This window comes from Macaca nemestrina, chromosome 14 (genome assembly GCF_043159975.1).
Source record: "Macaca nemestrina isolate mMacNem1 chromosome 14, mMacNem.hap1, whole genome shotgun sequence".
Taxonomy (NCBI): Eukaryota; Metazoa; Chordata; class Mammalia; order Primates; family Cercopithecidae; genus Macaca; species Macaca nemestrina.
In genome coordinates, this window is record NC_092138.1 from 104,524,622 (window position 1) to 104,668,800 (window position 144,179).

The following is a 144,179-nucleotide window of genomic DNA, read 5'->3' on the forward strand; positions in this document are numbered from 1 at the left end:
TAAGCGAGAAGAGAGTGGGGGCCAATATTCAACATTCTTCAAGAAAAGAATTTTAAACCCAGAATTTCATATCCAGCCAAACTAAGTTTCGTAACTGAAGGAGAAATAAAATTATTTACAGATAAGCAAATGCTTAGAGATTTTGTCACCACTAGGCCTGTCTTACAAGAGACCCTGAAGGAAGCACTAAACATGGAAAGGAACAACCGGTACCAGCCATTGCAAAAACACAACAAAATGTAAAGACCATCGAATCTAGGAAGAAACTGCATCAACTAATGAGAAAATAACCAGTTAATACCATAATGGCAGGATCAAGTTCACACATAACAATGTTAACCTTAAATGTAAATGGACTAAATGCTCCAATTAAAAGACACAGACTGGCAAACTGGATAAAGAGTCAAGACCCATCAGTCTGCTGTATTCAGGAGACCCATCTCACATGCAGAGATATATATAGGCTCAAAATAAAGGGGTGGAGGAAGATCTACCAAGCAAATGGAGAACAAAAAAAAGCAGGGGTTGCAATACTAGTCTCTGATAAAACAGACGTTAAACCATCAAAGATCAAAAGAGACAAAGAAGGCCATTACATAATGGTAAAGGGATCAATTCAACAGGAAGAGCTAACTATCCTAAATATATATGCACCCAATACAGGAGCACCCAGATTCATCAAGGAAGTCCTTAGAGACTTACAAAGAGACTTAGACTCCCATACAATAATAATGGGAGACTTCAACACTCCACTGTCAACATTAGACAGATCAACGAGACAGAAAGTTAACAAAGATATCCAGGAATTGAAGTCATCTCTGCAGCAAGCAGACCTAATAGACATCTACAGAACTCTCCACCCGAAATCAACAGAATATACAATCCACTCAGCACCACATCACACTTATTCCAAAATTGACCACATAATTGGAAGTAAAGCACTCCTCAGTAAATGTACAAGAACAGAAATTATAAAAAACTGTCTCTCAGACCACAGTGCAATCAAACTAGAACTCAGGACTAAGAAACTCAATCAAAACCGCTCAACTACATAGAAACAGAATAACCTGCTCCTGAACGACTACTGGGTACATAACGAAATGAAGGCAGAAATAAAGATTTTCTTTGAAACCAATGAGAACAAAGATACAACATACAAGAATCTCTGGGACACATTTAAAGTAGTGTGTAGAGGGAAATTTATAGCACTAAATGCCCACAAGAGAAAGCTGGAAAGATCTAAAATTGACACTCTAACATCTCAATTAAAAGAACTAGAGAAGCAAGAGCAAACACATTCAAAAGCTAGCAGAAGGCAAGAAATAACTAAGATCAGAGCAGTACTGAAGGAGATAGAGACACAAAGAACCCTCCAAAAAATCAATGAATCCAGGAGTTGGTTTTTTGAAAAGATCAACAAAATTGATACACCTCTAGCAAGACTAATAAAGAAGAAAAGAGAGAAGAATCAAAGAGACACAATAAAAAATGATAAAGGGGATATCACCACCGACCCCACAGAAATACAAACTACCATCAGAGAATACTATAAACACCTCTACGCAAATAAACTAGAAAATCTAGAAGAAATGGATAATTTCCTGGACACTTACACTCTCCCAAGACTAAACCAGGAAGAAGTTGAATTCCTGAATAGACCAATAGCAGGCTCTGAAATTGAGGCAATAATTATTAGCCTACCAACGAAAAAAAGTCCAGGACCAGATGGATTCACAGCTGAATTCTACCAGAGGTACAAGGAGGAGCTGGTACCATTTTTTCTGAAACTATTCTAATCAATAGAAAAAGAGAGAATCCTCCCTAACTCATTTTATGAGGCCAACATCATCCTGATACCAAAGCCTGGCAGAGACACAATAAAAAAAGAGAATTTTAGACCAATATCCCTGATGAACATCGATGCAAAAATCCTCAATAAAACACTGGCAAACCGGATCCAGCAGCACATCAAAGAGCTTATCCACTCTAACTGGTGTGAGATGGTATCTCATTGTGGTTTTGATTTGCATTTCTCTGATGGCCAGTGATGATGAGCATTTTTTCATGTGTCTGTTGGCTGTATGAATGTCTTCTTTTGAGAAATGTCTGTTCATATCCTTTGCCCACTTTTTGATGGGGTTGTTTGTTTTTTTCTTGTAAATTTGTTTAGAATGGCGATCATTAAAAAGTCAGGAAACAACAGGTGCTGGAGAGGATGTGGAGAAATAGGAACACTTTTACACTGTTGGTGGGATTGTAAACTAGTTCAACCATTATGGAAAACAGTATGGCGATTCCTCAAGGATCTAGAACTAGATGTACCATATGACCCAGCCATCCCATTACTGGGTATATACCCAAAGGATTATAAATTATGCTGCTATAAAGACACATGCACACGTATGTTCATTGCGGCACTATTCACAATAGCAAAGACTTGGAATCAACCCAAATGGCCATCAATGACAGATTGGATTAAGAAAATGTGGCACATATACACCATGGAATACTATGCAGCCATCAAAAAGGATGAGTTTGTGTCCTTTGTAGGGACATGGATGCAGCTGGAAACCATCATTCTTAGCAAACTATCACAAGAACAGAAAACCAAACACCGCATGTTCTCACTCATAGGTGGGAACTGAGCAATGAGATCACTCGGACTCAGGAAGGGGAACATCACACACCGGGACCTATCATGGGGAGGGAGGAGGGGGGGGGAGGGGGGAGGGATTGCATTGGGAGTTATACCTGATGTAAATGACGAGTTGATGGGTGCAGCACACCAACAAGGCACAAGTATACATATGTAACAAACCTGCACGTTATGCACATGTTCCCTACAACTTAAAGTATAATAATAATAATTAAAAAATAAAAAAATTTAAAAAAAAAAAAAGTTGGAAGGAAAAAATTGTTTCATTAAAAAAAAAAAAAAAAAAAAAAAAAAAAAAAAAAGCTTATCCACTATGATCAAGTGAGCTTCATCCCTGGGATACAAGGCTGGTTCAACAGACGCAAATCAATAAACGTAATCCAACATATAAACAGAACCAAAGACAAAAACCACATGATTATCTCAATAGATGCAGAAAAGGCTTTTGACAAAATTCAACAGCCCTTCATGCTAAAAATGCTCAATAAATTCGGTATTGATGGAACGTATCTCAAAATAATAACAGCTATTTATGACAAACCCACAGCCAATATCATACTGAATGGGCAAAAACTGGAAAAATTCCCTTTGAAAACTGGCACAAGACAGGGATGCCCTCTCTCACCACTTCTATTCAACATAGTGTTGGAAGTTCTGGCTAGGGCAATCGGGCAAGAGAAAGAAATCAAGGGTATTCAGTTAGGAAAAGAAGAAGTCAAATTGTCCCTCTTTGCAGATGACATGATTGTATATTTAGAAAACCATATTGTCTCAGCCCAAAATCTCCTTAAGCTGGTAAGCAACTTCAACAAAGTCTCAGGATACAAAATTAATGTGCAAAAATCACAAGCATTCTTATACACCAGTAACAGACAAACAGAGAGCCAAATCAGGAATGAACTTCCATTCACAACTGCTTCAATGTGAATGAAATACCTGGGAATCCAACTGACAAGGGATGTAAAGGACCTCTTCAAGGAGAACTACAAACCGTTGCTCAGTGAAATAAAAGAGGACACAAACAAATGGAAGAACATGCCATACTCATGGATAGGAAGAATCAATATCGTGAAAAAGGCCATACTGCCCAAGGTAATTTATAGATTCAATGCCATCCCCATCAAGTTACCAATGAGTTTCTTCACAGAATTGGAAAAAACTGCTTTAAAGTTCATATGGAACCAAAAAAGAGCCCGCATCTCCAAGACAATCCTAAGTCAAAAGAACATAGCTGGAGGCATCACGCTACCTGACTTCAAATTATACTACAAGGCTACAGTCACCAAAACAGCATGGTACTGGTTCCAAAACAGAGATATAGACCAATGGAACAGAACAGAGTCCTCAGAAACAATACCACACATCTACAGCCATCTGATCTTTGACAAACCTCAGAAAAAAAAGAAATAGGGAAAGGATTCCCTATTTAATAAATGGTGCTGGGAAAATTGGCTAGCCATAAGTAGCAAGCTGAAACTGGATCCTTTCCTTACTCCTTATACGAAAATTAATTCAAGATGGATTAGAGACTTAAATGTTAAACCTAATACCGTAAAAACCCTAGAAGAAAACCTAGATAATACCATTCAGGACATAGGCATGGGCAAGGACTTCATGTCTAAAACACCAAAAGCAACGGCAGCAAAAGCCAAAATTGACAAATGGGATCTAATTAAACTAGAGCTTCTGCACAGCAAAAGAAACTACCATCAGGGTGAACAGGCAACCTACAGAATGGGAGAAAATTTTTGCAATCTACTCATCTGACAAAGGGCTAATATCTAGAACCTACAATGAACTCAAACAAATTTACAAGAAAAAACAATCAACCCCATCAAAAAGTGGAGAAAGGATATGAACAGACAATTCTCAAAAGATGACATTCATATGGGACAATTTGACTTCTTCTTTTCCTAACTGAATACCCTTGATTTCTTTCTCTTGCCCGATTGCCCTAGCCAGAACTTCCAACACTATATTGAATAGGAGTGGTGAGAGAGGGCATCCCTGTCTTGTGCCAGTTTTCAAAGGGAATTTTTCCAGTTTTTGCCCATTCAGTATGATATTGGCTGAGGGTTTGTCACAAATAGCTCTTATGATTTTGAGGTACGTTCCATCAATACCGAATTTATTGAGCGTTTTTAGCATGAAGGGCTGTTGAATTTTGTCAAAAGCCTTTTCTGCATCTATTGAGATAATCATGTGGTTCTTGTCTTTGGTTCCGTTTATATGCTGGATTATGTTTATTGATTTGCGAATGTTGAACCAGCCTTGCATGCCAGGGATGAAGCCCACTTCATCATGGTGGATAAGCTTTTTGATGTGCTGCCGAATCTGGTTTGCCAGTATTTTATTGAGGATTTTTGCATCGATGTTCATCAGGGATATTGGTCTAAAATTCTCTTTTTTTGTTGTGTCTCTGCCAGGCTTTGGTATCAGGATGATGTTGGCCTCATAAAATGAGTTAAGGAGGATTCCCTCTTTTTCTATTATTGGAATAGTTTCAAAAGGAATGGTACCAACTCCTCCTTGTACCTCTGGTAGAATTCAGCTGTGAATCCATCTGGTCCTGGACTTTTTTTGGTTGGTAGGCTATTAATTATTGCCTCAATTTCAGAGCCTGCTATTGGTCTATTCAGGGATTCAACTTCTTCCTGGTTTAGTCTTGGAAGAGTGTAAGTGTCCAGGAAATTATCCATTTCTTCTAGATTTTCCAGTTTATTTGCGTAGAGGTGTTTATACTATTCTCGATGGTAGTTTGTATTTCTGTGGGGTCGGTGGTGATATCCCCTTTATCATTTTTAATTGCGTCGATTTGATTCTTCTCTCTTTTCTTCTTTATTAGTCTTGCTAGTGGTCTGTCAATTTTGTTGATCTTTTCAAAAACCAACTCCTGGATTCATTGATTTTTTGGAGGGTTTTTTGTGTCTCTATCTCCTTCAGTTCTGCTCTGATCTTAGTTATTTCTAGCCTTCTGCTAGCTTTCGAATGTGTTTGCTCTTGCTTCTCTAGTTCTTTTAATTGTGATGTTAAATTGTCAATTTTAGATCTTTCCAGCTTTCTCTTGTGGGCATATAGTGCTATAAATTTTCCTCTACACGCCACTTTAAATGTGTCCCAGAGATTCTGGTATGTTGTATCTTTGTTCTCATTGGTTTCAAAGAACATCTTTATTTCTGCCTTCATTTCATTATGTACCCAGTAGTCACTCAGGAGCAGGTTGTTCAGTTTCCATGCAGTTGAGCGGTTTTGATTGAGTTTCTTAGTCCTGAGTTCTAGTTTGATTGCACTGTGGTCTGAGAGACAGTTTGTTATAATTTCTCTTCTTGTACATTTGCTGAGGAGTGCTTTACTTCCAATTATGTGGTCGATTTTGGAGTAAGTACGATGTGGTGCTGAGAAGAATGTATATTCTGTTGATTTGGGGTGGAGAGTTCTATAGATGTCTATTAGGTCTGCTTGCTGCAGAGATGAGTTCAATTCCTGGATATCCTTGTTAACTTTCTGTCTCGTTGATCTGTCTAATGTTGACAGTGGAGTGTTGAAGTCTCCCATTATTATTGTATGGGAGTCTAAGTCTCTTTGTAAGTCTCTAAGGACTTCCTTGATGAATCTGGGTGCTCCTGTATTGGGTGCATATATATTTAGGATAGTTAGCTCTTCCTGTTGAATTGATCCCTTTACCATTATGTAATGGCCTTCTTTGTCTCTTTTGATCTTTGATGGTTTAACGTCTGTTTTAACAGAGACTAGTATTGCAACCCCCGCTTTTTTTTGTTCTCCATTTGCTTGGTAAATCTCCCTCCATCCCTTTATTTTGAGCCTATGTATGTCTATGCGTGTGAGATGGGTCTCCTGAATACAGCAGACTGATGGGTCTTGACTCTTTATCCAGTTTGCCAGTCTGTGTCTTTTAATTGGAGCATTTAGTCCATTTACATTTAAGGTTAAGATTGTTATGTGTGAACTTGATCCTGCCATTATGATATTAACTGGTTATTTTGCTCGTTAGTTGATGCAGTTTCTTCCTAGCCTCGATGGTCTTTATATTTTGGCATGTTTTTGCAATGGCTGGTACCAGTTGTTCCTTTCCACGTTTAGTGCTTCCTTCAGGGTCTCTTGTAAGGCAGGCCTAGTGGTGACAAAATCTCTAAGCATTTGCTTATCTGTAAAGGATTTTATTTCTCCTTCACTTATGAAACTTAGTTTGGCTGGATATGAAATTCTGGGTTGAAAATTCTTTTCTTGAAGAATGTTGAATATTGGCCCCCACTCTCTTCTGGCTTGTAGAGTTTCTGCCGAGAGATCTGCTGTTAGTCTGATGGGCTTCCCTTTGTGGGTAACCCGACCTTTCTCTCTGGCTGCCCTTCAGATTTTTTCCTTCATTTCAACTTCGGTGAATCTGGCAATTATGTGTCTTGGAGTTGCTCTTCTCGAGGAGTATCTTTGTGGCGATCTCTGTATTTCCTGGATTTGAATGTTGGCCTGCCCTACTAGGTTGGGGAAGTTCTCCTGGATGATATCCTGAAGAGTGTTTTCCAACTTGGTTCCATTTTCCCCCTCACTTTCAGGCACCCCAATCAGACGTAGATTTGGTCTTTTTACATAATCCCATACTTCTTGCAGGCTTTGTTCATTTCTTTTTCTTCTTTTTTCTTTTGGTTTCTCTTCTCGCTTCATTTCCTACATTTGATCCTCAGTCGCTGATACTCTTTCTTCCAGTTGATCGAGTCGGTTACTGAAGCTTGTGCATTTGGCACGTATTTCTCGTGTCATGGTTTTCATCTCTTTCATTTCGTTTATGACCTTCTCTGCATTAATTACTCTAGCCATCAATTCTTCCACTTTTTTTTCAAGATTTTTAGTTTCTTTGCGCTGGGTATGTAATTCCTCCTTTTGCTCTGAGAAATTTGATGGACTGAAGCCTTCTTCTCTCATCTTGTCAAAGTCATTCTCCGTCCAGCTTTGATCCGTTGCTGGCGATGAGCTGCGCTCCTTTGCCGGGGGAGATGCGCTCTAATTTTTTGAATTTCCAGCTTTTCTGCCCTGCTTTTTCCCCATCTTTGTGGTTTTATCTGCCTCTGGTCTTTGATGATGGTGATGTACTGATGGGGTTTTGGTGTAGGTGTCCTTCCTGTTTGATAGTTTTCCTTCTTACAGTCAGGACCCTCAGCTGTAGGTCTGTTGGAGATTGCTTGAGGTCCACTCCAGACCCTGTTTGCCTGGGTATCAGCAGCAGAGGCTGCAGAAGATAGAATATTTCTGAACAGCGAGTGTATCTGTCTGATTCTTGCTTTGGAAGCTTCCTCTCAAGGGTGTACTCCACCCTGCGAGGTGTGGGGTGTCAGACTGCCCCTAGTGGGGCATGTCTCCCAGTTAGGCTACTCAGGGGTCAGGGACCCACTTGAGCAGGGAGTCTGTCCTTTCTCAGATCTCAACCTCCGTTTTGGGAGATCCACTGCTCTCTTCAAAGCTGTCAGACAGAGTCGTTTGCGTCTGCAGAGGTTTCGGCTGTGTTTGTTATTGCCCTGTCCCCAGAGGTGGAGTCTACAGAGACAGGCAGGTTTCCTTGAGCTGCTCTGAGCTCCACCCAGTTCGAGCTTCCCAGCAGCTTTGTTTACCTACTTAAGCCTCAGCAATGGCGGGCGCCCCTCCCCCAGCCTCGCTGCTGCCTTGCCGGTAGATCACAGACTGCTGTGCTAGCAATGAGGGAGGCTCCGTGGGTGTGGGACCCTCCCGGCCAGGTGTGGGATATGATCTCCTGGTGTGCCTGTTTGCTTAAAGTGCAGTATTGGGGTGGGAGTTACCCGATTTTCCAGGTGTTGTGTGTCTCAGTTCCCCTGGCTAGGAAAAGGGATTCCCTTCCCCCTTGTGCTTCCCAGGTGAGGCGATGCCTCGCCCTGCTTCAGCTCTCGCTGGTCGGGCTGCAGCAGCTGACCAGCACTGATCGTCCGGCACTCCCCAGTGAGATGAACCCAGTACCTCAGTTGAAAATGCAGAGATCACCGGTCTTCTGTGTCGCTCGCGCTGGGAGTTGGAGACTGGAGCTGTTCCTATTCGGCCATCTTGCTCTGCCCCGAGAAACATCTTTTAATGTGTGAATTCATCTCACAGAATTACAACTCTCTTTTCATGGAGCAGTTTGGTAGCACTGTTTTTGGGGTATGTGGGAAGGGATATTTTGATTTGCATTGAAGCTTAAGGTGACAAAGGACATATCCTCAGATATAACCTAGAAAGAAACCTTCTGAGAAAATTCTTTGTGATGTGTGAATTCATCTCAGAAAGTTACACCTTTCTATTCATGGAGCAGTTTGCTAACACTGTTTTCATGGAATCTGCAATGGGATATTTGGGATCACATTGAGGTCCATAGTGAAAAAATAAATATCCCCATGTAAAAACTAGAAGAAAGCTTTCTGAGAAACAGCTTTGTGATGTGTGAATTCATCTTACAGAGTTACGCCATTCGTTTCATTGAGCAAATTGATAACCCTGTTGTCGTGGTATCTGCAATAGGGTATTTAGGAGTGCATTGAAGCCTATATTGACAAAGGATATATCCTCAGATAAAAACCTAAAAGAAGCTTCGGTGAAACCGCTTTTTGATGTGTGAATTCCTCTCACAGAATAACACCATTCTTTTCATTGAGAAGTTTGCGAACACTTTTTTCATTTAATCTGCAAAGGGATATTTGGGAGTACATTGAGGAATATGGTGAAAAAGGAAATATCCCCAGATAAAACTAGAAAGAAACTTTCTGAGTAACTGTTTTGTGGTGGGTGAATTCATCTCACAGAATTACACTGTTCTTTTCCTTGAGCAGTTTGCTTACATTGTTTTCTTGGAATCTGCAATCTGATATTTCTGAGTGCATTGAAGTTTATGGTGACAAAGTAAATGTCTTCATATAAAAACTAGAAATAAGCTTTCTGAGAAGATGCATTCTGATGAGTTAATTCATCTCACAAATTTACGCTATTCTTTTCATGGAGCAGTTTGGTAGCACTGTTTTTGGTGCATCAGAGAAGGGATATTTTGGATCGCATTGAAACCTATGGTGACAAAGGAAATATCCTAAGATAAAAACTAGAAAGATGCTTCCTGAGAAAGTCCTTTGTGATGTGTGAATTCATCTCACAGAGTTACACCTTTCTTTTCATGGAGCAGTTTGCAAACACTGTTTGCATGGAATCATCAAAGGGATATTTCTGAGCACTCTGAGGCCTATGGTGAATAAGGAAATATCATCAGATAAAAACTAGAAAGAAGCTTTCTGAGAAACTGCTTTGTGATGTGTGAATTCACCTCACAGAGGTACACTGTTTTTTCCATTTCCCAGTTTGCTAACACTCTTTTCTTGGATTCTGCAATGGGATATTTCCGAGCATATTGAAGCTTATGGTGACAAAGGAAATATTCTCATATAAAAACTAGAAAGAAGCATACTGAGAAACCACTCTTTGATGTGTTAATTCAGCTCACAATGTTACACAATTTCTTTCATGGATCAGTTTGGTAGCACTGTTTTTGGGGAATCTGAGAAGGGATATTTTTGATCGCATTGAAGCCTAGGGGGACAAAGGAAACATCCTCAGATAAAACCTAGAAAGAAGCTTTGTGAGAAAGTTTTTGTGATGTGTGAGTTCATCTCACAGAGTTACACCTTTCTTTATAAGGAGGAGTTTGCTAATACTGTTTTCATGGAATCTGCAAAGGGATATTTGGGAGTGCATTGAGGCCTAGGAAATATCCTCAGATAAAAACTAGAAAGAAGCTTTCTGAGAAAGAAGATTGTTGTGAATGCATCTCACCTAGTTACACTATTGTTTTCATTGACCAATTTGATAACACTATTTTCGTGGACTCTGCAATAAGATACTTGGAAGTGAATTGAAGCCTATGGTGACAAATTAAATATCCTCAGACTAAAACCAAAAGGAAGTTTTCTGAGAAACTACTTTGAGATGTGAGAAATCATCTCACAGACTTACACATTTCTTTTCTTGGAGCAGTTTGCTAACACTATTTTCGTGGAATCTGCAAAGGGTTGTTCATGGGTGCATTGAGGCAAATGATGAAAAAGGAAATATCCTCAGAAAAAAATCTATAAATAAGCTTTCTGAGATGTTTCTTTGTGATTTGTGAATTCATCTCACAGAGTTACATGATTCTTTTCATGGGGCAGTTTGGTAGCACAGTTCTTGGGGAAACTCAGAAGGAATACTTTGGATTGCATTGAAGCCTGGGGTGACAAAGGAACTCTCCTCAGATAAAATCTAGAAAGAAACTTTCTGTGAAACTTCTTTTTGATGTGTGAATTCATCTCACAGAGTTACACGGTTTTGTTCATTGGGAAGTTTGCTAACACTTTTTTCTTGGAATCTGGGATGTGATATTCTAGAGTGCATTGAGGAATAAGGAAATATCTTCAGATAAAAACTAGAAAGAAGCTTTCTCAGAAACAACTTTGTGATGTGTGAATTCATCTCACAGAGATGCAACTTTCTTTTCATGGAGAAGTTTAGTAGCACTGTTTTTGGGGAATCTCAGAAAGGATATTATGGACCACATTGAAGCCTAAGGTGACAAAGGAAATATCCTCAGATAAAAACCAAAAAGAAACTTTCTGTGAAACTGTTTTGTGATGTGTGAATTCATCTCACTGAGTAACACTGTTCTTTTCATTAAGAAGATTGCTAACACTTTTTTCGTTTACTCTGCAGTGGGATATTCGGGAGCGCAATGAGGAATACGGTGGAAAAGGAAATACCCTCAGATGAAAACGAGAAAGAAGCTTTCAGAGAAACTCCTTTGTGATGTGTGCATTCATCTCATAGAGCTAAAAGTTTCTGTTGAGGGAACACTTTTGCATCACTGTTTCTGTGGTGTCTGAGAAGGGATATCTGAGAGCACATTGAAGCCTATGGTGGCAAAGGAAATATCCTCAGGCAAAAACCAAAAAGAGTTTCTGAGAAACTGCTTTCTGATGTTTGAATTCATCTCACAGATTTACACCTTGCATTTCATGGAGCAGTTTGCTAACACTGTTTTCATGGAATCTACAAAGGGATATTCAGAAGTGCATTGAGGCAAACGGTGAAAAAGGAAATATTAACATACAAAAACTAGAGAGAAGCTTTATGACACACTGCTTTGTGATTTGTGAATACATCTCACAGAATTACACGATTGTTTTCATGGAACAGTTTGGTAGCACTGCTTTTGAGGAATCTAAGAAGGTATAATTTGGTTCACATTGAAGCCAACAGTGACAAAGAAAATATCCTCAGATAAAATCTAGAGAGAATCTTCCTGAGAAACTTCATTGTGATGTGGGAATTCATCTCACAGAGTTACACCATTCTTTTCACTGAGATGATGGGTAACACTTTTTTTGTGGAATCTGTGATGGGATATTCTGGAGCACATTGAGGCCTATGTTGAAAAAGGAAATATCCTCAGATAAAAACTAGAAGGAAGCTTTCTGAGAAACAGCTGTGTGATGTGTGAATTCATCTCACAGAGTTACACCATTCTTTTCTTGGAGCAGTTTGGTAGCACTGTTTTTGGGGAATCTGAGAAGGGATATTTTGGATCGTGTTGAAGCCAATGATGACAAAGGTAATATCCCCAGACAAAAACCAAAAAGAATCTTTCTGAGAAACTTCTTTGTGATGTGTGAATTCATCTCACACATTTACACCTTTCTTTTCATTGAGCAGTTTGCTAACACTGTTTTCTTGGAATCTGCAAAGGGATATTCACGAGTGCGTTGAGGTCTTTGGAGAAAAAGGAAATAATCTCAGACAAAAACTAGAAAGAAGATTTCTGAGAAACTGCTTTGTGATTTGTGGATTCATCTCACAGAGTTACACTATTCTTTTCATGGAGCACTTTGGTAGCACTGTTTTTGTGCAATCTGAGAAGGGATATTTTGGATCACATTGAAGCCTATTCTGACAAAGGAAATGTCCTCAAATAAAAACCAGAAAGAACCTGTCTGAGAATCTGCTTTGTGATGTTCAAATTCATCTCATAGAGTTACACCTTTCCTTTCATGGAGTCATTTGCTAACACTGTTTTTGTGGAATATGCAAGGGGATATTTGGGAGTGCTTTGAGACCTATGGTGAAAAAGGAAATATCCTCAGATTAAAACTAGAAAGAAGTTTTCTGAGAACCTGCTATAGGATGTGTGAATTCATCTCACAGAGGTACACTGTTCTTTCATTGAGCAGTTTGCTAACACTGTTTTCTTGGAATCTGCAATGGGATATTTTGAAACATATTCAAGTTTAGGGTGACAAAGAAAATATCCTCAGCCAAAAACTAGAAAGAAGCATTCTGAAAAACTGCTTTGTGATTTGTGAATTCATCTCACAGAGTTACATGATACTTTACATGGAACAGTTTGGTAGCACTGTTTTTATGGAATCTGCAAAGGGATATTTGGGAGCTCCTAGAGGCCTAAGGTGAAAAAGGAAATAACTTCAGATAAAAACTGGAGAGAAGCTTTTTGAGAAACGGTTTTTGATGTGTGCATTCATCTCATAGAGTTTAACCTTTTTGTTGATTGAGCAGTTCGGCATCACTGTTCTTGTGGTATCTGAGAGGAGACATTTGGGAGCACATTGAAGTCTATGGTGAAAAACTAAATATTGTCAGATTTAAACTAGAAAGAAGCTTTCTGAGAAACTGCTTTGTGATGGGTGAATTCATCTCACACAGTTACACCTTTCTTTTCATGGAGCTGTTTGCTAACACTGTTTGCATGTCATCTGCAAAGGGATATTTGGGAGTGCAATGAGGCCTATGGTGAAAAAGGAAATATCCTCAGATAAAAACTGGAAAGAAACTTTCTGTGAAACTGCATTATGATGTGTGAACTCATCTCACAGAGTTAGACCGTTCTTCTCATTGAGCAGTTTGATAACTCTGTTTCCATGGATTCTACAATAGGATATTTGGGAGCGCTTTGAAGCCTATTGTGACAAAGAAAATATAATCATGGCCGGGCGCGGTGGCTCAAGCCTGTAATCCCAGCACTTTGGGAGGCCGAGACGGGCGGATCACGAGGTCAGGAGATCGAGACCATCCTGGCTAACACGGTGAAACCCCGTCTCTACTAAAAAATAGAAAAAACTAGCCCGGCGAGGTGGGGGGCGCCTGTAGTCCCAGCTACTCGGGAGGCTGAGGCAGGAGAATTTGGTCTAAACCCGGGAGGCGGAGCTTGCAGTGAGCTGAGATCTGGCCACTGCACCCCAGCCTGGGCGACAGAGCAAGACTCTGTCTCAAAAAAAAAAAAAAAGAAAATATAATCATAATAATCAAAAAGAAGTTTTCTGAGAAACTGATTTGTGATGTGTTAATTCATCTCTTGGAGTTTCATGATTCTTTTCAAGGATCGGTTTGGTAGCACTGTTTTTGGGAATCTTAGAAGGGATATTTTGGATCGTATTGAAGCCTATGGTGACTAAGGAAATATCCTCAGAAAAAAAACTAGAAAGAAGCTTTCTGAGGGAGTTCTTTGTGATGTGTGAATTCATCTAGCAGAGATACAACTTGCTTTTTGTGGAGCAGTTTGGTAACACTGTTTATGTTGAAACCACAATGGGATATTTGGGAGCACATTGAGGCCTATAGTGAAAAAAGAAATATCCTCAGATAAAAACTAGAAAGAAGCATTCTGAGAAACTACTTTGTGATGTGTGAATTCATCTCAAACAGTTACATCATTCTTTTCATTGAGCAGTTTGATAACACAGCTTTCGTAAAATCTGCAATAGGATATTTGGGAGAGCATTGAAGCCTATGGTGACAAAGGAAATATCCTCAGATAAAAACCAAGAAGAAGCTTTCTGAGAAACTGCCTTGTGATATGTGAAATCATCTCACAGAGTTACACTGCTCTTTTCATTGAGCAGTTCGCTAACTCTGTTTTCTTGGAACTTGCAATGGGATATATCGGAATGCATTGAAGCTTATGGTGTCAAAGAAAATATCCTCATATAGAAACTAGAAAGGAGCTTTCTGAGAAACCACTTTGTGATTTGTTAATTCATCTCACACTGTTACACGACACTTGGTAGCACGGTTTTTTGGGACTCTGAGAAGGGATATTTTGGATTGCATTGAAGCCTACAGTGACTAAGGAAATACCCTCGGATAAAAACTGGAAAGAAGCTTTCTGAGAAATTTCTTTGTGATGTGTGAATGCATCTCTCAGAGTTACACTTTTCTTTTAATGGGTCAGTTTGCTAACATTTTTCTCATGGAATCTGCAATAGGACATTTGGGAGTGCATTAAAGCCTGTGGTGACAAAGGAAAAATCCTCAGATAAAAACCAAAAAAGCTTTCTGAGAAACCGTGTTGTGTTGTGTGATTTCATCTCAAAGAGTCACACTGTTCTTTTCACTGAGCAGTTTGCTAACACACTTTTCTTGGAATCAGCAATGGGATATTTTGGAGTGCATTGAAGTTTATGGTGACAAACGAAATATTATCATATACAAACTAGAAAGAAGCTTTCTGAGAAGCCACTTTGTGATATGTTAATTCATCTCCCAGACATACATGATCTTTTTCATGGATAACTTTGGTAGCACTGTTTTTGGGGAATCTGAGAAGGCATATTTTGGATCACATTGAAGCCTATGATGACAAAGGAAACATCCTCAGATAATAACTAGAAAGAAGATTCTGATAAAGTTCTTTGTGATGTCTGAACTCATCTCACAGAGTTACACCTTTCCTTTCATGGAGCAGTTTGCTAGCACTGTTTTCATGGAATCTGCAAAGTGATATTTGGGATGCATTGAGGCCTATAGTGAAAAAGAAAATATCCTCAGATAAAAATTAGAAAGAAGCTTTCTGAGAAACTGCTTTTTGATGTGTGAATTCATCTCACAATGTTGGACTGTTCTTTTCATTGAGCAGTTTGATAACACTGTTTTTGTGGAAGCTGCAATAGGATATTTGGGAGTGCTTTGAAGCCTATGGTGACAAAGGAAACATCCTCAGATAAAAACCAAAAAGAAGCTTTCTGAGAAACGGCTTTGTGGTGTGGAAATTCATCACACAGAGTTACACTGTTCTTTTCATTGAGTAATTTGCTGACACTGTTTTCTTGGACTCTGCAATGGGATATTTTGGAGTGCATTGAAGCTTATTGTGAATAAGGAAATATCCTCACAAAAAAAATTAGAAAGATACTTTCTGAGAAACTGCTTTATGATGTGTTCATTCATCTCACAGAGTTACATGATTCTTTTCATGGATCAGTTTGATAGCACTGTTTTTGGGGAATCTGAGAACGGTTGTTTTGGATCGCATTGAAGCCTGTGGTGAAAAAGGAAATATCCTCAGATAAAAACTAGAAAGAAGCTTTCTGAGAAAGTTCCTAGAGATGTGTGAATTCATCTCACAGATTAACACATTTATTTTCATGGAGCAGTTTGCTAACACTGTTTTTGTGTAATCTGCAAAGGGTTATTTTTTAGCACATTGAGGCCTATGGTGATAAAGGAAATATCCTCTGATAAAAACTAGAAGGAAGCCTTCTGAGAAACTGCTTTGTGATGTGTGAATTCATCTCAGAGAGTTACACTGTTAATTTCATGGTGCAGTTTGCTAACACTGTTTTCTTGGAACCTGCAATGGGATATTTCGGAGTGCATTGAAGCTTATGGTGACAAAGGAAATATCCTCATATAAAAGCTAGAAAGCAGCTTTCTGAGAAATGGCTTTATGATGTGTTAATTCATCTCACAGAGTTACATGATTCTCTTCATGGATAAGTTTGGTAGAACGGTTTTTGGGCAATCTGAGAAGGGATATTTTGGATCGCATTGAAGCCAGTGGTGACTAAGGAAATATCTTCAGAAAAAAACTAGAAGGAAGCTTTCTTAGAAAGTTCTTTGTGATGTGTGAATTCATCTCACAGAGTTACACCTGTCTTTTCATAGAGTAGTTGCTAACACAGTTTTAGTGGAATCTGCAAAAGGATATTTATGAGTGCTTTGAGGCCTATGGTGAAAAAGGAAATATCCTCATACAGAAAGGAGAAAGAATCTTTCTGAGAAACCCTTTTGTGATGTGTGAATTCAATTCAAAAAATTACACTGTTCTTTTCACTAAGCAGTTTGCTAACACTGTTTTCTTGGAATCTGCAATGGCATATTTCAGAGCGCATTGAAGCCTATTGTTAAAAATTAAATATCCTCAGATAAAAACTAGAAAGAGACTTTCTGAGAAACTCCTTTGTGATCTATGAATTCATCTCACAGAGTTACACGATGCTTTCAGTGGATGCTTTCAGTTTGATAGCATCGTTTTAGGGGAATCTGAGAAGGGATATTTTGGATCACTTTGAAGCCTATAGTATCAAAGGAAATATCCTCAATTAAAACTAGAAAGAAGCTTTCAGAGAAACTTCTTTGTGATGTGTGAATTCATCTCACAGAGTTACACCTTTCTTTTCATGGACCAGTTTGCTAACACTGTTTTTGTGGAATCTGCAAAGGGATATTTGGGAGTGCACCGAGCCCTACGGTGAAAAAGGAAATATCATCAGACTAAAACTAGAAAGAAGCTTTCTGAGAAACTGTTTTGTGATGAATGTATTCCTTTCACAGAGTTACACTGTTGTTTTCATTGAGCAGTTTGCTAACACTGTTTTCTAGGAATCTGCAATGGGATACTTCGGAGCTCATTAAAGCTTACATTGACAAAGGAAATACTTTCATATAAAAACTAGAAAGAAGCTTTGAAAGACCGCTTTGTGATGTGTTAATTCATCTGACAGAGTTACATGATTCTTTTCATGGATCAAATTTTTAGCACTGTTTTTCAGGTATCTGAATAGGGATATTTTGGATAGCGTTGAAGCCTAGGGTGACAAAGAAATTATCCTCAGATAACAACTAGAAAGAAACTTTCTGAGAAAGGCTTTTGAGATGTGTGAATTCACCTCACAGAGTTACACCTTTGTTTTCATGGAGCAGTGTGTTAAAACTGTTTTCATGGAATCTGCAAAGTGATATCCGGGAGCGCATTGAGGTCTATGGTGAAACATGGAGTATCCTCAGATAAAGACCACAAAGAAGCTTTCTGAGAAAATGTTTTGTTATGGGTGAATTCTTCTCACAGAGTTACACCATTCTTTTCTTTCAGACCTATGATAACACTGTTTTCCTGGAGTCTGCAATAGGATATTTGGGAGTGCGTTGAAGCCTATGGTGACAAAGGAAATACCCCATAGAGAAACCATAAGGAAGCTTATGGTGTGTGAATTCAACTCACAGAGTTACACTGTTCTTTTCATTGAGCAACATGCTAACACTGTTTTCCTGCAAACTACAATGGAATATTTCAGAGCGCATTGAAGCTTATAGTGAAAAAGTAAATATCCTCAGACAAAAACTAGAAAGAAACATTCTGAGAAACTGTTTTATGATTTGTGAATTCACAGCACAGTGTTACACGACTCTTCTCATGGATCAGTTAGATAGAACTGTTTTTGGGGAATCTGAGAAAGGATATTTTGGATCGCATTGAAGCCTATGGTGACAAAGGAAATATCCTCAGATAAGAACTATAAGAATATTTCTGAGAAAGTTCTTTGTGACATGTGAATTCATCTCACAGAGTTACACCTTTCTTTTCATGGAGAAGTTTGCTAACACTCTTTTCGTAGAATCTGCAAATGGATATTTGGGAGCGCACTGAGGCCTATAGTGGAAAAGGAAATATCCTCATAGAAAAACTAGAAAGATGCTTTCTGAGAATCAGATTTGTGATGTTTGAACTCAACGCACAGAGTTTCACTGTTGTTTTCATTGAGCAGTTTGCTAACACTCTTTTCTTGGAATATACAATAGCATATTTCAGAGCGCATTGAAGCTTAGTGTGAAAAAGGAAATATTGTCAGTCAAAAACTAGAAAGAAACTTTCAGAGAAACTGTCTTGTGATTTGTGAATTCATGTCAGAGAATTACACTGTTCTTCTCATTGAGTAGTTTGCTAACACCCTTTTCTTGGAATCTGCAATGGGATATTTTGGAGCATATTGAAGCTTATAGTGACAAAGGAAATATACTCATATAAAAACTAGTAAGAAGCTTTCTGAGAAATCGCTTCGGGATGTGTTAATTCATCTGACAGAGTTACACGATTGTTTTCATGGATCAGTTTGGTGGCACTGTTATTGGGTAATCTAAAAGGGATATTTTAGATCACATTGAGGCCCATGGTGACTAAGGACATATCCTCAGAAAAAAACTAGAAAGAGGATATATGAGAAAGTTCTTTGTGATGTGTGAATTCATCTCACAGAGTTACACCTTCCTCTTCATGAAGCAGTTTGCTAACACTCTATTTGTGGAATCTGCAATGTGATATTTGGGAGTACATTGAGGCCTATAGTGAAGCAGGAAATATCCTCAGATGAAAACTAGAAAGAAACTTTCTGAGAAACTGCATTTTGATGTGTGAATTCATCTCACAGAGTTACATTTTCATTGCATGGAGCAATCTGTTACCTCTCTTTTAGGGGAACCTGATAAGGGATATTTTGGATCATATTGAAGCCTAAGCAGACAATGGAAACATTCTCAGAAAAAAACGAGAAAGAAGCTTTGTGAGAAACTGCTTTGTGATGTGTGAATTCATCTCACAGAATTTCACTTTCATTTCATGGAGCACTCTATTACCACTGTCTTTGGGGAATCTGAGAAGGGATACTTTGGATCGCATTCAGGCCTATGCTGATAAAGGAAATATCCTGAATTAAAAACGTGCAAGAAACTTTTTGGGAAACTTCTTTGTGATATGTGAATTCACCTCACATAGTTACAACATAGTCTTCATGAAGCATTTTGCTAACACTGTTTTCCTGGAATCTGCAAAGTGATATTTGGGAGCGCTTTGAGGCCTATGGTGAAAAAGGAAATATCCACAGATAAAAACTGGAAAGAAGTGTTCTGAGAAACTGCATTGTGATGTGTGAATGCAACTCACAGAGTTACACTTTTCTCTTCATTGATCAGTTTGCTAACACAGTTTCCTTGAAATCTGCAATGGCATACTTCTTAGCGCAATGAAGCTTACGGTGACAAAGGAAATATCCTCAGATAAAAACTTGAAAGAAGCTTTCTGAGAAATTGCTTTCTGATATGTGAGTTCATCTCACAGAGTTACACCACTATTTCATGGAGCCGTTTGCTAGCACTGTTTTTGTGGATTCTGAGAACTGATATTTCGCATGGGTTTGAAGAGTACAAGGACAAAGGAAATATCCTCAGACAAAAACTGGAATGAAGCTTTCTGAGAAACTGCTTTGTGTGTCTTCTCAATGAAATTTCTCAATGAAACTTCTCAATGAAAGCAATAGTGTAACTCTGTGAGATGAATTCACACACCACAAAGCAGTTTCTGAGAAGGCTTCTCTCCAGGTTTTATCTGAGGACGTTTCATTTTTCACTGTGGGATTCAATGATATCCAAGATAACACTACTGAGATTCCACAAAAATAGTGCTAGCAAATTCCTCCATGAAAGAGTGGTGTAACTTTGCGAGATGAATTCACACATCATAAAGCAGTTTCTCAGAAAGCTTCTCTCTGATTTTCATCTGAGGATACTTCCTTTGACTGAGGGGTCTTCAGAGTGATCCAAAATATCACTTCTCAGATTCCACAAAAAGAGTGCTAGCAAACGACTCCACGAAATACACGTATAACTCTGTGAGATGAATTCACACATCACAAAGCAGTTTCTCAGAAAGCTTCTTTCTAGTTTTTATCTGAGGATATTTCCTTTGTCACCGTAAGCTTCATTGCGCTAAGAAATATCCCATTGCAGATTTCAAGAAAACAGTGTTAGCAAACTGATCAATGAAAAGAAAAGTGTAACTCTGTGAGTTGCATTCACACGTCACAATGCAGTTTCTCAGAAAACTTCTTTTCAGATTTTATCTGAGGATATTTCCTTTTTCACCATAGGCCTCAATGCGGTCCCAAATATCACTTAGCAGATTCCATGAGAACCATCTTAGCAGACGGTTTCATGAAGAGAAAGGTGTAACTCTATGAGATGAAATCACACATCACAAAGTAGTTTCTCAGAAAGCTTCATTCTGATTTTTATCTGGGGATATTTCCTTTGGCTGTATAGTCTTCAAAGTGATCCAAAATATCGGTTCTCAGATTCCACAAAAACAGGGCTAGCAAACGGCTCCACGAAATACAGGTGTAACTCAGTGAGTTGAATTCACACATCACAAAGCAGTTTCTCAGAAAGCTTCTTTTGTTTTTGAGCTGAGCATATTTCTAGTCTCAAAGCGCCCCGATGTGTCTCATTGCAGATTCTGTGAAAACACTGTTAGCAAGCTTCTCAATGAAAACAATGATGCAACTCTGTGAGCTGAATTCACCCACAACAAAGCAGTTTCTGAGAAGCCTTCTCTGCAGTTTTTGTGTGAGGATATTTCATTATTCACCATGGGATTCAACGATATCCAAGATATCACTTCTGAGATTCCACAAAATCAGTGCTGACAAACTCCTCCTTGAAAGAGCGGTGTAACACTGTGAAATGAATTCACACATCACAAAGCAGTATCTCAGAAAGCTTCGTTCTGGTTTTTCTCTCAGGATATTTCCGTTGTCCTTATACTCTTCAAAACCATCTGAAATATCAGTTCTCAGGATCCACAAAAACAGTGCTAGCAAACGGCTCCATGAAATAATGGTGTAACTCTGTGAGATGAATTCACACATCACATAGCAGTTTCTCAGAAAGCTTCTTTCAAGTTTTTATCTGAGGATATTTCCTTTGTCACCATAAGCTTCATTGTTCTAAGAAGTATCAAGAAAACTGTGTTAGCAAACTGATCAATGAAAAGAAAAGTGTAACTCTGTGAGTTGCATTCACACATCACAATGCAGTTTCTCAGAACGCTTCTTTCTAGATTTTATCTGAGGATATTTCCTTTTTCTCCATAGCCCTCAATGTGCTCCCAAATATCACTTTGCAGATTCCACGAGAACAGTGTTAGCAAATGGCTTCATGAAGAGAAAGGTGTAACTCTATGAGATGAATTCACACATCACAAAGAAGTTTCTCAGAAAGCTTCATTCTGGTTTTTCTCTGAAGATATTTCCTTTGTTCTTATAATCTTCAAGCCCACCCAAAATATCAGTTCTCAGAATCCATAAAAACAGTGCTAGCAAACAGCTCCATGAAACAGTGGTGTAACTCGGTGAGATGAGGTCACATATCAGAAAGCAATTTCTCAGAAAGCTTCTTTCAAGTTTTTATCTGAGGATATTTCCTTTGTCACTGTAAGCTTCATTGCACTAAGAAGTATCCCATTACAGATTTCAAGAAAAAACTGTGTTAGCAAACTGATCGATGAAGAGAAAAGTGTAACTCTCTGAGTTGCATTCACACGTCACAATGCAGCTTCTCAAAACGCTTCTTTCCAGTTTTTATCTGAGGATATTTCCTTTTTCACCATAGTCCTCAATGCGGTCCCAAATATCACTTTGCAGATTCCATGAGAACCGTCTTAGCAGACGGCTTCATGAAGAGAAAGGTGTAACTCTGTGAGATGAATTCACACATCACAAAGTGGTTTCTCAGAAAACTTCATTCTGGATTTTACCTGAGGATATTTCCTTTGGCCGTATAGTCTTCAAAGAGATCCGAAATATCAGTTCCCAGATTCCACAAAAACAGGGCTAGCAAACGGATCCATGAAATACAGGTGTAACTCAGTGAGTTGAATTCACACATCACAAAGCAGTTTCTCAGAAAGCTTCTCTCTTTTTTGAGCTGAGGATACTTGTGGTCTCAAAGCGTTCCCGTGTGTCCCATTGCAGATGCAGCGAAAACACTGTTAGCAAGCTTCTCAATGAAAACAATGATGTAGCTCTGTGAGCTGAATTCATCCACATCAAAGCAGTTTCTGAGAAGGCTTCTCTGCAGTTTTTGTCTGAGGACATTTCGTTATTCACCATAGGATTCAATGATATCCAAGATATCACTTCTGAGATTCCACAAAATCAGTGCTGGCAAACTCCTCCATGAAAGAGTGGTGTAACACTGTGAAACAAATTCACACATCACAAAGCAGTTTCTCAGAAAGCTTCATTCCGGTTTTTCTCGGAGGATATTTCCTTTGTCCTTATACTCTTCAAATCCATCCAAAATATCAGTTCTCAGAATCCACAAAAACAGTGCTAGCAAACGGCTCCACGAAATAGTGGTGTAACTCTGTGAGATGAATTCACATGCCAGAGAGCAATTTCTCAGAAAGCTTCTTTCTGGTTCTTATCTGAAGATATTTCCTTTGTCTGAGGTGTCTTCATAGCGATCCAAAATATCACTTCTCAGATTCCACAAAAACAGTGCTAGCAAGCGACTCCATGAAATACCTGTGTAACTCTGTGAGATGAATTCACACATCACAAAGCAGTTTCTCAAATGCTTCATTCTGGTTTTTATCTGAGGATATTTCCTTTGGCCGTATAGTCTTCAAAGCGATCCGATATATCAGTTCTCAGGTTCCACAAAAACAGGACTAGCAAATGGCTCAATGAGATAGTGGTGTAACTCTGTGAGATGAATTCACCCACAACAAAGCAGTTCCTGAGAAGGCTGCTCTGCAGTTTTTGTCTGAGGATATTTCATGATTCATCATGGGATTCAACGATATCCAAGGTATCATTTCTGAGATTCCACAAAATCAGTGTTAGGAAACTCCTCCATAAAAGAGTGGTGTAGCACTGTGAAATGAATTCACACATAACAAAGCAGTTTCTCAGAAAGTGTCTTTCTGGTTTTTATCTGAGGATATTTCCTTTGTCTGAGGGGTCTTCATAGCGATCCAAGATACCACTTCTCAGATTCCACAAAAACAGTACTAGCAATGACTCCACGAAATACATGTGTAACTCTGTGAGATGAATTCACACATCACAAAGCAGTTTCTCAGAAAGCTTCTTTCTGGTTTTTATCTGAGGATATTTCCTTCATCACCGTAAGCTTCATTGCACTAAAAAAATCCCATTGCAGATTTGAAGAAAATGGTGTTAGCAAACTGAACAAAGAAAAGAAAATGTAACTCTGTGAGTTGCATTCACACATCACAATGCAGTTTCTCAGAATGCTTCTTTCCAGTTTTTATCTGAGGATATTTCCTTTCTCAAGATAGGCCTCAATGCACTCCCAAATATCACTTTGCAGATACCACAAAAACACTGTTAGCAACCTACTACAAGAAGGGAAAGATGGATCTCTGTGTGATGAATTCACACATCACAAAGAAGTTTCTCAGAAAGCTTCTTTCTCATTTTTATTTGAGGATATTTCCTTTGTCAGCCTTGGCTTCAATGCAATCCAAAGTATCCCTTCTCAGATTCCCCAAAGAAGGTGGTAATAGATTGCTCCATGAAAAGAAAGTGTAACTCTGTGACATGAATTCACACATCAGAAAGTAATTTCTCAGAAAGATTCTTTCTAGTTATTGTCTGAGGACACTTCCTTTTTCACCATAGGCCTCAATGCGCTCCCAAATATCACTTTGCAGACTCCACGAAAAGAGTGTTAGCAAACTGCTTCATGAAGAGAAAGTTGTAACTCTGTGAGATGAATTCACAGATCACAAAGGAGTTTCTCAGAAATCTTCCTTCTCGTTTTTCTCCGAGGATATTTCTGTTTGCAATGCACTCCTGTATATCTCATTGCAGATTCTGTGAAACCACTGTAAGCAAACTTCTCAATGAAATCAATAGTGTAACTCTGTGAGATGAATTCATACACCACAAAGCAGTTTCTGAGAAGGCTTCTCTCCAGGATTTATCTGAGGATGTGTCATTTTTCCCCGTGGGATTCAATGATATCCGAAATAACACTTCTGAGATTCCTCAAAAATAGTGCTAGCAAATTCCTCCATGAAAAAGTGATGTAACTTAGTGAGATGAATTCACGCATCATAAAGCAGTTTCTCAGTAAGCTTCTTTCTGGTTTTTATCTGAGGATATTTCATTTGTCTGAGGGGTCTTCATAGCAATCCAAAATATCACGTCTCAGATTCCACAAAAACAGTGCTAGCAAATGACTCCACGAAATATATGTGTGACTCTGTGAGATGAATTCACACATCACAAAGCAGTTTCTCAGAAAGCTTCTTTCTATATTTATCTGAGCATATTTCCTTTGTCCAAGGGGTCTTCATAGCGATCCAAAATATCACTTCTCAGATTCCACAAAAACAATGCTAGCAAACGACTCCACGAAATACATGTGTAACTCTGTGAGATGAATTCACACATCACAAAGCAGTTTCTCAGAAAGTTTTATTCTGGTTTTTGTCTGAGGATATTTACTTTGGCTGTATAATCTTCAAAGCAATCCGAAATACCAGTTCTCAGATTCAACAAAAACAGGGCTAGCAAACAGCTCCACCAAATAGTAGTGCAACTCTGTGAGATGAATTCACATATCAGAAAGCAATTTCTCAGAAAGCTTCTTTCTACTTTTTATCTGAGGATATTTCCTTTGTCACTGTAAGCTTCATTGTGCTAAGAAGTATCCCATTGCAGATTTCAAGAAAACTGTGTTAGCAAACTGATCGATGAAGAGAAAAGTGTAACTCTGCGAGTTGCATTTGCACATCACAATACAGTTTCTCAGAACGCTTCTTACCAGTTTTTATCTGTGGATATTTCCTTTTTCACTATAATCCTCAAAGCGCTCCCAAATATCACTTTGCAGATACCACGAAAACACTGTTAGCAAACTGCTACAAGACGGGAAAGGTGAATCTCTGTGTGATGAATTCACACATCATAAAGAAGTTTCTCAGAAATCTTCTTTCTCATTTTTATTTGAGGATATTTCCTTTGTCAGTGTTGGCTTCAATGCGATCCAAAGTAACCCTTCTCAGATTCCCCAAAGAAGGTGGTAATAGACTGCTCCATGAAAAAAAAGTGTAACTCTGAGAGATGAATTCACACATCCGAAAGCAATTTCTTAGAAAGCTTCTTTCTAGTTGTTATCTGAGGATACTTCCCTTTTCACCATAGGCCTCAATGCTCTCCCAAATGTCACTTTGCAGATTCCACAAAAAGAGTGTTAACAAACTGCTTCATGAAGAGAAAGTTGTAACTCTGTGAGATGAATTCACAGATAACAAAGGATTTTCTCAGAAAGCTTCTTTCTCGTTTTCTCTGAGGATATTTCCATTCTCAATGCACTCCCGTATATCTCATTGCAGATTCTGTGAAACCAGTGTTAGCAAACTTCTCAATGAAATCAACTGCGTAACTCTCTGAGATGAATTCACACACCCCAAAGCAGTTTCTGAGAAGACCTCTCTCCAGGTTTTATCTGAGGATGTTTCATTTTTCCCTGTGGGATTCAATGATATCCGAAATAACACTTCTGAGATTCCTCAACTATAGTGCTAGCATATTCCTCCATGAAAGAATCGTGTAACTTTGTGAGATGAATTCACACATCATAAAGAAGTTTCTCAGAAAGCTTCTTTCTGGTTCTTATCTGAGGATATTTCCTTTGTCCGAGGGGTCTTCATAGCAATCCAAAATATCACTTCTCAGATTCCACAAAAACAGTGCTAGCAAACGACTCCATGAAATACGTCCTTAACTCTGTGAGATGAATTCACACATCAGAAAGCAATTTCTCAGAAAGCTTCTAGCTAGTTATTATCTGAGGATACTTCCTTTTTCACCATAGGCCTCAATGCATTCCCAAATATCACTTTGCAGATTCCACAAAAACAGTGTTATCAAACTGCTTCATGAAGACTAAGGTGTAACTCTGTGAGATGAATTCACACATCACAAAGCAGTTTCTCAGAAAGCTTATCTCTAGTCTTTATATGAGGGTATTCCCTTTATCACCATAAGCTTCTTTGCACTAAGAAATATCCCATTGCAGATTTCAAGAAAACGGTGTTAGCCAACTGATCAATGAAAAGAAAAGTGTAACTCTGTGAGTTGCATTCACACGTCACAATGCAGTTTCTCAGAACGCTTCTATCGAGTTTTTTACTGTGGATATTTCCATTTTCACCATAAGCCTCAGAGCACTCCCAAATATCACTTTGCAGATTCCACAAAAACAGTGTTAGCAAACTGCTACAAGAAGGGAAAGGTGATCTCCGTGTGATGAATTCACACATCACAAAGAAGTTTCTCAGAAAGCTTCTTTCTCATTTTTCTCTGAGGATATTTCAGTTCTCATTGCACTCCCATATATCTCATTGCAGATTCTGTGAAAACAGTGTTAGCAAACTTCTCAATGAAAGCATTAGTGTAACTCTGTGAGATGAAGTCAGACATCACAAAGCTGTTTCTTCGAAAGCTTCATTCTGGCTTTTACCTGAGGATATTTCCTTTGGCCATATAGTCTTCAAAGCGATCTGAAATACCAGTTCTCAGATTCCACAAAAGCAGGGCTCACAAACGGCTCCATGAAATAAAGGTGTAACTCAGTGAGTTGAATTCACACATCACAAAGCAGTTTCTCAGAAAGCTTCTTTTTTGAACTGAGGATATTTGTTTTCTCAAAGTGCCCCCGTGTGTCTCATTGGAGATTCTGCGAAAACACTGTTAGCAAGCTTCTCAATGAAAACAATGATGTAACTCTGTGAGCTCACAAAGCAGTTTCTGATTAGGCTTCTCTGCAGTTTTTGTCTGAGGATATTTCCTTATTAACCATGGGATTCAACGACATCCAGGATATCACTTCTGAGATTCCACAAAATCAGTGGTAGCCATCTTCTTCATGAAAGAGTGGTGTAACACTGTGAAATGAATTCACACACCACAAAGCAGTTTCTCAGAAAGCTTCATTCCGCTTTTTCTCGGAGGATATTTCCTTTGTCCTTATACTCTTCAAACCCATGCAAAATATCAGTTCTCAGAATACACAAAAACAGTGCCAGCAAACGGCTCCATGAAACAGTGGTGTAACTCTGTGAGACGAAGTCATGTATCAGAAAGCCATTTCCCAGAAAGCTTCTTTCTACTTATTATCTGAGGATACTTCCTTTTTCACCATAGACTTCAATGCACTCCCAAACATCACTTTGCAGATTCCACGAAAACAGTGTTAGCAAACTGCTTCATGAAGACTAAGTTATAACTCTGTGAGGTGAATTCACAATTCACAAAGAAGTTTCTCAGAAAGCTTCTTTCACGTTTTTTTTTCTTTTACATTATTTTAATACAAAATCTTGAGAATTTGATGTATATGTTATTATAAGATATCTTAATTCAAATGCTAAATTTCCATTAGATATAGTTGATCTCCATTTATAATTCATAAAATTTACAGTTGAAAAAGAAGATTCACAAACTCAAGTTGTTCCAAACATGCTTAAATGTTTTCCAATAAGGGAATCAAGTAGTGAAAAACCGTTTTCCTTTAATATGCACATCTTTATTGACAGCACTTGTCATCCTTAACCAAATTGATTTAACTGATAAGCAAAGCATATCAGTTTTGAAGTTAAATCTGTCCAAATCAATAAATACACTAACTCTTACATCCAGTCAGTATTATTAACATTGATACATTAGAGAAATTAAAAAACAAGTCTATTATCAACATAAACAGAATTAATCAATTTTTTTCTTGTGGCTTTTAAATTATAATTTAATTAATCTTTGAGATTATTAACAAAAAATTGTATTATAGAGGCAATTATTTGGTGGCTATGGGCAATTTTTGTAAAATATCTTATCTTTTCCTCATCATTGTATAACAAAATTTCGATAACTAAAACACTAACTTTTTTGTTAACATATATACATCTAAAACTGTTTTTTTGTTTTTGTTCAAAAATTTAAGCCATTTTTTCTTTTTTTTTTTGTTTCTTTTTTTTGAATCTTTTTTTTTAATTTTTTTTATTTTATTATTATACTTTGAGTTCTAGGGTACATGTGCATAATGTGCAGATTTGTTACATATGTATACTTGTGCCATGGTGGTGTGCTGCAACCATCAACTCGTCAGCACCCATCAACTTGTCATTTACATCAGGTATAACTCCCAATGCAATCCCTCCCCCCTGCCCCTCCCCATGATAGGCCCCGGTGTGTGATGTTCCCCGTCCTGAGTCCAAGTGATCTCATTGTTCAGTTCCCACCTATGAGTGAGAACATGCGGTGTTTGGTTTTCTGTTCTTGTGATAGTTTGCTAAGAATGATGGTTTCCAGCTGCATCCATGTCCCTACAAAGGACACAAACTCATCCTTTTTTATGGCTGCATAGTATTCCATGGTGTATATGTGACACATTTTCTTAATCCAATCTGTCACTGATGGACATTTGGGTTGATTCCAAGTCTGCTATTGTCAATAGTGCTGCAATGAACATACGTGTGCATGTGTCTTTATAACAGCATGATTTATAATCCTTTGGGTATATACCCAGTAATGGGATGGCTGGGTCATATGGTACATCTAGTTCTAGATCCTTGAGGAATCGCCATACTGTTTTCCATAATGGTTGAACTAGTTTACAATCCCACCAACAGTGTAAAAGTGTTCCTATTGCCCCACATCCTCTCCAGCACCTGTTGTTTCCTGACTTTTTAATGATCACCATTCTAACTGGTGTGAGATGGTATCTCATGGTGGTTTTGATTTGCATTTCTCTGATGGCCAGTGATGATGAGCATTTTTTTCATGTGTCTGTTGGCTGTATGAATGTCTTCTTTTGAGAAATGTGTTCATGTCCTTTGCCCACTTTTTGATGGCGTTGCTTGTTTTTTTCTTGTAAATTTGTTTGAGTTCTTTGTAGGTTCTGGATATTAGCCCTTTGTCAGATGAATAGATTGCAAAAATTTTCTCCCATTCTGTAGGTTCCCTGTTCACTCTGATGGTAGTTTCTTTTGCTGTGCAGAAGCTCTTTAGTTTAATGACATCCCGTTTGTCAATTTTGGCTTCTGCTGCTGTTGCTTTTGGTGTTTTAGACATGAAGTCTTTGCCCATGCCTATGTCCTGAATGGTACTACATAGGTTTTCCTCTAGGGTTTTTATGGTATTATGTCTAACATTTAAGTCTCTAATCCATCTTGAATTAATTTTCGTATAAGGAGTAAGGAAAGGATCCAGTTTCAGCTTGCTACTTATGGCTAGCCAATTTTCCCAGCACCATTTATTAAATAGGGAATCCTTTCCCTATTTCTTCTTTTTCTGAGGTTTGTCAAAGATCAGATGGCTGTAGATGTGTGGTATTATTTCTGAGGACTCTGTTCTGTTCCATTGGTCTATATCTCTGTTTTGGTACCAGTACCATGCTGTTTTGGTGACTGTAGCCTTGTAGTATAGTTTGAAGTCAGGTAGCGTGATGCCTCCAGCTTTGTTCTTTTGACTTAGGATTGTCTTGGAGATGCGGGCTCTTTTGTGGTTCCATATGAACTTTAAAGCAGTTTTTTCCAATTCTGTGAAGAAACTCGTTGGTAGCTTGATGGGGATGGCATTGAATCTATAAATAATCTTGGGCAGTATGGCCATTTTCATGATATTGATTCTTCCTATCCATGAGCATGGTATGTTCTTCCATTTGTTTGTGTCCTCTTTTATTTCACTGAGCAGTGGTTTGTAGTTCTCCTTGAAGAGGTCCTTTACATCCCTTGTAAGTTGGATTCCTAGGTATTTTATTCTCTTTGAAGTAATTGTGAATGGAAGTTCATTCTTGATTTGGCTCTCTGTTTGTCTGTTACTGGTGTATAAGAATGCTTGTGATTTTTGCACAATAATTTTGTATCCTGAGACTTTGCTGAAGTTGCTTATCAGCTTAAGGAGATTTTGGGCTGAGACAATGGGGTTTTCTAAATATACATTCATGTCATCTGCAAAGAGGGAGAATTTGACTTCTTCTTTTGCTAACTGAATACCCTTGATTTCTTTCTCTTGCCTAATTGCCCTAGCCAGAACTTCCAACACTATGTTGAATAGGAGTGGTGAGAGAGGGCATCCCTGTCTTGCGCCAGTTTTCAAAGGGAATTTTTCCAGTTTTTGCCCATTCAGTATGATATTGGCTGTGGGTTTGTCATAAATAGCTCTTATGATTTTGAGGTAAGTTCCATCAATACCGAATTTATTGAGCATTTTTAGCATGAAGGGCTGTTGGATTTTGTCAAAAGCCTTTTCTGCATCTATTGAGATAATCATGTGGTTCTTGTCTTTGGTTCTGTTTATATGCTGGATTATGTTTATTGATTTGCGAGTGTTGAACCAGCCTTGCATGCCAGGGATGAAGCCCACTTGATCATGGTGGATAAGCTTTTTGATGTGTTGCTGAATCCGGTTTGCCAGTATTTTATTGAGGAGTTTTGCATCGATGTTCATCAGGGATATTGGTCTAAAATTCTCTTTTTTTGTTGTGTCTCTACCAGGCTTTGGTATCAGGATGATGTTGGCCTCATAAAATGAGTTAGGGAGGATTCCCTCTTTTTCTATTGATTAGAATAGTTTCAGAAGGAATGGTACCAGCTCCTCCTTGTACCTCTGGTAGAATTCAGCTGTGAATCCATCTGGTCCTGGACTTTTTTTGGTTGGTAGGCTATTAATTATTGCCTCAATTTCAGAGCCTGCTATTGGTCTATTCAGAGATTCAACTTCTTCCTGGTTTAGTCTTGGAAGAGTGTAAGTGTCCAGGAAATTATCCATTTCTTCTAGATTTTCTAGTTTATTTGTGTAGAGGTGTTTATAGTATTCTCTGATGGTAGTTTGTATTTCTGTGGGGTCGGTGGTGATATCCCCTTTATCATTTTTTATTGCATCTATTTGATTCTTCTCTCTTTTCTTCTTTATTAGTCTTGCTAGTGGTCTGTCAATTTTGTTGATCTTTTCAAAAAACCAACTCCTGGATTCATTGATTTTTTGGAGGGTTCTTTGTGTCTCTATCTCCTTCAGTTCTGCTCTGATCTTAGTTATTTCTTGCCTTCTGCTAGCTTTGGAATGTGTTTGCTCTTGCTTCTCTAGTTCTTTTAATTGTGATGTTAGAGTGTCAATTTTAGATCTTTCCGGCTTTCTCTTGTGGGCATTTAGTGCTATAAATTTCCCTCTATACACTGCTTTAAATGTGTCCCAGAGATTCTGGTATGTTGTATGTTTGTTCTCATTGGTTTCAAAGAACATCTTTATTTCTGCCTTCATTTCGTTATGTACCCAGTAGTCATTCAGGAGCAGGTTGTTCAGTTTCCATGTAGTTGAGCGGTTTTGATTGAGTTTCTTAGTCCTAAGTTCTACTTTGATTGCACTGTGGTCTGAGAGACTGTTCGTTATAATTTCTGTTCTTGTAGATTTGCTGAGGAGTGCTTTACTTCCAATTATGTGGTCAATTTTGGAATAAGTGCGATGTGGTGCTGAGAAGAATGTATATTCTGTTGATTTGGGGTGGAGAGTTCTATAGATGTCTATTAGGTCTGCTTGCTGCAGAGATGAGTTCAATTCCTGGATATCCTTGTTAACTTTCTGTCTCGTTGATCTGTCCCTTACTCCTTATATGAAAATTAATTCAAGATGGATTAGAGACTTAAATGTTAGACCTAATACCAAAAAACCCTAGAGGAAAACCTAGGTAGTACCATTCAGGACACAGGCATGGGCAAATATTTCATGTCTAAAACACCAAAAGCAATGGCAGCAAAAGACAAAATTGACAAACGGGATCTCATTAAACTAAAGAGCTTCTGCACTGCAAAAGAAACTACCGTCAGAGTGAACAGGCAACCTACAGAATGGGAGAAAAGTTTTGCAATCTACTCATCTGACAAAGGGCCAATATCCAGAACCTACAAAGAACTCAAACAAATATACAAGAAAAAAACAAACAACCCCATCAAAACGTGGGCAAAGGATATGAACAGACATTTCTCAAAAGAAGACATTCATACAGCCAACAGACACATGAAAAAATGCTCATCATCACTGGCCATCAGAGAAATGCAAATCAAAACCACCATGAGATACCATCTCACACCAGTTAGAATGGTGATCATTAAAAAGTTAGGAAACAACAGGTGCTGAAGAGGATGTGGAGAAATAGGAACACTTTTACACTGTTGGTGGGATTGTAAACTAGTTCAACCATTATGGAAAACAGTTTGGCGATTCCTCAAGGATCTAGAACTAGATGTACCATACGACCCAGCCATCCTATTACTGCGTATATACCCAAAGGATTATAAATCATGCTGCTATAAAGACACATGCACACGTATGTTCATTGCAGCACTATTCACAATAGCAAAGACTTGGAATCAACCCAAATGACCATCAGTGACAGACTGGATTAAGAAAATGTGTCACATATACACCATGGAATACTATGCAGCCATAAAAAAGGATGAGTTTGTGTCCTTTGTAGGGACATGGATGCAGCTGGAAACCATCATTCTCAGCAAACTATTGCAAGAACAGAAAACCAAACACCGCATGTTCTCACTCATAGGTGGGAACTGAACAATGAGATCACTTGGACTTGGGAAGGGGAACATCACACACCAGGCCTATCATGGGGAGGGGCAGGGGGGAGGGATTGCATTGGGAGATATACCTGATGTAAATGACGAGTTGATGGGTGCTGACGAGTTGATGGGTGCAGCACAGCAACATGGCACAAGTATACATATGTAACAAAACTGAACGTTATGCACATGTACCCTAGAACTTGAAGTATAATAATAATAATAAATTAATTTAAAAAAAAGAATTATCCTATTGCAGATTTCAAGACAACAGTGTTAGCAAACTGATCAATGAAAAGAAAAGTGTAACTCAGTGAATTGCATTCACACATCACAAGGCAGTTTCTCAAATGCTTCTTTCCAGATTTTATGTGAGGCTATTTCCTTTTTCACTGTAGGCCTCAATGCACTCCCATATATCACTTTGCAGATTGCATGAAAACAGTGTTAGCAAACTGTTCGTGAAGAGAAAGGTGTATCTCTGTGAGTTTTTTCACACATCCCAAACAAGTTTCTCCGAAAGCTTCTTTCTTATGTTTATTTTATGACATTTCCATTGTCACCGTAAGCTTCAATGCGATCCAAAATATCCCTTCTCCGATTCTCCAAAAACCGTGGTAACAGACTGCTCCATGGAATGAAAGTGTAACTCTGTGAGATGAATTCAAATACCAGGAAACAGATTCTCAGCTTCTTTCCAGTTTTTATCAGGAGGATATTTCCTTTTCCACCATAGCCCTGAAGGCGCTCCCAAATATCACCTTGCGGATTCCACAAAAAGAGTGTTAGCAAACTGTTTCATGAAGAGAAAGGTGTATCTCTGTGAGATGAATTCACAAATCATCAACAGGTTTCTCAGAAAGCTTCTTTCTAGTTTTTATCTGAGGATATTTCCTTTTCCACCAAAGCCCTCCATGAGCTCCCAAATATCACTATGCGGGTTCCTCGAAAACAGTGTTAGCAAACTGTTCATGTAGAGAAAGGTGTATCTTTGTGAGTTCATTTCACACATCACCAACAAGTTTCTCAGAAAGCTTCTTTCTCATGTTTATTTGAGGACATTTCCTTTGTCAGCGTAGGCTTCAATGCGATCCAAAGTATCCCTTCTCAGATTCCCCAAAAATTGTGGTAACAGACTGCTTGCTGCAGGGGAAGAAAGTGTAACTCTTTGAGATGAATTCACACATCACAAAGCAGTTTCTTAGAAAGCTTCATTCTCCTTTTTATCTGATGATATATCCTTTGTCACCATAAGCTTCATTGCACTAAGAATTATCCTACTGCAGATTTCGGGACAACAGTGTTAGCAAACTGATCAATGAAAAGTGTAACTCTGTGAGTTGCATTCACCCATCACAATGCAGTTTCTCAGAATGCTTCTTTCCAGTTTTTATCTGAGGATATTTCCTTTTTCACCATAGGCCTCAGGCGCTCTCAAATATCACTTTGCAGATTCCACGAAAACAGTGATAGCAAACTGCTTCTTGAAGATAAAGGTGTAACTCTGAGAGATGAATTCAAACATCACAAAGAAGTCTCTCAGAAAGCTAAAGCTTCTTTCTAGTTTTTATTTGAGGATATTTCCTCTGTCAGCGTCGGCTTCAGTGCGAGCAAAAATATCCCTTCTCAGAATCCCCAAAAAAGGGGTAGCAGACTGTTCCATGAAACGAAAGTGTAACTCTGTGACATGAATTCACATATCAGAAAGCAGTTTCTCAGAAAGCTTATTTCTACTTTTTATCTGATGATATTTCCTTTTTCACCATAAGTTTCATTGCGCTAAGTATTATCCTATTGCAGATTTCAAGACAACAGTGTGCCCAAACTGATCAATGAAAAGAAAAGTGTAACTCAGTGAATTGCATTCACATATCTCAATGCAGTTTCTCAGAATGCTTCTTTCCAGATTTTATCTGAGGCTATTTCTTTTTTCACTATAGGCCTCAATGCGCTCCCAAGTAACACTTTGCAGAATGCAGGAAATCAGTATTAGCAAACCGTTCATGAAGAGAAAGGTGTATCTCTGTGAGTTGATTTCACACATCACAAACAGGTTTCTCAGAAGGCTTCTTTCTCGTGATTATTTGAGGACATTTCCTTTGTCAGCGTAGTCTTCAAAGCTATCCAAAATATCCCTTCTCAGATTCCCCCAAAACCATGGTAACAGACTGCTTCATGAAACGAATGTGTAAGTGTGTGAGATGAATTGAAGTATCAGAAAACAGTTTCTCAGAAAGCTTCTTTCTCCTTTTTATCTGAGGTTATATCCTTCATCACCATAAGCTTCATTGCACTAATAAACATCCTATTGCACATTTCAAGACAACAATGTTAGCAAACTGATCAATGAAAAATGAAACTCTGTGAGTTGCATTCACACATCACAATGCAGTTTCTCAGAATGCTTTTTTCCAGTTTTTTCTGAAGATATTTACTTTTTCACCATAGGCCTCCATGCGCTCCCAAATATCATTTTGCAGATTCCACAAAAACAGTGTAAGCAAACTGCTTCATGAAGAGAAAGGTGAATCTCTGTGAGATGAACGCAGACATCAGAAAGCAGTTTCTCAGAAAGCTTCTTTCTAGTTTTTATCTGAGGATATTTCCTTTTCAAAATAGCCCTCAGGGGCGGAGCAAGATGGCCGAATAGGAAATAGCTCCAGTCTCCAACTCCCAGCGCGAGTAACACAGAAGACCGGTGATTTCTGCATTTTCAACTGAGGTACTGGGTTCATCTCACTGGGGAGTGCCGGACGATCGGTGCTGGTCAGCTCCTGCAGCCCGACCAGCGAGAGCTGAAGCAGGGCGAGGCATCGCCTCACCTGGGAAGCGCAAGGGGGAAGGGAATCCATGAGAGACAGGGATAAAAGAAGGCAAATATCAAAGTGAAGAGAAGAGAGCATCAGGACTCTGATAGCTAGGGAAACAACAGGAGACAGCAGAGCCAGGGAAGGTCAAAAAATCTGCTATAAAAGGGCAGATAGTATTAGTTCATTTTTATATATTTTAGAGACAGGGGTCTCACTATATTGCCCTGGTCAGATTCAAACTTCTGTGCTCTAGCAATTCTCCTGCCCCAGCCTCCCCAGTAGTGAAAACTACAGGTGCATGTGACAGTGCCCAGCAGTATTAATTATTTAAGGGAAAAATATATTGAGTTGGGAAAGAGTGAGAGCAGGAGGCCAGACCTGTTAAGTCTCCTTCAGATCAGAATTCCCCAGAATATTGGAATTTTCACCTACATTCGCAACCTTCTTAGAGTCACTCAAATTTTATGTGTGGAGAAATCAAGGAAACTAAAGGCTTAGTGACTTGCCTAACACATGGCATTAGAGTTCATGTTTTACATTATTCTACCCAATAAAAATATAGAGGTTTCATGCAAAGGACTATATCAGGTGCTACAGACTGAATGTTTGTGTCTCCCCGAAGTTCTTATGTTGAAGCCTAATCACCAACGTAATGGTATTTAGATGTGAGGCTCTTGGGAGGTAATTGGAGTCAGAGGTCATGAGAGTGGAGACCTTCTGAATGACAATAATGATCTTACAAGAAGAGACATGAGAGAGAGATGATCTCTCTCTTGGCCATCTAAGGATACAATGAGAAAGGAGCTAACTATAAGCCAGGAAGTGAGTCCTCACCAGACACAAGATTTAACAGTGCCTTGATCCTAGACTACCCAGTCTCTAGAAAACATGTTTGAAAACACAAAATTACCAGAGTTTCATTTATCAGCAAGGCTGATTCCTAACAGATTCGACTATTAAAAACAAAAGAAAAATATAAGGCAATTAAAAGAACAATAGAAAACAATGAAGAAAAATTCTAACCATTCAGTTATTTTGCTTTGAGTAACTACAGCAAAGAATAAAGGGAGAGGGAGAGTGGAAATTTTCTAAGTTTAAATTTTTTAATTTGAAACTAAGTTTTAGTTTTAAATGTCATTATTTACAATCAGGCTTATGTGATATTTTTAGTGTTTATCAAAAGATTATAATAGCATTGCCAAATACTTAACCTTCTATCATGTTTTATCCACTTTCATCAGTGGATTAGAATAGGATAAATAAGATTTTGATAAGACTTTTAGAGAACATGAAGCTGGGAAAAGAATTGGATATGTTGGGTGAAAGAATCAAGTTTTTAAAAAGTTTCTTAAGGTTGGAATGATGGATCAATTCTGTAAGAAAATAAAACATGGAGGTGAGTAAAATTCGATACTGGTCTGCAAAATGACTTTATACATACAGCACTGGAAAGAGAGACAGGGAAAATGGCAGTATGACAGTGGCATGTATGAGTCAACACTGGATTTTTCATGGCCTTAGTTCATTGATTGCTGTTGAAAAAGTAAACATAATCTTTGACTTCATAAATACAGGTGCAGACCAAAGGAGGGAAACATCTTCTTTCTGCCCTGATAACAACCTGAAGTCTAGGTATTATCCTTGACTTTTCTGCCTCTTCCACTCCCTCCATCCTCTCCATCACCACCTATTATCAAGTCTACCTCCAGAACTTCTCTTGAATCTGTTCACTTCTCTTCATCTACTGATGTTCTAATCACCATCAACTCTTTCCTGAATAACCACAATCACTTCCCAACTGGTCCCTTTCCCTCAGTTTTCTGTGCCTGCCTCAGTCTTCCAAATTATTCTTCATTTAGAAACCAAGATAATTTATTAAAAATGCAGATCTTTATGTTCTATGCTGTTATTTATAACCCTTCAGAGGTTTTCCCCATTGGTGCTAGAATAGAGAACAAGCATGTTTATACAATTGACAAGGCCCCTGGATGGTCCAGACTCTGCGCCTTCACCTCACAACACTGACGTTTTTCCTCTCGTGCTGTTTAACCCTGCTGCCCTCTTTCCATAAATATGTCAAGTTCCTGCTGGCCTTAGGGCCTCCACATAGGTTCCTTCTGCCTGAAATATTTTCTCCTCGTCTTCTTCTTCCTAATTTCCACTCATTATTTGGATCTCAGATGAAGCCTCACTTCCTCACTGCTATGTTCTGAATGTTTATGTCTCCCCAAAATTCTGTTGAAAACTAACCATCAGTGTGATGGTTTTTGAAGGTAGGACCTTCGGGAGGTGATAAGACAATGAGGACAAAGCCCTCATGAGTGGGTTTAGTGCCATTATAAAAGAGGCCCCAGAGAGCTGCCTTGACCTTTCCACCATGTAAGGACATGGTGAGAAGTCACCAGTCAGGAATCAGAAAGCAGCTTTCACCAGTGCAGAATCTGCCAGCACCTTGATCTTGGACTTCCCAGCCTCCAGAACTGTGAGAAATATATCTCTATTGTTTATTAGCTACGCAGTTCATGTTTATAAGCTACTGACGTTTGGGCTGCTATAACAAAATAAATACCAAGATTGATGCTGCTATAACAAATACCTAATGTGGAAGCAACTTTGGAACTGGGTAATGGTAGAGGCTGTAAGAATTTTGAAATGCATGCTGGAGAAACCATACATTTCTGTGAATGGACAATAAAGGGCAATTCTGGAGAGGGCTCAGAGGAGAGGAAGGTTGTAGAGCAAGCCTCAGTCTTCTTAGAGAATATCCAAGTGGTTGTAAATAGAAGGTTTATTAAAATATGAGTGTTAAAGGCCATTCTGATGACAAAAATATGCTTGTAAAAGAACATCTATTGTAGCATTGTCTTTGTAAGGCCAGAACGAAGAAGATAAGTAAGTGGCATGAGGGGGAAATGTGGAAATGTTTAGAACTTGTGGTACATCTAATATCCTCTGAAATGCCTTAAAAATAATAATGTAGGTCCAAGAGTGCTATAGGAGGTCCACGATATATTGATGAGAGAAACAAAGAAAGTTCCAGAACAAATGATTCCATTTTTATAAAAACAAAATTTTTTATATCCAAGTTAATTTGTGCATAGAAATTGTCTAAATGGGTACATGTCACAATAATAGCAATTACTCCTAGAGATGAATCAGGTAGGGAATGGTGAGAAACACTCTCACTTTTTATTCAACATATTTCTTACTGCTAATTTTTTTAAAATATAAGTATGTGCCACTAAAAAGCAAATAAGATGCTGCATCTCTAAGAAAGAAATCAGGCAGGGTGACAGTCCTTCCCTGCCTTGACCATATCGAAGTTTCTATGGGCTTTCTTATCAAAGCCAAATTTTGGAGGACATGCAGTCAACCCCATGTCCAAACTGATCTCCCAGGCCCTGGCTGCTCTCCTGGGATCAGCTGAGCTGCTAAGCCACAATCACTAACACTGACACCAGGAGTACTGTCTCATGGGCCTCACTCCCCAGAGAAGTTAGTGAGGTTGGACAATGACACATTTGGGACTCTATGCTTGTGAGAACCATGGAATCCATGCAGAAGCATGTGATAAAACATCAGCTCCCAGCACCATCCCCAGAGAGGTCCTCCTGCCCCTGACGAGCAGAAGCACTACCAGGAGTCTGGCAGCTCTACCCCTACTGCCCCTCCCTGATGCCTTTCTTTCTTCTGTGCTTGAAAACTTCCTCTGTCTTCCCTGAGTGGTCAGCTCCATGCTGCTGTCAGAACAAGACATGATGACAGATGTTGCCTGAGGCGGGTTGGGAGAGCCAGGGCCAGTACAGCTGAAAGGTAAATATCTGCACTTAGGGGCCTGCACACCAGAGCACAGAAGTTTCTGGACACCTCAGATAATTCTTATATAGTCTTTCAGTAATTTCTGGAGGGAGGACCACCTTTCTCAAAACTGATCCTTTGTACGATCCTGTTGAGTATTGTGAAGTTTGTCTTTGACCTCCTAATCTTCTTGTGTTTTTCCTCCCCTCATCATGCCTCCTCCTCACATCATCCTCAGACATGCTATGTCTTTATGGACTCTCCCATTTCCCCTTATCAAAACCTATCCACAAAAGATATGAACGATTTATAGGTTGGTGCAAAAGTAATTGCAGTTTTTGCCATTATTTTCAATGGAAGTAATTGAAAATTATTCACTAATACATAGCGAAGAGTAAAATTTTCCCTGAGTCAGAGAAAATAGCTAATAGATTCCAGAGATTTTCAATCCATCAGGGAGGTATTATGAATAATCAGAGTTAGGTGACCCAGAAATCATCACTGGACATGGTTGTTCACTGTGTCTTCTCGTAACAACTGACCCAGATTTTCTTCCCACTTCTGAGAAACTCAGAGACTTTATTAAGTCATGTTATCCCAGTGTCTCCTCTACTTACAAAGGGCAGTTTATGGATCCGATTGCTAGCAGTTATAGAAAGCTATTCTGGGATAGCAAAGGATAGGAAATCCAGGTTCCCACAGAAATTTAAAATAAACAACTTCTCACTGTTTCTTGGGACATTTAAAGGGCCTTCATGTCTATAGCCTCTTCTGATATTCTTTGATATCAAGCTTCTGCATTGAAAGCAGTTATTATTCTTCCCATTCCCCAGATGAAGAAGCTGAGGCTCCCGAGAAAGGAAGCGGTTTTCCCAATGTTTCAGAACATTTTCATGGCAGACCCGGGACCAGAGCCCAGATAGAAAATGGAAATTTCCCGGGTCAAGCTCCATTCCTACACACAACATTACTGTTTTATTTTAAAATCCACATCCTTTTATAAAGTAATGTTCTCCTCTTTGAGTTCCCCATTCTTAGTCTCCTGCTTCCTTGTCCACACCACACTCCTCCTCTCTGCCATAAGGGCCCATATGCTGCACTATAGGTCAGATAGGATGATTTCTGCCAGCCATGAGGAAGACAAGGAGGACTCTAAGTTTCTAGGCAGCTACCCACCATCCGCTTCTGGGACTCTCTCTACCTTTTTGAGTAGCTGTGTCACAAGAGCTACATGGACGTTGCCCAGGTAGCATCTGGGCACAGGCTACTGACTGTCAAGTAGAGCTCAGTCCGCTCACAGGCCTTTCTGAAGGGAAAGAAAGATAAATCTCATGTTTCCTAAACCATAAACTCAGGGCCACCTGACGCCCAGCCCTGCAGGCTAGAAATGTGAATCTTCATTTGAAGAATCCAATTACAATGCCACATTTTAAGAGAAAACCAGCACAGGGAAGGAATGGAAGGTGTTTTCCATTCCATTCCAACAAGCTATTAAGTCATGTTATCCCAGTGCCTCCTCTATTTACAAAGGGCACTTTATGGATCTGATTGCTAGCAGTTACAGAAAACTATTCTGGGATAGCAAAGGATAGGAGACACAGGTTCTCACAGAAATTTAAAATAAACAACTTCTCACTGTTAAATCGGTGAGGTCGGAGAGGAAGAGTTAGACAGACTGATGATCAACCTGGATCTAACTCTAATCTCTTTGACCCTGAGAAAGTTAATTCATCTCCCTCATCCTCAGTTTCATGATCTCAGTATGGGAATCATAATATCTATGCTTAGTTTTATAATGAGGATTAAACTAGAAAAAATATGATGGGTGCTTATCATTGTCCAATGCACAGGATAGCACAGTAGAAAAGAAGGAAACAAAGAGGAAAATAGAAGCTAGAATAGCAAGAGAAAACTTAAGAAGTAGCATAGCCCCACGGTTGAGAGCATAGGCTTTGAGGTCAGACAGAGCTGAATCCAAATTTCATTTCTACCACTTACTAAATCTGTGACCTTGAGCATGTCACAGGACCCTTCCAAGCTTCAATTTCTTCTTATAAAGTGGAGCTAACACCTATGTCACAGAATTGCTGTGATCACATGAAAAACATATATACAGCTCTTAGAATAATTCCTGGTATATAGTAAGTGCTCAGTAAATGTGCACTTTTATTTTACATATTTGTCCCCTTGAGCTGTACATAGTGGCATCCTTTAGCTTGAGGCATGAAAGCTGACAGACTAGGAATGATAAATTCTATTTTGTGAAGAAGAAACTAAATAAGTGAAATAGGCAGTCAGGCACATATGAGCCCTAGTGGTTCCCAGACATAAGTGTGAAGTCGTCACCACTTACTACTAAGTTATACTGAGCGAATCACTTCACCTCCCTAAGCCTTGGTATTCTCATATATAAAATAAGGATAGTAAGTGATTGTGGCTAGGACATACAACTAGACAAATAATGAGATTGCTATATGGATTATCTGAGATATGTGTAAAAGTGCCTTACATAGGAACAATTCTTAACTGCTGGCACTTTTTCCTCCCAACAACCAAATTGCACAGTCTAAGAATTCTTATAGCCATAAACACATTTTATTTGTGGGCTGCCAACTCTGATCTCTACCCAAAAAGATTATTTGGTTATTATTTATGACCAGATTAAATCATTATGACTACCCTGTGATGAAAAATCAGACTCTTAGAATATTGCTTAGTTCTGGAAATGACATTTTAAGGACAGATGCAAAGTGAACAGCTTCACAGTAGAAACCTGGATGGCAGAAAAACCTGGAGACTCTATGTTTAACAAGACTGAAAAAAAATGAAAAAAAAATCGCCAGCATTTACTGAATATTTTCCAGAAAGCAGGTACTCTCATTTAATCCTTGTAACAACCTTAAGAGTAATAAACTATAAAAATCCCCATTTGACAGAGGAGAAAATGAAGGCTGGGCTTTTAACCACTGCACGGTGCTGCACGTTTCGATTTCTCAAGGGCTATCATGGTGAAGAATGACAGGCTTGCTGTGTGAGATCCCAGAGGACCAATCTCATTCTGCGAGACAGAAATGAGAGGCAATCATACTTTAGCTTCTCCTGTTAAAAAAAAAAAAAAAAAAAAAAAAAAAAAAAAAAAAAAAAAAAAAAAAATTCTGACAACTAGAGCTTCCTGCCCCTAAAAGCATTCAAGAGGAGAAAGGATGTTTATTTCCCCCAGGATCCTATAAAAAGAGACTGAAAATTGATTGAGAAGTTGGGTCAAGTTCTTATGCTTTAAGACCCATGCACTTTTAAAAACAGGCATATAAAATTATTCATTTGATGTTTAAATAGCTATAAGTATATAATACATGGAGTGTTGTACTTTTAAAATAAAACTTTACATTATTTCTTAAAATGTACCCAATGGCATCTAAACACAGAGTGATTTGATAATCACATCGTTCATTTTTAAAATGCAAGAAAAAAGTCATCAGTAAAAGCTGTACATTTTACATCATTCCTTCTCCATTTAAACATGTATTTCCATTCTTCTCCTATACAAATTTTATTTTATTTTATTTTTTATTTATTACTACTATTATACTTTAAGTTCTAGGGTACATGTGGATAACGTGCAGGTTTGTTACTTATGTATACTTGTGCCATGTGGGTGTGCTGCACCCATCAACTCGTCAGCACCCATCAACTCGTCATTTACATCAGGTATAACTCCCAATGCAATCCCTCTCCCCTGGCCCCTCCCCATGATAGGCCCCGGTGTGTGATGTTCCCCTTCCCGAGTCCAAGTGATCTCATTGTTCAGTTCCCACCTATGAGTGAGAACATGCGGTGTTTGGTTTTCTGTTCTTGTGATAGTTTGCTAAGAATGATGGTTTCTAGCTGCATCCATGTCCCTACAAAGGACACAAACTCATCCTTTTTTATGGCTGCATAGTATTCCATGGTGTATATGTGACACATTTTCTTAATCCAGTCTGTCACTGATGGACATTTGGGTTGATTCCAAGTCTTTGCTATTGTGAATAGTGCCGCAATAAACATACGTGTGCGTGTGTCTTTATAACAGCATGATTTATAATCCTTTGGGTATACACCCAGTAATGGGATGGCTGGGTCATATGGTACATCTAGTTCTAGATCCTTGAGGAATCGCCATACTGTTTTCCATAATGGTTGAACTAGTTTACAATCCCACCAACAGTGTAAAAGTGTTCCTATTTCTCCACATCCTCTTCAGCACCTGTTGTTTCCTGACTTTTTAATGATCGCCATTCTAACTGGTGTGAGATGGTATCTCATTGTGGTTTTGATTTGCATTTCTCTGATGGCCAGTGATGATGAGCATTTTTTCGTGTGTCTGTTGGCTGTATGAATGTCTTCTTTTGAGAAATGTCTGTTCATATCCTTTGCCCACTTTTTGATGGGGTTGTTTGTTTTTTTCTTGTAAATTTGTTTGAGTTCTTTGTAGGTTCTGGATATTAGCCCTTTGTCAGATGAGTAGATTGCAAAAATTTTCTCCCATTCTGTAGGTTGCCTGTTCACTCTGATGGTAGTTTCCTTTGCTGTGCAGAAGCTCTTTAGTTTAATGAGATTCCATTTGTCAATTTTGGCTTTTGCTGCCATTGCTTTTGGTGTTTTAGACATGAAGTCTTTGCCCATGCCTATGTCCTGAATGGTACTACCTAGGTTTTCCTCTAGGGTTTTTATGGTATTAGGTCTAACATTTAAGTCTCTAATCCATCTTGAATTAATTTTCATATAAGGAGTAAGGAAAGGATCCAGTTTCAGCTTTCTACTTAGGGCTAGCCAATTTTCCCAGCACCATTTATTAAATAGGGAATCCTTTCCCCATTTCTTGTTTCTCTCAGGTTTGTCAAAGATCAGATGGCTGTAGATGTGTGGTATTATTTCTGAGGACTCTGTTCTGTTCTGTTGGTCTATATCTCTGTTTTGGTACCAGTACCATGCTGTTTTGGTTACTGTAGCCTTGTAGTATAGTTTGAAGTCAAGTAACGTGATGCTTCCAGCTTTGTTCTTTTGACTTAGGATTGTCTTGGAGATGCGGGCTCTTTTTTGGTTCCACATGAACTTTAAAGCAGTTTTTTCCAAATCTGTGAAGAAACTCATTGGTAGCTTGATGGGTATCCTGTTGCAATAAACTTTTATGCTGGAAAGTCTCTTATAATCACCTGTATTACTTTTCACAATAAAGAATAAAAGTTTTTTTTATTTCTAATGACCAGAAAATTTTCTTAAAATAATTGTGAAAAATCATCTACATTGAGTTATTATCACAATTATTACTAGTTCAAATAACTGACCAAAACTATGTAATTGTTAGCTTCAATAACATTAAGTTGCCAATGTTCACCTATTTTGATCTACAAAAATGGTAATTTCATATGGTAATATATCACAAACTTTGAAAATAATTCTTATATCTAAATAATAAGATTTTAATTAAAGGCATCTAGTAGGAGATTTTTTACTTCATATATCTAAAAATGAGTATTACTTATTACTAAAATCAGTCAAAATCAACATCAATTATATTACCGTTTAGGTTTCATTTGTTACATAGGAAACAAGATTATGCATTAGGTGACATCATTAATATAAGACAAGTTTAGAAAAGAGAAATGTGGAAATTGAGGATCTAGAAAATTATTTTCCTAAAACCATTATCTTTTTACTGAGAAGTCTCTGGATATCAGCCAGAGTATGTGTCCCCCAAAGTGAAAATTGCTGAACCAAATGACCTCTGATCTCCCTTTCAGCAGGCAGATTCCTTGGTTATATAACTCATCAACAGGTCTTATTATCATGAATAAGACGGCTTGGTTTTAATCTGGAGAGTCATGTTATATAGTGGTTAATAGTATAATCTTTGGCACCAGATAAATGTGACTTAAATTCATATTTTGCTCTTTATTAATTTAAACTTTCCGTCCCTGTTTTCAAATTTATAAAAGTGAAATAATAATAGTAGTAGTAGTAGTAATAGCCTCATAGAGTTGATTTAAATATGATAACACAGAAAAGTCCCTGGTTTAAGGTAAATGTTTTGAAAATGTTAGCTATGGGGATATTAGGTAGGTACAAAAGTAATTGTGGTTTTTAGCCAAATTTTTAATAATGATGATGTTAATGAAAAATCCATATTATTTTGGAAAAGTCACAATCACTTAATCCCTTTATTAGCACCATGTTTATTTTACACTGGGGCACAACAGTGACTAACTAAACAGCCTGCCTGTATGTCCAAGTCTATAGAAATAATTATTTTTGTTCTTATGGCAACAGATGGACAATAGCAATTGGACCAGTGTATCCCATTTTGTTCTCTTGGGCATTTCCACCCACCCAGAAGAGCGAATCCCACTCTTCCTTGTTTTTTCACTCATGTACACAATCAACATTTCTGGCAACTTGGCCATCATCACACTGATTCTCTCTGCTCCACGCCTCCACATCCCTATGTACATCTTCCTCAGTAATTTGGCCTTGACAGACATCTGCTTCACCTCCACCATGGTCCCCAAGATGCTGCAGAATATTTTCTCCCCTACAAAGGTAATTTCCTACACAGGCTGTTTAGCCCAAACTTATTTCTTCATTTGCTTCACAGCCATGGAAAACTTCATCCTGGCTGTGATGGCCTATGACAGGTACATCGCCATCTGCAACCCTTTCCACTACCCTATGATCCTGACTAGGATGCTGTGTGTGAAGATGGTGATGATGTGCCATGCCCTCTCCCACCTTCATGCACTGCTGCACACCTTTTTCATGGGCCGACTAATCTTCTGTGCAGATAAGAGAATCCCTCACTTCTTCTGTGACCTCTATGCTCTGATGAAGATCTCCTGCACCAGTACCTACCTCAACACCCTGATGATTCACACAGAAGGTGCTGTTGTAATCAGTGGAGCTCTGGCCTTCATTACTGCCTCCTATGCCTGCATCATTTTGGTGGTCCTCCGGATCCCCTCAGCCAAGGGCAAGTGGAAAGCCTTTTCTACCTGTGGCTCCCACCTCACTGTGGTAGCCATATTCTATGGCACCCTCAGTTGGGTCTACTTCTGGCCCCTTTCCAGCTATTCAGTGACCAAGGGTCGCATTGTAACAGTTGTGTACACAGTGGTGACTCCCATGCTGAACCCCTTCATCTATAGCCTGAGGAATGGGGATGTCAAGGGAGCATTCATGAAATGGATGAGCAGAATGCAGACATTTTTCTTCAGATAAAACCCCAAACACAGTTCAGAGGTTTACCTATGATTCTGGAGAAATAATGTTGTGCCTCACAGATCTGCTTTCTTTAGAACTTTCTGTGTGTGAAGAAATATCTAAGTTAGCTATATATCATGTATTTTCTCATTGGATATTACCCAGAGAAATCTATTAAATCCAAAGTACATAAAACAAAAAAGAGCCACCATGTACTTAGTGTAAAACACAAGCATTTCTTTAACTATAATTAACAGTGTTCTCTGCAACTAAACACTAGGGCTGTAACTCTCAGAGTTCTTAGATGAAGGCAATAGAAACTGATTCTGGCTTATGCATGCAGGAAATGAGTTTCTTGAAAAGATACGTGGAGTTCATGCATTTCCAAGGCTAGGGAACTACACTCAAGAAAAATGACAAGAATAATAAAGGTCATATCATAAGAACCACAGTGAAAATCAAATCTCAGAACCAGTCTGATGAGGACACTACTATTGCCACCAAACTGTATTCACTGCAGCTTGTACCTCCTCCTATACTACCTGCAGTAGTCACTGGGCATAGTCCTTGAAGGTCTATAAACTACTTATTACCACATCCAGAAAGAACTGTCCACTTCTTATTCTTTTCACTACTATGTCTAGATTCAAAATAACGTGTTGCATCTGACTGGTCAAGAATTTTGTCACCAACACATCCCCTAGCTGCCAGGAAAACTGGGAGAGCAATATTGGTGCTTTTATTTTCTATAAGTTTATAGAAGTCAGGTGAAATGGGGTAACTACTCCAATATAAGAAGAGGAACATAATGATAATGTCTACTCTTTGGAGTCAGAAATTATAGATGCTCCACAATGAAGCACTGTGATGCTTGCCAGTTTGCATTTTTCTTAACCTGCTTTACCTGCACTACTCAGGGATAAATCAAACTCCTTTTGCCTCAGCATGTTCCTGATCTCTTCTGTAGTTGATATGTGAGACTGGTCTAATAGTGGGTGAAAATTGTCTTCTGACCAATTGATACTGGGCATGAAGAACAGGTTCAAGCACCAAGAGTCTGTTAAAATGTTGATTCCTCAATATTATTAAAAGATCATACTGCCCAAAGAAATTTATAGATTCAATGCTATTCCTATGAAACTACCAATGACATTTCTCACATAATTAGAAAAAACTATTCTAAAATTCACATGGAACCAAAAAGGAGCCCAAATGGCCAAAGCATCCTAAGCAACAAGGACAAAGCCAGAAGCATCACGCTATCAAAATTCAAACTCTACTGCAACCAAAACAGCATGGTACTGGTACCAAAACAGACACATAGAGCAAAGGAACAAAATAGAGAACCCAGAAGTAAGCAACTACAATGTGATCTTTGACAAAGTCAACAATAACAGGCAATGGGGAAAAGATGCCCTGTTCAATAAATGGTGCTGGGCTAGCTGGCTAGCCGTATGCAGAAGACTGAAACTGGATCCCTACTTTTCACCATATACAAAAATTAACTCAAGATGGATTAAAGATTTAAATGTAATACCTGCAACTATAAGAACCCTAGGAAAACACTTTGGAAACACCATCCTGGACATGGGACTTGGGAAATAATTTATGACTAAGTCCTCAAAAGCAATTGCAATAAAAACAAAAACTGACTATTAGAACCTAATTAAACTAAAGATCTATGCACAGCAAAAGTAACTATCAACAGAGTAAACAGACAACCTATAATATGGGAGAAAATATTCAAAAACTATTCAAATCCATAAAGAGCTTAAACAATTCAACAAATAAAAAACAACCCCACTTAAAAGCATCAAAAGATATGTACAGACATGTCTCAAAAGAAGAAATACAAGCAGGCAGCAAATATATGGAAAAGCACTCATCATCACTAAACATCAGAGAAATGCAAATCAAAACCACAGTGAGATACCATATCACACCAGTCAGAATGGATATCATTTAAAAGTCAAAAAATGGCCGAGTGCAGTGGCTCATGCCTGTAATCCTAGCACTTTGGGAGGCTGAGGCGGATGGGTCATCTGAGGTCAGGAGTTTGAGACCAGCCTGCCAACATGGGGAAACTCCATTTCTACTAAAAATATAAAAATTAGCCTGGTGTGGTGGCAGGTGCCTGTAATCCCAGCTACTCAGGAGGCTGAAGCAGGAGAATCACTTGAACCCAGGGGGCAAGTTTGCACTGAGCCGAGATCATACCACTGCACTCCAGCCTGGGTGACAGAGCAAGACTCCATCTCAAAATAAATAAATAAAAGTTTAAAAAAGTAACTGGTGCTGGTGGAGTTGCAGAGGAAAGGAATGCTTATACAATGCTGGTGGGAACATAAATTAATTCAGCCATGGTGGAAAGTGGTGTGGCAGTTTCTCAAAAAACTTAAAACAGAAGTACCATTCAACCCAGCAATCCCTATTGTTGAATATATACCCAAAGGAATAGAAATCATTCTACCATAAAGACACACGCCCATTTATGTTCATCACAGAACTATTCACAATAGCAAAGACATGGAATCAACCTAGATGCCGATTAACAGTGGACTGGTATATATCCACTATGGAATACTATGTAGCTATTAAAAAGAATGAAATCATTTCCTTTGCAGCAACATGGATGGAGCTGGAGGTCATTATTCTAAACAAATTAATGCAGGAAAAGAAAACCAAACACAGCATGCTCTCACTTGTAAGTGGGAGCTAAACATTGAATACACAGGAACACGGAGAAGGAAAAAAAAATAGAGACTGGGACAAACTTGAGGTTGAAGTGTGGAAGGTGGGTTGAAAAACTAGCTGTTTGGTACTATGCTCATTAGGTATGAAATAATCTGCACACCAAGCCCTCATGACACGCAATTTACCCATGTGACAAACCTGCACATATACCCCCCTGAACCTAAAATAAATAAAATAAAATGTTGATTGTTCAGTCTTATGGGTGAAGGATCAAATGGAAAATGTGAGAGGGGCACCCCAGGACATGGGTCAGAGTTGCAAGTGCTGACTAATTTAGCCCACCTGTTTAGATAAACTTTCTCTTGTAGGATATGAGTGGTTATGACACTGAGTTGAGATGGAGCTAACATTGTGGCATTTTTTTGTAACATGATAGAAGGATTTCATATAGCTTGTATATAAGTCTTACTCAAAATTTGTACCACTGAAGTAGACTTGAGAAGTCACATTCCCTAAGTTTTCGTCGCACCTGTAGAATAAATTCTTCCAAGGTAAAGGGAGCCCTGGCTCTTATAAAATGAAAACAAAGAATTAATACCAACTTTTGATTAGTTGACTCTGGTTCTTCACACTTGGCAGAAAAAAAAATTTTTATACTTTAAGTTCGAGGGAACATGTGTACAACATGCAGGTTTCTTACATAGGCATACATGGGCCATGTTGGTTTGCTGCACCCATCAACTTGTCATTTACATTAGGTGTTTCTCTTAATGCTATCCCTCCTCTAGTCCCTCACCCCCACAACAGGCCCCAGTGTGTGATGTTCCCTGCCCTGTGTCCATGTGTTCTTGTTGTTCAATTCCCACTTATGAGTGAGAACACGCAGTGTTTGGTTTTCTGTCCTTGTGATAGTTTGCTGAGAATGATGGTTTCCAGCTTCATCCATGTCCCTGCAAAGGACATGAACTCATCATTTTTATGGCTACATACTATTCCATGGTGTATATGTGCTACATTTTCTTAATCCAGTCTATCATTGATGGACATTTGGGTTGGTTCCAAGTCTTTGCTATTCTGAATAGTGCCTCAATAAACATACATGTGCATGTGTCTTTATAGTAGAATGATTTATAATCCTTTGGGTATATACCAAGAGATGGGATCACTGGGTCAAATGGTATTTCTGGTTCTAGATCCTTGAGGAATTGCCACACTGACTTCCACAATGGTTGAACTAATTTACACTCCCACCAACAGTGTTAAAGCATTCCTATTTCTCCACATCCTCTCCAGCACCTGTTATTTCCTGACTTTTTTATTAATTCAATTTTTTTTAAAACGTACATGCCAATGTTTTTATTTTTTATTTTTTATTTATTTATTTATTTTTATTATACCTTAAGTTCTAGGGTACATGTGCACAACGTGCAGGTTTGTTACATATGCATACTTGTGCCATGTTGGTGTGCTGCACCCATTAACTCGTCATTTACATTAGGTATATTGCCTAATGCTATCCCTCCTCCGTGCCCCCCACAATAGGACCTGGTGTGTGATGTTCCCCTTCCTGTGTCCAAGGGATCTCATTGTTCAATTCCCACCTATGAGTGAGAACATGCGACATTTGGTTTTCTGTTCTTGTGATAGTTTGCTGAGAATGATGGTTTCTGGCTGCATCCATGTCCCTACAAAGGACATGAACTCATCCTTTTTTATGGCTGCATAGTATTCCGTGGTATATATGTGCCACATTTTCTTAATCCAGTCTATCATTGATGGACATTTGGGTTGATTCCAAGTCTTTGCTATTCTGAATAGTGCCACAATAAACATACATGTGCACGTGTCTTTATAGTAGAATGATTTATAATCCTTTGGGTATATACCCAGAAATGGGATCACTGGGTCAAATGGTATTTCTAGTTCTAGATCCTTGAGGAATTGCCACACTGACTTCCACAATGGTTGAACTAATTTACACTCCCACCAACAGTGTAAAAGCATTCCTATTTCCCCACATCCTCTCCAGCACCTGTTATTTCCTGACTTTTCAATGGTCACCATTCTAACTGGTCGGAGATGATATCTCATTGTGGTTTTGATTTGCATTTCTCTGATGACCAATGATGATGAGCATTTTTTCATGTCTGTTGGCTGCACAAATGTCTCCTTTTGAGAAATGTCTGCTCATATCCTTTGCCCATTTTTTGATGTTTTTTTTCTTGTAGATTTCTTTAAATTCTTTGTAGATTCTAGGTATTAGCCCTTTGTCAGATGGGTAGATTGCAAAAGTTTTCTCTCATTCTGTAGGTTGCCTGGTCACTCTGATGGTAGTTTCTTTTGCTGTGCAGATGCTCTTTAGTTTAATTAGATCCCATTGGTCTATTTTGATTGTTGTTGCCATTGCTTTTGGTGTTTTAGTCATGAAGTCTGTGCCCATGCCTCTGTCATGAATGCTATTGCCTAGGTTTTATCTAGGGTTTTTATGGTTTTAGGTCTAACATTTAAGTCTTTAATCCATCTTGAATTAATATTTGTATAAGGTGTAAGGAAGGGATCCAGTCTCAGCTTTCTCTATATGGCTAGCCAGTTTTCCCAACACCATTTATTAAATAGGGAATTCCTTCCCTATTGCTCAGTTTTCTCAGGTTTGTCAAAGATCACATGGTTGTAGATGTGTGGTGTTCTCTCTGAGGCCTCTGTTCTGTTCCATTGGTCTATATCTGTGTTTTGGTACCAGTACCATGCTGTTTTTCTTACTGTAGCCTTGTAGTATAGTTTGAAGTCAAGTAACATGATGCTTCCAGCTTTGTTCTTTTAACTCAGAATTGTGTTGGCTATGTGGGCTCTTTTTTTGGTTCCATATGAACTTTAAAGTACTTTTTCCAATTCTGTGAAAAAAGTCATTGGTAGATTGATGGGGATGGCATTGAATCTATAAATTACCTTGGGCAATATGGCCATTTTCATGATATTGATTCTTCCTATCCATGAACATGGAATGTTCTTCCATTTGTTTGCATCCTCTTTTATTTCGTTGAGCAGTGGTTTGTAATTCTCCTTGAAGAGTTCCTTCACATCCCTTGTAAGTGGGATTCCTAGGTGTTTTATTCTCTTTGTAGCAATTGTGAATGGGAGTTCACTGATGATTTGGCTCTCTGTTTGTCTATTATTGATGTATAGGAATTCTTTTTTTTGTTTTGTTTTGTTTTGTTTTGTTTTGTTTTGTTTTTTTGGTTTTTTTTTTGAGATGGAGTCTCACTCTGTCGCCCAGGCTGGAGTGCAGTGGCCGGATCTCAGCTCACTGCAAGCTCCACCTCCCGGGTTTACGCCATTCTCCTGCCTCAGCCTCCCGCGTAGCTGGGACTACAGGCGCCCGCCACCTTGCCTGGCTAGTTTTTTGTATTTTTTTAGTAGAGATGGGGTTTCACCATGTTAGCCAGGATGGTCTCAATCTCCTGACCTCGTGATACGCCCTTCTCGGCCTCCCAAAGTGCTGGGATTACAGGCTTGAGCCGCCACACCCGGCCTATGGATAGGAATTCTTGTGATTTTTGCACATTGATTTTGTATCCTGAGACTTTGCTGAAGTTGCTTATCAGCTTAAGGAGATTTTGGACTGAGATTATGGGGTTTTCTAAATATGCAATCCTGTCATCTGCAAACAGGGACAATTTGACTTCCTCTTTTCCTAATTGAATACCCTTTATTTCTTTCTCTTGCCTGATTGCCCTGGCCAGAACTTCCAACACTATGTTGAATAGAAGTGGTGAGAGAGGGCATTCTTGTCTTGTGCCACTTTTCAAAGGGAATGCTTCCAGTTTTTGCCCATTCAGCATGATATTGCCTGTGAGTTTGCCATAAACAGCTCTTATTACTTTGAGGTACATTTCATCAATACCTAGTTTATTGACAGTTTTTGGCATGAAGGGCTGTTGAATTTTGTCGAAGGTCTTTTCTCCATCTATTGAGATAATCATGTGTTTTTTGTCGTTGGTTCTGTTTATGTGATGGATTACATTCATTGACTTGTGTATGTTGAACCAGCCTTGCATCCCAAGGATGCAGCCAACTTGATCGTGGTGGACCGGTTTTCTGATGTGCTGCTGGATTCAGTTTGCCAGTATTTTATTGAGGATTTTCGCGTTGATGTTCATCAGGGAGGAATGGCACCAGCTCCTCTTTGTACCTCTGGTAGAAGTTGGCTGTGAATTCATCTGGTCCTGGGCTCTTTTTTGGTTGGTAGGCTACTAATTACTGCCTCAATTTCAGAACTTGTTATTAGTCTATTCAGGAATTCGAATTCTTCCTGGTTTATTCTTGGGAGTGTGTATGTGTCCAGGAATTTATCCATTTCATCTAGATTTTCTAGTTTATTTGCATAGAGGTGTTTATAGTATTCTCTGACAGTTGTTTGTATTTCTGTGGGGTCAGTGGTGATATCCCCTTTATCATTTTTTATTGCGTCTATTTGATTCTTCTCTCTTTTCTTCTTTATTAGTCTTGCTAGCAGTCTATCAACTTTGTTGATCTTTTCAAACAACCAGCTACTAGATTCATTGATTTTTTGAAGGGATTTTTGTGCCTCTGTCTCCTTCAGTTCTGCTCTGATCTTAGTTATTTCTTGCCTTCTGCTAGCTTTCGAATGTGTTTGCTCTTGCTTCTCTAGTTTCTTTAATTGTGATGTTAGGGTGTTGATTTTAGATCTTTCCTGCTTTCTTTTGTGGGCATTTAGTGCTATACATTTCCCTCTACACACTGCTTTAAATATGTCCCAGAGATTCTGGTATGTTATGTCTTTGTTCTCATTGGTTTCAAAGAACATCTTTATTTCTGCCTTCATTTCGTTATTTACCCAGTAGTCATTCAGGAGCAGGTTGCTCAGTTTTCATGTAGTTGTGTGGTTTTGATTGAGTTTCTTACTCCTGAGTTCTAATTTGATGACACTGTGGTCTAAGAGACAGTTTGTTGTGATTTTCATTCTTTTACATTTGCTAAAGAGTGTTTAATTTCCAATTATGTGGTCAAGTTTAGAATAAGTGCGATGCGGTGCTGAGAAGAATGTATGTTCTGTTGATTTGTGGTGGAGAGTTCTGTAGATGTCTATTAGGTCCACTTGATGCAGAGCTGAGTTCAAGTCCTGGATATCTTTGTTAGCCTTCTGTCTCATTGATCTGTCTAATATTGACAGTGGGGTATTAGAGTCTCCCATTATTATTGTGTGGGAGTCTAAGTCTCTTCATAGGTTTCTAAGGACTTGCTGTATGAATCTGGGTGCTGCCTTATTGCATGCATATATATTTAGGATAGTTAACTCTTCTTGTTAACTGAATTGATCCCTTTACCATTATGTAATGGCCTTGTCTATTTTGATCTTTGTTGGTTTAAAGTCTTTTTTATCAGAGACTAGGATTGCAGCCCCTGCTTTTTTTTTTTTTTTTTTTTTTTTTTTTTTTTTTTTCTTCCCATTTGTTGGTAGATCTTCCTCCATCCTTTTCAGCCTATGTGTGTCTGTGCATGTGAGATGGGTCTCCATGAATACAGCACATTGATAGGTCTTGACTCTTTATCCAATTTGCTAGTCTGTGTCTTTTAATTGGGGCATTTAGCTCATTTACATTTAAGGTTAATATTGTTATGTGTGAATTTGATTCTGTCATTATGATGTTAGCTGGTTATGTTGCCCATTAATTGATGCAGTTTCTTCGTAGCATTGATGGTCGTTACAATTTGGCATGTTTTTGCAGTGGCTGGTACCAGTTGTTCCTTTTCATGTTCAGTGCTTCCTTCAGGAGGTTGTAAGGCAGGCCTGGTGGTGACAAAATCTCTCAGCATTTGCTTGTCTGTAAAGGATTTTATTTCTCCTTCGTTTATGAAGCTTAGTTTGGGTGCATATGGAATTCTAGGTTGAAAATTCTTTTCTTTAAGAAAGTTGAATATTGGCCCCTACTCTCTTCTGGCTTGTAGGGTTTCTGCAGAGAGATTCACTGTTAGTCTGATGGGCTTCCCTTTGTGGGTAATCTGACCTTTCTCTCTCACTTCCCTAAACATTTTAAAATTCATTTCAACCTTGGTGAATCTGACAATTATGTGTCTTGGGATTGCTGTTCTTGAGGAGTATCTTTGTGGTGTTCTCTTTATTTCCTGAATTTGAAGGTTGACCTGCCTTGCTAGGTTAGGGAAGTTCTCCTGGATAATATCCTGAAGAGTGTTTTCCAACTTGGTTCCATTCTCCCCATCACTTTTAGGTACACCAATCAAACGTAGATTTGGTCTTTTCACATAGTCCCATATTTCTTGGAGGCGTTGTTCATTTCCTTTTACTCTTTTTTCTCTAATCTTGTCTTCTCACTTTATTTCATTAATTTGATCTTCAATCACTGATGTCCTTTCTTCCACTTGATTGAATTAGCTATTGAAGCTTGTGCATGCATCACGAAGTTCTCGTGCTATGGTTTTCAGCTCCATCAGGTCACTTATGCTCTTCTCTACGCTGTTTATTCTAGTTAGCCATTTATCTAACCTTTTTTCAAGGTTTTTAGCTTCCTTGTGATGGGTTAGAACATGCTCCTTTAGCTCAGAGAAGTTTGTTATTACCAACCTTCTGAAGCCTACTTCTGTCATCTTGTCAAACTCATTCTCCATCCAGTTTTGTTCCCTTGCTGGCGAGGAGCTGTGATCCTTTGGAGGAGAAGAGGCACTCTGGTGTTTGGAATTTTCAGCTTCTCTTCTCTGGTTTCTCCCCATCTTTGTGGTTTTATCAAACTTTGGTCTTTGATGTTGGTGACCTACAGATGGGGTTTTGGTGTAGATGTCCTTTTTGTTGATGTTGATGCTATTCCTGTTGGTTAGTTTTCCTTCTACCACTCACACCACTCAGCTGCAGGTCTGTTGGAGTTTGCTGGAGTAGAGGCCCACTCCAGACCCTGTTTGCCTGGGTGTCACCAGCACAAGCTGCAGAACAGCAAATATTGCAGAACAGCAAATATTGCTGCCTGTTCCTTCCTCTGGAAGCTTCATCCCAGAGGGGCACCTGCCTGTATGAGGTGTCTGTCAGCCCCTACTGGGAGGTGTCTCACAGTCAGGCTACACGGGGTCAGGAACCCTCTTGAGGAGGCAGTCTGTCTGTTCTCAGAGCTTGAACACCACGCTGGGAGAACCACTGCTCTTTATTGTATATTTTCAAAAGCTGGAAGAGAGGATTTTTTAATATCTCCAACACCAAGAAATGATGAATGTTTCAGGTGATGAATATATTATTTATCCTGATTTGATCATAATATATCATGTACATGTATCAAGATATCACACTGTACTCAATATATACATACAACTATTATGTCTCAATCAAAATAATAATTTCTAAAATAAAATAAACATAAACACCAAAAAAAAGTTTAAAGATGCCTGGATTCCTGATGCCATGGAGTGCCTCTGTGGCCCTGGACTGATGAACTGCAAACTTTTTGAACATAAAATATAAATAAACTACTAATAAAATACAAAAGTAAACCAAAAAAGAATGTCTCACGAAAGAGAAAATATATACAAAGAGATAGAAATTATAAAAAGGAACCAAATGGAAATCTTCAAAAATCCACCCACACAAAATAAAATAAACTGTTGCAGCTAATAAATGAATAGAGCTAATAAACCAGCAAAGTTTCAGCATAAAACATGAACATGAATAATCAACTGTATTTCTGTATACTAGCAATGAATAACCTTCAAAAGAAATAAAATTTAATTTACAACAGTATCAAAAAGAATGAAACAGGAAAAAATTCAGCCATGGATATGCAATACTTATATGCTGAAAACTGAAAAACATTGCTGAAATGAATTTAAAAGACCTAAATAAATAGAAAGACATCCATGAAATGGACTGGAAGACTTAATATTCTTAAAAAGGCAATAATCCATAAATTGATCTACAGATTCAATGCAATTCCTATAAAAAGCCTTATTGACTATTTTGTAGAAATGGAAAAGCCAATCCTGAAATTCACATGAAATTGCCAGAAACAATGAGTAGCCAAAACTATCTGGAAAAAAAAAATGAGCAAATTTGTAGAATCCACACTTTCCTAGTTCCAAAATTTTTGCAAAGTTAGAGTCATAAAATGCCAAGACCAGCTTGATCATGGAGACCCTAACCCAGTGGCGCTAGAGGAATTAGAGACACACACACACAGAAATATCATGTGTGGAGTGGGAAATCAGGGGTCTCACAACCTTCAGAGCTAAGAGCCTCAAACAGAGATTTACCCACCACATATTTATTGACAGCAAGCCAGTGATAAACATTGTTTCTATAGATTATAGATTAACTAAAAGTATTCCTTACAGGAAACAAATTGATGGGCCAAAACAAAGGGATGGGTCTGGCTAGTTATCTGCAGCAGGAGCATGTCCTTAAGGCACAGATCATTCATGCTGTTGTTTGTGGTTTAAGAATGTCTTTAAGTGGTTATCCACCCTGGGTGAGCCAGGTGTTCCTTGCCCTCATTCTGGTAAACCCACAACTTTCCAGCATGGGTGTCATGGCCATCATGAATATGTCATAGTGCTGCAGAAATTTTGTTTATGGCCAGTTTTGGGGCCAGTTTATGGTCAGATCTGGGGACCTGTTCCCAACATGTCCCCCTTGTTTGTATTGCAAAACGATAAAAGCAAAGGCATCTTTGTCACAGTGAGCTACTTCTCACAGGAGTTGGGATCTGTGTCTGCAGACTATACAAAGACAGACAACACAGATTAAAAGCACAATAATCATTGAAATCACAGAGCTTCCAAGTGTTTTTTATCCATTTTAATGGGTTACTAGCAGCTAATCTGTCAGCAGCTCCTTCAAGCACTCCAGTTCCTGGCATTAAGGTCAGGTGTGCCTGGGATGCTTTAAATATTTGTTATTTTAATTTTGCAATATCCAAAGACAAGTTTGTAGAGTATCCTTCTAGATTTTTTTATTCTTTCTCAAATTTTGATCTGATTAAGAGCTGTTAATAGTTTCCACAAATCCTTATGTTTAGCTCCTAGAGCAGGCCATATCATTTGAGGTTGATGTGCCACTATACTACCATGTTTCCAGATAATAGGAACTCTTGCTCTACTTCTTACCATTTCTACCATCTGACAATTTTGTTCAGATCAGCTGAACATAGTGTGGCCATGGCACACAGACTGAGAGTTGTACTGCAAGCTAAACATCCCCTTAGGGGACGAATCAATAATGATTCCATAGGAATTGTTGTGCAGCAACTCTGCCTGTTCTGCAAAGCAATCTTCCTAAACAAGTATGTTCATTTTTTCTAACTGGGTCCAATCCTGTTTACAAATAGGTTTTTGAGGGTGTTATGCCTTAATTATAGGAACACATTCATTATGATAAATACTGAGACCAGAAAGCATGTGTAACTGTGTCATATAGTGATTACATCCAGGCATTATTGCCAGCCAAGATCAATAAATACGCCCAATCAGTATAATTGTTCTCTCTGTCAGCCCTTGTTGAAAGAATACTCATGGCAATGGTGATCACCACTATCATAGCTACCAGTAAATTACTCATTGTGACTGGTTGTCCCACTTTCCTCAGGTTTTCTTCCTCCATCTGCAACAGTTTCTTGATCTGCTCCCCCAGAAGGTGACTGTGTTCGATGGGTGTTGCTCATGACAGTTGGGGTCCTCCTCAGCATCAGTCTCGACATGGCTGCAACCGGGGAGTTCTCAGAATCCTCCTGGAATCTCTTTCTCAGCATCTGGCTCATGATAAGGTTTCAGGTATCTCGATGGTATCCAAATCAGCTGTTGATTTGGTCCTGGAGAAACACAAGTATAACCTCCACCCCAAATTATTATTTAACCTATTTCCCAACTTTCTGTTATCAGATCTCTCCACCAAACCAGTTGTTCTGCTTCTGTCTTTGCAGTTGGTTTCTGTAGATGCTGTTCAGCTGCTGTTGACATCTGGTCTTTAGGCAGGCTCAAAAAATTTAAAGTTAATATTGCTAGATTCAATTGTATATGGGGTGTCCCATAATCCCTATTTCCCCACTTTTTGCTTTTGCAATTGCTGTTTCAGGGAGAGATTCATTCTTTCTACTATGGCCTGTCCTTGAGAATTATATGGGATGCCAGTAATGTGTTTAATATTCCATGTAGAGAAAAATGTAGCTAGAGCTTGGCTAGTATAGCCTGGGGCATTATCTGTTTTAATAGAAGCTGGAATGCCCATCACCGCAAAACACCGAATCACATTAGTAAGCATATTAAAAGCAGTCAATACCTCAATTACAGCTACAAACTCTACTTTTTGAGCTGAAGTATAGGGCATCTGGAACACTTTACTTTTTGAGTCAGAATAAGAAGCTTTACCATTACTAGACCCATCTGTAAAAACATTTTCAGGACCTTCAGTTGGTTTAAATTTAGTTATTTTAGGGAGAATCCAATTAGTTAATTTCAAAAATTGAAACAGTTTCATTTTAGAAAAATGATTATCAAGAATTGTTCAGTAACTAAGTCCTCTAAAGCCTCCAGTTTCTCTTTACTCAGCAGCCATTGTTCTATCCAAATTGGCTTACCTGTTAACCATTTTAAAGGTATAGGTTCTGGAAGCTTAAAATGGCCACCATCAAAAATGATATCCTAAACCTTGGCAGGAACTTTGTCTTTCTGCTTGAAGCAGTTCCTTCAAACCTTGCAATTTTTTTCCTAGTCCCATACCAGGGACATACCCCATTTCATGCATCATATGTTGACTTTGAGGGCTATAGAATTGCTTTGGAATTAGAACTTGTGCTCCCCATTGTTGTAATAAAGCTCTTCCTCATAAATTTATAGGTACAGAAGTTATAATTAGTTCAATAGTCCCAGGTTGTCCTTCAGGCCCTTCACAATGCAAAATATATAACTACTGTGACATACTGCAGGGGCTTTACCAACTCCAACTGTGTTAAATTGAATTGACCACACAGACAGCCAGTGCTGTAGAGAAATGATTGAAGTATCCACTCCTGTATCTACCAAACCTTTAAATTTCTTTCCCTGAATAGTTCTTTCACAGGTAGGATGTTTATCAGTAATTTGATTCACCCAATAAGCTCTTTTGCCTTGTTTGTGCTTCCAAATCCTCCTGTTCATTTAATTTCACTTTTCCCCATTTCCATATATGGCACAATCAGGAGCTGTGCTATGCACTCTCCTGGCTCTGTTTTCTGGGGAACAGAAGTAGATACAAAAATTTGAATTTCCCCATTGTAATCTGAATCAATGACTCCTGTTTGTACTTGTACCCCTTTTAAATTTAAACTAGACCTTCCTAGAAGTAATCCTATCATCGCAGCTGGCAAGGGTCCACAGATTCCTGTTGGAACTTTTTGCAGGAGTTCCCTAGGCAAAAGTCTCACAGCTTTTGTGTAGCATAAATCTACTGTGGCACTACCAGCTGTGGTAGCAGACAGACATTGTACAGGGGTGAGGGAATGGCCTGAGCCTGAAATGCCCTGGTTTGGAACAGGGCATGGGACAGGCCCTCATGGCATTTCCTGAAATTAGGCTCCCATCATTATCAAATTTAGAGTGACACTGATTAGCCCAATGTTTTCCTTTTTTAAATTTTGGACATATTTCAGGCTCAGCAGTTTTCTTTTTTCCCTATCTGGCAGCCTGCCTCACTGACTTTTTCTACATTCTTTTTTAGTATGTTTTTTCCTTTAGTATGTTTAGTATGCTTTGTTTTTTAAAACAAGCTCCAGGAAATGGAGTATTTCCTTTATCCACTCTCAGTCCTGCCATTGCCTGGGCTAGCAGAGTAGCCTTATGCACATTACCTCCGATATCATCACAGGCCTTGATATAGTCAACTAAATATGCTTTCCTGAATTTAAAAGGAAAAGGCTCAAATGTAGCTATATTTCCCTGTTGATCTGAGGGGTGTATTCTAACAGGCAACTGTCAAACCTCTAAATCACCCTCTCTTCTAACTTGCTGAATTCCTGCCTGAATAGAACTCAGAGCAGTTTCTCGAGGTGCTGCTCAATCAGTCACTGGGGCAACTACTTTTCACCCAGGGTCCTCCAGAAAAGAAAAATCTGGGGGGTCAGGCCACTCTTTTTTCTTCAAAATAAGGAGTGGGTACAGAATGGTAAGGATGAACTTCTTCCTCCTTTGCCGCTTTAGCTTTAGCTGGTAAACAAACCTGCTCTGTCACCTGTTCTGTTACTTCATTATACTCTCCTTTTTTCCTTATCATTAGTGTGAAAAGGTTCCAAGGTGGAATGAACCAGAGCCCACACTTGTCCCATTGTTACTCTGATGCTTCCAAGTTCCCCTTATTCATCACAGGGATTGCTTTAAGAGTACTCCGGTGTCCTCCAGCTTAGTTCCACGTTCTTCAACTGTCGCTCCACCAACACTTCAACCTGGATTCGAGCCTACACGTTGGGTGCCGCTTGCTGAGACCAGCTCGGTCATGGAGACCCTAACCCAGTGGCACTAGAGGAATTAAAGACACGCAAACAGAAATATCATGTGTGGAGTGGGAAATCAGGGGTCTCACAGCCCTCAGAGCTGAGAGCCTCAAACAGAGATTTACCCACATATTTATTGACAGCAAGCCAGTGATAAACATTGTTTCTATAGATTATAGATTAACTAAAAGTATTCCTTACAGGAAACAAATTGATGGGCCAAAACGATGGGTCTGGCTAGTTATCTGCAGCAGAAACATGTCCTTAAGGCACAGATCACTCATGCTATTGTTTGTGGTTTTAGAACGTCTTTAAGCAGTGTTCCGCCCTGGGTGGGCCAGGTGTTCCTTGCTCTCCATTCTGGTAAACCCACAACCTTCCAGTGTGGGCATCATGGCCATCATCAACATGTCACAGTGCTGCAGAGATTTTGTTTATGGTCAGTTTTGGGGCCAGTTTATGGCCAGAGTTGTGGGCCTGTTCCCAACAATAAAAGCCATGTGGCACTGGCAAAAATATAGAAATATAGGTCACTGAAATAGAATTGAGAGTCTAGAAATAAGTCCATCTATCTAAAGTCAATTGATTTTTTTACAATGGTGTAAAGAACATTCAAGGAGGAAAGAACCTCCTATCACCTAGGAGGTTAGCGTTTCAACATATGGATCTTTGGGGGACCCAAACATTCAATGCTTCAAAAAATTGTGCTGGAATAACTGGCTATTTTTATGTAAAAGAATGAAGTTAGACCCTTTCTTTCCTTATACCATACACAAAAATTAACTCAAAATTTACCAAAGACCTAAGTGCAAGAGCGAAAAGTAGAGAACTCTTGTTCACTGTTGGTGGGAATGTAAATTGGTACAGCCATTGTGGAAAACAGTATGGAGGTTCCTCAAAAACTCATACACAGAACAACTACATAATCTGCTTCTAGGTTAGGGGGAAGGAAGAGATGAATAGGAGGAGCACAGAGGATCTTTAAGGCAGTCAAACTCTTCTGTATGATTCTGTAATGCTGCTATGCATTTGTCCAAACCCATAGAATGTACTAAACCCAGAATGAATCCCAATGTAAAGTATGGATTCAGGGAGACAGTATGTCAATGTAGGGTCATCAATGTTAAGAAATATACTACTACTCTGGCGTGGAATGTTAATAGTGGAATAGACTATGTACATGAGAGAAAGAAGTAAATGGCAGCTCTCTGTGTTTTTTGCTCAATTTTGCTGTGAACCTAAAGCTATTTCATTTATTATTTTTTGAGATGGGGTCTCACTTAGTCCCCCAGGCTGGAGTACAGTGGCACAATCATAGCTCACTGCAGCCTCAATCTCCCAGGTCAAGCCATCCTCATATCTCAATTTCCCAAGTAGCTGGGACCACAGATGCCCACCACCACGCATGGCTAATTTTTTTTTTAATTTTTGTAGAGATGAGGTCTCACTATGTTGTCCAGGCTGATCTTCAACTCCTGGCCTCAAGTGATTCTCCTGTTTTGGGCTCTGAAAGTACTGGAATTACAGGAATGAACCACCATGCCCAGCCCTAAAGCTACTTTAAAATATTAATCTTATTTTTAGGAAATAAAATAAAAACCAAATGCATTTTGGGCAATAGCAGAAAAATCATGGTAAACCTCACAGTATATATGAGAAGGCATCCAAAGATATGTTTTTGATATTGTCAGTGAAATATAAACTTCAGTACAATTTTGAAAAATGTAAATATGACCAGCAGTTAAATAAAAGTAAGACATATAAGCCTCTAGATATCTAGTGGGGGAAAAGATAACAAAAAATGTGAAATGCAATACAAATTATGAGAATATATGAGCTAAAATAAGATCATACACTATCTCTGAGTAATCCCACATCTGGAAGTAATTCAAAATATGGAGTAAGTGCATATATTAACTGCAACAAAAAGGAGACAACATTAATTTACAGAAGAAAATAAATAGTGGTGTACCCACTCAGTGTTTATTGTAGGAAGTTAAGAGATCACATCCCTGCTTCACTCAGCTTCTAACCAATGGAGCAGACAAAAAGGGTCACATCAGGATCAAAGTTTTATTAACAGTAAATCTGTCTGTCAGTTAGGGCTGCTATAACAAAGTAACACAGACTGGGTGGCTTAAACAATATTCCTTGCAGTTCTGGAAGCTGGAAGATCCAAGATCAAGGTGCAGGCAGATCTAGTGTCTGGTGAGGGCATACTTCCTGGTTTTCAGATAGCCATCTTCTCATTGTATCCTCACATGGTGGACAGCCAGAGAGACAGGATAAAGAAGCTCTCTCCAACTTCTTTTTGTACAGGCACTAATTCTATTCATGAGGGCTCCACCCTCACAACCTGATTATCTCCCAAAGTCTCCCACCTCCTAACACTATCACCTAGGAGGTTAGCATTTCAACATACAGATCTTTGGGGCACCCAAACATTCAATTCATAACAGAGTGATTCTTTTCTTCCTCCTCCCAATTGAGGATAATTTCTCCTTAACCTTCCCTGTACCTGGACAGAGAGAGCAGAAGTGTGACTATTTATAGTCACATTAGTTCATACAGCCATGATTCACAATACTGACTTTGCACCTGGAGAAAATCGTAAAAATATCACTGTCTTGGCCCACCTCTGTGATTCTGCATTAATTGGTCTGTGGTATGACCTGGGCATCAGTATACTTTTAGAGCTATCACATGTTTCTGATATGCTGTGGGGTTGTTCTATGCCACTGACACAGAAGATTGAAGCTCAGGGCTAGCCAGAATAAATGTAAAGATTACTAATTAGAAAAATTCCTCCTCTTCCTGTGTATAAGTGGTAGATGAGGGTTACAGAAATTTTCTTGCCAGTTGTTTTACTTCTGCACTTTGAGGTAAGATTGGTTCTCTTTGATGGACACTTGAGGGTGAAGAATTAAATGGTTCCTACCACCAGGTATTTAGCAGCCATGAAAATTCTTATAACAATGACACTGTAACACCATGAAAATTATTTTGACATTATTTTAAACATTTTTGCAAAATTGTATGTAAATTGTTATTATGAAAATATGCATACGAATAAAATTCCTATGTTCTACTGGTAGGATAATTTTTTAATCAAATAAAACACACTAGGACCCTGCTACTTACTCAACATGTGGTCCACTGAGCAGCAACATTGGCATTACATGAAAATCTATTATTAGAAATAAAAGTTCCATGTAAAGTTTGAAAAGCACTGTACTAGGAAATTGTCAAAAGAAGCAGAAGCAGAAGAAACAGAAGAGGTAGAGGAAGAAAAGGAAAGACAGAGAACAATAGAGAAGAGAATAGAGGGGGCTGGGACAGGATTCCAGGAAAATGTATAATTTGATGAGAAATTAAAATTTCTCATCATTTGTACTCCAGTGCTGTAGAAACTGTGAGCATTTCCAGCAAAAAAAGAACAAAGAACATAGTTGTCAATGGGTGCTTATGAATATTTGCACCTGTTTCGTGACCAGCTACTTTGGGAAATAATTAATAAATATATAATATAGCCTTTTCTCTCTTCAACAGTATAATCCAATTTCAAAAATGATGCTGATGAACTTGAAAAATGGACCATAATCATCATAACTTTTCTTTTTTTATTATTATACTTTAAGTTCTTGGGTACATGTGTACAACGTGCAGGTTTCTTACATATGTATACATGTGCCATGTTGGTGTGCTGCACCCATTAACTCGTCATTTACATTAGGTATATCTCCTAATGCTATCCCTTCCCCATACCCCCTCCCACAATAGGACCCAGTGTGTGATGCTCCCTTCCTGTGTCCAAGTGATCTCATTGTTCAATTCCCACCTAGGAGTGAGAACATGCGGTATTTGGTTTTCTGTTCTTAACAGTTTACAAAGCAAAATCACATGCACAATGTTAGAAGCATAATTAACTCGTGAGGAAAGTAATGCAGGTATTATCATCTCTGGGAAAACCAAGGCTCACAGATGCAAGACCTCAATTAAGATGACACAGTGAGGAAGTGATGGGATTGAGTTGAACAAAACTGGATGAAGCCTGATGACTTCAAATCCAATGCACATGGGTGGCATATGTGCTGATTTATGCAATGCACTCTGTAAGATTAACACCATCAACAATGGAAGAGATTGATAGCAAGGAGGCCCATTGTAATTTGCATAGGATGTGATAAAGATCTAGATGAGGTAAAAATTATGAGAACTAGGTATAGTTCAATTTGGAGAGGAAATATGGAATACAAGCTGCAGGATAGTTGGAGACAGATGACCAAAGTTTGACTCCAAGCAAGTAATTTATTCTCTCTGTACCTCATGGGGGCAATTACAGCAATTACTTCATCAGGTTGCTGAGTGACATAGTGACATAGTGAGTTAATATGTGGAGAGATCCTAAAACAGTGTCTGACACATAGTAAGTGCTATATAAAAGCTATTGCTGCTGTTCAGATGCAAGAGGTTTTAGGAGGATTAATTGATAAGCTTCAAAACATATCACATTAAGCCAATGGTCTTGACTGTAGCTACATATTAGAATCATTTGGGGAACACTTAAAAATACTGATGCTTAAGCTTTACCTCACAGCAAGTGGATCCAAATCTCTAGAGTGGGGGCCCAGGAAACTGAATTTTTTAAAACTCCCAGGTGATTCTAATGTACGGTGAAAGTTGAAAAGTACTGATATAGACAGAGGAAGAATTAGGCTTGACTTATTGTAACCTTAGATATCAGTGGTGATAATGGCAATAAATGAAGAGCTGTGGAAATGAATCTACTGTGAGGATTTAGTTTCCTAGATTTTCATTGTAAGGTGGTATTAATTTGAAAAGAGAAGTGACATATTTAGAGTGAATGAGTTCTGTAACAGGATGAGACAAGCATAGGCAAGGTGCCTAAGACTTGAAGTAGAGGGAAGAGATGTCACACAGGGTACAGAAAAGATGGAGAGACATTAGAGGCCACCAATGGTACAATGTCAAGGGAGCCAGGCATATGGGTGAAGTGATGGTTCCCAACAAACTATGTCCAAACTCACCAGCAGACAATGTAGATTAAGCATTGAGATGAGACCACTACATGTTTCCAATGCTTTGAGAAAGGTAGCATGTATTGAGTGAACAGAAGATGCTGGTGAGAATACAGTGTGGAAGTAGTCAGGGGAATATAGAAATTGTATCTGAAATGGGGAGATCCCAGGGACTGAAGTAGTACCTTGGGATGGGGGTAGAGGGACTTATAGAGGAATAGAGACAGAGGTCAGCAAACTCAGTAAGGAGAAGCAGCAGAGAAGACCACATCTTGGCTGGACCAATAATGACCAATAATGCTGAAGATGTCCCAAAAAGAGTGTTCTGTGATTGTCAAGGTGCCTTCTAGAGTTCTTATAACTCTAGAAGCCGTAGATGTCCTGGAAATCCTCAACACAGAAAACGCTGCTTACAATTACATTACAATCTATTTGAGTGAAGCTGCATCTCAAGTGGGGTGGAGGGCAAAAGTCAATGCATAAAAGTGAAAATTGAGTACCCTCAAAATTACCATTTTAATCTTTTAAGAAGCACCAAAATAGAGACCAATATTCCAGCTGCCAAAAAGCTAAGAAAAGTCCCAATGCTTTAATCAGTGTTAAGATAGTTCACTCTTCCTTCTTTTATGCAACAAAGTAGTTAGCTTGCATTTTTCTATCTATATTTTATTTTTAATGCACATAAAAAATTAATTAAAAATATATAAAATAGAACTCATATGCATCAGAGTTAGATGCTCACACTATAAGAAACCCATGGAAATTAGGGCTAACTTATGGAATAGTAGAATTGTGATTATCATTTCATACTCACTCTGGGACATATTTTTGCTCATTGAATGGAATAGGTAGTGAACTTGACAGCCCTATTTGTCTAAACTGCTGTCTTCCCTTACTTTCTGATATACACAAACACTCCCACAAGAACGCACACCAACCTAAATGTGACGATGATTAACTCTACTGCCCTTCCTTTAGCTCACAGTTTCACAATCCTATCCTCATATTCCCTCAGAACTCTAAAATTAAAACCACCCAGACTTGGTAATTCATTTTCATCCATTTTGATAAAATAAAAGGCCTGATGGAGGGTGTCCAGAGGTATGCTGATAAAGAAGCCCTGATGTTATATGTCTATGAATATACAATGTTTATGGCTCTATCAAAGCAAAACATTGACAAGAAGCAAATCTAGAGTTCCTTAAGTTATCTAGGCCCTCCCTCCCTCTGATATTCCTCCCTCTGATCTCCCCAAAACCAACTCTGCTTATAATATGCCCATAACTTTTCTCGCCTATTCAATATGGCCCACAGCAGGCTAATCAGGGGTCTACCTTCCCCCATTCAAGCAGCCTGTGGAATGCACCCTTGACATCCTTATTGCGGAGGCTATACACAAAAGGGTTGGCCAAAGGTGTAATAGCAGTATACATTACTGAAGCCACCATATCCTGATGCTGAGAGTTCTGGGAGGGAGGTTGGAAGTAGACCGAAATGATGGTGCCGTAGAGGAAACCAACCATGGTGAGGTGGGATCCACAGGTGGAGACTGCTTGGTGGCGACCAGCAGCTGAAGGCAAACGTAGAATAGTGGCCCCAATTCGGACATAAGACGGTACAATGAGGGCACAGGGGCCCAGCATAAGGAAGCCACCCTCAAAGAATATGGCCAGCTCATTAGAATGTGTGTCAGAACAAGAGGCTCGCAGAAGTGGCCGGTGGTCACAAAAGAAGTGAGGAAGGTTAACATTGCTCCCAGCATCCTGAGTCCAGCAAAGAGGCAGGATGAGTCCCACATGCAACATGGTGTGCAGTATGGACACTACCCAGCTCAATGCTAGTAAGCAGGCACACCGTTGGTGATTCATTACCAAAATATGGTGCAGGGAGTCACAAATGGCCACATAGCGATCCAGAGCCATGACAGCAATGACAAGCGTATCTGTAACCCCAAATGCATAGAAAAAAAAGAACTGAGCCAAGCAGCGGGCAGCAGGAATGGTTGGGTAATCAGAGACCAGATGGGCCAGCAACTGGGGCAATGTGACTGTGGATAGCCCCATGGCTATCACAGAGAGGCCAAGAAGCAGATAATACATGGGTGAGTGGAGTCTGGAGTCCCAGGAGATGAGCAGCACTAGTGTCACATTCCCCAATATTGTGGCCAGGTAAACAGCCAGGAACAGGAAGAAGAGGAGAGTGTGGGAGATATTAGTTCTTGAGAACCCGAGGAGCAAGAAAACTGGAGAGTGTGAAGCATTAGAGGCACAGCTCATGATGAGTGACAGTCAGTCTGCCTGAAAGACAATTTAAGTCAAAAAGAAACTCATGGATCTGAGGTTAGGGATCATAACATTTCTATTTAATTATATTATGTTACTCAATATCATTAAAGACCTAGATTCAACCTTGACCATCTATGCTCCCTCTCTAAGGTTTTCACTTCCTTAATGTATTTATTTTCTCCTTTAATTCTTCCTTTTCACCCACCGTAGTGACTTGTTCCATCTACTTCACAAGCCCTACTAAAGTCCCACCTACAGTGAAAAACTCTTCATTCATACTTGTCTGTTCATCCAACTATTTCTTATCTTTTTCCAGGGGCTGGCTGCATGAAAGAATTATCTATATTCACTGTCTCTGATTCCTTACCTTCCATTCATACCTCAGCCAACTGCAATCCTCATGATTTCTTCTCGCTGAACCTGTATGGAAAATAACATACCATTAAAACACATACCATATAAAGAAACAATTCTTCTGACATAGCTGACATTTTTATGTTTCCTCTAAGATCTGGAACAAGACAAGGATGTCCACTTTTACCACTCCTATTCAACATAGTACTAGAAGTTCTAGCCAGAGCAATCAGGCCAATGAAAGAAAGAAAAGCCACCCAAATTAGAAAAGAGGAAGCCAAATTATCCATGTTTGCCGACAACATGATCTTATATTTAGAAAAACCTAAAGACCCCATCAAAGAACTCTTACATGAGATACTGCTTTAGAATGTCATGAAATTACCTGTTCTTTCTCTTTGTTCCCTATGTTAGTTAATGGCATTATCATTATCATCTGCCTGATGCACAAACAAAAAACTGAAGGAATTACTCCATCATCTCCCACATCCAATCACTCATTAACTTCTATGTTTTCCCTTATATCCATTCTTTGCTGTTAGTCTACTATGACTGTTTAAGTTTTAGCATCTCTAACCAATACTAATTTCTATAACCTCATTACTGGTTTCTCTACTTATCTCTCCTGATAGGTTTTCCATACTGATACCAGAATAAAACTTTCAACATGTGACTCTGTGTTTAAATAGTCAGGGACTTCAGAATAAAATCCAAATGGCTTAATCTGTCTTGTATGGAACTTTCATTATTGGTACATAACTTCTCTTAGGATTATACTGAGTCACATATCCAGTGTTTTGTTTTGTTTGTTTCAATTTTTTTTTAGACAGAATCTCACTCTGTCACCCAGGCTGGAGTGCAGTGGCTCGATCTTGGCTCACTGCAACCTCCACCTCCCAGGGTTAAGTGATTCTCCAGCCTTAGCCTTCCAAGTAGCTGGGAGTACAGGCACACATCACCATACCCAGCTCATTTTTGTATTTTTAGAAGAGACAGGGTTTCACCATGTTGGCCAGGTTGGTCTTGAACTCCTGATCTCATGATCCAACCATCTTGGCCTCCCAAAATGCTGGGATTACAGGCATGAGCCACCATGCTCGGCCCCAATGTTTTAAACTAGACATTTTTTCTTAATTCTCAAACATGGTAAGCTCTCACACCCCTGCACATCTTCCCATTATTCTGAGAATTTGGGCTTTCTGAAATATGAGGTACATAATACAATCATCCACACACACCCACTCAACACAAATAGAAATTTAGAGAAAATATAATAATCATACTTTTAAAATCATAACTGAGCTTTCAAGAATGCAAGGGAAATATAAGAGTCTGTAATCAAAGAGGAATATGAAAAATTAATATCTTAAAACTATCTGTGATGGTGGAGATAGTGAAGGCAGGTGAGAGGTTGCAGGTAGGTTCAAGGGCATCACATCAGTCTTCATAGTTCACAGGCTTGATTATTAACATCCATGTAGAACAGATGAGAGCTCAAACCTGTACGAGGCAGGAGGTAGAGATCACCACATAAATTCAGGACATTCAAAAGGCTAAACTTTCAGCGAAAGGGTATACACAAACAGGAAAACACACACACACACACACACACACCTACGCCCACACAGGGTATGTGAGAACTAATGAAAATTCAGTTATGGATCTGTACCACATAAGGAGTGGATAATGCTAATTTACAAAATATATACATTTTTCTAGAACCATCAAAATAAAAAAGTAACATAAAAATTATCCTCATACAGGTAAAAGCATTGGAGTACCTTATAGAAGGGAACATAAAACTTTTCCTCAGTGGCTTACAGACTCTAGACAGGAATCCCACAAACAGAAACCCACCAAAGACAAGCTCACAATTCAAAATTACAAAACACACATAATGTTTATTCATTATGAAGATATTCATCAATCAACAAATAATGTGAATCGCCTCCTCGAAATGTCATAAAATTAACCAAACTGTTAAGGAATATACATTATGTTTAAAGTATTTAGCGTCTAAGAGAGAAAATAAAGATTATAAGAAAGAAGTAATCAGAAAGAGAAAACATATTTTTAAAGCCCCAAAAAGAATTACTAGAAAATAAAAACATTCACATTGAAATGAAAAACTCAATGGATGGGTTGGACAGTGGCTGAAGAGAGAAGTTAGTTCTTTTTAAATTTTTTTTTTATAGGTTTTGGAAGAACAGGTGGTATTTGCTTATAAGAGTGAATTCTTCAGCGGTGATTTCTGAGATTTTGGTGCACCCATCACCCAAGCAGTATACACAGTACCCAATTTGTAGTCTTTTATCCCTCACCTCCCTTCCACCCCTTCCCCCAAGTCCCCAAAGTCCATTGTATCCTTCTTTTGCCTTTACATCCTCATAGCTTAGCTCCTACTTATGAGTGAGAACATGCAATGTTTGGTTTTCCATTACTGAGTTACTTCACCTAGAATAATGGAAAGCAGCTAATTCTAAGAAAAATACCCAGAAGACAGTACAAAGTGACCAAGATAATACGAAGAGGGTTTGTATTCATTTGTTTTCACCCTGCTGAAAAAGATAATATGAAGGGTATTTGTATTAGTTTGTTTTCACCCTGCTGATAAAGACATACCCAAGACTGGGCAATATAAAAAATAAAGAGGTTTAATGGCCTTACAATTCCACAAGGCTGAGGAGACCTCACAATCATGGCAGAAGTTGAAAGGCACATCTCACATGGCGGCAGACAAGAGAAGAGAGCTTCTGCAGGGAAACTCCCCTTTATAAAACCATCAGATCACTTTGGGAGGCCGAGACGGGCGGATCACGAGGTCAGGAGATCGAAATCATCCTGGCTAACACGGTGAAACCCCGTCTCTACTAAAAAATACGAAAAACTAGCCAGGCGAGGTGGCGGGTGCCTGTAGTCCCAGCTACTCAGGAGGCTGAGGCAGGAGAATGGCGTAAACCCGGGAGGCAGAGCTTGCAGTGAGCCCAGATTGAGCCACTGCACTCCAGGCTGGGTGACAGAGCGAGACTCCGTCTCAAAAAAAAAAAAAAAATGACTTATTTACAATCATGAGAACAGCACAGGACAGACTGCCTCCATGATTCAATTACCTCCCACTGACTCCCTCCCTCAACACATAGGAATTCAAGATGAGATTTGGGTGGGGACACAGCCAAACCATATCAAGAGTTAAGAATCTCAGGAAACAAAATAAGAAAACCCACTATATATCAAATAAGTCCAAGGAAAAAAAATGGACACTACATACCAAAAAAATGGAATTGGACCCTTATCTTATACCATTTACTAAAATCAACTCAAAATGGACTAAAGACCTAAACACAAGTCCTGAAACCATAAAATTCCGAGAAGAAAATAAAAGGGGGAGACTCATTGACATTAGTTTTGGCAGTGATTTTCTGGATACTACATCAAATGCTCAGGCAACAAAAGCAGTGGTAAACAAGTGAGACTACATCAAACTAAAAAGCTTCTGCACAGCAAATGACGTAATCAACAGAATGAAAAGGCAGCCGACAGACTGGGAGATAATATTTGCAAACAATATATCTGATAAGGGGTTAATATCTGAAATATGCTTAAAAACTTATACTCAATAGCAAAACAATAATAATAATAACCAAGTTTAAAAATGGGCAAAGAGGCTAGGCATGGTGGCTCATGCCTGTAATCCCGGAATTTTGGGAGGCCAAGGCAGGCAGATCACTTGAGGTCAGGAGTTCGAGACCAGTCTGGCCAACATGGCAAAACCTCGTCTCTCCTAAAAATACAAAAATTAGCCAGGTGTGGTGGAACATGTCTGTGGTCCCTGTGAGGTTGCTGTGAGCCGAGATCACACCAATGCACTCCAGCTTGGGTGACAGCACGAGACTATGTCTCAAAAAAATGGTAGGGGTGGGGGCAAAAAGAACCTGTATTAGTCCATTTTCATGCTGCTATAAAGAAATACACGACAGCCTGACCAACATGGAGAAACCCCGTCCCTACTAGAAATACAAAATTAGCCAGGCATGGTGGCACATGCCTGTAATCCCAGCTACTCAGGAGGCTGAGGCAGGAGAATCGCTTCAACCCAGGATGCGGAGGTTGTGGTGAGCAGAGATCACACCATTGCACTCCAGCCTGGGCAACAAGAGCGAACTCCACCTCAAAAAAAAAGAAAAAAGAAAAAAAGAAACAAAAAATACCCAAGACTGGGTAATTTATAAAGGAAAGAGGTTTAATTGACTCACAGTTCCACACAGCTGGGGAGCCCTCAGGAAGCTTGCAATCATGGCAGAGGGCAAAGGAGAAGCAAGTACCTTCTTCACAAGGCAGCAGGAGAGAGAAAATGCAGGGGGAACTGCCACTTATAAAACCATAAGATCTCTTGAGAATGCACTCTCATGAGAACAGCATGGGGGAAACAACCCCCATGATCCAATCACCTTCCACCAGGTCCCTCCCTTGACATGTGGGGATTACAATTGGAGATGAGATTTGGGTGGGGACACAGGGACAAACCATACCCAAACCTGAATAAATATTCCTCCAAAGATATACAAATGGCCATAGGTACATGAAAGTGTGCTCAACATCACTAATCATCAGGGAAATGAAAATCAAAATCACAATGAGATAGCACCTCACGCCTGCTAGGATGGTTATTATGCAGAATAACAAGAAGAAATAACAAGCATTGGCAAGGATGTGAAGGAAAGGGAACATGTGCACATTGTTGGTAGGAATGTAAATTGGTACATCCATTATGGAAAACAGTACAGAGGGTCTTCAAAAACTTAAAAATAGAATGACCAGGTGACCCAGCAACCCCTCTCCTGGGCATATACCCAAAGGAAAATAAATCAGCGCCTCAGAGAGTATCTGCACTCCCATGTTCACTGCAGCCTTATTCACAATAGCTAAAATATGGAAATGACCTCAGTGTCTTTTAATGAATGAATGGCTGAAGAAATTGTGGAATATTATTTAGTCTTTAAAAAGGAAGGGGTTCTGCTCTTTTTTTGTGATAACATGGATGAACCTGGAGGATATTATGTTAAGTGAAATAAGCCAGGCACAGGAAAAAAATACTGCATAATTTTACTTTTACATAGAATCTTATTTTTTAAAAGCTAAATACATAGAAACAGTGACTAGAAGGGTGATTAGCAGGAGTAGGGGAGGAGAAGAAATGAGGTCAAAAGATACAAAGTTACAGTTTTGTAGGATGGATGTCTACAGGTATGCTATACAGCAAGATGACATATTAATAATATTGCATTGTATACTTCTATCGTGGAAATTTGCCAAGAAAGTAGATTTAAGGTGTTCTTACCACAAAAAAAAATAGGTAGCTGTGTGAGGTAATGGATATGTTAATTTGCTTGACTGTTGTAACCATTTCACTATGTATGTGTACATTAAAACCTTATGTTGTACACATTAAATATACATAATAAAAAATAAGTCCAAGATTAAATATATGGGAAAACAGAGGAGAGGCAATATTGAAGAGACACAAACTAAGAATTTGCCAGACTTAATGAAGGAAATGAATCCTCAGATTGAAGAATCACAACAACTCCCAAACAAGATAAATTTTTTAAATTCCATACATAGACACTGTTAGGGAAACCACTGAATAGAAAATACAAAGAGGTTATATTAAAAGCAACAAGAAAGAAAGACAAACAGACTGACAAAAGATTTATCAGCAGCAAGAGATTCTAGAAAATTAGGAAATAATATTTCCAAAGTGCTGAGAGAAAATAATGACCAAACTCAAATTCTATATCCCTTTAAACTATTGAAAAAATAAAAAGCATTTTTACACATGATATTTTCTCTTTCATGGAATGTCCTCCCATCCTCTTAGGGCCCAAACTTAGGGCCACATGCTAACAAGTGAAAAGCTACATGATGTTGAAGGACTCAGTCAGGTTTCATTTCTACTTGGAGACTTCACCAAGTTCCTGCACAGTACAGCACTTTTCACTTTTCAAGTAACTTTGTAAATATTGACTTGCCTATCTCCCAATGTACACTGTTAATCACTTGAATATATTTGTGTGTGTGTATACACACACACATATATACATATGAACCTCTGTAGATACACATACACGCATACGTACACATATATACTGGCCAGGAGCAGTGGCTCACATCTGTAATCCCAACACTTTGGGAGGCCAAGGTGGGTGGATCACCTGAGGTCAGGAGTTTAAGACCCGCCTGGCCAACACGGTGAAACCTGGTGTCTAACAAAAATACAAAAAATTAGCCAGGCATGGTGGCAGGTGCCTGTAATCCCAACTACTTCGGAGGCTGAGGCAGGAAAATTGCTTGAACCCAGAAGGCGGAAGTTGCAGTGGGATCCGAGATCATGCCATTGCACTCCAGCCTGGGCAACGAGAATGAAATTCTGTCTTAAAAATAAATAAACAAACAAACAAACATTCATCACTGACTTCCTGCATTCATCACTGACTTCCTAATACCTAACACAGAGCTGGGAAATGAGTGGGTGCTCGTTAAACATTTGTTAACTAAAAAAAGAGATTTTCTACTAAAGTGCAGTAGTCTAGAAGTTAATACAAAGGTTTTGGAGTCAGACTTACCTGGAGCTTCACTCCATATCTGCCATTTATTAACTATGTGATCTTAAGCAAGTTATGCTTTTTCATATGTCAAATAGTAACAAAATTTCTTATAGGGTACAGAAGATTAAAGGAGAACATCTTCTGTTAAGAGAGTATTTTTGGAAGAAGCTGAACTTTGCAGAGACAAAGCAAAAAGTAACTTTTTTCACACGACTGCTTTTTGAAAAGTCTCATTTTTAGGTACTAAAATTCCAACACATTAGAATATAAACATTTTAATTCTCAAGCAATTTAAACTGTGCTTTCTTCCCAGGCAGGATTTATGGATTTATGTTTTCATCCAGAAACCTGCATTAGGGAAAGAGGGATGTGACTCTCTTCATAATTGCACCATTGTCTCCTTCCTTTCCTGTCTCTGGCTATTGCAGTGTTGATTTGAAGAAGGGAAATGGAAAGGTAAGGTCTTTTTGAATGATCAAGCTGGTAGAAGTTACAAATACTGACTCTTTTCTCTTGCGGAGCATCATGTTGGTCCATTTGAGACCACCTACAGGTAACCATTACTGCATTCTTCCCAGACAAGACTATTTCAAACCCGGTCGGATCCCTTAGAGCCCCTCCCTTATGCTGGACATCTGACTGCACCCTTCTAAGCTTCTTCTAGAATTGCCTTACTCAAGCAAGAAATTCTCTGAGGTGGAATGATTTTCAAGACGACACAGCTCATGTACCATCCTTGGGTCCAAGGAAAGTTAGTCTAAGGAAAACTCATACATTTTTATCCCAACAAATTTTGTAAATGCAGTCTTCTTTTTCTCCATGCACTGGCAGGAGTTGCACCTGGCCCTTCTCTCAAGCTTTTTTCAAGGTCTTAAGTAATATTTTGCAGTGCATTCTTAGTTTACAAGCATGTTTTCTTAAACTATCTTTTTGTTACCAGTTTCTAATTTAATAGCATTCTGGCCAGAGAATTTAATCTCTGTGAGGTTAGTTCTTTGAAGTTTTTTATTAGTTAGTTAGTTCTTTTAAGTTTATTTAGTTAGTTCTTTTAAGTTTTCATTTTGTGTCCTAATATGTGGCTAAAAAATGGATATACAGGGACAGAAATGGACAGTCCCAAAAACAAACTCACAATTTGTAGAAATTGTGGTATATAATAGTATGGCATTCTTCAGTGATGAAGAATAGGTAATTCAGTTAAATATTGTGCTATAACTGTACATACATACTTTAACTTGTGTTTTATTCACACTATACAGCATTTGTAATCAAAACAACATGCATGGAGTGTAAAACTCCAAGATACAATGTTAACTGGGAAAGGCCGGTTGCAAAATGATAGAAAAGTACAATAACAGATATAAAGTTTTAAAACATGCAAGAGAATTGTGTCATTTTTATAAAACATATATAGGGAAATTCTAGAAACATGCATGAAAATAATGAATAGTTTATTTGGGATAATAGGTTTCTTTAGGAAAAGAGGAAAGAGTAGCAGTTTAGGCTTTAATTGTATCTATAGCAGTCAATATTTTCAAGGTAATAACTGAAACCAAAAAGGGCAAAAATTTAGGTTTTGTTAAAGTTGGGTGTTTAGTATATGTAGTTCATTGTTTGGGTTCCAATGCATTTTTCTATACTGTGAAGCTTTTCCTATTAAAATTATAAACAATAATGTCAAGGGTAGCAATGGAGATATAAGACCTTTTATTTTTAGTAGTTTTTATTATTGATGCCTTTTAAGATTAAGCATACCTTTCTAACTCAAAATAACATCCACATCACACATTTAGCACCAGGATACTCAAGCTAGTACATTATGGAGAACCCAGAATTAGGTAATATCTATCTGAGAACTAAGATAATCAGAGATTTATCTCCAAACCAATTTTCCAAGACCTTATGGAAAAAGAAAAGGTCACAATACATGTGAATTATAATCATCAGGCCTGTGCACTTGAGCCATGAAGTTCCCCTAGATGGTCTTTCCCTGACCCCAGGTAGAACCCATGTTTCCAGTTATCATTTCTGGTTCTCTGTCTCACTATAGGAAGTTCTACAGTGAGCTTCTCATGGCAGCTTTTCGTTTGAGCCGATTGAAGGGATCTAGAGCTGGAGAAAAGTTTACACAGAGCTCTGGAATAGAAGGGAGAAATCTTCAGCAAGATGAAGAGATGGAAGGCTCATAACTGACTATATTCCCCCAGTCTCAGAAGCCCAAAATTTAATCATAAGCTTTGGTTTATGCTACACTACATTGGTTGGATTATAACCTGCTTGCCTGTTTACTCACTTGGTTTTAAATATTATTACAAACACATATCAACTTATTGTCCAACAAAGAAACAAGAACATTGATGATAATTCATATCTACTTAGATAGACCTTTTACATCACCTGTCTCTGTTACCTCCTGCTTAAGTTAACCAACCTCTAGAATCTTGAGTTAATCATCCTCTTACTCTTCTTAATATGTTTATATATTATATACATCTATGATTTTGATACACCTATAGATATTCCAAAAAGAATATTGTCAAGTTTGAGATGATCTTAAATGTATTAAAGGATAACAAGCTTTAAGTAACTTGAGGTGGACTTGTCTTTAGATTTCAGCATCATATTACTTCACTGATATGATTGGATATAGGTTTGGTTCACTTATTTTTCACTGCTATATAATAGCCCTTTGCATGAACATATCACAATGTATTTATACATTCTCTGTGATATGTATTTGGGTTGTTTACTGATTTCCATTATACAAAGCATGGGTCTAACCTTATATGAGTGTAGGTTTCTGTGCTCTAAGTTACTAACTCTCATATGTGAGGAAGTTTTTTGAGATGTCTTTTAATCTCAGATTCCTCAACCATAAAGTGGACATGGGAACTACTTTCACAAAGTTGTTGGAAGAATTAAACAAAATGCCTATTATTGTTTTTAAAATTATAATTTATACTTTGTAATCTATCAACAAATTAAGTATAGTTTCAGTATAAAGTAATTTACTCCATTTTTGCTTCCAAGGTTATAAATGAACAGGCTTCACCATACAAAATAACCTATAAAAACAGGAGTAGTAGAATAAGAAGCTAACATTTTTTGAGCCCTTTTTATGTGCCACACACTGTACGAATCACTCCACATGCATGATTTCATGAAGCCTGCAGTTCTATGAGCAGGTACCATTTCTCATTTTACAAATCGGGAAACTGAAGCACACACAAATTAAGCAACTTGATTACCAATGTAGAACTAGTCAGTGGCAGAATTGGAATTTTAACACAAACAATTGGAAATCTTGATCACTGCTTCTCGTAAACCCTTCTACATTTTCCTTCTTTACTGTTATTACCCACTATCCCCTATCTTCTAGATATTTGCTTTTGTCTAATCTCTACAATACTATAAAATGATTAATTTTATCCTCCTCCCTCCAAGTGGTTACCTCTTTTCTATATAGTTTCCTTACCTAGTAAACAACAACAAAAGCAGCAGAAACCTCTGCAGACGGAAACGACTCTGTCTGACAGCTTTGAAGAGAGCAGTAGATCTCCCAACACAGAGATTGAGAAACATCTCCTCAAGGGACAGACTGCCGGCTCAAGTGGGTCCCTGACCCCTGAGTAGCCTAACTGGGAGACATCCCCCACTAGGGGCAGTCTGACACACCACACCTCACAGGGTGGAGTACACCCCTGAGAGGAAGCCTCCAAAGCAAGAATCAGACAGGGAAACTCACTGTTCAGCAATATTCTATCCTCTGCAGCCTCTGCTGCTGACACCCAGGCAAACAGGGTCTGGAGTGGACCTCAAGCAATCTCCAACAGACCTACAGCTGAGGGCCCTGACTGTTAGAAGGAAAACTATCAAACAGGAAGGACAGCTCACCAAAACCTCATCAGTACATCACCATCATCATCAAAGACCAGAGGCAGATAAAACCACAAAGATGGGGAAAAAGCAGGGCAGAAAAGCTGGAAATTAAAAAAAAATAAGAGCGCATCTCCCCCGGCAAAGGAGCGCAGCTCATCGCCAGCAACGGATCAAAGTTGGACGGAGAATGACTTTGACGAGATGAGAGAAGAAGGCTTCAGTCCATCAAACTTCTCAGAGCTAAAGGAGGAATTACGTACCCAGCGCAAAGAAACTAAAAATCTTGAAAAAAAAGTGGAAGAATTGATGGCTAGAGTAATTAATGCAGAGAAGGTCATAAATGAAATCAAAGAGATGAAAACCATGACACGAGAAATACGTGACAAATGCACAAGCTTCAGTAACCGACTCGATCAACTGGAAGAAAGAGTATCAGCGATTGAGGATCAAATGAACGAAATGAAGCGAGAAGAGAAACCAAAAGAAAAAAGAAGAAAAAGAAATGAACAAAGCCTGCAAGAAGTATGGGATTATGTAAAAAGACCAAATCAACGTCTGATTGGGGTGCCTGAAAGTGAGGGGGAAAATGGAACCAAGTTGGAAAACACTCTTCAGGATATCATCCAGGAGAACTTCCCCAACCTAGTAGGGCAGGCCAACATTCAAATCCAGGAAATACAGAGAACGCCACAAAGATACTCCTCGAGAAGAGCAACTCCAAGACACATAATTGCCAGATTCACCAAAGTTGAAATGAAGGAAAAAATCTTAAGGGGAGCCAGAGAGAAAGGTCGGGTTACCCACAAAGGGAAGCCCATCAGACTAACAGCAGATCTCTCAGCAGAAACTCTACAAGACAGAAGAGAGTGGGGACCAATATTCAACATTCTTCAAGAAAAGAATTTTCAACCCAGAATTTCATATCCAGCCAAACTAAGTTTCATAAGTGAAGGAGAAATCCTTTACAGATAAGCAAATGCTTAGAGATTTTGTCACCACTAGGCCTGCCTTACAAGAGGCACTGAAGGAAGCACTCAACACGGAAAGGAACAACCGGTACCAGCCATTGCAAAAACATGCCAAAATGTAAAGACCATCGAGGCTAGGAAGAAACTGCATCAACTAATGAGCAAAATAACCAGTTAATATCATAATGGCAGGATCAGGTTCACACATAACAATCTTAACCTTAAATGTAAATGGACTAAATGCTCCAATTAAAAGACACAGACTGGCAAACTGGATCAAGAGTCAAGACCCATCAGTCTGCTGTATTCAGGAAACCCATCTCACATGCAGAGACATACATAGGCTCAAAATAAAGGGATGGAGGAAGATTTACCAAGCAAATGGAGAACAAAAAAAAGCGGGGGTTGCAATACTAGTCTCTGATAAAACAGACTTTAAACCATCAAAGATCAAAAGAGACAAAGAAGGCCATTACATAATGGTAAAAGGATCAATTCAACAGGAAGAGCTAACTATCCTAAAGATATATGCACCCAATACAGGAGCACCCAGATTCATCAAGCAAGTCCTTAGAGACTTACAAAGAGACTTAGACTCCCATACAATAATAATGGGAGACTTCAACACTCCACTGTCAACATTAGACAGATCAACGAGACAGAAAGTTAACAAGGATATCCAGGAATTGAACTCATCTCTAGAGCAAGCAGACCTAATAGACATCTATAGAACTCTCCACCCCAAATCAACAGAATATACATTCTTCTCAGCACCATCGCACTTATTCCAAAATTGACCACATAATTGGAAGTAAAGCACTCCTCAGCAAATGTACAAGAACAGAAATTGTAACAAACTGTCTCTCAGACCACAGTGCAATCAAACTAGAACTCAGGACTAAGAAACTCAATCAAAACCACTCAACTACATGGAAACTGAACAACCGGCTCCTGAATGACTACTGGGTACATAATGAAATGAAGGCAGAAATAAAGATGTTCTTTGAAACCAATGAGAACAAAGATACAACATACCAGAATCTCTGGGACACATTTAAAGCAGTGTGTAGAGGGAAATTTATAGCACTAAATGCCCACAAGAGAAAGCAGGAAAGATCTAAAATTGACACTCTAACATCGCAATTAAAAGAACTAGAGAAGCAACAGCAACCGCATTCAAAAGCTAGCAGAAGGCAAGAAATAACTAATATCAGAGCAGAACTGAAGGAGATAGAGACACAAAAAACCGTCCAAAAAATCAATGAATCCAGGAGTTGGTTTTTTGAAAAGATCAACAAAATTGACAGACCACTAGCAAGACTAATAAAGAAGAAAAGAGAGAAGAATCAAATAGACGTAATAAAAAATGATAAAGGAAATATTACCACCGACCCCACAGAAATACAAACTACCATCAGAGAATACTATAAACACCTCTACACAAATAAACTAGAAAATCTAGAAGAAATGGATAATTTCCTGGACACTTACACTCTTCCAAGACTAAACCAGGAAGAAGTTGAATCCCTGAATAGACCAATAGCAGGCTCTGAAATTGAGGCAATAATTAATAGCCTACCAACCAAAAAAAGTCCAGGACCAGATGGATTCACAGCTGAATTCTACCAGAGGTACATGGAGGAGTAGGTACCATTCCTTCTGAAACTATTCTAATCAATAGAAAAAGAGGGAATCCTCCCTAACTCATTTTATGAGGCCAACATCATCCTGATACCAAAGCCTGGCAGAGACACAACAAAAAAAGAGAATTTTAGACCAATATCCCTGATGAACATCGATGCAAAAATCCTCAATAAAATACTGGCAAACCAGATTCAGCAGCACATCAAAAAGCGTATCCAGCATGATCAAGTGGGCTTCATCCCTGGCATGCAAGGCTGGTTCAACATTCGCAAATCAATAAACATAATCCAGCATATAAACAGAACCAAAGACAAGAACCACATGATTTTCTCAATAGATGCAGAAAAGGCTTTTGACAAAATTCAACAGCCCTTCATGCTAAAAATGCTCAATAAATTCGGTATTCATGGAACGTACCTCAAAATCATAAGAGCTATTTATGAAAAACCCACAGCCAATACCATACTGAATGGGCAAAAACTGGAAAAATTCCATTTGAAAACTGGCACAAGACAGGGATGCCCTCTCTCACCACTCCTATTCAACATAGTGTTGGAAGTTCTGGCTAGGGCAATCAGGCAAGGGAAAGAAAACAAGGGTATTCAGTTAGGAAAAGAAGAAGTCAAATTGTCCCTCTTGGCAGATGACATGATTGTATATTTAGAAAATCCCATTGTCTCAGCCCCAAATCTCCTTAGGCTGATAAGCAACTTCAGCAAAGTCTCAGGATACAAAATTAATGTGCAAAAATCACAAGCATTCTTATACACCAGTAACAGACAAACAGAGAGCCAAATCAGGAATGAACTCCCATTCACAATTGCTTCAAAGAGAATAAAATACCTAGGAATCCAACTTACAAGGGATGTAAAGGACCTCTTCAAGGAGAACTACAAACCACTGCTCAGTGAAATAAAAGAGGACACAAACAAATGGAAGAACATACCATGCGCATGCATAGGAAGAATCAATATCGTGAAAATGGCCATACTGCCCAAGGTAATTTATAGATTCAATGCCATCCCCATCAAGCTACCAACGAGTTTCTTCACAGAATTGGAAAAAGCTGCTTTAAAGTTCATATGGAACCACAAAAGAGCCCGCATCTCCAAGATAATCCTAAGTCAAAAGAACAAAGCTGGAGGCATCACGCTACCTGACTTCAAACTATACTACAAGGCTACAGTCACCAAAACAGCATGGTGCTGTTACCAAAACAGAGATATAGACCAATGGAACAGAACAGAGTCCTCAGAAATAATACCACACATCTACAGCCATCTGATCTTTGACAAACCTGAGAGAAACAAAAAATGGGGAAAGGATTCCCTATTAAATAAATGGTGCTGGGAAAATTGGCTAGCCATAAGTAGCAAGCTGAAACTGCATCCTTTCCTTACTCCTTATACGAAAATTAATTCAACATGGATTAGAGACTTAAATGTTAGACCTGGTACGATAAAAACCCTAGAGGAAAACCTAGGTAGTACCATTCAGGACATAGGCATGGGCAAAGACTTCATGTCTAAAACACCAAAAGCAACGGCAGCAAAAGCCATAATTGACAAATGGGATCTCATTAAACTAAAGAGCTTCTGCACAGCAAAAGAAACTACCATCAGAGTGAATAGGCAACCTACAGAATGGGAGAAAATTTTTGCAATCTACTCATCTGACAAAGGGCTAATATCCAGAACCTACAAAGGACTCAAACAAATTTACAAGAAAAAAACAAACAACCCCATCAAAAAGTGGGCAAAGGATACGAACAGACAGTTCTCAAAAGAAGACATGCATACAGCCAACAGACACATGAAAAAATGCTCATCATCACTGGCCATCAGAGAAATGCAAATCAAAACCACAATGAGATACCATCTCACACCAGTTAGAATGGCGATCATTAAAAAGTCATGAAACAACAGGTGCTGGAGAGGATGTGGAGTAATAGGAACACTTTTACACTGTTGGTGGGATTGTTAACTAGTTCAGCCATTATGGAAAACAGTATGGCGATTCCTCAAGGATCTAGAACTAGATGTACCATATGACCTAGCCATCCCATTACTGGGTATATACCCAAAGGATTATAAACCATGCTGCTATAAAGACACATGCACATGTATGTTTATTGCGGCACTATTCACAATAGCAAAGACTTGGAATCAACCCAAATGTCCATCAGTGACAGACTGGATTAAGAAAATGTGGCACATATACACCATGGAATACTATGCAGCCATAAAAAAGGATGAGTTTGTGTCCTTTGTAGGAACATGGATGCAGCTGGAAACCATCATTCTTAGCAAACTATCACAAAGACAGAAAACCAAACACCGCACGTTCTCACTCATAGGTGAGAACTGAACAATGAGATCACTTGGACTCGCGAAAGGGAACATCACACACCGGGGCCTATCATGGGGAGGGGGGAGGGGGGAGGGATTGCATTGGGAGTTATACCTGATGTAAATGACTAGTTGATGGGTGCTGACGAGTTGATGGGTGCAGCACAGCAACATGGCACAAGTATACATATGTAACAAACCTGCACGTTATGCACATGTACCCTAGAACTTAAAGTATAATAATAATAATAAAATAAAATAAATAAATAAATCTGTATAAATTTTAATTGCCAATGAAAACATAATTTTTTTAAAAAAGATCTTTGAAATGAGAAGAGAGAAGAGCATAGTTGGGGATTAGAATAAAGAAAATTAGGAGGGCGGAGCAAGATGGCCGAATAGGAACAGCTCCAGTCTCCAACTCCCAGCGCGAGTGACACAGAAGACCGGTCATTTCTGCATTTTCAACTGAGGTACTGGGTTTATCTGACTAGGGAGTGCCGGAAAATAGGTGCTGGTCAGCTGCTGCAGCCCGACCAGCGAGAGCTGAAGCAGGGTGAGGCATCGCCTCACCTGGGAAGTGCAAGGGGGAAGGGAATCCCTTTTCCTAGCCAGGGGAACTGAGACACACAACACCTGGAAAATCGGGGACCTCCCACCCCAATACTGCGCTTTAAGCAAACAGGCACAACAGGAGAGTATATCCCACACCTGGCCGGGAGGGTCCCACGCCCACGGAGCCTCCCTCATTGCTAGCACAGCAGTCTGCCATCTAACCGCAAGGCAGCAGCGAGGCTGGGGGAGGGACGCCCGCCATTGCTGAGGCTTAAGTAGCTAAACAAAGCCACTGGGAATCTCGAACTGGGTGGAGCTCACAGCAGCTCAAGGAAACCTGCCTGTCTCTGTAGACTCCACCTCTGGGGACAGGGCACAGATAAACAACAACAAAAGCAGCAGAAACTTCTGCAGACGCAAATGACTCTGTCTGACAGCTTTGAAGAGAGCAGTGGATCTCCCAACACGGAGGTTGAGATCTGAGAAGGGACAGACTGCCTACTCAAGTGGGTCCCTGACCCCTGAGTAGCCTAACTGGGAGACATCCCCCACTAGGGGCAGTCTGACACACCACACCTCACAGGGTGGAGTACACCCCTGAGAGGAAGCCTCCAAAGCAAATATCAGACAGGTACACTCGCTGTTCAGCAATATTCTATCTTCTGCAGCCTCTGCTGCTGACACCCAGGCAAACAGGGTCTGGAGTGGACCTCAAGCAATCTCCAACAGACCTACAGCTGAGGACCCTGACTGTTAGAAGGAAAACTATCAAACAGGAAGGACAGCTACACCAAAACCTCATCAGTACATCACCATCATCATCAAAGACCAGAGGCAGATAAAACCACAAAGATGGGGAAAAAGCAGGGCAGAAAAGCTGGAAATTCAAAAAATAAGAGTGCGTCTCCCCAGGCAAAGGAGCACAGCTCATCGCCAGCAACGGATCAAAGCTGGACGGAGAATGACTTTGACGAGATGAGAGAAGAAGGCTTCAGTCCATCAAACTTCTCAGAGCTAAAGGAGGAATTACGTACCCAGCGCAAAGAAACTAAAAATCTTGAAAAAAAAGTGGAAGAATTGATGGCTAGAGTAATTAATGCAGAGAAGGTCATAAATGAAATCAAAGAGATGAAAACCATGACACGAGAAATACGTGACAAATGCACAAGCTTCAGTAACCAATCGATCAACTGGAAGAAAGAGTATCAGCGATTGAGGATCAAATGAACGAAATGAAGCGAGAAGAGAAACCAAAAGAAAAAAGAAGAAAAAGAAATGAACAAAGCCTGCAAGAAGTATGGGATTATGTAAAAAGACCAAATCTACATCTGATTGGGGTGCCTGAAAGTGAGGGGGAAAATGGAACCAAGTTGGAAAACACTCTTCAGGATATCATCCAGGAGAACTTCCCCAACCTAGTAGGGCAGGCCAACATTCAAATCCAGGAAATACAGAGAACGCCACAAAGATACTCCTCAAGAAGAGCAACTCCAAGACACATAATTGCCAGATTCACCAAAGTTGAAATGAAGGAAAAAATCTTAAGGGGAGCCAGAGAGAAAGGTCGGGTTACCCACAAAGGGAAGCCCATCAGACTAACAGCAGATCTCTCAGCAGAAACTCTACAAGCCAGAAGAGAGTGGGGGCCAATATTCAACATTCTTCAAGAAAAGAATTTTCAACCCAGAATTTCATATCCAGCCAAACTAAGTTTCATAAGTGAAGGAGAAATAAAATCGTTTACAGAGAAGCAAATGCTTAGAGATTTTGTCACCACTAGGCCTGCCTTACAAGAGACACTGAAGGAAGCACTCAACATGGAAAGGAACAACAGGTACCAGCCATTGCAAAAACATGCCAAAATATAAAGACCATCGAGGCTAGGAAGAAACTGCATCAACTAACGAGCACAATAACCAGTTAATATCATAATGGCAGGATCAAGTTCACACATAACAATCTTAACCTTAAATGTAAATGGACTAAATGCTCCAATTAAAAGACATAGACTGGCAAACTGGATAAAGAGTCAAGACCCATCAGTCTGCTGTATTCAGGAGACACATCTCACACGCAGAGACATACATAGGCTCAAAATAAAGGGATGGAGGAAGATTTACCAAGCAAATGGAGAACAAAAAAAAAGCAGGGGTTGCAATACTAGTCTCTGATAAAACAGACTTTAAACCATCAAAGATCAAAAGAGACAAAGAAGGCCATTACATAATGGTAAAGGGATCAATTCAACAGAAAGAGCTAACTATCCTAAATATATATGCACCCAATACAGAAGCACCAGTTAGAATGGCAATCATTAAAAAGTCAGGAAACAACAGGTGCTGAAGAGGATGTGGAGAAATAGGAACACTTTTACACTGTTGGTGGGATTGTAAACTAGTTCAACCATTATGGAAAATAGTATGGTGATTCCTAAAGGTTCTAGAACTAGATGTACCATATGACCCAGCCATCCCATTACTGGGTATATACCCAAAGGATTATAAATCATGTTGCCATAAAGACACATGCACACGTATGTTTATTGCAGCACTATTCACAATAGCAAAGACTTGGAATCAACCCAAATGTCCATCAGTGACAGACTGGATTAAGAAAATGCAGCACATATACACCATGGAATACTATGCAGCCATAAAAAAGGATGAGTTTGTGTCCTTTGTAGGAACATGGATGCAGCTGGAAACCATCATTCTTAGCAAACTATCACAAGAACAGAAAACCAAACACCGCATGTTCTCACTCATAGGTGGGAACTGAACAATGAAATCACTTGGACTCGGGAATGGGAACATCACACACCGGGGCCTATCATGGGGAGGGAGGAGGGGGGAGGGATTGCACTGGGAGTTATACCTGATGTAAATGATGAGTTGATGGGTGCTGACGAGTTGATGGGTGCAGCACAGCAACATGGCACAAGTATACATATGTAACAAACCTGCACGTTATGCACATGAACCCTAGAACTTAAAGTATAATAATAATAAAAAATAAATTTAAAAAAAAAGAAAATCATACAAAAGATCAATGAAACAAATAATTGTTTTTCTTGCTACCACTGTTACTGATATAGTAATTATAGATATTACACAGTCAAAGTGAATCCAATCCAGGTTTTTCAACTGTTGCTATGATGCACTGTGTGTAGCCCAATTCCCATATTTGATTCTGTGCTACAGGAGAGAAGAGGCTGTGATTAATTCACTTGTATATCCACTGACTAGCATGGTGCCCCAAGCAAGCACTCAAGAAAGAATGGCTGAATAAATGGCCAGTGGGTGACAACCTTTATTTCATTAACCCTAATTCCCTAACGAAATGAAATGCTCTGTTTTCCTATCATTCTCCAACAGTGTTTATATATCGAGTAAATATTTATGAAATAAATCCTTTTTATCTCCTTATGTCCTTTGTTTTCACAATCAGTATTTGTCTTTCTGTGCCTGACTTATCTCACACAGCATGATGTCCTCTAGATTTATCCATATTGTCACAAATAACAGGATTTCCCCCCTTTGTAAGGCTAAATAATATAGCACAGAATGGTGACTATAATAAATAATTATGCATTGTATATTTCAAAATTACTAAAAGACTTTAAATGTTTTCACCAGAAACTGAAAATTACTTGTGGTGATGGATTTGTTAATTAGCCTGATTTAATCATCCAGTATTACGAACATACATCAAAATATCACATTGTACTCCATAAATTACACAGTTATTATTTGTCAACTAAAAATAAACATTTAAGAAAAATTCTCCATCATTCCAGGTCGTCCACTGCACCATTCACCCTGCTCCCCCAGGCACATTATTTTCAAAGCACTAAAACAACTTTTTAATATCAAAAGAAAGAATATGTGATAAGGGATCAAAGAGGAAGGAACAAAGGAAAATGCAGCATCCAACTTTAACTAGCTTGGGAGTTAAATTTTCCCCAGAGATCTAGTGCTTCAAGTCCACTCTACTTAGTGGGGTCCAGACTGTTCCTGACCAAAGTCCTCCTATTACTGGCTCCTTGAAAGTCCTATTCTGTGAAATTTCTCCTACTTTTACACATAAAATGACAGAGTCATACCTAAATCAACCCAAATGCCCATCAGTGATAGGTTGGATAAAGAAAATGTGGTACATACACACCATGGAATACTATGCAGCCATAAAAAGGAATGAGATCATGTCCTTTGCAGGGACATGGATGGAGCTGGAAGCCATTATCCTCAGCAAACTAACACAGGAACAGAAAACCAAACACCACATGTTCTCACTTATAAGTGGGAGCTGAACAATGAGAACACATGGAAACAGGGAGGGGAATGACACATACTGGGGCCAGTCGGGGGTTGGAGTGGGGGGAGGGAGAGCATTAGAAAAAATAGCTAATGCATACTGGGCTTAATACCTAAGTGATAGGCACAGCAAACCACCATGGCACACATTTACCTATGTAACAAAACTGCACATCCTGCACATGTACTCCAGAACTTAAAATTATTTTTTTAAAAAAAGTCCTATTTTGTGAAATTTCTTCTGCTTTTACATATAGAATGACAGAATTTTACCTGTCTTCCTTGAAGTGGTAGCCTAGGGTAATGGTCAAGAACATGCATTGAATTCTGGCCCTGACATTTACCAATAATATTACATGGGGAAATATCATTTACCTCTATGAGTAAGACTCAGTTTCCTTATTTCCAAAATGGGCATACTAATAGGATCTGTCTCTAAGAATTTATGTAGCTACTACATGCCTGAAAGGTACTCTGTGTTCAATAGGTTGTATCCATTTTGTTGTTGTTGTTATTTGATGGAGAAGTTGGCACAGGGCACAATTCTGACAACATGTGTCTTTGAAAAATTTATTAATCTAAATATAGGAAACAAATCCTTGAAGTTTTGTTGATTTCAGATATTATACATAGACAAGGACAATTTTCTCATTATTATCTGCTATGGTTTTAAAATATCCCCCAAAGTTCATGTGTTAGGAGCTTAATACCCAATACAACAGTATTGGGAGATAGGCCTTTAAGAGGTGATTAGGTATCTTTTCTCATGAACCCTTGGAGGGCGCTTTCTTATGAATAGATTAATGCTGTTATTGCAGGAATTGTCATGGGAGTGGGTTCCTGATTAAAAAAAAAAAAAAAATGAGTCTGGCCCAACTTCCTCTCTGTATCTTATATATGCACTTCCTTACCATGTGACACCTTCCACAATGGAATAATCCTCACCAAATTCTAGCATTGTGCTCTCAGACTTCCTAGCCTCCAGAACCATGAGCCAAAGAAACTTTCGTTCTTTATAAATTACCCCATCTGTGGTATTCCATTACAGCAGCAGAAAATGGATGAAAACAGTATCATTTCACAGTCTACAAACTAAAGTTAAATTTAAAACCAGAACTTGAGGCATGACTTTCTATTCCTAAACCCAAACAGTACTAAATCAAAAATTACAACATAAATTCTATTGAATGGGTACTTTTATTTAATTTATAATGTATTTTAGTTAGATGATTATGTGAAAGCTATAAGCATTGGCATTATATTGCATTTTTTTAATTAAGTAGCATCATTGAAAGTAGTTTAAATCAACTGAGGGAGCCAACTGATTTTTTTTCTTTAAAAGTTATCAATATAATGCATTAAATGATTCAATACATATTTCTAGTCTAATTTATTTTCATTTTTATGTAGATTTTGACCACCAATATGTTTGAAGATCTTTCTCAGGGTATTCCAAGGGTCTGGGGCATTCTCAATCTCCTGGGCCTTTCGGCTACAAAAGAGACTTTTAGTATGAGGTTTATCATTTTGGAGAAATCAGAGACTTTCTGGCCAACACAGACTGTGAATAATAAAAATACAAATAATAGAAAATTGTTATATAGAACTTACCAAAAGTGTCTTTATACTTATTAAATAATTAAATCTTTACCACAATTATGAGGCAGCTACTATTATCTATTTTTTACATAAAGTCAAATGAGGCAAAGAAAGGTTAGGTAACTCACCCTAAGATCCTACAACTGGTTATTAGCAGACCTAGAATTCAAGACAAGATATCTGACACCTCAGTCCATGTTGTTCCTGCCTATGCTGTAATGCTTCCCAGCTAAGGACTGGCTGGAAGTAGATCAAGGGCTTTTAGAACAGATTACAGAAAGTGAAACTATACTTACTGCAATGTCCATTCTGCTTTACCAGCAAGAGTAGTCTTGAGAGCAGATTGATATTTGCACTCACAGAACACAAAAACATAGCAAACCTCCAGACCTGGGATAGAAATCAAAGGACAATCTTATCTCTATTTATAGTGTTCCATTTTAAAGGGCAACATATTCACCTATAATTATGTATTATTTTGGAGGGAAGACATAAAGCATAGCATACATAGTCAGACCATGTGCTCTGAAGTGAGGTTGCCTGGTTGAATCCTGGCTCATCCACTTACTAACTGGATGACTTTGAGAAGGTTACTCAATTTTTTGTGCCTTGGATTTCCCATTTGCAAATAAAATATAAGAATAATGCCTACCTAATAGGGTTATGAGGACAATAAAAGTGACTCAATACTTACAAAGCACATAGAAGAGTTCATGGCCCATCATAAGTACTTTATAAAGGTTTGTGAATAAATGAATTTTTTGAAGGCTGGAGAAAATGGGCAGAATGCTATTGTTGCTAACCTTTCTGGGTGATGGTAACATGAATGATTACTATTTTCCTCTTTGTACCTTTCTACATTTTTTATTTCAAATTTCCACAAATAGAAAAATGAGAAAATATTTCATCTGTTGAGTAACCACTACCTTGAACAAGGCATTGATCAGTCACTCATGAGTGGAAACTGACTTTATTTAATATTCCACTGTATCTCCAGTACCCACCAAAATTCCTAGCATATCATAAGCCTTTAATAAGTGTCTATGAACTAATAAACTGATCAGAACAGTCAGATATTAATAGGCATGGTTATTGATCTCAAGGAGTATGCAGTCTGGAGGGACAGCTTAAACTAATATGTTTTTTTGAATTAACAAGAAATAGTTTATATTTTTGGCAACATGCTTTATTTGGGAATTGTTACTCAGCATATAATATCCAAATCTTTTTGCTAGCATCATAAAAAAGCAATACTGTGGCAGGTTAAGAGCACTGAGTCAAACAGGAGTTAAACAATCTCATGAGATGTTTCAAAACTGATTCTGTCGCTTACTTGCTAGGCTACATTGCATAGCTCACTTTGCCTCTCTGAGCTCAGATTCCTCAACTCTAAAGTAAAGAAAATCAGACCGCCTACCTCATTAAGGTATTGAGATAAATAAATGAGATATTACATCTGATTTGTTTAGCTGAGTGCCTAGCACATAGCAAGCACTCATTAAATTGTTGCTGTCTGGGATTTTTAAAAATTAATGTTTAGGCAGTAACACAAACAGATTGAGATATTGCATGGAATGGAGGTTCAAAGTGTTAAGTGGGGACAGAGACAAAGACATTTCAACTGGTAGTCATCAAGCAAAGTGTCCTGGAAGAGGCTGAATTCGAGCCTTGCAGGTTAGGTTTAATAGATGAAGGAAAGGATAAGCAAAGACACAATAGTCTAAATGGGTGAGGGGCAATGAGTGAGAAGGAATCAGATATCCTTGGATGGTGGTTGTACAGGGATATGGGGAAGTTTAAGTCCTAATTTGAGAATTACATCTTACACGCAAAGTGAGATGTCCCAAATGACCAGAAATACGGATTGCCATAAAATATAAAATATATGCCCGTAATGGCTGGAGGGAGGGAGGAATGGAGAATTGATGTTCAAGGAGAATATATTTTCAGTTATACAAGATGAATAAGTCCTAGAAATCTGCTATACAACATTTCTCCTATTATTAAAGATACTGTGCCCTAAAAGTTTGTAAACAGGGTAGATCTCATGTTAAGTTTTCTTACCACAATGAAAGAAAAAAGAGAAGAAATAAGAGAGTAGAAGCCTTATCCTTCTCGTCCATTCAGTCATCTATCAGAATCCCTCCCCCATCACTTCCACCTGCTTATAGCCATCTGTCTCTAGGAGGAAAACAAACATCACCTTAAATTTCAAGTAATGAGAGCAAGAGCCATTTCAAATACATGACAATCTGAGTTCTAGAATGGTTCCGGTGAGGATTACTTTCTTACTTTGAAAGAGATCCACACAATAAACTAGAGTGGCCAACCATTTTTTTTGAAAGTTGCTTTAACAATAAAAATATCAATCTGATTTGTTTAATGTTTGCATGTTACAACTGTAATAAAATTAATAGCTAACAAAAAAATACATATATATATATATGTATTTTCCTGGGTGAGAAGCAAGGGCCATACGTAAGTAGACTTGAGGATGCTTTAGACAGAAGAGTAAAGATTCACATCCTGGAATCTAAAGTCTTAACCCTATTACTTATTATATTTCAAAGTTCTAAGAACAGTGTCTAGCAAGGGGCTGCTTCTAACGCAGGGAGACAGGAAAGCAACTGGTGGCATAAGATGTTCTAGTTGTTTTAGCTTGATGATCAATGAATTCTGAGAAAACGTTCTCCAACCCCATATGCTGTCTTTCAATGTAAGCAGTACGGCTGTGAGGACAGGGCTCGGGAAGTTTGAGAGAACCCATCACTCTGCATCACTGTCATGTGAGCCAGCCTCACACAGGTGGAGTCTTTTCCACCAAAAGAAGTTAGGTCAGGAGGGTGATTTCTGAGAGAAAGAGAAGGCACTGACACTCCCCAGACTCCTTGGGGAAGAAACTCCAAAACTGTAATAATTCTTGGCTTGTTTTCTGCTGTCTTCTCCACCTGAACTCCAGGGACTTCTTGATGATCTCAAAGGATGCTCCCTTGACAGAAGGTGGGGTCTATGAGTGTCTTCAATCTCCTCAGCATGTGGGAGGCCCAGAGAAGGCAGAGAGGAAAATCTTCAGCTTCATGATGGTTGAAAGTTTGTCTAAAATCAGGTGCCTTCTCTGTGTGGTTTTTTGGGGAAGCATATATATAACTGAGACTAGAATTGGGAAAAGAATTACACCAACACAGACAAGCATGCACTAACAATGACAATTTTAGCATTTAGGGGCTGGGTAACAAATAAGGAGATTTATGTTACATTAAAAGAAATGTTGGCTGGGCGCAGTGGTTCACGTCTGTAATCCCAGCACCTTGGGAGGCCGAGGTGGGCGGATCACTTGAGGTCAGGAGTTCGTGACCAACCTGGCCAACATGGTGAAACCCCGTCTCTACTAAAAATACAAAAATTAGCCGGGCGTGGTAGCACAAGCCTGTAATCCCAGCTACTCAGGAGGCTAAGGCGGGAGAATCGCTTGCATCCGGAAGGCAGAGGTTGCAGAGCTGAGATTGTGCCACTGCACTCTAGCCTGGGCAACAGAGCAAGACCTTTCTCAAGAAAAAAGAGAAAGAAAGAAAGAAAGAAAGAAAGAAAGAAAGAAAGAAAGAAAGAAAGAAAGAAAGAAAGAAAGAAAGAAAGAAAGAAAGAAAGAAAGAAAGAAAGAAAGAAAGAAAGAAAGAAAGAAAGAAAGAAAGAAAGAAAGAAAGAAAGAAAGAAAGAAAGAAAGAAAGAAAGAAAGAAAGAAAGAAAGAAAGAAAGAAAGAAAGAAATGTTTTTACTATCCTGTTATTTCTGTCTATCTTTTGCCTCTTCGTACCTATCCTTTCACTCAAATAAGGTTTCACTAAAAAATGAGGGAAACAGAGTAACTGTTGGGTAATCTCGTATTTCAATGTCTTTTTACATGATTGCCAGCCTCCAGAATAATTGATGCAGAGAGAAATATTCGCTAAGGGAAATCATTATTCCATCAGCTGGAAATTAAGTGAGAGATGAAACTTTTTATCCTACCACATATTAACTACTGAAAACCCTGAATACAATAAATATATATAGAAAAAGAAGAGAATAATTTCTCCAGGATTCCCCTCCTCTCCTTCTGAGAATTCTCTTTCACTCATTTCTTCCTCTTGCCCTATATCTCTTCTTTTCTCCCTTTCCCATTTCTGTTTCCCTGTAATTTTTTTCTTTAGAGCAGGCGACTGAAAGGAGATTAAAATATATATTAATTTCTAAATATCCTACATTAATGGAAAGAAACCACAATCCAGGTAATTATAACATTTTAAATTTTGTAATTGCTGATAAGAAGAACAAAAGGAAAAATTTTGTACAGATTGTATCAGATGTTGGAAGAATCTGATACGGTGTTAGTTTATCTTTAGGTGAACCCACAACTATGGGAAGAAATAAACTAACAAGACCCCCTGAATTCATCCTTCTTGGACTCTCCTCTTGACCTGAGGATCAGAAGCCTCTCTTTGCTGTGTTTCTCCCCATCTACCTTGTCACAGTGATAGGAAACTTGCTCATCATCCTGGCCATCCAGTCAGACACTCGTTTCCAGACACCCATGTATTTCTTTCTAAGTGTCCTGTCTTTTGTTGACATTTGCTATGTGACAGTCATTATCCCTAAGATGCCGGTGAACTTCTCGTCAGAGACAAAGATCATATCTTATGGTGAGTGTCTGACCCAGATGTACTTTTTCATAGCCTTTGGAAGCACAGACAGTTACCTGCTAGAGCCATGGCTGTTGACCGCTACATGGCCACTACATCACCATTGTGAGTCACAGACGCTGTGTCCTGCTTCTGGTTCCCTCCTTCTGCATTCCACATTTTCACTCCCTCCTGCGCATTCTTCTGACTAATCAACTCATCTTCAGTGCCTCCAGTGTCATCCAGCACTTTTTCTGCAATGACCAACCAGTGCTAAAATTGTCCTGTTCCTCCCATTTTGTCAAAGAAATCATTGTAATGACAGAAGGCTTGGCTGTCATAATAACCCCCTTTTCATGTATCATCATCTCTTATTTAAGAATCCTCATGACTGTTCTAAAGATTCCTTCAGTTGCTGGAAAGCTGAAAGCATTTTCTACCTGTGGCTCTCATCTCACAGTGGTGACCCTGTTTTATGGAAGCATTAGCTATGTGTATTTTCAGCCCCTGTCCAACTATACTGTCAAGGATCTAATAGCAACAATTATCTACACCATACTGACTACAGTGCTAAATCCATTTATCCATTTATCCATTTGTCTGAGGAACAAAGACATGAAGCAGGGTTTGGCAAAGTTGATGCACGGGATGAAATGTCAATAAAAGACCTGAAGTCTTAGGAGAATACCACAGATCTCTTGCCCTGGACTATAGGTTATTAATGGGTATGTGATTCTGAAATGATTATTAGATTCTGAAAGGATAGGACCTTCAATGATGAAAGGATAGGACCTTTCATTCCTTATATAAGAATGTTTATTGCACGTGTTGAAGCTACTCCTCAATATAATGCCTACAAACTAAGTTAGATCACTGTAATCTCCTGAGTATCCCTATTCATGCAGCTGGGTTTTCTTGTATAGTAATGTAAAGCTGCTTGAATGTCTTTGAGCCACTGTGTGTGTGTGTGTGTGTGTGTGTGTGTGTGTGTGTGTGTGTGTGTGTGGCTTCATCATATTAGCCCAGGGGCTCCTCAGTAACGAGGTCTCTCTCTCCCATTATAAATGTCAGAACTGTGACTCCTTCCTCTGCATTTCCTCAAAGATTAAAGCCTGGCTTCTATTGTTGTCATAGTCTCAACAAATAAAATCATCCCGTTAGATAACTCTTAGTGAATCAGTGTCAGGTCAGGTTCCTAAGAGTATGGCATCTCAGTATTCTTCCTGCTTCCCACCTGGCAAAGCTGACTGTACCTTAAGTCTCTCATTAATTTCATTTGACCCAAACTCAACTGCACTGTTTTCCCAGGAAGTATGTGTTAAGTTCCAGTAACCTTAGTAGCAGATGCCTCCAACTCCTGGGTCAGTTCTCTTCCTTAACAGACTTAAGACAGTCTTTGAACCAGAAAAACCAATTGTGTAGGAAAGAAACACTTTTACTCATTTGTGAGTTCTGAGAAATATTAGTCACTGCTAGTCCGTGAATTATCTTGCAACTCAGAGATTTGTGAATTCATTTGCTCTTTCAACAAATTTTTACTTCTGATACACCATGCACCAGCCTACTGGACTTAAAAACAAAGATAATGTGCTACATGATTTAAGTCAACAATGTGAAGGCCAAAGATCAGCAGGGTCTAAGGAAACAAAATAACACAGGCAATACAAGTATTTGGAGGGCAATTTCCTGTTAATTAGATTGTTTTAGGTTTGCAAGGTACAGAGAAACACACATACTTTTAAGTAACAAGTGTCAAATAAAAATCCAATCTGGTCTTAGGTAAGGAGAGATATTACTGCAAAAGGGGGGAAATGGTCTATAGCAATAATGCAAGGGAACTATTGCACTAGGGAGAATGTCTCAATTGTGAGACCAACAAAAGTGTCAAATGTCAGACAGAAAAGGAATTTTCTTTCATAAAGAGAAGTGAACAAGAATGAGGCTAGAAAGAAACAGATATGCAGAAGTGGGATGAGCTAGTAACAGTAGCAGGACTGAAGAGTTGGTCAAAGAAGGTATTTTATTAGTTGACGTTCCAGCGGGGTCATTAAGGAGGGGTTATATGCCAACTCAGATTGAGGGTAGGTCAAAGTGCTTTCTTTTCCAGAACACAAAAGAGTGGAGGGATTTCTTAAACTGCCACTGTTTTCCAGGAGCACGGGGCTCAGGTAAAATTCAACATTGGCACAGGGATTTGCTGTAAGAATTCACAAGGTAAAAAGAAGACATAAATCTCAGCTGCACAGCCAGATCTCACAGAAGAATAAAAATTAAAGCATGGTTGGACCCCACAGAGTTGGAAGGTAATTCAGGCTCTGAAAGGCTATTCAGGGGAAAACGCAAGATTCATGAACATGTCATTTTGATGCCCTTCCACATTAAGTTCAAAAAGGAAGGCCATGGTCATGAGAATCGCACAGAAGATAAGAAGCTTCTCTCCAATACCCTCTCCAGTACCCTCTAATGAGGACTTATGGGAGAGAAGAGTCAATCAGCTAGAGTGAATTGGAGATTACATAGTGCTAAAGTAAACACGGAAACTTCCCAGAGACACGTTGGTCAGCGGATATGTATAACAGTTACAAATGTGCCCTTCATGCAAGTATAAACTCCCCCCAAAATAAACAGCCAAACATACTCCAAACATCCTTAGTAAACCATACACCACACAGGGACTGCCTTATGTAAGTAACCGGAGAAGGACTCAGTTGCACATATGGGTCAATGTGGAGAATAACAGAATTAAAAGCTTGCAGGCATTGGTCATAAAAGATTACAAGCCTCTGGGATTTGCAGAAACACTGGCAAAGAACTTAAACTTCCACCAACCAGGCAATTGATAGATTCCTGAATTCAATCTTACCTGAACGTCCAGCAGAGGGATGCTGCTGATCCTTACCCTATGTAATAAAGCCACCAAGCATTGAGCTGTAAAAGGCACTCAAATGCAGCACTTTACATACATTACCATACTAACTTTCTACTAAGTTTTTGGTGAAAGTACAAATTTATTATGTCCATATAGCAGATGTGATAAATAAGAATCGGAAAGTACAAATAACTTGTTGAATATCAAACAACTCTTAATATCTAATCTGAGAACTTAAACATGTTCTGAAAATTATATTTTTGGCTCTTATCCTCTATCCTACCTCCCTAAAGGTACCTATGTGTCCATAAAGACAAATTTCTTCAACTTACTATTTTCTTTAAAAAAAAAAAAAAAAACAAGTCTAGGTCAGTGAGGTGAACTTTATTTTCATTCTTAAAAACGGAAACCCAGAGGCACAGATGACCACAATGACATAAACTTCCTAAAACTGTGTAAAATTATCCATAATAAGTTGAACTTCTGTGTGTTGTGAAATGGGAACATTGAGTCACATTTACTTAGAACTCAAGGGGCAGAAAATCCCTCAATGATAGCTATATTGTTGAGAGTTTTTATGTGCCAGAATTAAAACATGTTTTAATTACCAGAATAATACTATGACATAATATTATCATCTGATAGTAACACTATAATCATGGCCACTTAACAGATAAGGTAGCCAAGTTTCAGAGGGGTTAAAAGACTTTCCCAGCTATGACATAATTAATATGGCAGAATAGGAGATGCCAGCCTTTATCTCCCCACCCCACCACCCAAAAAAACACATATAGACAGCAATCCACAAACCAAAATAACCCAGAGAGTGCTCAAGGGCTCATTTAAGAATCTGCAGCAACACAGTTGCAAGAAGAAGAATAAAAAGAAGAGGAATGTATGCACATCAGGATGACTTGTGAGATCAGTGTATCTGAAACACCTAGAAATGGCTAGATACAAAGAGAAAAGCCAAGGTCACTGGTATCAGGCACATCATGGGAGACACCGCAGTCCCAGTGACCTGCTCTGCAGAAAACTTTGGCATTTTGACACTAAGGTAACCAAAAGCCATTCCTGCCAGGGAACCCCAGATAGGAAGACTTGGCTTCACACATACACACCCTCAAGAAGTAGCCAACGTTGTGCCACTCCAGAACCAGAGCCACCACTCTTCTCAACCTGACATATGTTCCTGACCACTAAACTACAGCTTCTCCATGAGTGCCTGCATTCCAGACCTTGGCTCTGTGGCTGTGCTACATCTACCTATGCCTCAGATATCAGAGCCACCACCATAGCAAGTTAGTTTACACTCTGCACCCCAGAATTAAGGTCTGTATGCATGTCTTCACATACCAGATATCAGCCCAGCCACCATAGAGTACTACTGCATGACCTGGAGCCTGGAGCTACTATAGCTCTGCACAGGTCCATGGCTCCCTGCCTGCTTCATAAGCACCCATGCCTTGTACATCATTACCAACACAACAGCAGGGGTACCTGCACCCTGGGCACCAGTGCGTTTGCTGCCCTGAACCTCAGAGCCATGGTCTTTCCACACATGCCAGTGCTCTAAGCCTTGGCTCACTGGCTACTCTACAGGTGTGGCTCATCAGGCACCGGTATTGCTGCCAGTGTGAGCAGGCCCATGAGTCAAACCCAGTGGCAAGAGACAACCCTTTGGTCATGGTTTCCCAAGTGGAATAAAAAGATCTCAGGAGAACTTTTAGCAGCCATAAACACCAAACGTATCAAAAGCCCTCACTGCTGCTGCAGGCACTCACATCATTGATCATTGCCCTGTGAACTTTACCAACACTGACTGCAGCTGACATAGCTGTACAGAGACTATGCTGCTGCACCCTCAGCAGAGTCAGAATTGCTGCACCCTGCATAGCCAGCACCCTTGCATGTTCCCATAAAAGAAGATCCTTCCCCACCAAAACCATCCCAGAAATCAGACTGACAGAGGGGATTATTTCACAGCCTTGAAAACTTTGAGTGTATAGTCTGGTTTGCAAGCAAATTCAAGCATTAACAGAAGGCCACAAGAAACATGAAAAACAAGGGAAACATATCATCACAAAAAGAATATAATAATTTCCCAGTAGCTGACCCCAAACGTACAAATTTCTGAATGGCCAAAGAATTCAAAATATTTGTTTTTAAGGAATCTCAGCAAAGCTCAAAAGAAGACAAAGAAAAAATTTTTTGACAAAATCAGGAAAACAATAAATAAAAAATGAAAAAGCTACAGATTGAAATCCTAAAAAATCAATAAGATATTCTAGAACTGAAGAATACATGAATGAAATAAAAACACAATGCAGAATACAGTGAATGGAATAAAAATGAAATAGTGTCAATGGCAGAATTAATCAAACAATAAAAACCTCTAAAATTGAAAACAGGTTATTTGAAAATATACACTCAAAGGAGGAAAAAATGAAAAGAAATGAAGAAAGTGTATGGGATTTATAGGACAACATAATGATAACTTTCCTCAGCATTATAGAATTTAAATAACGTGTAGAGAAAGAAAAAGGGATAGAAAGGTTATATAAAGAATAATAGCTTAAAACTTCCAAATCTGGGAAAAGATATAAATATGCAAGTGCATGGGAATCCAAGGTCTTTAATTAGATTCAATCCAAATAAGACTACCACAAGACACGAAATCAAATTATAAAACAAACCAACAAAGAGAGGATCCTAAAAGCAGCAAGGAAAAAGAAGCATATCACATTTTACTGATTTCCCATAAGGTTAGCAGCACACTTCTCAGCAGAAAATGTGCAGGCCAAGAGAGAGTGGGATGACATACTCAAAGTGAGAAAAAAAAACTGTCAACTAAGAATATCATGACCAGCAAAGCTATATTTTAGAATGAAGAAGATATAAATACTTTCCCAGAAAGGTAAAAGCTAATGGAGTTAATCATCCCCAGAGCTGCCAAAGGAAATACTAAGAAGAGCTCTTCAAGCTGGAAAAAAGTGATACTAAATAGTAACATAAAAACATGAAAATATAAAACTCACAGGTAAAAGTAAGTACATTGTCAAATTCAGAATAGTCTAATTCTGTAATGTTTGTGTAAACCAGTCAAAACTTTAGTATAAATGTTTAAAGACAAAACTATTAAAAATAATAACAGCTACAATAATTTGTTAAAGGATACACAATTTAAAAAGATGTAAATTGTGACATCTGAAATATAAAATAGAAGTGACAGGAGCATCGAAGTGTAGTTTTTTTGTGTCATTAAACTTAAGTTGTTATCGGCTTAATATAGTTTGTTACAAGTACAAAATGTTTTAAGTAAGCTTCATGGTAACCACAAAATAGAAACATATAGTAAATGCAAAAAATGAAAAAAGTAAGGAATCAAAACATACTACAACAACAACAACAACAAAGAATTACCAATTGAAGACACAGAACAATGATACTAGACCCCTATTTCTCACCATATACAAACATCAAATCAAAGTGGATTGAAGAGTTAAATCTAAGACCTCAAGAAAATATTGGGGAAAATGTCCAGGACATTGCTCTGAGCAAAAATTTCTTGAGCAATATCCCAAAGCACAGGCAACCAAAGCAAACGTGGACAAATGGGATCACATCAAGTTAAAAAGTTTCCACACAGGAAAGGATACAATCAGCAAAGTGAAGAGACAACCCACAGAATGAGAGAAAATGTTTGCAAATGATATATCTGATAAGCAGTTAATATTAATATCCAAAATATATAAGGAACTCAAACAGTTCAATAGTATGAAGGCAAATAATTTGGTTTTAAGGTGAATAGACATTTCTCAAAAGAAGACATACAAATGGCCAACAGATATATTTAAAAATGCCCAACATTACTAATTATCAGAGAAACGTAAATTAAAACCATAATGAGATATTACCTCACACCTGTTAGAATGGCTGTTAGCAAAAAGTGTAAAGATAACTATTGCAAAGATGTAAAGAAAAGGGAACAGTTACACACTGTTTGTGAGAATGTAAATTAACACGGCCTTTATAGACAACAGTATGGGGGCTCCTCAAAAAACTGAAATTATTATTATTATTATTATTGTTTGTTTGTTTGTTTTGAGACAGAGTCTCACTCTGTCACCCAGGCTGGAGTGCAGTGGTGCAGTCTCAGCTCACTGCCTCATCTGCCTCACCGGTTCAAGCAATTCTTCTGCCTCAGCCTCCCAAGTAGCTGGGACTACAGGTGCCCACCACCACACCCGGCTAATGTTTGTACTTTTAGTAGAGGCAGGGTTTCACCATATTGGCCAGGCTGGTCTCTAACTCCTAACCTCATGATCCACCCGCCTCGGCCTCCCAAAGTGCTGAAATTACAGGCATGAGCCACTGCACCTGGCCAAAAAACTGAAATTATTGTGTTGGATATAAAAATGCTCTAGGAAGGCCGGGCGCGGTGGCTCAAGACTGTAATCCCAGCACTTTGGGAGGCCGAGACAGGCGGATCACGAGGTCAGGAGATCGAGACCATCCTGGCTAACCCGGTGAAACCCCGTCTCTACTAAAAAATACAAAAAACTAGCCCGGCGAGGTGGCGGGCGCCTGTAGTCCCAGCTACTCGGGAGGCTGAGGCAGGAGAATGGCATAAACCCGGGAGGCGGAGCTTGCAGTGAGCTGAGATCCGACCACTGCACTCCAGCCTGGGCGACAGAGCAAGACTCCGTCTCAAAAAAAAAAAAAATGCTCATTGCTGCAAAGCGAAACCAGCGCTCAGGCAAAAGTTGTCTCAGCAAGGCAATACACTCCTGCAGAAGGGTGCCACTTGTGCCAATCAAGATGGCAACAGCACAGGGAACAAAGGAGAGCAGCGAGTTTTTATTTCTGACAGTAGTACTTACCTCTGTGTCACTCCCCCATGGGCTGGGGTCAGGCCGCACAATCTGAGCTGACCCAACTAGCTACTTCCAAATATTTTTCTAAATATGGAAGGGAAGGGGAACGTGAGGTACAGTGATAAAGCATGTGAGATGTGCAGTTTTAAAGAACAAAGGATTCAGGTAACTAAGGGAACAGATGTGAGTAATTGATTAGAGCTGAGGGGATGTGGGTAGGCAGTAACTAGGGGCAAGGAGGAACAAGAAAGTTGAGTTTGAAAACAAAGGACAAGGAAGTTAGCAGGCTAAATCTTTGAAGAGAAACTCAGAGAAATTCATTGTGTCTTACAATTGATATACACAGGTTAAAAATAAATTATTTAGGCAGTTAGTGAAGGTGAAAGAATTCTCAGTGGGAATTTTCCTTTAATAAAAAACAGCCCCAAAATCATTTCTTTTCTAATAAAAAGCAGCCTGAAAAATCAAGTTGCAAGCATAGATAAGCAAGCTGGAAGCTTGCATAGGTAAATGCCAGCAGCTATGCCAGACGCCAGGTATATCCAACATGGCAATTCCTTCTTCCCTTTTCCGTGTTGCCACGTGTATGGGTGTCATGGTGCTGGTCAGGTAAAGGCTCCATTTGCATAATAAAAGATTTAAGTGGGACAGCCTATTTTTTCACAGGCTATGTAAATGGCACATCTGGTCAAATAAATCCCCTGAGCCCTGTGTAAATCAAATACTGACTCCTCAAGCACCTCTATAAAATCAACCACATCTTGCCCCAAACCTGGAAATCCACTTGGATGCCCCCTTCCTCTGCATGAGGAAGCTCTCTTTCTCTCTCTCTCTTCTTTCTTATGCCTATTGAACTTTCCACTCCACGTGTTTGTGCGTCCATGTCTTTGTTCTCCTTAGTGTGAGACAACAAACATCGGGTATTTCCCCAGACAATGAAGCCCCTGCAATATAACAACCATAGAATTCAGCAATCTCATTTCTGGGTTTATATCCAGAAGAATTTAAATCAGTCTCTCAAAGAGATATCTGCACCCCATGTCCATTGCAATATTATTCACAGTAGCCAAGATATAGAATCAACCTAAGTACCTATCAACAGATGAATGGATAATGAAAATGTGGTGGCTAGGCACGTTGAATCACACAGGTAATCCCCCGACTTTAGGAAGCCAAGGCCAGAGGATTACTTGAGGCCAGGAGTTTGTAAGTAGCCTGGGCCACATAGCAAGATACCATCTCTATTAAAAAAAGGTTTGTTTGTTTTTTTTAATTAGTTAGATGTGGTAGCACATGCCTGTAGGTCTAGCTACTTGAGAGGTTGAGGTGGGAGGATTGCTTGAGCCCAGGAGTTCAAGGCTGCAGTGAGTCATGATTGCACCACTGCACTCCAGCCTGGGCAACAGGGGGAGAAAAAAGGAAGGGGAGGGGAGGGGAGGGGAGGGGAGGGGAGGGGAGGAGAGGGGAGGGGAAGGGAAGGGACGGGAAAGGAGGGGAAGGGAGGGGAAGGGAGGGGAAGGGAAAGGAGGGGAAGGGAGGGGAAGGGAGGGGAAGGGAAAGGAGGGGAAGGGAGGGGAAGGGAGGGGAAGGGAGGGGAAGGGAGGGGAAGGGAGGGGAAGGGAAAGGAAGGGAAGGGAAGGGAAGGGAAAGAAGAAAGAAGGAAAGAAAGAAAGAAAGAAAGAAAGAAAGAAAGAAAGAAAGAAAGAAAGAAAGAAAGAAAGAAAGAAAGAAAGAAAGAAAGAAAGAAAGAAAGAAAAGAAAGAAAGAGAAAGAAAGAAAGAAAGAAAGAAAGAAAGAAAGAAAGAAAGAAAGAAAGAAAGAAAGAAAGAAAGAAAGAAAGAAAGAAAGAAAGAAAGAAAGAAAGAGAAAGAAAGGAAGGAAGGAAGGAAGGGAGGAAGGAAGGAAGGGAGGAAGGGAGGAAGGGAGGAAGGGAGGAAGGGAGGAAGGGAGGAAGGGAGGAAGGAAGGAAGGAAGGAAGGAAGGAAGGAAGGAAGGAAGGAAGGAAGGAAGGAAGGGAAGAAAGCAAGCAAGCAGAGAGAGAGAGAGAAGGAAATTTGGCATATTCTGTGTGTGTGTGTGTGTGTGATATTATTCAACCACAGAAAAGAAGGAAATCCTGACATTTGCAACAACATGGATGAACTTGTAAGACATTATGCTAAGTGCAATAAACCAGATACAGGAGACAAATACCTTATAATCTCACTTATCTGTAAAATCTTAAAAAGTTGAATTTATAAAAGCAGAGAGCACAGTGGTGATTGCCAGGGACTAGGATGGAGGAAAGGGGGAGAGATTGGTCAAAGGTTATGAACTTTCAGTTATAAAATGAATAAACTCTAGGGATCTGAAGTAAAGCATGCCTAATATAATTAATAATATCATTATCATATTCTTTACTTAAAATTTACTGAGACAGTAGATCACAAGTGTTTTCACCAAATACACACACACTATGTGTGGTGATGGATGTGTTAATTAATTTGACTGTGGTAATCATTTCACAATGCATGCATATATCAAATCATCAATTGTATACCTTGAGTGTATACAATTTGTATTTGCCAATTATAATGTAAACTTAAAATAAAATCCTAACCATCCCCTATCCCACCAACTAAATGAATGCCTAGGTAGCCAACGGGACTCCAGAACAACCTTAAAACTGAGTTCCTGGCCATGTCAGGATGGTAGGTTAGATAGGCTTCACTATATACCCTCTCTTTTATGATGTAGACACAACAACTGATCAGCATTATTGTTAAAATAGACATCGTAAGATGAACAGAACAGACTCTTTGTGGCAATAGGATACCAAATTATAAATGGGACCTACAGCCATGCCAGGAAAGGGTTAAGTCACACCTTCCTTCACTTAAAGAATAAACTGTGTTCTAACTGCCACAAGGCTTTTCTCTTTCTCTAGCAGCTAACCCAACCTTGGCCTCAAGATAAGCAATATTAAAACAATTTTCAGCTCCACCAGATGCTGACTAATTGAACCCCAGCCCTTGTTCCACCAGCCATAACTACAGCTTTGATTGGACAAGAGACTGACTTTAGTAAATTTCTCCTAATAAAAAGATCACTGATCATGAACTGGTTCTGTCCAGTTTACACAGACTGTGCACTTATGTGCTTTCTTTTCCTGAAAAGATCTTTTGATGTATAGGCCCTAATTGTAATACATTTAAATGTTAAGTCTCCATCCCAAAGTGAACATGAGTCATATATTACATGCATGTTGGTTCAATACGCATATGTCAGGACTGTCTTCCTGAATATTCATAGCTCTTTCTCTAACCTGTTGAATATGTGTTTAGCTAACCTATTCAGCATAAAGCTCCTATCTCAGCTCCTTCTCCTTCAAAGTGCCTATCTCTGGTTTTGGCTGGAGGTATGCTTCCCGGCCTCTGTATAGCCACCTTGCAAGCTGTAAACTCATAAAAATTAAAGTCTCCCTCCTTTTCCAAATGTATAATCTTTTAAGTTAACAATACCTTAATACAGTTAGGAGAGTAGAAAAAGAAAAAGAAAGAAAAAAGTGAGTTTATTGAAATGTAAGATGTAATCAGAAATCAATAAGTGACAAGAATGGACAATGTGTAAAAGGCAGGGCATTTAGGGACTCTGAAATATGGATTCTGTGTGCTTACATGAATCAAGAAGAGTAAAAGATCTGAAGCTGGTGGCTTTCCCTAGTAGGGATAGCAAAGAAAGGGAATCAGATATATAAGCAGCAGACTTGGAGACTGCCTAATAGAATCTGTATCTAATCCTCGGAGGGTTGGGAAAGAAGGCACCAATGATGTTGGGGTACACTTGGGGTAGTTGTCCTTTAAAAAATGGAGGCACTAAGGAGGAGGCCAAATTGATATTTTATAGGTTCAAGGGGGGAATTGGACCCAGGTATCAATGCCAGCTACTCTGTCCTCAGTGCTACTTGGGATATCTTCCAGGCAAGCCCTCAGAGAACTTGGAAGAGCTGGGAAAAGAAAATTATTGTCCATCTGAGATACCTACATCAAGCTAGGCAGATCTTGCACTACCTCTGAAGGTTCCAAGAGGAGAATGTGGGGCCACTTGCTGGGGTGAACAGAGAAAACGTGCCATTTCCCTGGATCCCTGGAGACAATTCTGCACAAAGTTAATGAATGGTTGTTTTCTTACTGTCTTCCCTACCAAACACCAGAGACCTAATGGCACAGTCTCAGAAGATACTCCCACGAGGAAAACAGGGGCTATAAGTATCTACAACTTGTGAATGAGAGTAAGAATCCAGGGAAGGGAGCATTCAGAATCAAGAAGCATTGGGAGAGTTTTTACAATTAGATACCTTTTTGTATGCAGTTTCTTGGCACAGATTTGTCTTCTTTCTGACTAATTATTTCATGGAGCAGAAATGAGAGGAATGAATACATAAGGCAAGATATTAATTATCCTTTCTAGGTAAGAAATCAACCTAGAGAGTGCCTGGTGAGAAAGTGAAAATACCTGATCTCTGGGAAATAGTTGTCACTGGACATTAAATAAGAGAGCTTATTCATGTTTACCCTAAATGTAGATTATCTGTATTTATACTCTAAAGTGTGATCTTCCTTTACCCTAGTCTACTCCAGAAATACATTCCCCTGATCTCAGGATATGGATTATCAGCCAGAGAGTAGGAAAGCTTGGGAGAGAATTTTCTCACACAAGTTTACTCTGTCCCCCTCACTCTCTCATCCCCCATGTTTCTTTTCCCAATAACTGTTTACATTCAAGTCAGTGTTCCTTAAGTGAGTTTCTTGCTTCCATTGTAAATGATGTGGAAAGAAACGTCTTGACTTAAAGGTTATTCATCAGCTACAAGCTACGTGAGATAACTACCTCGTTACCTAGATGTGGTTTAGCCACTCGTAATCCTTAATCAGAAGATGGCCTGAACTTGATTCATAGTCTTTATCTGTGGTTCCTGTAATTATCAGCCACAGAGTAAGGAGGAGGAGAAAGTGATCAGCCATTTGCTCCTGATCTCTTTCTTTCTCTATCTGTTCTCTATAGATCTTGCTATGGGTTAAATGTTTATGTCCTCCCAGAAGTCACTTAATCCCCAATGTGATCATATTTGAGATGGATATTTGACAGGTAATTTAAGTCATGAGGGTTGAGGGCCTCCTGATGTGATTAATGCCCTTATAAGAAGAGTTTGTTTCCTCCCCCTGCTTTCTGCCATGCAAGACTACAAGGAGAAGACAGCCCTATGAAAATCAAGAAACAAGCTCTCCACAGACACTGGATCTGCTAGCAACTTGATCTTGGACTTCCCAGCCTCCCAAACTGTGAAAAGTAAATGTTTAAGCCATCTAGACTATGGTAATTTTTTTCTTTTTCTTTTCTTTTTTTCCTGTTCTTTTTTTTTTTTTTTTTTTTTTTTTTTTTTGAGATGGAGTCTCGCTTTGTCGCCCAGGCTGGAGTTCAGTGGACTGAAGCCTTCTTCTCTCATCTCGTCAAAGTCATTCTCTGTCAAGCTTTGATCCGTTGCTGGCGATGAGCTGCGCTCCTTTGCCTGGGGAGATGCGCTCTTATTTTTTGAATTTCCAGCTTTTCTGCCCTGCTTTTTCCCCATCTTTGTGGTTTTATCTGCCTCTGGTCTTTGATGATGGTGACGTACTGATGGGGTTTTGGTGTAGGTGTCCTTCCTGTTTGATAGTTTTCCTTCTAACACTCAGGACCCTCAGCTGTGGGTCTGTTGGAGATTGCTTGAGGTCCGCTCCAGACCCTGTTTGCCTGGGTATCAGCAGCAGAGGCTGCAGAAGATAGAATATTGCTGAACAGCGAGTGTACCTGTCTGATTCTTGCTTTGGAAGCTTCCTCTCAGGGGTGTACTCCACCCTGTGAAGTGTGGGGTGTCAGACTGCCCCTAGTGGGGGATGTCTCCCAGTTAGGCTACTCAGGGGTCAGGGACCCACTTGAGCCGACAGTCTGTCCCTTCTCAGATCTCAACCTCCGTGTTGGGAGATCCACTGCTCTCTTCAAAGCTGTCAGACAGAGTCATTTGTGTCTGCAGAGGTTTCTGCTGCTTTTGTTGTTGTTTATCTGTGCCCTGTCCCCAGAGGTGGAGTCTACAGAGACAGGCAGGTTTCCTTGAGCTGCTGTGAGCTCCACCCAGTTCCAGCTTCCCAGCAGCTTTGTTTACTTACTTAAGCCTCAGCAATGGCGGGTGCCCCTCCCCCAGCCTCGCTGCTGCCTTGCGGTTAGATGGCAGACTGCTGTGCTAGCAATGAGGGAGGCTCCGTGGGCGTGGGACCCTCCCGGCCAGGTGTGGGATATACTCTCCTGTTGTGCCCGTTTGCTTAAAGCACAGTATTGGGGTGGGAGTTACCTGATTTTCCAGGTGTTGTGTGTCTCAGTTCCCCTGGCTAGAAAAAGGGATTCCCTTCCCCCTTGCGCATCCCAGGTGAGGCGATGCCTCACCCTGCTTCAGCTCTCGCTGGTCGGGCTGCAGCAGCTGACCAGCACTGATTGACCAGCACTCCCTAGTGAGATAAACCCAGTACCTCAGTTGAAAATGCCGAAATCACCGGTCTTCTGTGCCGCCCCTGCTGGGAGTTGGAGACTGGAGCTGTTCCTATTCGCCCATCTTGCTCCGCCCCCCCATACGTGTCTTATTCTGCTTTATGTTGCTATAACAGTATACCCATGACTGGGTAGTTTATAAAGAAAAGAAATTTATTTATTACCATTCTGGAGACTGGAAGTCAAGGGGCCTGCATCTGGTGAGGGTCCTCTTGCTGTGTCATCTCATGGTATGAGGTGGAAGGGCAAAAGCATGAGAAAGAGAGCAAGGAAGGGATTGTACTCATCCTTTTATCAGAAACCCACTCCTGCAATAACTAACTGACTCCTGAGATAACAGCATTGAACCATTCATGAAGACAGAGCCCTCATGACTCAATCACCTCTCAAAGTTCCCACTTCTCAATACTGTTGCACTGGGGATTAGGTTTTTAACAAATAAACTTTGTGGGACACATTCAAACTATAGCAATATGTACATTTGTTCCTATGTCTTTTTAATTGCTACAACTTAAGAGCCTATTTTAAAATTGTTTAGGGCAAGTTCTCCATCACTGTTATTTTTAATTTTTTTCTTGATCATTCTTAAACAATTTCTTTTCTAGAGAAAATTTAACAACAGTTAATCAGTTTCACAAAAATTTTCTTGAGATTTTGTATCGTGTATATTGAAGGTGTACAACATGATGTTTTGATATACATATACATGGTGAAATTATTATTATAGTCAAGCAAATGAACATATCCATCATCTTACATAGTTAGTTTTTCTAGTGTACTAAAAAGTACCTAAAATCTATTCTCTCAGACCATTTTCTGTGAGCAATACAGTATTGTTTAACCCATTTCCTGTTTGCCCCAAGAATACACTTGTCTCTAATCCTAATGTAACAGAAATGTTACACTGTTTTTTATGCATAAAATGGCTTCAATATACAAGAATTACTGTGAAGATCAAATGTTTTATGTGTATAAAATGCTTAGACCAGTGCCTGGTTCATAGTAAGCATTTAGTCAATATTGTTATTGATGCTGTCACTCTCTTACCTGTTCCTTTCATAATACCTAATGTGATGAGGGGGAAGACCTGGATTTGAACATCCTAAGAAGGTGAACTAAAGTTGCTTCATCCAGAGTATGAATTTAATTGAAAACAGAACAATTTAGACAAGAAAGGGATTAAGAAGGCTGATTACATGCAGGTAGTATGTTCCTCCTCCATGGAGAGGAACAGAATAGAAAGTAGGTACATTTCAAACAGACTGCATAGAAGAGAATGCTAGAATTCACCAGAGAAAATACAAGAAGCACCAAAAATAAGTACAGAGAGGGTTCAGGACACCTTGCCTAGCCAGGGACTGAAAGAGCTGAAAGAGGCTCCTGGATATGGGGAAACAGTAAGAGAGAAACCCCCAGGTTTCTCTTGACTTTGGGAGAAACCTTTAACCCTCCAGACCTTGGACCTGACATACAGAGCTGCCTAAAGATTGCACAGAGATGTCACTCCAGAAAGGGAACCCACACGGAATTTCACAGGCATCCGAGCCTAGACCAGCCTCAGCCAGGTGCCATTTAGAGAGCCTAGATACTGGAGATCTACATACTTAGCTGCTGCCACTGTGCTCCTTCAAAGAGAGATAGGAGAGACTGGGTGCTCCCATGCACCCCAAGAAGGATCCCTACCACTCTGCTGTAGAATGCTGTTGAGATTGAGATATGAGCAGACCACATTCCCCACAGCTTCCTGCCCAGGGTGCTCACCTGAGAGGGGATCCACACTCTCTGGTAATAAGCCCACAACTGACACCATTTTAAGAGTTTAATCCTGGGATTTGCCTCACCCTTGGGCCAAGTTTGAGTTGCCACGGCTGCAGCCAGCAGCCAGTCAAAAAGGGACAAGGAAACCAAGTTGTCCTACACATACCTAGGATAATACTCACTGCCCTGCTACAGGCTGCTGTGAGACTAAGACTTGAGCAGACCACACTCCCCATATTTTCCTGCCCATACTGCTTGCCTTAGGTGGTCCTGCCCTCTCTGATCACAAACTGAAAGCTAGCTTCATTTCAAGAGTTTAACACTGAGCCGTGCCCCATACTTGGCCCAAGTTCATTAGGCAATACAGCTGCAGCTGACACTCAGCTGGGAGAGAGACAGGGGAGGCAAAGCTATCCTAAGCACACTAAGGGTAATACCCACCACCCTGCTACAGTGGCTCTCAGACTGGGGACTAGCCTGCCCAACTCATCACAGCTATCAAGAACACCAGTATGGACCACCCAGGTCCCTGGGGTTTGCTCCACCACTGATACTGCCATCACCCACATGACACCAGCTGCCACAGGATATGAGAACCCACCCACACACCTGGCCTACCAATCCCACTACTAGCTTCTAGTCAAGCCACTTGGAGGCCCAAGAACCAGCCCTCCAGGACCCTTTAACACCAAAGTCACTGTAAGTTGCTCTGGGCTTAAAAACAGGCACATTAACCCCACTGCTGCCACCACAGGGACCTGGAGACTGGATCAGTCAGTGTCCAAGTCCCCAACAAAATCTTGCCACAACCTCAACTAATAACTGTACCCTAAGCCACTGAGGAAATCACAGATACCACTGACTCTGTGTACTACTAAAGAGCTCATGCAAAGATCACACTATTGCAGGCACCCATAATCCTAGCCAAAGTATCCTACTCAAGCAACAACACACACACACATCTTCAAGAAAGAAATTCCCTTACCAAAGCAATTTCAAAAAAAAAGTTGGAACCAGCAACCGCTTCACCAGATGCTCAGATATCAAAAGAAGGACACAGAAAACATGAAAAAGTGGGGAAATATAACACCACCAAAGGACCTCAACTGTCCTGCAACAGATCCCAATCAAAAAATTCCTCAAAATGCCAAGTAAAAGATTCAAAATATTGATTTTTAAAGGAGCTCAATGAGATGCAAGAGAAATCTAAAAACTAATACAAAGAAGTCCAAAAATCAACTTAGGATATTACTAAAACCAAGGAGATAGATATATTTAGGGGAAAAAAAGCAGAAATTCTGGAATGAAAAATTCATTCACTGTTGAGTACAGTGGCTCATGCCTAGAATTCTAGCATGTGGGGAGGCGAAGGTAGGAGGATCACTTGAGGTCAGGAGGTCAAGTCCAGCCTGGGCAACATAACAAGATCCCCTCCCTACAAAAAAATATGCAAAAATAATCCAGGCATAGGGGTGCATGCCTGTAGTCCCAGTTACTTGGGAGGCTGAGGCTGGAGATCACTTGAGCCCAAGAGTTCAAGGCTGCAGTGAGCTATGATTGCACCACTGCACTACAGCCTGGGCAATTTAGAGCAATATTGTCTCAAAAAAAAAATTGCAGGAAATAAAACATACATTTGAAAACTTCAATAATAGACTAGAAAGCAGAAAGAAGAATCTCAGAAATAGAAGATCAGTCTTTTTGAAGTAATACAGTTAGACAAAAGTAAAGAAAAAGAATAAGAAAGAATGAGCAGCCAGGCGCAGTGGCTCATGCCTGTAATCCCAGTAGTTTGGGAGGCTGAGGCAGGCGGATCACGAGGTCAGGAGATTGAGACCATCCTGGCTAAGACAGTAAAACCCCATCTCTACTAAAAAATACAAAAAATTAGCCAGGTACGGTGGTGGGCGCCTGTAGTCCCAGCTACTCGGGAGGCTAAGGCAAGAGAATGGTGTGAATCCGGGAGGCGGAGCTTGCAGTGAGCCGAGATCGCGCCACTGCACTCCAGCCCGGGCCACAGAGCTAGACTCCATCTCAAAAAAAAAAAAAAAAGAAAGAATGAGCAAAGAGTTCTAGACACCTGGGACTACATAAGATGACCAAACCTTTGAATTATTGGTATTCCAAGGGGGAAGAGAGATCAAAAAGTTTAGAAAATCTATTTGAGGAAATAACTGATGAAAATTTCCCAAGCCTAGCAAGAGAGTCACACATCCAGTTATAGGAGGTCCAGCTATCCCCAGGAAAGAACATTGCAAAAAGACCAACATGACATGTATTATTCAGAATGTCTAGAGTCAAAGTGAATGAAAGAATTTTAAAATTAGCAAGAGAAAAGCAGCTAGTCACCTATAAAGGAAATCTCATCAGATTAACAGCAGACTTTTCAGCAGAAACCTTATAGGTCAGAAGAGAATGGGATGGCATTTGCAAAACACTAGAAAGAAAAAAAAAACTGTCAGCCAAGAATTTTATATTCTACCAGAAAAAGCTTCATAAATGAAGGAGAAATGAAGTCTTTCTCAGACAAGCAAATGCTGAGTAAATTTGTCACCTCTAGACTGGCTATGCAGGAAATGTTCAGAGGAGTCTTAAACATGGAAATGAAAGGTCAGTATTCATTATGATGAAAACACATGGAAAAATAAAACTAACAATTCTTATAAAAACAATCACACAAAGGAGGAGGAGAAAGGAATCAAATGGCAACATGACATAATTTGTTCAAACCATAAAGACAAAAAGAGAAAAAAAAGAAAAAATTAATAAAACAATTTGTAAAAATTAATAATATGACAGAAACAAAGCCTCACATATCAATAATAACCTTGAATGTAAACAAATTAAATGTTCCACTTAAAAAAGATTGGCATAATTAATAAAATAAAATCAAGATCCAACTATATGCTGCTAACAAGAAACTCACTTTACCCATAAAGATACACATAGACTGAAAGTAAAAGAGTGGGAAAAGATAGTCCATGCAATTGGAAACCAAAAGCAAGTAGGTGTAGCTAAATTTCTACTAGATAAAAAAGACTTTAAATCAAAAACAGCAATAGGCCCACACTCAGACCCCAGCCCTGGCAGGTGCCCCCACCACACCTCCACCACTCGGCTCCTTCCCTCAGCCTCTTCTCTGGTGCACCCACCCACTCCCTCACTTCTCCCCCTTTCCCTCTTCCCCATCTGCTCTCCTTCCCTCACCTCTTTCCTCCCCACTTCCCCTCTTCTTGGTTTCCTCCCCCATCCCCTTGACTCTCCCCTCCCTGCCCTTACTCTCTCGCTCACCCTCAGCCTGGACCCCCCATGATGGAGGCAGGTGCCAGTGCCATTGTCACTGCTGCCATCGCAGAGTGGGAGTCATGTTCCCAGAAAGTAGCATGATGGGTGTCCAAAGTAGCAGTGGAAGTTTGCAGGAGCCACCATCTTGGTACCAGCGCTCCACATCTCCAACCCCAGGCTCAGTGGCAAGCAGCGGCCAGGTCCCTGATAAATCACGCACCACCATCCAGGAGGCCCAGGGAAGATGCAATGGATGAGCTTCATAGTCTGAATCCAAGAAGGCAAGAGTTATTGGAAGCTAGATTTACTGGGTTGTAAGTGGGAACACAGGGAGTACCAGCAATTGCAGTGTTGGAGCTAAAGCCTCAACAAATAATGAATCTCTTATCACAGTTTTAGAAGCTTAGGATCTTTAAGTGACAAAGAATCAGAGAAATGACTGGCAGGCAGCTGAAAGGACTGTGCAAGTGACTGGACTTTATCTGCAGTGGGTTCCCTTGAGAAACCAGAGAAGAAACAATCAGAATCATCTAGGAGAAAATATAGAAAAGCAGAAACCCAGAATGAAAATTGTCAGGGAAGAAGTACTGGGGGGATGTGGCCACAAAATTAGTGACTATTTTGAATACTAGGGTGAAAATGGCTCAAGTCCAGTAAGAGGCATACCTCCTGCAATCAGTTCTCCTCAAAATTCATATTCACATTCCACTCCTTCCTCATCTCTTTGACCAAATGGCCCTTCTCCTACTGCATTAGCATTTGGGGACCACCCTATTGTACAATCAAAGCAGTTACCCTTTAAAATTATTCAGACTGTTCTAACGATCCTGAAATTAGCAGCATTAGAAAGTAATAAAATCCAGGAGCTGGAAAAGAAGGAAGGATATATAGATTATTTGCTCAGGGCTAACCATGATCTCAGATGGCAAATAGATGAACAACAAAAATTACTTGAAAAATACAAAGAATGATTAAATAAGTGTATATAAATGAGCAAGAAACTTCTTTTGAAAAGAGTACACAAGAAAAACTGTCAAACAGAGAGAAGAGTATGCAAGATTGATTACATCTCAGGCACTTTACAACAGTTAGACATGGCGTTTCATTTACTGAATAATGGACAGATGGTTTTGCATTTCAGAATCTTGTGAAGCAACAAGAATGGGTGAATTAGCAAAGGGAAGATATTGAAAGGCAAAGGAAAATTTTAGCCAAACACAAACCTCCCACAGCTAATAATTCTCAGACACCCTCTACCACTACTGAACTAAAACAAAGGAAAAACAAAGCAGTCAGTGCAGCAGAAAATGATCCCTTTTTTAGACCAAATTTACTACAACTGTTGACTTTGGCAGAATATCATGAACAGGAAGACATTTTCAAACTTAGACTAGGACATCTCAGAAAGGAAGAGGCAGAAATCCAAGCAGAACTTGAATGTTGACATGACATGAGCTGAGCAGAATAAACAATGAAGATAATTCACAATTCAAAGATCACCCAATGTTAAACGAAAGATATTTATTACTTCATCTGCTTGGTAGAGGTGGCTTTAGCAAAGTGTATAAGGCTTTTGACCTTTATGAACAAAGATATACTGCTGTGAAGCTACATCAGCTTAATAAAGGCTGGAGAGATGAGAAAAAAGAAAACTACTACAAGTATGCCTGCAGTATAGAATACACAAAGAACTGAATCACCCCAGAATAGTTAAACTCTATGATTATTTCTCCTTGGATACAGATACACTTTGTACGGTGTTAGAATACTGTGAAGGCAATGACTTGGTTTTCTATCTGAAGCAACACAAGCTAATGTCAGAGAAAGAAGCTGAGTCTATTGTAATGCAGATTGTAAATGCACTAAGATATCCCAATAAGATCAATCCCCCATTACACATTATGACCTTAAGCCAGGAAACATCCTTTTGGTAGATAGAACAGCATGTGGTGAAATCAAAATCACTGATTTTTGTCTGTCCAAGATTACAGATGATGATAGCTATGGTATAGATGGAACTAATCTACCTCCTGAGTGTTACATAGTTGGAAAAGTGGCACCAAAGATTTCCAACAAGGTTAATGTGTGGTCAATTAGAGTCATCTTCTTTCAGCATCTTTGTGGTAGAAAGCCATTTGGTCACAATCAATCTCAACAAGACATTCTTCAAGAAAATACAATATTAAAAGCCACAGAAGTCCAGTTCCATGTAAAACCAATTGCAAGCAGTGAACCCTAGGCCTTTATAAGACGCTGCTTAGCATATGGAAAAGAAGATTGATTTGATGTGCACCAGCTGGCAAATGACCCATACCTCCCCCCACAAAAGTACATCAAATTCTTCAGGAAACCTACAACATGGCTGGGCTGACAGCATCTCCTACACTGCTTTCTTCAAGCATAATTACTTACTGACTTTCCTCCAAGACCGGCATGATGTCTTTGGATTGCTTCCAGATGCACACTTAAGTTTGAGAGCATTTGAGTGTTTTTTGTGTGTTTGTTTTCTTTTTTTTTTTTACACAGGACATGGTTAAGAACTGTTTGTGAACTGAAGTTCCTCATAGTGTCATTTCTTTGAGAGTGGATCATGGACAATGAATAAATGCACACTTCTGACTATAACTTTGAGCAGTAAAGGATGACCACGTGTTATAAAGAAACAGGAATACCATGTTAAGACAGAAGAAAAACATTTTTGTTCTTTTATTTGAAGGAACACCGTAAATAATGTTTATAATACTTAAATACATTTGGTTGTTACCAGAGTTCTAATATGAAAGGTAGTTTTTCATATTAGTTTTTCATTTCTAACACATGAACTACAGGGCCTGGATACATTCTTCAGCATTTGGCAGTTAATCTGCTGAAGTCAAAGTAAGAACTGAATGAGAGTGACAGTTGGGTTTTATAGTAATAGAATGTAAGAGTTCTCTTTGGACAAAGTTAGGCTTTGTCATTTGCCTATTCTGACTTTTACCAAGTTGTACCTCGAAATCACATGTCCATTTTCTTTCACTTGTTATATTAAAGGGAGAGCTATTATTTCTAAATTCTTTACGCCTTTGACAAAATGAGCTACTTGTTTTGAAATCAGTTGAATTCACTAAATTGTAATATTGCCAGTGTTTTCAACACATTAGAATTGATAACAGGTACGTTTCTTTTGTTACCAGGCCTTGTTCATCAAAACAGGTGACAGTATGTAACCAAATGCAGACCAGTTCTATGCAGGATAATGATAAAATCCCTTCTAGCTCTATTGTAAATTGCTGTACAGATTTCAATTACTAAGTTTCAGCAGCTTATTCTTGTACAAATGTTTAAAATATGGCTTTTCTAATTGGGTATTATATTTTTTAAGTCTTCTTGAAGGTGCTCTTATTACTGCTAAATGATGTCACTTCTTTGCTAAAAAAGTAAATGACCCCCTAGAAGGTGCAGGTTGTCTGTCATTAGCAGACATTCATTAACAATCACGACAGGTAAAAATGATCCATGTTGGACATATTGAGTTCTTTAAATCAGTTAGTGGGTTCTAGGGCTGTGGAGCACATAGATACTAGATTTATACATTGTTCATGGTTATTCTACATTTCTAGAAAGTTCTTATCAGCAAGATGATCCCATAAATAAGTTTCTTGTGGTTTCTTCAAATTTGTTAAAATGTGAATATTTTCTAACTGCCTTGTAGGGTAGAAACCAATATTTTTCAGGATGCTGTATTTCACTCCTGGAAGGACTTTTTCTTTATTGTCACATTAATAATGCTGATACTTAATGTAAGTTGTTCATGTTGCAGAAAAAGGAGGTTATACTTACCATGGATTCTCTTTAATGTTGTACAGTTAAACTGTATTTCTGACGTTGCAAGCCATTTTGTTTTTTCATTGTACATAGACACATTGTCTCTTTAAAATGCTGCTGAAATTTTACAGAATATAGCCAAAACAATAATAAACAATGACAGGTAAAATGTAAAAAAAAAAAAAAGCAATAAAGGACAAAGAAGGACATTATGTGATGATAAAGGGATTCATTCAGCAAGAGGGTATAACAATCCTAAATACAAATGTACCCAATGTTGAAGCACTCAAATTCACAAAACAAATATTATGAGACCTAAAGAAAGAGATAGATAGCAATAAAATAATAATGGGAGACTTCAGCACCCCACTCACAGCACTAGACAGATCATCAAGATAAAAAATTAACAAAGAAACACTGGATTTAAATTGGACTCTAGACCAAATTTACTTGACATTTAATGAACATTCTACCCAACAACTACAGAATATACATTCTTTTGATTACCACATGGAACATTCTCCAAGATAGACCACGTATTAGTCCAAAAAACAAGTCTCAGCACATTTTTAAAATGTGAAATCATATCAAGTATTTTCTCAGACTACAGTGGATAAAAGCTAGAAATCAACACCAAGAGGAACTTTGGAAACTACACAAATACATGAAAATTAAACAGCATGCTCCTGAACAATTACTGGGCTAATAAAGAAATTCAGATAGAATTTTAAAATATTTTTGAAACAAATGAAAATCAAAACAACATACCAAAACGTGTTGGGTACAGTAAAAGTGGTGCTAAGAGGGAATTACATAGCATTAAATGACTACAACAAAAAAGTAGAAAGATCACAAATTAACAACCTAACATTGCACCTCAAGGAACTAGTAAAACAAGAACAAACCAAACCCAAAGTTAGCAGAAAAAAAGAAGTAATAAAGAGCAAAGCAGAACTAAATGCAACTAAAACCAAAAAAAAGATCAACAAAACTAAAAACTATTCAAAAAGATAAAAGAAAATTGATAGACCAATAGCAAGAAAAGAAGGTCCAAACAAACACTATCAGAAACAAAAAAGAAACATTACAATTGATATCATAGAAATGCAAAAGATCATCAGAGACTATTATGAAAAACTATACACTTATAACATAGGAAACATAGAGGAAATGGATGAATTCCTGGAAAGATACAACCTCCTGAGATGAACAAGGAAGAAACAAAACTCCTGAACAGTCCAATAATGAGCTGTGAGATTGGATCAGTAACAAAAAACTTCCTAACAACAACAATAACAAAAAGCCCAGGACCAGGTGAATTCATAGCCAAATCGTACCAAACATACAAAGAAGAACTAATACCAGTCCTCCTGAAACTATTTCAAAAAACTGAGCCTGGAATGCTCCCTAATTCTACAAGACCAGTATCACACTGATACGAAAACCAGACAAGGACACAAGAGAAAAATAAAACTACAGAGGAATATACCTGATGAACATATATACAAAATTTCTCAACAAAATACTAGCAGCTCAAATCCAACAGCACATTAAAAAGATAATACACCATGATCAGGTGAGATTTATCCCAGGGATGTAACAGTAGTTCAACATACTCAAATCAATAAATGTGATACATCATCATAAATAGAAATAAAGACCGAAGCCATATGATAGTCTCAATATATGCAGAAAAAGTATTCAGTAAAATTTAGCAACATTCATGATAAAAATCCTCAACAAATTAGACATCAAAGTAACATACTTCAACATAATAAAGGCAATAGACAAAAAAAAAAACACACAGCCAACATCAATGGGGAAAAAGTTGAAATAATTCCCCTTAAGAACTGGAACAAGACAAGGATTCCCACTTTCACCACTCTTATTCAATATAGTACTGTAGGTCTCAGCAAAAGCAATCAGGCAAGAGAGAAAAATAAAAGGCATTTATATTGGAAGAGAGGTAGTCAGATTTTCCCTTTTTGCTGATGATATGATTTAATATCTAGAAAACCCTAAAGACTCCACCAAAAAACCTCTTAGATTTTATTAATGAATTCAATAAAGTTTCAGGATATAAAATTAATGTTCAGAAATCAGTAGCATTTCTATATACCAATTATGATCTAGCTGAGGAACAAATAAAGAAGGCAATCCCATTTACAATAGCTACAAAAAATAGCTACAAAATAGCTACAAAAAATAAGTAAAATACCTAGGAATATATTTAACCAAGGAAGTAAAAGATCTCTATAAGTAGAACTACAAAACACTGATGAAAGAAATCGTAGATGACACAAACAAATGGAGAAACATTCTTTGCTCATGGATTGGAAAAATCAATATTGTGAAAATGACCACATTTCCCAAAGCAATTTACAGACTCAATGCAATCTCTATCAAATTACCAATGTAATTTTTTTAATTATGGAAAAAAATCCTAAAATGTATATGGAGCCAAAAAACAGCCTGAATAACGGAAGGAATCCTAAATAAAAAGAACAAAGTTGAAGGTATCACATTTTCTGACTTCAAATTATATTACAAGACTATAGTGACCAAAACAGCATGGTACTGGTATAAAAATAGCCACAAAGATCAATGGAGCAGAATAGAAAACCCAGAAATAAAGCCACGTACAGTCAACCAATCAATCTTTGGCAAAGTTGACAAAAATATACACTGAGGAAAGGACACCCTATTCAATAAATGGTGCTGCAAAAATTGGATAGCCATATGCAGACAAATGAAACTGGGCCCATTGTATCAAAAAGATACCTGCATCCATATGTTTATTGAAGAACTATTCACAATAGCAAGGATATAGAACCCACCTAAGTGTCCATCAGTGGAGGATTAAATAAAGAAAATATGAGATGGATGGATGGATAGATAGATAGATAGATAGATAGATAGATAGATAGATAGATAGATGATGTGTATACACACACACACACACTGTGGAGTCCTACTCAACCATAATAAAAGAACAAAATCATGTCTTCTGCAGCAACATGGATAGAACTAGAGGTCATTATCCTAAGTGAAATAACTCAGAAAGTCAAATACCACATGTTCTCACTTATAAGTAGGAGCTAAACAATGGGTACATGTGTATATAAAGATAGAAACAATAGATACTGGGAACTTCAAAAGGGGGGATGCTGTGGGGTGCAGGTTGAAAAAATACCTTTTGGGTACAATGTTCACTATTCAGATGATAGGTACACTAAAAGCCTGGGCTTCACCGCTATATAATAGTGTACATGTAAGAAATCTTCACTTGTATCCCCTGAAGATATAAAAGTTGAGAAGATAAAAATTAATAGTGTACATGTAAGAAATCTTCACTTGTATCCCCTAAAGATATAAAAGAAGATAAAAATTAAAAATAAATATAACTAGTTTAGAAACCTTGTAGCTTCACTGAATTCTCTGGAGAGCCCAAAGTCCAGATAACAATAAAATGTTACTTTGATTTGGTTTGCCATTATTCCTTGGGCAGCATTTCTCTTAGCAATTTCATGGGAAGAAGTACCTGTATTTTAGAGTGGAATTCAAAGTTTCTTGAGTTCCTTTGCCATAATACCATCTAATAATTTTTACCACCTACTGAACTAGGACATATTTTTTAATCACATAATTTTGACAAATTTAAAGATGTCAACCAATGTTCACTAGGTCATCATGGTAAAGGAAATATAACTGCTGTGTCTATTTCTCAATCCCAGGTGCCTACACAAACACCCTGGAGAAAAAGCAGAGATATTTGTGGCCAAACCTTAACCTGTGTGAAGCTAAGGTCACCAAGGACAGCCGTGACCTCCCCCAGAGTCCCATTTTGCTTCTGTTTCAGTAGAGTTCCAAACCAGATATGCCAATGTTCTAATCAGGAGATAAATACCTTTGCTCTCAAGGGAGAACATGTTTCTCTGACTAGACAGTGGGATGGGTATGCCTGGGTAATTTTGGTTTCTCTGTACCAGGGAACTGTGTTGGGATCAGCTGAGGCCACGGTTACTTTGAGACTGACTTGATATGCTAAGAGATACCAAGCTTAATTCCCAAGTACCCATTCACCAAGGAGAAGCCAAACGTTTACCTCTGGATTCCATTTAATTAGGCTATCAGTAGCCAACTCAAGTGGTTAATTAACATCAAAGAAAGAGAGCCTAAAGGTTCAATAGCAAGTCCTCCCCAGAGCCTCGTTAGGAAAGCTGAGATTGGACCTGTCCCTCAGAGGCACCTTCTGCAATGACAGTGTCTCAGAAACTTTTCTGACACAGCATCATGAGTGAGGCCTCCCGACTTTTCCCTTGGGCTGCTCTCAAGGGGCCATATTCTACTTTGGTTTTAGAAAGGGGAAAGATGATGCCGTAACTCAGAGGCTTTGTCCGCTCCCATCTGAGGCCAGTCCTCCAGGGCAGCATTGGAGAGAGCTACTGAGTAACCAGTTTGAGAGAGATAGCATATTTAAACCAGTTTTAGTCAGAGCCATTTTTTCATTTCTTCTTTGAATAACATCATTTTTGAGGGATACAAATTGATTCCCCTATTCCTTTTGATCTCCTAATTTAAAACCCTGGTAATGATGTCTACTTTATCTAAGGCAGGGATTTTCAGCCTCCTCTGCCCATTTAGCCACCCAGGAAGCTTCACAGAAGATTCCAATGCCCAAGCCACACCCTAGACCAATTGAATCAGAATCTCTAAGGATGCAACCCAGGTATCAGTATTTTCAAAGCTCTCAGGTGATTCCAAGGTGCAGCCAAGGTTGGTATTTCTTTAGAGGGTCCCTATTGGCTTGTGTAATTTGATAGAGCCAATGCTGTGAGTTTAGGGTTAAGCAAATGAATGACCTCCTTCCCTTATCTCCTGAGTCTATTTTTATCTATCATAAGTTTTGGGGGTTTTCTTTTTGCTTTTTCTTAGATTTTATGGATCACTACTTGATACTGAGAAAGGACATAAAGAAAGCACTCTGTTAAAAATAATTTAATTCAATTTTTCTGGTCTTACACATTTCTATTTTCCTTTATTCCCCTAAGTCCACAGATAACACATGAATACAGTCTAGTTGTGAAATAATTCAAACAGAAGTTATAAAGTAAAACTTAAAAGTATTTCTTGATTCCCACCCACAAACCTAAAAACATATCTTTATGTATGCAAATATAAATATTAACAGCCTTGAAATCACACAGCATAAATATATTATTTTGCATCTTGAATTTTCACCTAATAAGATGTCTTGGAGATGGTTCCAAATCACTAGTATCTACAATCTACAGTATTGTTTTTAACTGGCCCTTAGGATTTTAACAATATTTTATAATATGAAGCTACTATAATTTATTTAAACATTCCTTTATTATTGGACATATCAATAGTTTCTCTTTCTCTGTTACAAAGCTACTGTGAACATCTTCTACATATATATCGTTCAAATGTGTTCTATGCCTTATATACATACATAAAAGTAGAAGTTGCTAGATACTATAAAATTGTCCTTCAGAAAAGGCATTTCTTTTTTTTAAAAGTTAAAATGAAGTGACTTTATTACTTCTCTTTTTGCTTTTTTATGAAATCAGTGTTTTCTTTCTTTATTTATTTATTTTATTATTATTATTATACTTTAAGTTCTAGGGTACATGTGCACAACGTGCAGGTTTGTTACATATGTATACTTGTGCCATGTTGGTGTGCTGCACCCATCAACTCGTCAGCACCCATCAACTAGTCATTTCCATCAAGTATAACTCCGAATGCAATCCCTCCCCCCTTCCCCCCCCCATGATAGGCCTCGGTGTGTGATGTTCCCCTTCCCGAGTCCAAGTGATCTCATTGTTCAGTTCCCACCTATGAGTGAGAACATGCGGTGTTTGGTTTTCTGTTCTTGCAATAGTTTGCTGAGAATGATGGTTTCCAGCTGCATCCATGTCCCTACAAAGGACACAAACTCATCCTTTTTTATGGCTGCATAGTATTCCATGGTGTATATGTGACACATTTTCTTAATCCAGTCTGTCACTGATGGACATTTGGGTTGATTCCAAGTCTTTGCTATTGTGAATAGTGCCGCAATAAACATATGTGTGCATGTGTCTTTATAGCAGCATGATTTATAATCCTTTGGGTATATACCAGTAATGGGATGGCTGAGTCATATGGTACTTCTAGTTCTAGATCCTTGAGGAATAGCCATACTGTGTTCCATAATGGTTGAACTAGTTTACAATCCCACCAACAGTGTAAAAGTGTTCCTATTTCTCTACATCCTCTCCAGCACCTGTTGTTTCCTGACTTTTTAATGATTGCCATTCTAACTGGTGTGAGATGGTATCTCATTGTGGTTTTGATTTGCATTTCTCTGATGGCCAGTGATAATGAGCATTTTTTCATGTGTCTGCTGGCTGTATGAATGTCTTCTTCTGAAAAATGTCTGTTCATATCCTTTGCCTACTTTTTGATGGGGTTGTTTGTTTTTTCTTGTAAATTTGTTTGAGTTCTTTGTAGGTTCTGGATATTAGCCCTTTGTCAGATGAGTAGATTGCAAAAATTTTCTCCCATTCTGTAGGTTGCCTGTTCACTCTGATGGTAGTTTCTTTTGCTGTGCAGAAGCTCTTTAGTTTAATTAGATCCCATTTGTCAATTTTGGCTTTTGTTGCTGTTGCTTTTGGTGTTTTAGACATGAAATCCTTGCCCATGCCTATGTCCTGAATGGTATTACCTAGGTTTTCTTCTAGGGTTTTTATGGTATTAGGTCTAACATTTAAGTCTCTAATCCATCTTGAATTAATTTTCGTATAAGGAGTAAGAAAAGGATCCAGTTTCAGCTTTCTACTTATGGCTAGCCAATTTTCCCAGCACCATTTATTAAATAGGGAATCCTTTCCCCATTTCTTGTTTTTCTGAGGTTTGTCAAAGATCAGATGGCTGTAGATGTGTGGTATTATTTCTGAGGACTCTGTTCTGTTCCATTGGTCTATATCTCTGTTTTGGTACCAGTACCATGCTGTTTTGGTGACTGTAGCCTTGTAGTATAGTTTGAAGTCAGGTAGCGTGATGCCTCCAGCTTTGTTCTTTTGACTTAGGATTGTCTTGGAGATGCGGGCTCTTTTTTGGTTCCATATGAACTTTAAAGCAGCTTTATCCAATTCTGTGAAGAAACTCGTTGGTAGCTTGATGGGGATGGCATTGAATCTATAAATTACCTTGGGCAGTATGGCCATTTTCACGATATTGATTCTTCCTATCCATGAGCATGGTATGGTCTTCCATTTATTTGTGTCCTCTTTGATTTCACTGAGCAGTGGTTTGTAGTTCTCTTTGAAGAGGTCCTTTACATCCCTTGTAAGTTGGATTCCTAGGTATTTTATTCTCTTTGAAGCAATTGTGAATGGAAGTTCATTCATGATTTGGCTCTCTGTTTGTCTGTTACTGGTGTATAAGAAAGCTTGTGATTTTTGCACATTGATTTTGTATCCTGAGACTTTGCTGAAGTTTCTTATCAGCTTAAGGAGATTTTGGGCTGAGACAATGGGGTTTTCTAAATATACAATCATGTCATCTGCAAACAGGGAGAATTTGACTTCTTCTTTTGCTAACTGAATACCCTTGATTTCTTTCTCTTGCATGATTGCCCTAGCCAGAACTTCCAACACTATGTTGAATAAGAGTGGTGAGAGAGAGCATCCCTGTCTTGTGCTAGTTTTCAAAGGGAATTTTTCCAGTTTTTGCCCATTCAGTATGATGTCGGCTGTGGGTTTGTCATAAATAGCTCTTATGATTTTGAGATACATTCCATCAATACCGAATTTATTGAGTGTTTTTAGCATGAAGGGCTGTTGAATTTTGTCAAAGGCCCAGAAAAGGCATTTCTATGCCAGTCTAGTGTTTGACAGCACCTGTTTCCTCACATAGTCAACACTCTATAGTATCAACATCTTTCATGTTTTCCAATATACTGATCAAAAATAATATTTCTTTGTTCCTTTAATTTGCATACCATTATAAATGTTTATTGACCATTTTTCTTTCTTCCACTGAGAATTATCTGTTTATATGTTTTCTCATTTTTCTATTGTAACATTAGCCAGACTAGACTATATATGCTGCACCAGTAAATTAATCCTAAAATCTCAATATCTTAACACAATGAAACTTTATTTCTTGGTCACACTATGTGTCCACTGTGAGTCATCGGGGTGCTCTACGGATAGTGACTCAGAGGAAGCCACATTGATACAGGTCCACCACCGCATATCCAAATCATACAGACTCCTTAGCAGAGAAAAACTAAGAGAATTGCTTGTGGGTTTCTTTTGCCTTAACCCAGAAATAACACACATCACTCAAATTCATATTTCTTTGGACAGAAGTAGTTATGTATTCACACCAAACTGCAGAGAGTGAGAAATGTAAGTTTTCATATGCAATATTTGGTAAACATGACTGTCTCTACCACAACTTGGAATATTTATAATTTCCATATTGACTTATTGAAATCCCTTGTATTATATGAATAGTAATCTTGTCTGCTGTGCATACAGCCCTCCATATCTGTGGGTTGCACATGTGTGGATTCAATCCATCATGGATTTAAAATATTAGAAAAAAAATTGCAACAACAAGAAATAACACAAATAAACAGTACAGTATAGCAATTATTTATACAATATTTATGTTACCTTAGGGATTATAAGTAATCCAGAATTATTTAAACTGTACTGGAGGATGTGCATAGATTATATATAAATACTATGCCATTCTATTACAGGAACTTGCGTATCATGGATTTTGGTATCCAAAGGGTTCCTAGAAGCAAACCCCTGTGGATACATCATATAAATGTGTCAAATATTTTTTTCTAATCCTTGTGCTTCTCTTTTAACTTTTTTCATGGCATCATTTGTCACACGTATTTTCACTTTTATATAGTCAAATCTGTCCATCTTCTAATTTAGAGCATTGGGGATTCTATTTTGCTGAGGAAGGGTTATTTCATCCCCAAGATTACAAAAAATATTTTCCTGTATTTCTTGTTATAATTTTATAAATTTTTTCCTTTAAGATGTCCAAATACATTTGGAATCTATTTTTACATATGGTATTAGGTAGAGATCTAAATTTATTTTCTTTCAGTCAAATATACAATTGTCCCACAATTTTCTTTCTTGTCACATTCAAAAAGCTAAATGTCTTTGTGTATAGGTTTGTGTCTGGATTCTACTCTGTTCCATCAGATGAATTGTTTCTTTCTCTACCAATACTACGTTATTTTAATTAACATAGCATTGTAGTTTTTCTGACTGGGAAGGAAAATCCACTCTCAATGTTTTCTTTTGTTTTATTTTTCAAAATTATTTCATTACTTTTGCACATTTTCTCTCCCTCGAAAACTTTGTAATAGATTTGCAACTTATGCATTCAACAAAGATCTAATATCCAGAATCTACAAGGAACTCAAACAAGTCATCAAGAAAGAAAACAAATAATCCCATTAAATCATGGTTAAATGGCATGAACATACTATTTGGGTTTTTTTGAGATAAGGTCTGGCTCTATGCAGTGGCGTGATCTTGGCTCACTGCAATCTTTGCCCCCGACGCTCAAGCCATCCGCCCACCTCAGCCTCCCAAATAGCTGAGACTACAGGCATGCACCACCATGCCTGGCTACTCTTTTTTGTATTTTTTTAATAGTGATGGGGTTTCACTATGTTGCCCAGACTGATCTCAAATTCGTGAGCTCCAGCAATCCTCACAACTTGGCCTCTCAAAGAGCTAGGATTACAGGTGTGAGCACCCATGCCAGGCTTACGAATAGATATTTCTTAAAAGAAGATATACAAATGGCCAACAAACATATGAAAAAGTGCTCAACATCACCAATCATCAGAGAAATGCAAATTAAAACCACAATGAGATACCACCATACCCCAGCTGGTGCAGCCAATATTAAAAAGTCAAAAAGTAGTAGATACTGGTGCAGATGTGGTAAAAAGGGAATGCTTATACACTGCTGGTGGGAATGTAAATTACTACAACCTCTGTGGAAAATAGTACAAATATTTCTCAAAGAACTAAAGTAGATCTACCATTCAATCCAGCAATCCTACTACTGGCTATCTACCCAAAGGAAAACAAGTCAGCATGTCAAAAAGACACCTGCACACATATGCTTATCACAGCACAATTTACAATTGCAAAGATATTGAATCAACCTAAGTGCCCATCAACTGATGAATGGATACAGAAAATTTTATATATATATGTGTTATATATACTCCATGAAATATTAGCAATAGAAAAGCATGAAATAATGTCTTTTGCAACAACTTGGATGGAACTGGAGGCCATTATTCTAACTGAAGTAACTCAGGAATCAAAAACCAAACATATATTCTCATTTGTAAGTGAGAGCTGAGCTACAGATATGCAAAAGCATACAGTTGGTATAACGAACATTGGAAACTCATAAGTGGGAAGGATGGGAATGGCATAAGGAATGAAAAATTACCTATTAAGTTTAATGTACACTACTCAGATGATGGGTGCACTAAAATCCCAGACTTCGCTTCACCACTATACAATTCATTGATGCAATGAAAACCACTGGTACCCCTAAAGCTATTGAAATAAAAAATTAAAATAAATGAAAAATAAATAAAAATAAAAATAATCCCACTTTTTAAAAAGCTGAATAGTATTCCTATTGAAATTTTGTGAGGATATATGGAATATGTGTATTAATTTAGGGAGAATCAACCTTTTTTAAAAGCATAGAGTCAGACATCTCACTGTGTTGTCCAGGCTGGTCTCCAACTCCTGGCTGCAAGTGATCCTCCTGTCTTGGCTTCCCAAAGGGCTAGGATTACAGGTATTAGTCACCTGTAAGTCACCTGGCCCAGAACCAACATTTTTTACTATACTATCTTCCTATCCAGGAATATGGATTATGTGACCAATTGGTGATCTCTGCTAGCACCAAGCAATATACAGAACTGTGAAGGTGCATGAGATAAGGAACCAAGCTACCTGGGTTTGACTCCTCTTTCTGTCATTAATACCAGCTCAACCTTGCACTAATTACCCAGCCTAAGTTTCCTCTTCTGTAAAAGGTTAATAATAAAAGTACCTATTTTGTTGGTTTGTTGTGAAGATCAAATGAGATAATTTATGTAAAGGACCTGCAAGGATGCCTGGAACACAGTACATTTTAATAAATGTTAGCCATTACCTTCCTTTATGTCTTTTAGTAAACATAAGTAGACAAGTAGACTTCTTAAACTCTCTTAGCAAATTAAAAATTTTTTTACTTGATTCTATTTTAGTAAACATAAAAGTTTAAGTAGTTTTTGTTTTGTTTTGTTTTGTTTTGTTTCTTTTTTTAAGACAGAGTCTCACTCCGTTACCATGCTGGAGTGCAATGGCCCGATCTCGGCTCACTGCAAGCTCTGTCTCCCAGGTTCCAGTGATTCGCGTCCCTCAGCCTCCCGAGTAGCTGGGACTACAGGCACATACCACCATGTCCAGCTAATTTTTGTATTTTTAGTAGAGATGGGGTTTCGCCACATTGGCCAAGCTGGTCTGGAACACCTGACCTCAAGTGATCTACCCACCTCAGCCTCTCACAGTGCTGGGATTACAGGCATGAGCCACAGCACCTGTTCTAAATAAACTTCTTAAACTCTCCTAGCAAACTTAATAATAGTTTACTTGATTCTGTTGGCTATTTTGGCAATCATATTATCTATAATAATAAGTGTTTTTCCATGCTTCTATTTCAATAATTATGCCTTATTCTTTTTTGGTCCCTCTAAAAGATAGGTATCGGGAGAGGAAAATACTACTCAATAAATAATTGGTGATTATATTGTATTGAATTATCTTGATGTATTAGACAACATTTCTGGTAAATGTTAAATAAATGCAATATATGCGCCATGTTTGTCTGTGACTTCAGTGAGATTTCTTTGGTATTTCGCCATTACCTATGATGTTTGCTGTACTTTTTTTTTAAAATTTATTTATTATTATTATACTTTAAGTTGTAGGGTATATGTGCATAACGTGCAGGTTTGTTACATATGTATACTTGTGCCTTGTTGGTGTGCTGCACCCATCAACTCGTCATTTACATCAGGTATAACTCCCAATGCAATCCCTCCCACCTCCCCCCTCCCCCCTCCCCATGATAGGCCCCGGTGTGTGATGTTCCTCTTCCTGAGTCCAAGTGATCTCATTGTTCATTTCCCACCTATGATTGAGAACATGCGGTGTTTGGTTTTCTGTTCTTGTGATAGTTTGCTAAGAATGATGGTTTCCAGCTGCATCCATGTCCCTACAAAGGACACAAACTCATCCTTTTTGATGGCTGCATAGTATTCCATGGTGTATATGTGCCACATTTTCTTAATCCAATCTGTCACTGATGGACATTTGGGTTGATTCTAAGTCTTTACTATTGTGAATAGTGCCACAATAAACATACGTGTGCATGTGTCTTTATAGCAGCATAATTTATAATCCTTTGGGTATATACCCAGTAATGGGATGGCTGGGTCATATGGTACATCTAGTTCTAGATCCTTGAGGAATCGCCATACTGTTTTCCATAATGGTTGAACTAGTTTACAATCCCACCAACAGTGTAAAAGTGTTCCTATTTCTCCACATCCTCTCCAGCACCTGTTGTTTCCTGACTTTTTACTGATTGCCATTCTAACTGGTGTGAGATGGTATCTCATTGTGGTTTTGATTTGCATTTCTCTGATGGCCAGTGATGATGAGTATTTTTTCATGTGTCTGTTGGCTGTATGAATGTCTTCTTTTGAGAAATGTCTGTTCATATCCTTTGCCCACTTTTTGATGGGGTTGTTTGTTTTTTTCTTGTAAATTTGTTTGAGTTCTTTGTAGGTTCTGGATATTGGCCCTTTGTCAGATGAGTAGATTGCAAAAATTTTCTCCCATTCTGTAGGTTGCCTGTTCACTCTGATGGTAGTTTCTTTTACTGTGCAGAAGCTCTTCAGTTTAATGAGATCCCATTTGTCAATTTTGGCTTTTGCTGCCGTTGCTTTTGGTGTTTTAGACATGAAGTCTTTGCCCATGCCTATGTCCTGAATGGTACTACCTAGGTTTTCCTCTAGGATTTTTATGGTATTAGGTCTAACATTTAAGTCTCTAATCCATCTTGAATTAATTTTCGTATAAGGAGTAAGGAAAGGATCCAGTTTCAGCTTGCTACTTATGGCTAGCCAATTTTCCCAGCACCACTTATTAAATAGGGAATCCTTTCCCCATTTCTTGTTTTTCTGAGGTTTGTCAAAGATCAGATGACCGTAGATGTGTGGTATTATTTCTGAGGACTCTGTTCTGTTCCATTGGTCTATATCTCTGTTTTGGTACCAGTACCATGCTGTTTTGGTGACTGTAGCCTTGTAGTATAGTTTGAAGTCAGGTAGCATGATGCCTCCAGCTTTGTTCTTTTGACTTAGGATTGTCTTGGAGATGCGGGCTCTTTTTTGGTTCCATATGAACTTTAAAGCAGCTTTTTCCAATTCTGTGAAGAAACTCGTTGGTAGCTTGATGGGGATGGCATTGAATCTATAAATTACCTTGGGCAGTATGGCCATTTTCACGATATTGATTCTTCCTATCCATGAGCATGGTATGGTCTTCCATTTGTTTGTGTCCTCTTTGATTTCACTGAGCAGTGGTTTGTAGTTCTCCTTGAAGAGGTCCTTTACATCCCTTGTAAGTTGGATTCCTAGGTATTTTATTCTCTTTGAAGCAATTGTGAATGGAAGTTCATTCATGATTTGGCTCTCTGTTTGTCTGTTACTGGTGTATAAGAATGCTTGTGATTTTTGCACATTAATTTTGTATCCTGAGACTTTGCTGAAGTTTCTTATCAGCTTAAGGAGATTTTGGGCTGAGACAATGGGGTTTTCTAAATATACAATCATGTCATCTGCAAACAGGGACAATTTGACTTCTTCTTTTCCTATCTGAATACCCTTGATTTCTTTCTCTTGCATGATTGCCCTAGCCAGAACTTCCAACACTATGTTGAATAGAAGTGGTGAGACAGGGCATCCCTGTCTTGTGCCAGTTTTCAAAGGGAATTTTTCCAGTTTTTGCCCATTCAGTATGATATTGGCTGTGGGTTTGTCATAGATAGCTCTTATTATTTTGAGGTACGTTCCATCAGTACCGAATTTATTGAGCGTTTTTAGCATGAAGGGCTGTTGAATTTTGTCAAAAGCCTTTTCTGCATCAATTGAGATAATCATGTGGTTCTTGTCTTTGGTTCTGTTTATATGCTGGATTATGTTTATTGATTTGCGAATGTTGAACCAGCCTTGCATCCCAGGGATGAAGCCCACTTGATCATGGGGGATAAGCTTCTTGATGTGTTGCTGAATCCGGTTTGCCAGTACTTTATTGAGGATTTTTGCATCGATGTTCATCAGGGATATTGTTCTAAAATTCTCTTTTTTTGTTGTGCCAGGCTTTGGTATCAGGATGATGTTGGCCTCATAAAATGAGTTAGGGAGGATTCCCTCCTTTTCTATTGATTGGAATAGTTTCAGAAGGAATGGTACCAACTCCTCCTTGTACCTCTGGTAGAATTCAGCTGTGAATCCATCTGGTCCTGGACTTTTTTTGGTTGGTAGGCTATTAATTATTGCCTCAATTTCAGAGCCTGCTATTGGTCTATTCAGGGATTCAACTTCTTCCTGGTTTAGTCTCGGAAGAGTGTAAGTGTCCAGGAAATTATCCATTTCTTCTAGATTTTCCAGTTTATTTGCATAGAGGTGTTTATAGTATTCTCTGATGGTAGTTTGTATTTCTGTGGGGTCGGTGGTGATAGCCCCTTTATCATTTTTAATTGCGTCGATTTGATTCTTCTCTCTTTTCTTCTTTATTAGTCTTGCTAGTGGCCTGTCAATTTTGTTGATCTTTTCAAAAAACCAACTCCTGGATTCATTGATTTTTTGGAGAGTTTTTTGTGTTTCTATCTCCTTCAGTTCTGCTCTGATCTTAGTTATTTCTTGCCTTCTGATAGCTTTCGAATTGTTTGCTCTTGCTTCTCTAGTTCTTTTAATTGCAATGTTAGAGTGTCAATTTTAGATCTTTCCTGCTTTCTCTTGTGGGCATTTAGTGCTATAAATTTCCCTCTACACACTGCTTTAAATGTGTCCCAGAGATTCTGGTATGTTGTATCTTTGTTCTCATTGGTTTCAAAGAACATCTTTATTTCTGCCTTCATTTCCTTATGTACCCAGTAGTCATTCAGGAGCAGGTTGTTCAGTTTCCATGTAGTTGAGCGGTTTTGATTGAGTTTCTTAGTCCTGAGTTCTAGTTTGATTGCACTGTGGTCTGAGAGACAGTTTGTTATAATTTTTGTTCTTGTACATTTGCTGAGGAGTGCTTTACTTCCAGTTACGTGATCAATTTTGGAGTAAGTACAATGTGGTGCTGAGAAGAATGTATATTCTGTTGATTTGGGGTGGAGAGTTCTATAGATGTCTATTAGGTCTGCTTGCTGCAGAGATGAGTTCAATTCCTGGATATCCTTGTTAACTTTCTGTCTCGTTGATCTGTCTAATGTTGACAGTGGAGTGTTGAAGTCTCCCATTATTATTGTATGGGAGTCTAAGTCTCTTTGTAAGTCTCTAAGGACTTGCTTTATGAATCTGGGTGCTCCTGTATTGGGTGCATATATATTTAGGATAGTTAGCTCTTCCTGTTGAATTGATCCCTTTACCATTATGTAATGGCCTTCTTTGTCTCTTTTGATCTTTGATGGTTTAAAGTCTGTTTTATCAGAGACTAGTATTGCAACCCCCGCTTTTTTTTGTTCTCCATTTGCTTGGTAAATCTCCCTCCATCCCTTTATTTTGAGCCTATGTATGTCTCTGCGTGTGAGATGGGTCTCCTGAATACAGCAGACTGATGGGTCTTGACTCTTTATCCAGTTTGCCAGTCTGTGTCTTTTAATTGGAGCATTTAGTCCATTTACATTTAAGGTTAATATTGTTATGTGTGAACTTGATCCTGCCATTGTGATATTAACTGGTTATTTTGCTCGTTAGTTGATGCAGTTTCTTCCTTGCCTCGATGGTCTTTACATTTTGGCATGTTTTTGCAATGGCTGGTACCGGTTGTTCCTTTCCATGTTGAGTGCTTCCTTCAGGGTCTCTTGTAAGGCAGGCCTAGTGGTGACAAAATCTCTAAGCATTTGCTTATCTGCAAAGGATTTTATTTCTCCTTCACTTATGAAACTTAGTTTGGCTGGATATGAAATTTTGGGTTGAAAATTCTTTTCTTTAAGAATGTTGAATATTGGCCCCCACTCTCTTCTGGCTTGTAGAGTGTCTGCTGAGAGATCTGCAGTTAGTCTGATGGGCTTCCCTTTGTGGGTAACCCGACCTTTCTCTCTGGTTGCCCTTAAGATTTTTTCCTTCATTTCAACTTTGGTGAATCTGGCAATTATGTGTCTTGGAGTTGCTCTTCTCGAGGAGTATCTTTGTGGCATTCTCTGTATTTCCTGGATTTGAATGTTGGCCTGCCCTACTAGGTTGGGGAAGTTCTCCTGGATGATATCCTGAAGAGTGTTTTCCAACTTGGTTCCATTTTCCCCCTCACTTTCAGGCACCCCAATCAGACGTAGATTTGGTCTTTTTACATAATCCCATACTTCTTGCAGGCTTTGTTCATTTCTTCTTCTTCTTTTTTCTTTTGGTTTCTCTTCTCGCTTCATTTCATTCATTTGGTCCTCAATCGCTGATACTCTTTCTTCCAGTTGATCGAGTCGGTTACTGAAGCTTGTGCATTTGTCACGTATTTCTCGTGTCATGGTTTTCATCTCTTTCATTTCGTTTATGACCTTCTCTGCATTAATTACTCTAGCCATCAATTCTTCCACTTTTTTTTTCAAGATTTTTAGTTTCTTTGCGCTGGGTACGTAATTCCTCCTTTAGCTCTGAGAAATTTGATGGACTGAAGCCTTCTTCTCTCATCTCGTCAAAGTCATTCTCCGTCCAGCTTTGATCCGTTGCTGGCGATGAGCTGCGCTCCTTTGCCGGGGGAGATGCGCTCTTATTTTTTGAATTTCCAGCTTTTCTGCCCTGCTTTTTCCCCATCTTTGTGGTTTTATCTGCCTCTGGTCTTTGATGATGGTGATGTACTGATGGGGTTTTGGTGTAGGTGTCCTTCCTGTTTGATAGTTTTCCTTCTAACAGTCAGGACCCTCAGCTGTAGGTCTGTTGGAGATTGCTTGAGGTCCACTCCAGACCCTGTTTGCCTGGGTATCAGCAGCAGAGGCTCCAGAAGATAGAATATTTCTGAACAGCGAGTGTACTTGTCTGATTCTTGCTTTGGAAGCTTCCTCTCAGGGGTGTACTCCACCCTGTGAGGTGTGGGGTGTCAGACTGCCCCTAGTGGGGGATGTCTCCCAGTTAGGCTGCTCAGGGGTCAGGGACCCACTTGAGCAGGGAGTCTGTCCCTTCTCAGATCTCAGCCTCCGTGTTGGGAGATCCGCTGCTCTCTTCAAAGCTGTCAGACAGAGTCGTTTGGGTCTGCAGAGTTTTCTGCTGTGTTTGTTATTGTTTACTGTGCCCTGTCCCCAGAGGTGGAGTCTACAGAGACAGGCAGGTTTCCTTGAGCTGCTGTGAGCTCCACCCAGTTCCAGCTTCCCAGCGGCTTTGTTTACCTACTTAAGCCTCAGCAATGGCGGGTGCCCCTCCCCCAGCCTCGCTGCTGCCTTGCCGGTAGATCACAGACTGCTGTGCTAGCAATGAGGGAAGCTCCGTGGGTGTGGGACCCTCCTGGCCAGGTGTGGGATATGATCTCCTGGTGTGCCTGTTTGCTTAAAGCACAGTATTGGGGTGGGAGTTACCTGATTTTCCAGGTGTTGTGTGTCTCAGTTCCCCTCTAGGAAAAGGGATTCCCTTCCCCCTTGCGCTTCCCAGGTGAGGCAATGCCTCGCCCTGCTTCAGCTCTCGCTGGTCAGGCTGCAGCAGCTGACCAGCACTGATCGTCCGGCACTCCCCAGTGAGATGAACCCAGTACCTCAGTTGAAAATGCAGAAATCACCGGTCTTCTGTGTCGCTCGCGCTGGGAGTTGGAGACTGGAGCTGTTCCTATTCGGCCATCTTGCTCCGCCTGCTGTACTTTTTTTTTAACTTCAAGTTTATCAAGTTTATTAAGTCTCACTATGTTTCTTACTTATTAAGAATTTTTAATCAGATATTGTATTAAATTTAATAATCTTTTAACATGTATTAAAAAGCCTTATGGTTTTTCTTCTGTAATCTGCTAATGTAGTAAAGTTCAATAATACATTTTCTAATGCTGACCCTTTCTTGAATTCTTAGAATAAACCTGAATTGGTCATGATGTATTTTTTTATTTCTTTAATAATTTATATTATATATGTAACATACGTAATATAAGTAATGTTAATGTTTATTGATATTAGAGTAAAAATTTGTGTATACTTTTCTAAATGAGACAGTCTTATTGTTTTCTTTCTTAATGTTTTCCTTGTCTGCTGAATGGGTTAAGAAGCTCTCCTTCTTGTTCTATGCTGTGGAACAATTTAAATGATGTAGAATTATCCATTTCTTGGTGTTTGCTGGAATTCACTGGTAAAACTATATAGGCATGGTGTTTTTATTTGTGAGTTTTTTACTGAGGTAAAATGCACATAATATAAATTGGCCATATTGAAGTGTACAATGCAGTGGCATTTAGCACATTGCCAATGTACAATCAGCATCTCTATCTAGTTCCACATTTTTATCACCTCAAAGGAAAACACCTTTCTCCTTAAGTAGTCACCCTCTGGCCGGGTGCGGTGGCTGACCCCTGTAATCCCAACACTTTGGGAGGCCGAGGCGGGAGGATCACCTGAGGTCAGGAGTTCGAGAATAGCCTGGCTAACATGGTGAAACCCCGTTTCTACTAAAAGACAAAAAAATTAGCCAGGCATGGTAATGGGCTCCTGTAATCCCAGCTACTTGGAAGGCTGAGGCACCAGAATCACTTGAACTCGGGAGGCGGAGCTTGCAATGAGCCCAGATCACACCACCACACTCCAGCCCAGGCCACAGAGTGAGACTCTGTCTCAAAAAAAAAAAAAAAAGTCACCCTCCTAATTCCTCCTCCTCCTCCTAGACTCTGGCGAGCACTCTGATCGACTTTCTGTCTCTATTGATTTGCCTACTCAGGATATTTCATATAAATAATGGAATTCTACAATATATGACCTCTTGTGTCTGACTTTTTTCACTTAGTTTACTGTTTTGGAGGTTAATTCATGGTATATTATGTATCAGTACTTTATTCCTCTTTATGGCAAGTAATATTCCACTGAACGGATATAGTACATTTTGTTTATCTATCAGTTGATGGACATTTGGGTTCATAGCATTTTATGACTCCCATGAATAGAGCTGATATAAACTTTTGTGTACAAGTATTTGACCACCTGTTTTCAGTTCCTCTGAGTATATACTTAGAAATGGAATTGTGGGTCATATTGTAATTCTACATTTAACTTTTTGAAGAACCACCAATCACCTGCACAATTTTACACTCCTACTAGCATTGTGCTGGGGTTGAATTTTCTTAACATCTATCTTCCTTTTTAAAAAAAATTATAGCCATTCTAGAGGGTGTGAAATGGTATCTCATGTGGTTTTGATTTGCAGTTTACTAATGATATTGAGTATCTTTTCATGTGTATTTACAAAGAGCTTATGGTTACCATTTCAAAATTTAACTAATACTGAATAGTTAAAATTTTTAAACTAGCCAGTGAAAGCCTCCACAATTAATTAGGCTCTCCAGGTTTTCATCTTTTTGACCATTTCAATTATATTTTACTAGAAATTCATCAGGGAATTGTACACAGGTTTCTTTTATTTTAACTTTTCTTCTTATCCTTAATAGTGTTTAATTTAGTCTTCTCTCATTTTTATGAATTTATACTTACTAAGGGCTTGACCACTCTACCGATCTTTTCAAAAAACAGCTTAGGTGTATTAATTGGATCTAACATTTTTATTTTCTATTTCATTAATTTTGCATTTAAACATTAATTCCTTCTTACAATTTACTGAGGTTTATCTTATTGTTCATTCCTTGTTTCTTTAATTAAATGTTTGTTTTTATTGTTTTTATTTCCTAATAGGTATATGTCTTCTGAGTTCTACTTTATTCTTAATTACACAATAGTGAGAATCAGCTGAATGTCAGAATCCCTACCAGCATACTGGTAGTAATGTCTTCAAAGTCTTCATAGAAAATTATTTTGAAACCAGAATATACAAAACAAAATGAACAGGAAGGGGGAGATATTAAACATCCCCCATGAATGTGGGAGACATTTTCTTTTTTCAGAAATCATTAGATGAAGTCAAACAAAGTTAAGTAAATATGTAAAATTTTGAAATACATTTAGCATGTTTGATTTAATAAAAACAAAGATTTATATTCAATAGAAATATGTTCTTTTCAAATACATGAGAAATATTTACAAAATTATTATGCATTAGGTAATAAAGAAAATCTAAACAAATTCCAAACATCAGAAATCATACAAGCCACATTCTCTACTGTAATTAGTTTAGAAATTAAAACAAAAGAATAACACAAAAGTAATTCAAGACAAATACTATATGATTGCCCTCACATCAAATATCTAAAGTACATAGTCAAATTCATAGAAACAAAATAAAATGGTGGTTTCCAGGGAAGAGGGAATTGGCTATTTTTACCTAGCATAATTCTCTGGAGACTAATACAGGTTGTTGTGTATATCAATAATGTGTTCCTTTTTATTACCAAGTAGTAGCCCATGGAATATAAGTATCACAATTTCATTAACCATTCCCCCATTAATGGACATCTGAGCTACTTCCAGTTTAGGAACATTATGAATAAAGGTGCTATAAGCATTTGTATATAGGTTTTTATATGAACATAAGTCTTTGTTTCTCTGGGATAAATGCTCATGAGTATAATCATTGTGTTGCATGGTAGTTGCATGTCTAGTTTTTTAAGAAACTGCCAAACATCTTTCTAGAATAGTAAATAGTTTTTAAAAATTTCCTTATGTTCAGTTTTTCAAAATTGCACTAATTGGTCCAATCCACATTTATAAGTGCTATAGACAACCCCAAAGAAGACACAAAGAAGAACAAAACAATCTTTATCCATCTGCACTGTGAGCATGTGTGTAAAGTATTACTTGTGTTATATTAAAATTTTAAATTAAATGATGGCTCCAGCCCTTCCATAATGCATAGCCTTCAGGGAAGATAGCAGTGTTCATCAGATTGCAACATGAGGCTCAGTGACTTATGGGGCTTTGCTGTTAACTTTCTTTTGGGAGAGACTATTCTGAGACATTTTAACATCATCAAATTATAGTCTGGGTGCAGTGGCTCACACCAGTAATCCCAGCATTTTGGGAGGCTGAGGTGGGTGGATCACCTGAGGTCAGGAGTTCGAGACTAGCCTGTCCGACATGGTGAAACCCTGTGTCTACTAAAAATATAAAAATTAGCCAGGCATGGTGGTGGGTGCCTGTAATCCCAGCTACTTGGGAGGCTGAGGCAAGAGAATTGCTTGAACCTGGGAGGCAGAGGTTGCAGTGAGCTGAGATCGTGCCACTGCACTCCATCCTGGGCAACAGAGCAAGAATCCATCAAAAAAAAAATTAGCAAATTATAAGTAGAATACCTTTTACTTGCTCTGTGATTCCTGAACCAGGAAATAATTACAGAGTTTCAGATTGAGATAGTATGCATTTTGTGAAATAATGTAAATGACTGTTTTCATTGGATTGTGGCATCTCTAAAGAAATTATTGGTATTAGAACCTTTCCACAGTTGCTTAATCTGGCAAACCTACAGCCCTTTAATGTGTCCAGAAATAGGTTGTTAGAGAATTGAACTTGAGAGAAGACTATGGAAAAGAAAACTCTCCTCTGGGTGAGATAAATGTGCCTTAATGTTATCCTGCCAGGATAAGAAAAGATCAGAATGAGTTCCCTTTAACAAAGAGGGCACTGCCAGTGGCATCTAGGGACAGTGAGAGCCGCTGTCTGCTTTTGTGTTTTCTGCATTGTGATTTCCTTGTGTTAACTTTAAGTCTTGGTAGAATCTGTTAACAGGGGTCCCCAACACCTGGGTTATGGACCAGTACCAATCTGTGGTCTGTTAGGAACAGCAGGAGGCCACACAGCAGGAGGTGAGTGGCAAGCAAGTGAGCATTACTTCCTGATCTATGCCTCCTGTCAGATCAGTGGCCACATTCGATCTCAAAGGAGCTCGAACCCTATTGTGAACTGTGCATGCGAGGGATCTAGGTTGCCTGCTCCTTATGAGAATCTAATGCCTGATGATCTAATGTAGCACCGTTTCATCCCAAAACCATCTTCCTCCCACCATCCGTGGAAAAATTTTCTTCCACAAAACCAGTCCCTGGTGCCAAAAAGGTTGGAGACCACTCTATTAATGCACGGCCTTGATCAGGGTGTGTCTTGAGAAATAAAGGGAGGTGGCCTCAATCTCACTTTGTGGTGAGGCAAACTAAAAAGAACTGCAACAGAGTAAAAAGACACACTCATGGGGAGACCAGTGGGGATATTCAGTCACAGAACCTGGGGGCTTGACCCAGGAAAGTAGACATTTCAAGGGAGGAGCAACTCTACTGATGGATGAAGAACTTGTAAACATTTGGGTTATATATGTTCTATCACTAAAATTCATGCAAAGTTCTCATTCCGTGCCATAAATATAAGACAGTATTTCCCTTGTCTCTCCTTTAAAAAGTGAGTAAAATTGACACTCCTGCATGTTAATTCTGAGCCATCACATACCATGACAATTTGCTTTGAAAATACAGGATGTCGACAAGGGAGAAAACTTGAAGGACATTGAGCAGAGAAGGGACCAAATTATAACAAAATTTTTTGTAACTTGAAAAGACCACTCTGGTCACCAGATGGAAGATAGAATGGGGTTGACAGGAAAGAGTCCATTTGTCCATTCACCCTGCTCTCCACTTGTGTCCACTCTGTTCTGTGTTTCATAAGGTTGAGACTTGTTTCACAAGACTCCCTTTCCCTCCAGGCAATGCAAGGTACTGATAAGAGATCCTGAGGGAGGGAGGCGGGAAAGATCAGAGTAATCATTCCATCAATTTCCTTTCTGCTGGTCACAGTGAATTAGCTGTATCCATCTAACAAAGGCCATAGCTCCTATGAGGCAACTTTCTCCATATGGCCACCTTGTTCAGATTCTGAGATCTACTCCCTGTGATTTTTCCCTTCAGGTCTACAGGTGTAATGACTCTCTGTTGTTCCAGCCCAAGAGTACTGCATTATCGCTTGAAAATTTCCTTACACCCTACTTCCACTTTTGAAAATAATCCCTTCATCAGTCTTCTCATTTGGAATGTTCCATCTCTTTCTTGCTAGGACTGAATGACATATGGCAAAAGACACTAGAGGCAATTAGACCTATTAGGAGTTTGAGGTAATACACCAAAACAAAGACATTGAGTCCTGAGATAGGGCAGTGGCAGTGGAGACATACAGGGGAGATAGACGTGAGAAATTTTAAGGAGGAAGCTCTGACCAGATTTAGTTATTAATTAAGTAGGGGGAGGAGAAGCTAGCAATGAGAAGTTAAGGGAAGCCTTGCCCAGTGGCTCATGCCTATAATCCCAGCACTTTGGGAGGCTGAAGCAGGCAGATCACTTGAGGTTGGGAGTTTAAGACCTGACTGGTCAAAATCATGAAATTCTGTCTCTATTAACAATACAAAAATTAGCCAGGCATAGTGGTGGTCACCTGTAATTCCAGCTACCTGGGGGGCTGAGGCAGGAGAATCACTTGAACCCAGGAGGCAGAGATTGCAGTGAGCTGAGATTGTGCCACTGCACTCCAGCCTGGTCAACAGAGGGAGATGCCATCTCAAAAAAAAAGAAAAAAAAAAAGAAAAACAGTTAAGGGCTGTTTCCAACTTCTTGGTTTTGATGACCAGGCAGATGACAGTGCCAGTCAGGCCAAAAGAAAGGGGCTACAGACCCCATGCAAGCCTAAAATCAAGCAGGGCTGTCATGAAATCTTGAAGTTCCAAAATAATCTCTTTTGGGTCCATGTCCCACATCCAGGGCACACTAATGAAAGGATTGGGTCCCTAAGTCCTTGTGCAGCTCCACTCCTGTGGCTCTACTGGGTTCAGTGCCTGCAGCTGGCCTCAAGGGCTGGTATTGAGTGCTTACAGCTTTTCAGGCCCAGGGTGCAAGCTGCAGGTGGATCTACCATTCTGGGGTCTGGAGGCTGGTGGCCCTCTTCTCACAGTTCCACTAGCAGTGTTCCAGTGGGGACTCTGTCTGGGGGGCTCCAACCCCGTATTTCACCTCTGCACTGTCCTAATTAAATGTTACACCTAAACCGTAAAAACCCTAGAAGAAAACCTAGGCAATACCATTCAGGACATAGGCATGGGCAAGGACTTCATGACTAAAACACCAAAAGCAATGGCAACAAAAGCCAAAATTGACAAATGAG

General features: G+C 39.0%; 2 protein-coding genes and 2 pseudogenes across 3 annotated transcripts; 3 read left to right on the forward strand and 1 right to left on the reverse strand.

The window, feature by feature from the left end:
• The first annotated feature begins 46,087 nt into the window (after positions 1 to 46,087).
• On the forward strand, positions 46,088 to 47,032 carry LOC105463877 (olfactory receptor family 1 subfamily Q member 1). Its single transcript, XM_011711278.2, has one exon. It carries the CDS (start codon positions 46,088 to 46,090, stop codon positions 47,030 to 47,032), a length of 945 nt encoding a protein of 314 aa, XP_011709580.2.
• Positions 47,033 to 67,983: 20,951 nt separating this feature from the next.
• Positions 67,984 to 92,162, reverse strand: LOC105464082 (olfactory receptor family 1 subfamily B member 1). 2 transcript variants are annotated; one of them, XM_071078885.1, is made up of 2 exons: positions 92,067 to 92,162; positions 67,984 to 69,925 (listed from the first exon to the last, which is right to left on the reverse strand). In XM_071078885.1, the coding sequence occupies exon 2, from the start codon at positions 69,494 to 69,496 to the stop codon at positions 68,543 to 68,545; it is 954 nt and encodes a 317-aa protein (XP_070934986.1). In that variant the 5' UTR covers positions 69,497 to 69,925; positions 92,067 to 92,162; the 3' UTR covers positions 67,984 to 68,542. The 2 variants fall into 2 exon arrangements, with proteins under 2 accessions (XP_070934986.1, XP_011710063.3); XM_011711761.3 differs by lacking the exon at positions 92,067 to 92,162 and adding an exon at positions 91,899 to 91,980.
• Positions 92,163 to 96,013: 3,851 nt separating this feature from the next.
• Positions 96,014 to 97,088, forward strand: LOC112423496 (olfactory receptor 1L1-like; annotated as a pseudogene).
• An 18,697-nt stretch (positions 97,089 to 115,785) lies between these two features.
• Positions 115,786 to 118,187, forward strand: LOC105464083 (serine/threonine-protein kinase tousled-like 1 pseudogene; annotated as a pseudogene).
• Positions 118,188 to 144,179: the final 25,992 nt, after the last annotated feature.

Bases quoted from the DNA above. Each gene is read 5' to 3' on its own strand.
- LOC105463877 (XM_011711278.2), top strand. From the start codon at position 46,088: ATGGACAATAGCAATTGGACCAGTGTATCCCATTTTGTTCTCTTGGGC.
- LOC105464082 (XM_071078885.1), bottom strand. From the start codon at position 69,496: ATGAGCTGTGCCTCTAATGCTTCACACTCTCCAGTTTTCTTGCTCCTC.